Raw genomic sequence first — 134138 nt, 5'->3', positions numbered from 1 at the left:
GGGAGCGCTGGGGGCAGCGGGCTGGGCCAGGAGGGGAAGGTGTGTGCCAGGGCCGGGCACTCAGGATGCTGTGCTGGTCCCTGCAGGCTGCAAAGGCCCGGCCGGCCCCGGCAGAGAAGCAGAAGGCGGCTGTGGTGGAGAACGGTAAGAGACTGTCCTGTGGGCAGCTTCCCCAGCCGTTCGGTTTCTGGCCGGGATCTGCCTCCGAGCTGGGCTCTGGGAGCTGCAGTCAGGCCCTGCTCAGCCCCGTCTCTCCCTGCAGGCGAGGTGGGCACAGAGACGCGGTCGCTGCTGGAGCAGCTGCGGGGAGAAGCCCTCAAGTTCCACAAGCCGGGTGAGAGCGAGGAGCCGCTGCCATGTGTGCGGCCGCTCCACCGGCTCTGTGCCCGGCCCCAGCTCTCCATGCTGCGGGGGACCAGACCGGCTGCTGGGCTTGGCTCAGTTTGGGCGGTGCTGCAGCCCTGAGCATCCTCTGCCCGCAGGAGAGAACTACAAGACGGAGGGCTATGTGGTGACGCCCAACACCATGGCTCTGCTGAAGCAGCACCTGGCAATCACGGGTGGGCAGGTGAGGCTGTGTCCCCCAGCCCAGCGGTGCCCTGCGAGGGCAGCACTGCTGTACTGGGCTCCAGCTAGGTGGGTGGGCTGGCTGGGGACACACACAGCTCAGCGGGGGCACAGCCAGAGGCAGCACCCACATGGTACGGGGGGCTCTGTGGGATCATTGGGGGCTCATGTCAGTGCCCCCGCTGTCAGGGAGGGGGAGAGTCTCGTGCCGAAGGACAGAGGTGTCCCCTTTCCCCCGCGCAGGTGCGGACACGGTTCCCTCCTGAGCCCAACGGGATCCTGCACATCGGCCATGCCAAGGCCATCAATTTCAACTTTGGCTACGCCAAGGTGAGAAGCACCGAGCCCCGCTGGCAGCTCCCCCCGGCCCCTACCTCCCCCCACTGCTTGGCCGCTGGCCTGGCCCTGCGGTCCCTTAGGGAGCGGCTGCTCACTGTCCCCCCATCCCCAGGCCAACGGCGGCGTGTGCTTCCTGCGCTACGACGACACCAACCCTGAGAAGGAGGAGGAAAAGTACTTCACGGCCATCCGGGAGATGGTGGAGTGGCTGGGTATGGCTTGGGCTGGGGAGGGCAGGATCAGGCCAGGCGCTGCTGGGGACATCCCTGGATACAGGTCCTGCTGCCGGGCCCTGGGGGTGCCTCCAACCCGCTCTGTTGCCCCCGTCCCCACAGGCTACCAGCCCTATGCAGTGACCCACGCATCAGATTACTTTGACCAGCTCTACACCTGGGCCCTGGAGCTCATCCGCAGGTGAGCGTGCCAGGGTGGTATGGATGCACCGGGCAGTGTGGATGTCCTGTGCCATGGCTGGGGCTCCCCCTTGCCCAAGGGATGGGCCCCTCCCATCTGGTGACGGCATTTCCCCTCCATAGGGGCCAGGCTTATGTCTGCCATCAGAAGGTCGAGGAGATCAAGGGCCACAACCCACCGCCCTCGCCGTGGCGGGACCGGCCCGTGGAGGAGTCACTCCTGCTCTTCGAGGTACTCCTGGCTGGGGGCAGGTGCTGCGTGCCCATGGGGTCCAGGTCCGTGGCTCAGCCGACAGCTTCCCCCCGCTCCACAGGACATGCGAAAAGGCAAGTTTGGAGAGGGGGAGGCCACGCTGCGGATGAAGCTGGTGATGGAGGACGGGAAGATGGACCCCGTTGCCTACCGTGTCAAGTTCACTCCGCACCACCGCACCGGGGACAAGTGGTAGGGAGGGCCTGCAGCATTCTGGCACACGTGGCAGGGGTGGGCCTGCGTCTCCTGGGAGCGCGGAGATCTCGGGAGGGGAGCAGCACCGGGCTCTGCCCCAGAGCTGACTGCGCCTGCCTTGCAGGTGCATCTACCCCACGTATGACTACACACACTGCCTCTGCGACTCCATCGAGCACATCACGCACTCCCTCTGCACCAAGGAGTTCCAGGCCAGGTGAGCGCCGTGCACGGCACGGCCCAGGGCTGAGCCGGAGCTGGCAGGGCAGCTCTGGGGGGGAGCAGCTGGCTGCGTCCCAGCGGCTGCCAAAGTGCTGGGGGACAGTGTGTCCGTGGGGCTGTGGGCGGGCGTGAGGCTGAGCTGGGCTGTGCCTGTGCCTCCCTTGCAGGCGCTCCTCCTACTTCTGGCTGTGCAACGCGTTGGATGTCTACTGCCCTGTGCAGTGGGAGTACGGGCGCCTGAACCTGCTCTATACCGTCGTCTCCAAGAGGAAGATCATCCGGCTGGTGGAGACGGGTGCCGTGAGGTAGGAGCGGGGCCAGCAGCCAGGGCGGGTCTTGCCCGGGGCATGTCTGGCTGTCACACCGGTGTTTTCTCAGGGACTGGGATGACCCGCGGCTCTTCACACTGACAGCCCTGCGCCGGCGAGGCTTCCCCCCTGAGGCCATCAACAACTTCTGTGCCCGGGTAGGTGGCAGGGACAGGATGGGACAGGGCAGGTGGATGTGTCCCCCAGCTGGCGTGGTGACAGCAGGCTGTCCTGCAGGTCGGTGTGACGGTGGCCCAGGCGACGATGGAGCCACATCTGCTGGAGGCATGTGCGCGGGAGGTGCTGAATGAGCAGGCCCCCCGCGCCATGGCCGTCCTGGAGCCCCTCAAGGTCACCATCACCAACTTTCCTGCCCCAAAGGTGAGACTGCCGTGGGCTGGGGTGGGAGAGGGGTTCCTCAAGGTCAGCATTCACCCCCTCCTTCTCCCCAGGCACTCGAGGTCCTTGTGCCCAACTTTCCAGCCGATGAGAGCCGGGGTTTTCACAAAGTACCCTTCCAGTCCACCGTCTACATCGAGGAGACAGACTTCAGGGAGGTGAGCTGGGCCCGCTGGGCCATACTGCCCTCGCTCCCGGGAGCTGCGGCTCGGGCAGTGGGAGCCTGGTAATGCTGCGAGCAGCGCTGGTGCTGCACGGGGTACAGGCGAGTGTTGGGCACCCGACTGTGACTCCCAAACGTGCCTGCAGCTCTGACAAGGCACCAGGGAGATGCCCGCTGCCCTCAGCCTGGCCGGGATGTGTCCCACCAATGGTGCCTATGCCTGGCCTGTGTGCTGGGAACGTGAGAGTTCACACAGCCCTGGCCACCCTGATTCCCTGGGATGGCAGGAGTGGGCGGGGGACGCAGTCGTGGGGACAGAGAGACATGGTGGAGGGGGTCCTGATCCCTATGCTGGGACCCCTCGTGCAGCCATGAACTCTCTTGCAGGAGGTGGATAAGGGCTACAAGCGCCTGGCCCCCGGGCAGCCGGTGGGGCTGCGCCACGCTGGCTACGTCATCGCCGTCCAGAACGTCATCAAGGTGCGTGGTTCTTGGCACTGGTGACGGGAGGTTGGGCCGTGGGATGTCAGGACATGGCCCTGCCCCACCAGGGAAGGGCAGCGATGGTCATCTTGGGCCGGGCACTGTGGGCACAGCGTGGGCAGACTGCCTGCGCGGCAGCTCCATGGCAGCCCTGTGCCTCAGGTAGCAGGGAGCAGGGCTGCCCTGAGCTGGGGGGCTGGCGGTTTGGCCCCAGGGCTGCCCTGTGGGATGGGACTGCTGCCTGACTGCTGCCTGGCGGCTCGTCTTGCCCAGGACGCCAGTGGGCGCGTGATCGAGCTGGAGGTGACCTGCACCAAGTCAGACGTGGCGGAGAAGCCCAAAGCCTTCATCCACTGGGTGTCGGAGCCGCTGGTGTGTGAAGTGCGGCTCTACGAGCGGCTGTGAGTACCTGGCTGCCCGCAGAGGCGTGGGCGCAAGCTCAGCGGTGCTGGAGTGGCAGCATGGCCGTGCACCAGCAGGCTCTGCCAGGGTCTGCCCGGCTCCTTGGCGGGGAAGATGCTGCTGTGGGGTCCTGCGAGCTGCTGCCCCACAGCTGCCACGGGGCACCACGTCCCCTCGCCTGGCGGCTTTGGGATGAGACTCTGTCTCATGGCAGGTTTTTGCACAAAAATCCTGAGGACCCGTCGGAGGTGCCTGGTGGCTTTCTGAGTGACCTCAACCCTGTGAGTAGCAGCAGGACCTGGGGTTACAGGCCTGGGGGGAGCTGGGGACCTCCTGCACCCACGCCGGAGGCACCTACTTCCATGCGACCCCTACCCTTCCCTGGGCAAGGCCCTGCCGTGTCCCCGGCAGGAAGAGGGCTGGGGGGAGCAGGGCTGTGGAGGGGGCAGAGGGGCCAGGGGTGCCGGCTGAGCTGCCTCCCCCTGCCAGGACTCCCTGCAAGTGGTCCGCAACGCCCTGGTCGACAGCTCCGTCCTCTCCGCCCGGTCCTTCGACAAGTTCCAGTTTGAGCGTCTGGGCTACTTCTCCGTGGATCCCGACAGCAAGGAGGGGAAGGTGAGCCCTGGGGAGGGGGCCATGGGGCTCCCCCTGCTCGCTGCGGGGGCGTGGGGCTCAGCGCTGACCCTCTGCCTCTCCCCAGATGGTGTTCAACCGGACGGTGACGCTGAAGGAGGACCCCGGCAAGGCCTGAGGGACCCGCCGCTGCCGCCCTGCTGTGGTGCTGCTTCCCCGGGGGTCCCCACGGCGCTGCCGTGCCTTGGCACAGCCCCCCGGGGTGCCCCACAGCATCGCCTCAATAAACGGAGCATCCCAGCCCTGTCCCCGCGCTGTCACTGCCTCCTGTCCCCCCGCTCAGCCTTGGGGTGCTGGGGTGGGTGGGGGGTCTCCCCTGTTCCTGGGGGCTTGGGGTCTGCTCCTGCCCACCATGCAGGGCTGGTGCCCCCGTGGGAGCTGCAGCTCCCCCGGCCCGGGACCATGAGGCTGGGCTGGGGTGGAGGGTGGTGGGGTGGGATGGAGAAGGGTGCCCAGGGCCTGCCGTGGGCCGCAGCGGGTGCAGGCAGGGTGCAGGCAGGGTGCAGGCAGGCGGGAGGGTGTGCACACTGTGTACAAACACCGCCCGAGCGGCGTCCCCACTTAAGGTGGACTCGAGTGGGGTGGCCCCTGCCTGGCCCCGGGCTGGGGGTCGGGAGGGGTGCCCCCGCGGGACCGGCGTAGCACCCGTGCCCTGAGCCCCGTGACCGGGACCCTGGCCCTGCCGTGGGTGGGAGGAGGCTCTGCCCGGCCCCACGGGCCACCTTAAGCGGTGGCAGGGACGGGGAGGCCGCGCCGAGCACATGGGCACGTTAAAGCAGCCCCGGCTCGGGCCCACGGTGCGGGGGACCCTTCGCCCCGCAGTCCCGCGCGGGGGCGGGGGCAGGGCGCAGCCCCCGCCGGTACCGGCCGTGGAGGCCCCAGCGCCCTCCGCGGGGAGCCCCTGCATTAGGGTCTCGCGTACCCGTGGGGCAGCGTGGGGCCTCGCCCCGCCTGCTGCGTGGGGGTCGCGGCCGGGCCGCCCCCGCCTGGAGCGGAGCAGCGGGGCGGCTGCGTGGGACCCCTTGGCGGGCGGCGCCCCACGGCCACGCGTGCCGGTGGCGTCCCGAGCCCCACGGCCGCGACCGGGGCTGTCCGTCTCCCCCGCCCGTCGGGGTCATCGCCCCCCGCGTGTCCCGGACCCGCGAGCCCCGGGACCCGCGCGCATCCCCCCGCAGAGGGCGCCCCCCGGCGGCCGCCCCCGCCCGCTCCCCGCCGGGGCGCGGCCACTTTAAGGTGCGGGCGGGCCCGGGCGCCGAGCTCTCGCGGGACTTGGGGGCCGCGCTCTCGCGAGGCTGGGGCCATGCGCTGATTGGCTGCGGGGGGTTGAATGTAAGATGGCGCCCAGGGAGCTGTGAGGGGAAAAGACTCGGGGCCGAGGCGGCGGCGGCGCGAGGCGACGGCGGCAGCGGGGCCGGGGTGAGGCGGAGCCGGGCCGGGCCAGGCCACGCCGCGGCGCAGCGGGGCCGCCGGGCCGGGGGGGTGCGCGGCGGCGGCGGTGGGGCCGGGTGGGGCCTCCCGTCGGGCGCGGGGGGAGGCGGCGGCGGTTCCGGGGGCGGCGCGGGCCCGGCGGGGAGGGGGAGGGGAGGGGGCGGCCCCGCCTGCTGGGCGCGCGCACCCCCCCCGCCCGCGGGGACGCGCGCAGCTTGGCCGTGCACGCGCCGGGCGCGCCCCCTGCTCGCCCCCCCCCCCCCCCCCGCCCTGCACCGGGCGCGTCCCCGCCCCCCTCCCCCCCACCCCCCCCGCGGGGCGGCCCCTTCCCCGCGCGGGCACGGGCGGCGGCAGCGCGCGCCGGAAGGCGCGGCCTCCGCCTCTGCGCGGTGCGGCCCTCGACGGCCGCCGTCCCCGGCGAAGCCCCCAACATGGCTCCTGTGGCGGGGGGGGGGGAGTTGGGGGGGGGGGGGGTGTCGGCGCGGCGCCTCCCACGGGCCTGGGCCCGGCCGCCCCGCCGGGGAACAAAGGCGGCGGGGAGCGGCCCGGGCAGCCCTGGGCTCCCCGCGGGCGGGGGCCGGCCGTGCCGCAGGAGGAAGCCCCGCGGGCTCCGCGTCCCCCGCTCGAGCAGAGGAGAGGCTGAGCCGCGGCCGATGATCTCAGGGGCTAAATATGGAGCTTCGCCTCGTCTGGGCTGGGTGGTGGGGCGGTTTGTGTCGTTCCCGTCTGTCCCGGGCCTCGGGGCAGCGCCGGGCCGCGGCCGCTCGGCCGGGAACACCTGCGGGGGGAGCAGGGGGGACCTCTGGATACGGTCACTGCTGCTGCCTTGTTCTCAGTTCTGTCTTCCAGTAACTCCGGTGTCACCGGCTGCGCCGTGCCTGTCACCGCACGGTGCGAGCGCTCTGCGCCCCGTGACAGATATGCTCACACACTCCTTCCTAGTAACACTTATCAGGCTGAGGGATACAATGGTTAGGAATTGGGCATCTCGCAATTCTTCAGTAGGAGCTGCTAGCTGCGTGGATGATTGTATCTTTCTTTCCTGATTTTTTTTTTTTTTTTCCTTACTGGAATACATATTAAAAATAAAATGGCTTTAATAAAGAAAGAGGAACTGGGGATGGAAAGGGCTTCTTTGTTCTGTCTTCTCCAGAACGTTACAAGTCTAAGAGCTCAGGACAAGAGCAGCAGAAATACATGCAACATGGTGACTGGTGAGTCCAGATTGTCCACATGCTGCAAGTTGTGTGTGTGTTTTCAGTAACCTCAGTCTAAGTTTTATGAACTAACCGTATGTGCTCATGATCTTCAAAGAGTTTCTTGAACTTATTTCCTGGAAAGAATGCAGTTATGCTGAACAGGGAAGAATTGCCTCCCTTTATCGGACAAAGCTTATCACCTGGATGCTCTTTTTTTATTTTAAAATGCAGTATTAAAAACACACTGCCAAGATCTAGTGAGGATGGGAGCTTACTGTTCCTAATGCGTGTCTATGGGATAAATGGAATGCGTAAATTAGTATGTTTTAATAAATAACAGTACAAGTGGCGACTGCAGCAGCAAGCTGTGTATGTTGCCCTACAAAAGCCTACTGAATGCACACTTGAGCCTTAAAGAGGTTTTCTGTCATAAATGCGGGTGGGTTTAGTTTTAATAAATAAAATTTCTGGGAGTACAGCGTTACTTTCCTGAATCTTCATCTAGACCTGGTACCTTTGCTGTTGTGTAGGCTTTTGTGAAGTGCAGTTTTGCGTGGTTCACTGCTTTTAGTTAAATAACCCCAAGCAGCCTTCAAACTGACAGGAATGACTCTAGGAGAAACTTAGTCCAGCCCGCACTGTTACCTGCGGTGTCTTTAGCTCCTTTCTGATTGCCAGCATTGGAGAGCTGTAGAGAAAACCAAAGGAAGATCCTGCTGCTGTTCCAGAGCAGGAGCAAATACCACGTGGCGCAGTGGGGTTCTGATCCATGCTTGGGACTTCGAGTGCTGCAGTGGCTCAGATGAGCGTTTTCAGTGTTTTAGGTGTTAGTAGCTCTCAGTGTAATAACTTCAACCAGATATAAAGGAAGATTTTTTCCGTGCTAGAAGAGAGGAAAAGAGAGATTCCTTCTGACAGCTTGTGACAGGGGAAGATTTGCTAGTAGGGGAAGACTGGCCTAGTAGGCTCTTGATTTTGATGCTAAAAAGAACCAATTAAGATGGAGCAGCCGAGCAGCGTCAAGGATTTGTATCTAAGAAATTAATGCTGTGTTTGTTCCGCTTCCTGGTGGTTGGAAGAGGTAGGTGATGATTTGGTGGTGGACCTCTTCTTCATCTTTGGGCCTGCTGCTTATGCGTCTGGGTTTCTGGTGGCTTCTGGTCTCTGCTGCACAGGAGCACGATGTACCTGTCAGCAGCTCTTGACAGAAGGGTTGGAGTTCCAAAAGTAAAAGTGAGGGCTAACAGATAGCTGCCACTGAAAACAGTGGCCCTGCTGACCTCCCCGCTCTCTCCCTTGACAAGATTAACAGAAGGTGAATAGCTGTTCCCTGAGTCATTACAACATAATAAGCACCAATGCAGGAGCAAGGATGAAGGCAGGACCTTTGCTGAGATGTGAGCCCATCCTATTCAGCAGCAGCTAGCTGTCAAAGAGCATATAATCTGAAAGAGCATCTGTAGTGTTCATGTCTGGGTTCCCAGCATGGCATCCTTGAGGCTTATTCCTCAGAAGAGTCTTCCTTCTGAAAGCTGTGTCTGCTAGTGCACCTCAGAGTGGACGTGCAAAATGATTATGCTCTTCTGAAATCCTCACTGTATTACTGAAGTCAAATATTTGCGAGTTCCAAGTAGACAATTGGGACAAGTTAATCACTCAAAATCTGTTTTCCAGCTTCAGAGTATGTAACGGAGCATCTTGCAATTAGTTGCAAGGTGCATTCGAGTGTGCCTGGTGTAGGTCCTGTCTGAGTCACTGAGGATGCATTAACAAGGTTGTTCTCTGTTGGTTTCACCCTGGACATACGGTCACCTGGGAAAAGGTTCATAATGTGTCCTGTGGAGTACTCTTGGGTGGCTACTGGAGGAAATCTCACTCAGCAACTAGGTGAATAGTCTTATTGGCTCTGTCACAGGTTGCTGGCTTGAAAATGTGTCGGATCAGAATCTCTGAAAAGCAGGAGAATTGTTTTTCTGTCCAGCTGTGGGCTCTACGGGAGCTTCTGTATGCTGGTTTTTACAGAATTGTTGGATTTACTAAGTGAACACTGTTAGCTGGTGCTTTTTACTAAACACTGATGCACGTTTTAAGAATATTTTCTGTAGTAATCTCATACAGCAGCAAATGTTGCTTAACTCCAGAAACTATAGATACAGTGCAAGTTGCCTCATGTGTGTTCCCCTTACCTTTGATATTCATTCTTTCTCCTGTGAGCCTGGTCCAATGCACTAGCCATGAACCTCCTCCATGTAAACAAAAAATTCTGTGTGTTTAGACTGCTGTCACGTAACAGTAAAGAGTGGTTAGAATTTGCTCTAGCTCCCACTGATTTTGGTGGGAATTGGAGCTAGATTTGTGGAATACGCTTGGGCGCCACTGACAGCCTAGAGCTAACTCCCATTTTCACACAGGCTGTTGCAGTCTTATGGTCAATGACATATTTCTATCTTGGTTCCACTTTGTTAAATCATAGTAACATGATAGAAAAGTTTCTGCTTTTGTACCTGTTCTCTTTAGAACTGCAGTCATAATGTACGTATAGTGATGTTTGTCCCTTTTTCCTCCTTTCTGCAGCTTGATCTAGTAGTACTGAATCATCTCTTCTAGTCCTAATCTTGTGCTGTTTCACATCTTTTCACGACCATCTCAGTATCTGGTAGTGTTATAGCTCAAATCTGTTTATCCTTTATCAAGACTAATTAGTGCCGTAGAAACAACCAGTATACTCACTGCAGAAATAATTTGTGGGTTTAAACAAGATAAGTCAATAAGAGAAGAATGCTGTCAGAGTATACCCTAGAGCTTTCTAATGTTCTCAGGTGGAGTCATCTTTTTTGTTGGTTTTTTTTCCTTGCTTTCACTTCCTCCCTGATCATCTGGTTTCTTTTTCTGTCTCTCTTTTGTCTTCATACATGGCATGTTTCATGTTAACCTCTTCCTATATTAGAAAGACATCGAGAACCGATGCTGCTGTTGCCTTTGTCATTTCCAGAGCTCTGCTTCTCCGTGTGTGTAGGTCCCTGTTTGAGGAATCTCTTGATTCCAGCACTCTCCTTTTGCTTGATATGTTCAAGTCGATAAGGCTGTCCTAGTCCTAATAGCAGTGGGCTGAGTGCTGCATCTGTTGCTCTTCCGTTGTGCTTCCCATTAGCTGCCTAGAATAGAACTGCATGGCCTGATAGAACATACTGCTCAGTTCTCCCACCTCTGTGGCTGCAAAGCAGGACCACAGATACTGATTTCTAAGCTTCTCTCACTAATACTGCATGCTGCAAACAAATGAAATGTATGACTTGATTTCATCTGTTACGGGACTTGCCTGGTCTGGGTGAAGTACAACGCTAGAAGATTTTTACATGGCAGTAAGCTCTTTGAATAGTACCACAGTTACACTTGGTTATCGTTCAGACTTCCCTGAGCTGCTAAGGGTTAACCTGAGAAACGTGTAGTAGCACAAGATGCCTCATAAAACTAAAGCATCTGTCTCAGGCATCTGGCTGTGCATGTTTGCTAGTTTTCATACGGTACTTGGTATGAGAAATTAGTTACTGGAGTTAGGAATATCCTTGCATCAAAGGAGTGCTGTAGTTAAGACTTTTGCTTTCTCTTTCCTTAAGGAACCCTAAGGACCTTGCAATATGAATAATTCTCTGGAGAACACCATTTCCTTTGAAGAATACATCCGTGTGAAGGCGCGAACGATCCCCCAGCACAGGATGAAGGAGTTTCTGGACTCCCTTGCTTCCAAGGGGCCGGAAGCTCTGCAGGAGTTTCAGCAGACGGCCACCACCACAATGGTGTATCAGCAGGGTGGCAACTGCATTTACACGGACAGCACAGAGGTGGCTGGGTCTTTGCTTGAACTTGCTTGTCCTGTGACAACCAGTGTCCAGCAGCAAACTCAGCCAGAGCAGCAGATACAGGTTCAGCAACCCCAGCAAGTCCAGGTAAGCGTCTTAAATCATCTCTAAATGTATATATGACTTGCTAACCCATGGAGTAGTGTTCAGAGCCAGCTACTGTCTAACCTGAAACCACAGGCAAGCACTTAAGAAGCAGGGCCAATTAACTTTATATAGAACAGCACTATTTCCCTTTCATTTAAGGAATTTGGTAGTAAATTTCTCTCTTGACTGTGACTCCATTGAGCCCCGCTGTAGGAGGAGTAGCATACATAGCAATGTAGTGGTGTAACCTCTTGGAGAAAGGGTTGACAGTTCTGGCATGTACACAACTCCCCGAAGCCTTGCACTCTGTGTGAAGCTGCTATAAATACCACCCCCCTCTGCTGGTCTTACTTTATCTGGTTGTTCAGGGTGGCAGTGGGATCTCACTCACCTTCAGGTTTTTTTAATGAAGTCAATACTCTTTAAATGATTTTGCTTGAATGTTCTAAAAGTTGTAGTTCTTGAACTGGCTTTTAAGTGAGGGGGAAATGCAGGGGAGTCAACTTATGATATGAACCAGGGGAAGATACCTTTCAGGAAAGGAACTCTAAAAGATGCATGTGTGTCAAGGTAGCTTATCCCTTTGCACAGTGGAAGGAGTCTTTTTTTTTTTTTTTTTTAATAGATATTACAGTAATTTTTATTAAGTATTAAATGAGCAAATCCAGCACCAGAGGAAAAAAACCCCAACGTATAACTTAGGATAACTGCTTTGGTCCTCAAACACATCTCGTAATTTGAAGAGTTTATAGGTGGCAGGGCATTTACTAATGTTTTCTTACGATATGTCTCCAAACAGCTGAACTCTGTCTACAGCTGTAATTCTGACACACTTCAGATATGAATCTTTCTGCCTTCTGTAGCATGAATGTAAAGTTGTGAGCTCTGTTCTTTTGCAACAAATGAGGATATGGAGACACAAATGACTGGAGATAAGGTAGTGTGAACTTGCTGCAGTGCAGTAGACTTGTGCTAACAGCTCACTTGTCTTTGCTGTAGGATAAAAGCACACAAGCTTCCCTCTTTGACTGGGTAACTCATCTCCAATTGCTCTCTCTATTGAGTAAATGAATGCTTAACTGGGACTTCTGTAACCTGTTGCCCTACAGTAACTTGTGTCGCAAGGCTTTTGAAGAATAAAAGCCTCTAGTCTCACAGACATGACTTTGGATCTCTGCGTGAGTCTATTAAAACTGATCAAGGATGCTTTTGGTTCTGCCAGCTAGCACATTTTTTGGGAGAAGTTTCCTTTTGCAGTAGAAGAACTAGGAGGGTTGGCTTTTTTGGGTGCCTCAGCCTTGAAGATGTGGAAGGCTCCCAAACCAATTGTAGAAGTTGGAAGGAATCTCTCTCTCTTTTTTTTTTTTTCCTTTTTCTTTTTCTTCCCTGCTGCTGCCTCCTTTCAGAACTACTCAAAGTTTAGGCTTGACCCTCGCAAGTCTTCTAGTAACAGAGGTGGGGAGGGAGGTCATATATCATATGCTCCAGAGAAAAATAATCTCCTGACCTTCTTGAAAATAACCATAGAGTTGCTGCCAGAGACCTGTTCCTGTTTTTTAAACTGAATGGCTTGCACCCTGGAGATGAAAAATATCTGATGAAAGTCAAGACTTCAGCAACTTTCCTAGAGAATGTTGTCTACTCTCTCCCCCTTGTTTTTGATGTGACTCTGCTTTAAAATACCGGCTTTCACATCTGTCAGTACCGATCATAATTAGTGTTTGTGTTGCCTACCCTGCCACTCACTTCAGGATGTTATGAACCCCCAGAACACTTAGGTGGCACATCTGGTACTAGATACGGCTGCAGCTTTTGTGCATCAGCAGTGCAACTGGATTCATGTGTATTTGAGCAGCTAGCTCAGAATTATCTTGAAGGTTTTGTTTTTTTTTTGCAAGGATGGGGTGGAGAGGAATGTCTTTACCCCTTTGCAAGAGTGTTTTTCTGTCTTTCAAGATTTCTTATTGGGATGTGATTTATGTTAAACCCATGATTTAGTGTTCACCTGTCTCAAGACTGTCACTGTGGCAGCAGTAGCAGAGCACGGTGTCTGAACAAAGCTTAATTTTGTTGTGACTCTGGGGGTGACAGTGTTCCACTAGAGCAGTGCACCCGATCCAGCTGGCTCGCTTTGCTAATATACTACTTGTGTTGTATTATGAGAAATTTTGGTCATCTGCTGAAGCCTCTTAGCTTTTGATCAAACTTATGTCATCCCGATACTTGACTTGATAATCTGTTTAGGTCTTGCTAATCCAATTGCAAATCGGTGGAAGACCCTTTGAATGACTACGCTTATGTCTGGCAGTGTGACAGTGGTGCTGAAGGTGACTAATAATATGACCAGTCAGATGACCTCAGGGTTGCAAGCACTGATGACAACCTTACGATCATAAAGACAGACAGACAGTGCTCAGGTTTCATCCTAGATTTTACTTACTGCGAACAACCAAAGACAGTGCATGACTGCTTGCTGCTTTTATTCTGGCAAAATAAATTTCCTGTTTGAAGAAGTTGCCATTTTAGGGTTTTCTTGCCTGAAAAGTTCAACTCACTGTTGCCAAATATTTTTTTTAAAGGCTGAGTGGAGGCAACTGTTGGGTTATATACTAGTCAGTGCTACAGTACAGGTGTCTTGGAGCTCCTTCCATGCCCAGTATCACAGCGGTGCCATTAGCGATCTTATGAAAGAGTTTAGTATGTCAAGTTGTCATACCCTGTGCCGCATCAGGCGGTGGCTGGGAAGGGCTGTGTTTTGCTCCAGTCAAGTAAGTTTTATCAGCTCTGCCTTTGGTGAGATTGTTGCTGGTTAGTCTTGTGCATTGAGGCCATCGAATTGATGATGCCTCATCATCTTCGAAGTGAGAAGAGGTGTTAGTACTGGCTTGCTTACTGAATATGGTATTTCTGCAGAGGTCAGTGAACCTCTTGCACCTCTTCCTCTTCTGCAAGAAGATTGAACTGAAAGAATATCAGAGGACAGAAAGTATCTTTGCTTAGGATACATACAGTGCATGTGGGGAAGATCCTCAGTTTCAGCGTTTTCTTAAGACAGAGCCTGATGGCTAGGTGTCAAGAGCTTCTTGGACAGGGCTTGAGGGGAGGATGCTAGAGGTCAGCAGGATTGCAGAACTATATAGGGAATGCTTAAATGCCTGTGTAAAATGTCTTTCAGTTAAGGCTTGTGCCTTTCTAATTGCTCAGTTCCTTATGTGTTTACTGTTCAGCTTTTTCAGTCTTGCCCCAGTCTATTCTGTGACTTCAGACCGTTCTAGAAAGCTGGGCATTATTAATGACATAAGGCAGGGAAAGATGCACTTAAGTAGCTCAGGAGAAAATCTTATCTCTGGCTCTGCACAGAATACATCTTTCCTTCACTTCTGATGGATGCAGCTTCCCCCTGCCCCAGTCTTGGTTCTGAAGTTTAGCCTGGAGGTAGGGCTCCTATTCACTTACCTTTGAAAAGCATCCCAATAAGATATTAGTGTAGCAGCTAGTATTAATTAGCATTTGCTAGGGCTGAGTGTGCCACTTCAAAGAATGGTTATAGTCAAGAGTGGTGTTTTCAAGGTAGCACCTTGTATATGGAAGTAGGTTCCTCTTTGAGAGGTAAACTGTTTTGTTTTCCCTGGTTCACGTGTTTTAACTGTTTTGGGCCTAAATCCTGCCCCAGTGTACAGCTTAACAACATAATCTTGATACTGTAGCTGTTCAGACACGTGCAAGGCCTAGTTTGGCCCGCAGCATTCTCTCTCTGATGTTGATCAATGAGCAGAGGAAAAACCTGGAGTGAGAATCTGTCTGGCAGTTGTTCTGAAAAGCTGACTTGTACACTCCCCGTAGACCTTGTTTACTTAGATAGATAGCAAAGGACTTCCTGTAAAGTAGTTGAATAACAAGTTCCAACATTTCCTGCTACTTCAGTGATTAGTCTTTTCACCTAGTCTGTACTTCAGATCTGTGTTGTGCTTGTATGTATGCTTTCTGGCATACCGTTAGAAGGAACTCTTTATTACAGTGTTAGTTTTTAATGCTGGAGGTGCTTTACCTTAGGACTGTTGTTGAGGGAAATGTATTTTAAGCCTTCTTTCCTTAAATTGGGCTAAAAAATATTTATGAGATTGCTCTTCTGCTCTCACTAACTTTTTGTCCAAGTGTTTGACTTCTGTCAGCTTGCCCAGGTGTGGCAGTTTGAGGTGCACCTACATTAGTTCTGGGGGGAGATTTGGAGCATACTTCCTGCAGCAAGTTTGTCACCTGCCACCGCTTACCTCTCATAGGTTTGGAGCCTGTCATTTGGGATTCCCTTTAGATGAAACTAAGCCATAAGATGCAGTCGTGTTGTGTCTAGGTGTTTGTCTAGCTTGGCTAGTGGGCAAGACTAGACCTAAGTTTGAAATAGTCTTCTGGAATGTATAGTGTGGACACGTTAGTAGGTCTTCAGTCTTGCTCGGAAGGTCTGCTCTTGGTGTATCCTACTACTTGCTAGTGTAAATGTAGCTTCAGAAACCAAGATGTCTTTGTGAAAAGAGGCATTTAAGAGCCTGTCAGGTGCTCAAGGGCAAGCTAGCTATCAGAAAATCCATGCAGGCAAGAGTTGGTATGTGTGCTCATTTGGAGTATTAGGTAATCCAGTTAGTCCACAGATGAGATTTTTCTTTGCTTGGGAATTCTTTCAACTTAATTGTTTCAGAACTGCTGTTCTGCAGTCTGATTCCTTGTTGGGCAGAGAATCCACACAGGGCAGACATGTTATGAATCCTACTTGAATGTTTGTTGGAGTTAGTCTATCAACCATGAGGAAGAAAACCCAACTTTGGAAACCAGGCTGTTCTCATGCTTGTGGAGTTACTTATTTTCTCTTTGCATGTGCTCAGTTGTAGACTGAATATGTTTTCGAGCTTAATGTGACAGAAGATTTCCTTTAAGGGAATCTTAAAAATTTAGTTCTGCCCTCCTGTTACAATGCACGGCTGACTTCTAACGCTTTTGATTCTCTAGTCAGCTAGTACTTGGTCCAACTTCTAGCTATTTTATGGTAAAAAGGCATTTCTCTGTGTGGTGGTAGCCTGCTGGGAAGTGATTCTTTTCATGCTGTTAGATTCAAACTTCTGGCAATAGGCAGTTTTTCAGTACTGGTAACTTGGCATGTTCCTCTCTTGCACCAGTATAACCCAGGAATTCCCAGCATAACATGTTCTCGCTTTAATCTTCAGCATAAGGTGAAGATTTAAAGTCCTCCCTGTTGGTCTTGGCCTGTAAATTTAAAGCATTCCTCTTTAGACAGAGTATTTTAAAAAGTCAACTGCTGCTGATGTTTAGTGTAATTCTTTGTCCTTTTTTTTTTCCTCAGATAGCGAGTTAGACAATGAGGTCAATGTAAGAAGCTCTGGTCTCAGACTGGGTTGAAATCTGTAAATCTGAAAGGAGTGCTTGTAGCACTCCTGGGTACAACCTACTTGAAAATAGGGAGGAATCTACTGCAAAATACGGTTGTTAAAAATGGATGTGTAATTCACAAGGGATGCAAATGTGCGATAGATAGAGCTCCAATAGCCTTTTAAATAGGAGCAGTCTCTAGTCAGAAGTATGATGTCTGCAGCTTGCAGCATGAAGAACTTCCAGTGATTCTGGAGTCCGACTTCTTCATCTTGTTTGGGTCTGGACTCATTCTTTGGGCGTTAACAATAACGCTGTGTGAACTCTAAAGCAGTAGCAAGACATCCTAGTTGTAGGGGTTAGGATTTAGTCCTGGGGGAGTATCGTAGGGCCTCAGGTCATGATTGCTCATCTGCTGAAAGTGATGGAAGTTGCCCATGACTTTTAGAGACAGTAGGCTCAGGCTCTAAAATGGTTAATGGTTCAAAGCTGTGCCGGGGAGGTTTAGACTGGACATTAGGAAGCATTTCTTTATCGAGAGGGTGGTCAAACACTGGAGCAGGCTTTCTAGAGAGGTGGTTGATGCCCCAAGCCTGTCAACGTTTGAGGCATTTGGACAATGCTCTTTAACATGCTTTAGCTTATGGTCAGCCCTGAAGTGGTCAGGCAGTTGGGCTAGATGATCATTGTAGGTCCCTTCCAACTGAAATATTCTATCCTATAAAAGCGGAAGGAAGAAAATGCTGTCATCGGGTCTGTTCTTAGACCATGCCTCTCTTGCTGACAATGCCTCTTGCTTAAACCTATTCCATTACCTTTTTAATTGCAGTTATGTGATAAAATTGTTTCAGCGCAGGAGCGGACTTTCAATTCTTACTGCTAGCAAAAAAAAATATAGTCTTTACTTTGTATATGTTACAGCAGTAACAGGAACTGTAGTGTAAAATTTTGTATGGAAAGAAGGTGGGGGTACTTTTAAGGTGTTCTCAGTTAACCTGTGCAGATTCTGGAAACACACTGCAGAAGTACAGGATAAATTACACATTTACCTCTTTCTGTGACATGATTTTGAATCCTAGCAGATAAAGCAAATGTTTCTTGTGTGAAACTGAAAATATATCAGTGTGATAATGCATTTTAGTTTGTCCAGTCTTGGGCCTTTGCCTTGCAGGTAATCTGTTGAACAAGGACTTAAATTAATACTAAGGACTATATTAGTGATTTTTGAAGTCGGATATTTTGGAGAATACTTGCCTTAGAGGTGTAATTGAAACTGGCTTTCTTAAATTGAACTCTTAACTGGGATCTGTGCTTGGGCCTCTTTGCTCAAGGCAGTACTCGTGCTGTAGGGCAGTATGATAAGAGTATCAAATAGAACTGAAGAAGCATCCCATAGGTGATTTCATCTTTTTCAATTAACTGCCTGATCAAATCACTCATTGATTCAGCTTTTTAAACTGTCATGCTGACACAAGGTCATATGTTTCCTGTTACCTTGCAGGAAACTATTATAGAAAGTCCATGTCATCTGGATTACAGTATACTGCATATAGCTCCCAGCAGGAACCTGTAAAAGTCCCTATTCTTCCTGGAAATAGAATTAGTTCTTAACAGGAAGTGACTTACAAAACTGGTCTGCAAGCAGTGCATTTTGCTACCCCACTTTTTTCCTTAGCAATGCTTAATTGGCTGCAAATGAATCCTTAACATTTTTTAAGACTTCTTAGAGGTGATGCTGGGAAGTGAGATTTCGCGTATCTGCGCAATGCAGACCTGTGTGGTAGTTCTTTTTGGTATTGTCAGGCTGGCTAGTGTGGCATCTCTGTGCAAATGCTGCGTTAGCTTGACTGGCTCTAGATAGTGAGACAGAAAAGGGTGAGAGAACGTGAGTAGGAAGACATAGTTTTGCAACTGAATAAATCTGTGTTGGCTTCAAACTTCATATGGCCCTCGCAGGTGCCACTGATAAAGCTCTACATCTCAGTTGGATTTGAAAGGAGAGGTTGAGTAATTAATTCTTAAGATACAGTGTTAAGGAAGCCTGGAGAAGCAGATGATCGTGGGAACCTGGGATATCACTTGTAGGACAAGGCAAATGCAACAAAGTGGCTGTGTAAATGTGGGGGACAAAGTGGTGAAGTGTCTGCATGGGGAGAGCAGACCTCGCTTGGTGCCCTGGGAGCGAAGATACCAGCTGGGTTGGGTTCGAGGCCTGGATTGTGAAGTTGTTGAGATCTGAACTTTGTGTTGAGGGCTACCTCTAACTCCTAGCTTTAAGTCTGCTCCTGGACTGCTGCTAGATAGTGTGACAGACCTTGGACAAATGAGCATTGGTGTAAAAGGATGTGATTTTTTTCTCCCCCCCCCCCCCCCCCCCCCCCCCAAGGAACTGTGTTTGGATCCAAGTCTTAACATATTTTGTCCATGTTATTCAGCATTGTGTATAAGTGCATGAATAATTTGGACAATAAATGGAATTAAATGGAGTAAGTAAATAATGAAAAAAGAATTGGTTTTAATTATCACTGCCAAAGAAATACTTCTGAAGTTTAAAAAAAAAAATGCTGCGGTGTTATCCCTTAGTACATGACAAAGATTCAGGTTGAACTTGCAACTTTCTGTGTTGACACCCGCTTGTGTAGCGTTACTATTAGTGGTTGGTTTCAAAATAATATTTCTGTGCTTTATGTGGAAAGAGCCAAGTGCTGGTTTCAACTTACCCGTATTTCTTACTGCCCGTCACTGGCAAGTGATCCTGGGGCCATTTGGGGGACTGGGGTTGAAAGCAGTAAAACAACCTTTAGAGGATAGTAAGAATGAGGCAAGCTCCTGCATTTTGTAGCAAGGTAAACTTAATATCAGAATTGTAATGTGTGTGACCTTAAAGTCTTGCTATTGCAAGGCCTATGCTGAAATAACATTTTAGCAATGCAAATAGCTCTGAAGACACTTTTGGCTTCCAAGGATGCAATCTGTTGGCTTGAGCTCACAGAGCTTTGAGGATGGAGATGCAGCTCACGTGCTGTTCTGTCTGTGCTGAGAAGTGTGGTCATGTGCAACGCTGAGCAAACACATCATCTATCATATCGCTGTTATCAACCAGGCACTTCTAGAGTAACTTGGTTTCATTTCCCTGAGATCTTTACTAGTGGATTAATATATGGAATCATAAAAACTGAGCATAAAGGACCTGGAGCGTAGATCTCCAGTGATGGACCATCTCTGGTGGTGGCCCCCCCCCGTTGAATCACTGATGCTTGCTGATCTCTAACTGCTGAATTGGTGTCGTTGCAGGTTCAGGTCCAGGTCCAGCAGTCACCGCAGCAGGTCTCTGCCCAGCAGCTCTCTCCGCAGCTCACTGTCCATCAGGCTTCGGAGCAACCAATACAGGTCCAAGTGCAGATCCAAGGCCAGGCGCAGCAGCAGGCATCCCAGACAATACAGAGTCAGTCTCTTCAGAGCCCCAGCCCATCTCAGCTGCAGGCAGCTCAAATCCAAGTGCAGCATGTGCAGACTGCCCAACAGATCCAGGCTGCAGAGATACAGGAGGAACACATACAACACCAGCAGATCCAGGCCCAGCTTGTAGCAGGACAGGCCATTACTGGTGGCCAGCAGATACAGATCCAGACAGTTGGGGCACTGTCACCTCCACCTTCTCAACAAGGTTCTCCACGAGAGGGAGAGCGGCGGATCAGCACTGCTAGTGTCCTTCAGCCAGTGAAGAAACGTAAAGTGGATATGCCTATTACTGTATCGTATGCTATTTCAGGGCAGCCAGTTGCCACAGTGCTGGCCATTCCTCAGGGCCAGCAGCAAAGTTACGTCTCTTTACGGCCAGACTTGTTAACAGTGGACAGTGCCCACCTGTACAGTGCCACTGGGACCATTACTAGCCCCACTGGAGAGACTTGGACCATCCCTGTTTACTCTGCTCAGCCACGTGGTGACCTTCAGCAGCAAAACATAACCCACATCGCCATCCCTCAGGAGGCCTACAATGCCGTCCACGTCAGTGGCTCGCCAACAACACTGGCTACCGTGAAGCTGGAAGACGACAAGGATAAGATGGTGGGAAGTACTTCAGTAGTGAAGAACTCTCACGAGGAAGTGGTGCAGACTCTTGCTAATTCGCTCTTTCCAGCGCAGTTTATGAATGGCAACATCCACATTCCAGTGGCAGTGCAGGCTGTGGCAGGGACATACCAGAATACAGCACAGACAGTGCACATATGGGACCCGCAACAGCAACAGCAGCAGCCCACACCCCAAGAGCAGGGGCAGCAGCAGCAGCAGCTACAAGTCACTTGCTCAGTAAGTTAAAACTGCTTCTGGGTCTCAGTCTGTGATTAACAACTTGCAAATGTTGTGGAGAGGGAGGATGTCAGCAGACAGTTGATATCTAGGAAGCAGAGATGTGTCTGTCCCAGTAGCCTGGGCGTGATGTGGGGCATTTGACTCCTGATAGGTGTAGGACTGCGATGTGTTAATGTTGGTACATAATTACAGGATTCAAAACTTCCCAAAAGAAAGTAAAGTCTTCGTAGTGTAAATTAATAGATACTTGTAGTGTAAATTAATAGATACATGCTCATTGCTAGCTTCTTCATAGCAGGTATTCGAGGTCTGCAGTCTTGTCCTGAGCGGTTCTGGGGCTTGCAGTGGACAGGCAGGGATGATTGCAGCGAAGGTGTGCAGATATACTAGTCACCTAGTTACCAGTTACTTTGTGTTATGCAGCACGTGGAGTCCACAGCAGATCCAGTGCCTGGGTAAGGTGTTGAAATCTGACTAGTTGTGAGCAAACTTCATGGATCAGGTATACCTATCTGTAACACCATGTCCTGCTTCTCGTGAATGCCTGGTGTGCAAGAGCACAGTAATGAGCAGTGGCAAGTAAGCATCTCCTCATAGTGCTTGGCAAACATGGCAGCCAAATTTGTTGCTGGTTTTTTTTAAAGGCTTTCTTGTTAACTTTAAGCCATAGATTATTTTGAATTGGCTTTTGAAACTTGAATAACTAGGGCTATTAATGGCCCCTCTTATATGTGCAAATGGATGTAATTTATCTTTTATTACCAGAAAGTGAAAAGTGATTGATCTGTCAGAGCCTGTTTTTGCTGAAGGGAATGAGGGCAAAAATATCCAAGTCTGCTAGCATAACTGTTGTTATAAATTCTTTCCAGTTTATAAATAACACTGTTGGCTTTATAAAGGCATATATGCCCTGTACTTCTTCAGTAAGCCCTAAGACAAGGAGGATTACTTTCTGTAGTCATGTCTGATTGTTTCCAAGTTGCTGTGGGCTATAGCCCGCTAAGGTCTTCACTGAAAAGGGTTCCCTACATCTCTAGATAACTTTCAGGTGCTGGATGCCCTCTTTTATAAAGCTGTACTTTAAGCTACAGCTTTTGGATCTTGTAATGCATGGCGTTTTGTTTGGTTGGTGGGTTTTTTTGTTTTGTCATGTTCAAAGAGCCTTCTGTAGCTCATCTTTTCTCTGTATTGGTACTTCAGACATCACTTCATTGCTTTCAGCTGCTTCAACAAACTAAGTTGATAGAACTTTTTGCCTTTCTGCTAAACAGGATTTTTAGAGTTATTCTAGGGTGGTTTAAGAGCATGAGCCACATTCTTGGGATCCTTTCCGAGGTATTAGCTCCATAATTTCTTTAATGGTTACTTGTAAAGCTTCTGCTAACGCTGTGTATTCCTGTGCACAGTGATCTGCAATTCTTGGGTATCAGTCAGTTTTCTGATCCCAGTTCTCTGGAGTACTGAGTGTTGCATAAGCCCCTAAGTACAGAAGCAAGTCTAGGAGGGATGCATTCTTCCTCTAAGAGGGCAATAAAGCTACTATAGATGATCATCAAACTTTTAGGGGTTGTCCCTCTCATAACTGTGAGACTGAGAAGGAATTTGCCTGCTTGCCCCACACTGTCCTCTGGCAGTGTGCTGCTGTGGGATCTGGGCAAGTTGCAGCTATTTTGCTCTAGTTGTGAAAAATGTAAGTCAGTTAAGAAGCAACTGCCAGTTCAGTCAATTAACTCCAGTCTGTGTGCCTGCCTTCACACTGGACAAGGTGTCTGCAGTCCAGTGTGAGGTCAGGGCAGAAGATTTCCCCTTAGGTTGGGCTGATGGAGGTGGTTGGCTCTGGAAATGTTTCTGCCTTCTGGAGAGTAATGGGGTAGTGCTCTGGAGGAGAGCAGAGAGGCTCAATCCTAGCTCCTACAAAGACAAGGTGTCAGTTTGCCCTTGGACTCCTGTCCTCTTTAAGTTGTCAGGCAAGCCTCTGCCTTAAACTTTGTTGCCATCTGCTTTGATAAAAGCTGGGCCCTTTCTGTCATAGTCTCCCTCTGCAGCTGTGGTAGACGCTGGTGGTGATGCAGGGGCTGATGAGCAAAGAGCTATTAAGAGCTGATGCAAAAAAAGAAAAATGAACCAGAGGCATTTGGAAAGCTCCAGTCTGAGGCTCTTGCAGGCTTTGCCTCTTCAGCTGTTGTTTTGTTACACTAAGTAAGGTACAGGTATTACTAAAGTCTCTATGCCATTTTCATTATGGTCTCTAGTACTGTCAGAGCAACTTTCACTGATGATTGACACTTGGCAGTATCAAAGGAGAAGTTACTTCATTATAACAAAGCCTTGCTTTTTCAGGTGGCTCTTAAGAAGGAGAAAGCAAAACTGTTTTGATGTAAGAATTGCTCTCTAACATTCAGGGTGCCAATGAGAATTTGACTAAGGGCTGTAAAGCTTCAAGTTAATCTCCTTAATTGAGGTAGCCATGAGACTTTCTGGGGCATGGGATTGAGAAGCTGTAGTGAAGAATGCAGAGTAAGTGCAGCTGGAGGGCTCGCTGCTCTTTCTGGATAGGTGCCATCGGTTGCCTATAAAATAAGTTTCAGTTTGAGGTAGTAATTCTTGGTGACTTAAGGTCCTGCTGCAAAGTAAACTTCCAAGGGGTCTGGAGACCTCTTAAGTCTATAGTAGGTCATACAGTAGCTCTTCACAGAATAGTAGCTAGTCCTCATTAGCAGTATTTGGTAGTTTGAGAGCATTTCATTGCAACTGAATTAATGTTTTGATGCTGGTGTTCTAGTCTGTTATTACTTTATACCCCTTACAAATGAATTAATCTTATCAGTTCTTGACGATAAGACCAGAGCGTATCTATTCTGTCTGCCTGTTACGTACTGAATAATGAAGAGAGCCTGCCCTTGATGGGCAAGGGTAGGGAAGGATGCTAGCAGATGTACCTAGAACCTTGCTCAGGGCAGTCTAGGTTTTGAGCAGCAGTGGTTAGTAAAGCTGATGGCACCTTACTGTTCTTCCCTGCCAGGGGCTGGTGGTCTCTAGCTGCTGTGTCTCAAGGCTGTGTCTGTGAGGGGCCTTGGGCCGCTCTTGTAGTGAGATTATGGACTTTAGTGGTGGTTCAGAGTGACAAGTTAGCTGAGGCCAAGAAAAATGCATTGGAGCAAATAGGGCTTCAGAATCGATAGTCATCTGTTTCAGTATTCAAGGGGAGACCAGAAATCTGTTGTTGAGAGGACTTTAGCTCTATGAAGATCCTTGCCTTTGAACGTACCGGCTAGCTTCTTAATGGTATTGCAGCAAGAACAGCTCGTGGCTATTAGGTCTTCTGTGATGTTCTGCAGGACTTCTAGATGCATCAAATTGCAAGTTGTGTGGATTTGCTAAGGGGGTTATAGATATGTCCATTCAAACTAGAAGTGTTCTTGGAGAGACAAATACTCTTTCATGAGCAGCAATTCAGGTTAGACAGCAAAAGTTGTGTTCCTTGGATTAATCTCATGTTAGAGAGGAGTGTTGCAAAAAGCTGATATCCTGGGGCTAGAGGTAGTGCGGAATTGCTTGGTTTTTGTCGAATTGTTGCATATCGAAGTGTATATATAAACTGAAATGTTTTCTTTCATAGGCTCAAACTGTTCAGGTTGCTGAAGTTGAGCCACAGCCACAGCCACAGACTTCACCTGAACTTCTACTTCCAAACTCTCTGAAGCCAGAAGAAGGGCTTGAAGTGTGGAAAAGCTGGGCACAGACCAAGAATGCAGAGCTGGAAAAAGAAGCCCAAAATAGGCTAGCACCTATTGGAAGTATGTGTCATGACAACATGGCCTTTCTTTCCTTTGAAGCAGGATTAGGAGTGACTAAAATGTTAGCTGTTTACCGCTCTGGAAAACATCTTTGTTTAATCAGTGATTGTTTTTAAATTTAAAAACTTTGCAATCATTAGTGCTGCAGAGTAAATCATATTCCCACTGCCACAGGACATGTTCCAAGGGAGGCGTTAGCTCTGTGCTGAGCCAACTTGAGCACCTAGGCTGGTAGCAGTTGAAAAGGGCACTGTATGACTGTGGTGCATGGATGAACAAAATGGCTGTGAATGCCACCTAAGCTGGTAGAGCAGTCACAGAATTGCTGTTTTCCTATTGCTGCAAGGTAGCATTTCATTGTGGACATGGTAAAAGAAGGCAATAGTCATGCAGTTGACAGAGCAGAGAGTCTTCATGTCAGATTTGTGCTCGTTTATCTTTTAGCAGATCTGACAGCCTAAGATCTTGATTTATTTCAGCTTGCTTTATTATACTGGGAGAATGAGGTAGTATTGGGCCTGCCAGATAGAATGGCAGAGCCAGAGATGTGGGAAATCATTCCTGAAAGATTGGGAAATAATATGGCTTTATGTCTTAAATAATATGGCTTTGTTTTGTTTTTCCAGGGCGTCAGCTGCTGAGGTTCCAGGAAGATCTCATCTCTTCAGCTGTGGCTGAGCTGAATTATGGTCTATGCTTAATGACACGAGAAGCTCGAAATGGTGATGGTGAACCCTATGATCCAGATGTGCTCTACTATATCTTCCTGTGTATTCAGAAGGTAGGGGGAGGACAGCTATATGTGTAGCAGAGCTGTGTGTGTTGTCAGCATGTATAGGGAGGATTCTATGTTATAAAGATGGAGGCTGTGGCTTCTATTCAGCTTCCCAACAATTTCATAAGAAAGAAGTCTCTTTGCTTTAAAAAAAAACCAACCAAAAAACCAAAACCAGATGAAATGTAATCAGTGCACAGCAATGCTTTCACCTACTGAGTTAAGTTTGTGAAGAATTGTTAATAACTGAGTTCAGTATCACGGTGAGAAGAAGAAATCCTTTTAGTTTTTTTGGCGGGGGGAGGAGGGTTGGATGATTATTTGAGGAAGTTGTCAATGTCAAAACTTTCTGGTTTAACAGGCAAGAACTTAGCTTTGTGTGGTGTGGGAAGTCTGAGCTGGTAATATTAGAGTGCTTTCTGGAGGAGCTGCAGGAACAGAGTTAAGCTCTGATAGCATTGAGCATCTGTCTCCTTAACCTGAAAAAGTAGTGTCCAAAGGACAGTCATGTGAAATAACTTGCAGTGAACACAACTGAAATAAATGGTGAAATCCAACCAGCTTTACTTTCTAAGATGGTTTTTCCCTTCTGTCTTAGCATTCCCATGATAGTAACTGAGATTACCTACCCTGTACTGGCCTTGGTGCAAGGATCCTCACTCTTCTAAGTAGAACGTATTAGTCTTCAGTGCTATGCTGTAAAATGCTTGACTAACGGGGTACGTGGGCTCTTAGGATAAGGTCTGGTCTGAGGAATATACTTGCTACTGCTGTACTGGACTGTGTTGTGAATCTTTTACAGTATCTCTTTGAAAATGGCCGAGTAGATGACATCTTCTCAGATCTCTACTATATTCGGTTCACTGAGTGGCTGCATGAAGTTCTCAAGGACGTACAGCCCCGTGTTTCCCCTCTTGGTAAGAACTTCTGTTTAAGAACTTTAAAACTTTCCGGAGTTTGGAATGTTTTAAACTGAACTACAGCATGTATAGTCTGAATAGAAACCCTTTTGAAGTACTTAATGTCCCTAGGACAGCTGATACTGGTCAGGGAGAAAAAAGTTGCGTCTGCAGTGAATGCGGGGGTTACTGCACATGTCAGGCTCTAGCCCTGATTGTCGTTGAGGATTATTTGTCTATCACTTGTCACCCAGCAGAAAGCAGACTGTTGGGACTTTGTGGTGTCATGAGATTTGGCTTACTTGGAAGCCAGCTGATCCTCGATCTGAATCAAGCTTCTTCATCTGAAGTACTAATACATCTTGCCTCTAATATGTATTGTTACTTTGGGAGATAATACGACACTGTCATGTTGCCACGTAGCCAGATGGATACAGTCTGCAGGACCAACTAAGCGTCAAAGGAAAAAACAATGCGCGATTAGAGCCTCAAATGCTGCAATCAAATGCAGCTCATCTCAACCCTGTGTGTAGAAGATGATGGCAACAGGGGTGGGGGGAGCAGTTCCAGAAGAGACAGATTTTGACAGAGTTGCCTATGAGAACTAGATTAAGAATTGCATTTTCAGAGCACAGAAACCTGGTTTCTCATTACTTCATTCCCTTTGATCTGATTAGACGTCAGTGAAGAAGCTATTGCTTGTGTTCAGAAAAGTAGCTGATGTTACAGGCTAGACGGCTAAGTAGCACCGTGAGTTTTGGAATCCTTTTGTTTTCAGTCTGGCTGTTCGATTTGTGCTTTGTCATTCCACAAGCCCTAGAGTTCATACGGCTGTCTGTTTTTCTGTTTATCTCTGTATTTGGAGTATAGTATTTCTCTTCTACACAAAGGAAAAAAAATCTGAGAATCAAAGGATTACTCATGTGTCCAGATACATCACTTGGCACTGTGCACTGACTAAAGCTGCGCACAGGGCCAAGAGCTGATTTGTTACACTGGCCTGCCTGCTCTCACATATTATTGGATTAGGAGCATCTGCATTGGAGTTGAGCCATTAATTAAAAGCTGTTTAAGTGCATATTTATTTCTCTCTGGGCTGGGATGTATAGGCGTATTGCAGAAGCATATTCTCTGCAACTAGAGGTTGACGTATGTATACAAGTGTTTCCTAATTGTACCTGCTATTTAAAAAGTTACTTGCACAGTAGTGAATCTTGACATCAGTGAGGATCTCCTCCTCCTCCCTGCCTTAAGATTTATATGTTCTCCAATACTTACAGACTATAAAATTCTGCCTGTTTTCCTGCTGTGACTGTCTCCTGGTGTGATGCTGGCTTGTGATTATTGCAGGTTACGTCCTCTCCAGTCATGTGACAGAAGAGATGCTGTGGGAGTGTAAGCAGCTAGGAGCTCACTCCCCTTCTACCTTGCTCACTACACTGATGTTTTTTAATACAAAGTAAGTACTTGGGTCTTTGGGAATCTTGGGAAATAAAAGAACTTCAAATGCCTTGACAGGGTTGGTGGGAAACTGCTGCACTGGATTAGGGCAAAATCATGAATTTCGAATGGTTGCACACAGAGCCCTCTTGCAGCCCCATCAGGCAAGAAGATGCAGTACAACAAGGAAATGAGCTAGCAGAGGGGAAACTGAACTTGTGGCTGTTGCCTGCTTTGCTGCTGGAACAGTCTTTAACTTGGTGTTGGTTTGAGCTTCAGCTGGCTCATGATGAGTAAAGATAACTACCTCACTGTGGTGACTCTATCCTTTACTTGCCTCTGAATGTCCTGTGTCCTCTTCTTGCTGCTCAGATACTTCCTGTTGAAGACAGTAGACCAGCACATGAAGCTGGCCTTCTCCAAGGTGTTGAGGCAGACCAAGAAGAACCCTTCTAATCCCAAGGATAAAAGCACGAGTATCCGCTATCTGAAGGCTTTTGGCATACACCAGACAGGACAGAAAGGTAGTGTCTGGAAGTTTGGGGGTTTTTTTGGTTTGGTTTTTTTTGGTGGTGGTTTTGTTTGGGGTTTTTTTTAATGTTTACTTATTGGGCTTGAAAGAAGTGGGTGAACCTGGAGATGTCTGCAGGTAGGGCCACGAGAACCCAAGGCTCTGCCGATTACCTTCAGCCTAGCAGCATGAGTTTTCTGTGCATTCTGTCTGAGAGCGCTTAGTACCTTCTAGTAATAAGCCTGGGGACATACCTTAACCTGAGGCATATAGGAATCATCAAGAGCTAAGGATAACTTTTTTGTCACTTTTGTTTTTATGGGCAAAGGGGCTATTGGGTGTAAGTGCTTATGAACAGAGGGAGAAACTTCTTCGGGAGGGCTTCTCTTTTCTTGACTCATGTGAACCCATATAGAATCCATATGTAAGTACAGTCTGTCCTCTTAAAAGCATGGACCCAGGATTTAGCTGAGGCATTGCAGTCACAGTAGTGAGATTTCTCTCATTTTGGGCACAGGTAGAGGAGAAATGGAAAGGATATGGATGGGTTGTGTTGTTCAGTAGCCTTGGGATAAAGCAGGCTCTCCATATAATGCTTTGAGCATTTATAACCAGGTGCCTCTGCCCTGGAACAGCCATATGTCTCTTGCCAGCTCTTGCATGGTGACAAGGTGCTTCGGAGTGCTGAGGCTGTATGGCACTGCTCAGTTTGCTGTACTTATACAGAGTGTCTGACAGACTTCTGGGGGGCTGGTTTGTAGTTACAGATGACATGTATGCAGAGCAGACTGAGAATCCAGAGAACCCCCTAAGGTGTCCGATAAAGCTGTATGACTTCTACCTCTTCAAATGGTGAGAGCTCTTGTTCGTGTGTATGGTTGCCTGTCTTCTGTGACTGTTAAGCTGCATCTTGTAGCTGGCCTAGTTTTCAGGGCTGTGTTTTATTGCTGGCACAGTTTCTGTATTTGCATAAATTTACTTAAATGGGGAGGGCCGTTGATGTGAGAGGGTGGAATTTATTCTGATGGCACATAAGTTGAACTTCTGTGGTATTTAAAGAGACAAATCCTGATTTGTGAACTGGCTGCTTTTAATCTCATACTCACTCTGGAGGTTTGCTGTGTTGGCATGAGTTCGCTGTTCTGCCTGTGACTTGCAAGCAAGTCATCTGGAAGCATCCACTACTCGAGATGAGATTAGGGTCCTATTCAAATCGGCTTCTGAACAAAAATGAGGACTTGCTGTGGAGATTGGAGGGAGCCTCAAAGGACTCGCCTTTAAATTATGATGATTCTGACAATGAATGTAAATGTTCCTCTGCATGGATGGGTCTGCAGCTAGCCTGGATGTGAAAATACCCCATCCTTGCTTCACTCTGAAAGACCCCTAAAGCCGTGTGTGTGTTATACTTACCAGTGTGAAATAAAAATTACTTTCTTGTAGTCATCACCATGGCTTTTTAACCTTGGCATGGCCTAAAAACTTTGGGACCACTGTTGCCCTTCGCTGTAACTCCGTACCTTCGTGTCTCATCAGCCAGATGTTCACTGTCAGGAATTGTGAAGCCTGGGGTGAGGACAGTGGCGGTCTCTCCCTCCCAGGACATTCTGTTAGTCCGGTTATTTCTGATCTTCCTCACACAGCCCCCAGAGTGTGAAAGGCCGGAATGACACGTTTTACTTGACACCGGAGCCAGTGGTGGCCCCCAACAGCCCGATCTGGTATTCCATCCAGCCGATCAGCAGAGAGCAGATGGAGCAGATGCTCACCCGGATCCTGGTGATACGAGAGATTCAGGAAGCTATTGCCGTGGCTAATGCCAGCACCATGCACTAAGGCATCCTTCTTGGCTCAGAAGGGGTGGGGCGGGGTGACGGGGGAGGGACAAGCAAAGATAAATTGTACAGACTTTTACACTAAAGGAGATGCCTAAGTTTTTGGTTTTTTATTGGTGTAGTTATGAAGCCCTTTTAGGCTTCTTCTCTTTAAAAGAATCTAAAGGAAAACCTACCCATTGTGTATCCTACCCAACACACCAAACTGTTGGAACCATTGGAGGCTGCGTATCCCCTGCGAGCTGGGAGCTGTGGAAAGCTGCTGGTTGACTCTGGTTTTTTTTTATGATGTAGAAAAGATGAACTACAGGATTGGCCTGGATGGCTGGGGCCTCTGTCTCCTTGGAGCACGTGCAGCCTAGAGGGCACAGAATGATGGATGGACCTGCTCAGCCAGTGGAGGAGAGGCAGGCATCTTCTTTTCTTGTGCTTGGACGTTAATTTGCTGTTATCTTGGAAGGAAGAGGAGAGAGTGAACTGCAATTGTGATTTATACAAAACAAACCAACGATTTCTATTCAGACCTTTAAGTGACATTTTTAGATGTTAAAAGTACAAACTTTACCACACTCTTCTTTTTTGGCCTAACATTGAGGCCTTAAACCTTGAGGCTCCTGTGCCTGATGGAATTCTTGTAACATACACTTGTGTATCATATAAAGATACCACGCTGTTTCTCTTATGTATTCTTACTCTAGTTGTTTATTAAGAATGACGAGCACGTCTTTTCAACATGCCATTGAACAATGTGTCTTTATTTGGGGAAGAGTGAGCTGTGAGGGTGGGGGGGTCATTACACAAAGATCAGTATGCAAACTGGTTGTTTTCATCCCTGTTTGTGCTTTCCAGCTCGACTCCGCTGGACTTCTTTCACCCCTACAAATTAGGAAGGTAGAAGGGGATTAACTTCTGTTGAAGGACCTGAATGTCTGCTTGCTGATGGAAGCTCACTGTCAGGCTAGGAACATGGAGTCTGTGAGACCAGATCAGACTGTCCTAATGTTCTGTGGCCAGCCTGTGAGGCTTCACCCCTAGGCAAATCCCCCTCTCCCCACCTTTACAAACGCATCACACCAACGGCATGATGGAGGGGTGTTGGAGGGAAAAGGCCTTCCAGGAGCAGCACATGGCTTACTCCTGCCATTTAACAGCCTTTTCACAGTTTTTAACACAGCTGTGTAGCTTCTGGCATCGTTCATGATCATAAACCCCAGCCCTGTAGCCTTGCCTTGCTGCATCTTAAATGGTTGCTGTATTTTATATCATTAACAAATAGTCTGCTCTTTTGAAGCCAGCGGGTAGCCAACCGTGCTTGAAATGGGAGATCACTCTAGCCAGGCTTGTTATTTGTGCCACCAGCTTCTTGGATGCGGAGAGATGACTCTGCTTCTTGAACTTGTCTTCCCTGCTTCTCCATCTCATGTCCCTTCCCTGTTCCAAAATATATAGATATATATTTAAATATATATTACAGTAAAAGAACTTAAACTTGTGTACAGGCAAGCAATTTTTCTGAAGCTTCTGTTGACCAGCACCTGTCTGTATTGAGAAGGAAGGTCTGCCCTCTCTGTCGGTTGTGCACAGTGTAAATGATGAGAGTAGCCATAATGTTCCCTGTCTTTGTGCTCTTCAGCAGTGTTGAGGTGTGCGGGCTTAGACTTCAAGCCTCTGATGCTTCATATTGACGTTGATGTCCATGAGAAAGCAGATTTGCTCGAGCTGGTTGTCAGTATAAGCAGTTTGTTCCCTGTGTAGGACTCTGTGCTCAAATAAGTGCAGAGCTGTTTACTAATACCTGCACTCAGTGTCTGCCCTCAGAGTTATGCCGGGGGAAAATAGCCTGGGGTTGGTGCCCAGATCCCAGTGGGTAAGTTGGGAAGATGGTGCGCGGGTGGTGTGTAGTGCTGGCAACACGTACCCTCAGCTCAGTTGGGAGCCAGCAGTTGCCCCCTGGTAGGGCGGCTGTCGGGATCGCTAATACTGCTTCAGCTGTCAGAAGCCTCTAATCCCTTCACTGTATCTTAGTGACTGGAATGTCCATCTCTGGCCCTAATTTAAGTATTTAAGGACATGGTTAGGGGCAAGCTCCCACTGTTTCAAGCAGCTGGGTGCGCTTGTTGCTCAGGATGCCCAACAGGCCTGCACAGAGCGGATTTCCCATTCTTTTGGGCAGTTTGTCCTGTCTTCTGAACAGAGTTGCAAAGATGTGAGAGAAACTGCAGACACCTGTGCTCAAGTCTCAGTGTGTGCTCTGCAATGCTGCATGGGAAGCTAGCTCCAGCATGCCTGCACCTCCGCATGAGCCTGCTGCTTTGTCTGTCTCCATCAGAAATGCAGTGCGTGTTGAAGTCATCTGTCAGATACCCAGTGTACAGGTCGCTTCATTAGGTGGCTTTGGGAGTCACCTCTGACTCTAAAAATTGCCAGAAGCTGGAATAACTTGACAGAATATTAGGGCAGTTCCAGGTTAAGGGTGAACAGATACTTCAGCTGAGCTTTCTGGGGAAGCAGAATTCCATGTTACCTTAAAATTCTAGATTGTGCACTTTCCTTACTACCCTTAACTGCAGGATGATCTAAAATCTTTGTAGGGGAAGAGTTCTTGATCTTGGAGTATGCCGCTTAAGAGCGGGGGAGCTTGGCACGTGGTGAGCTGTGGAGATCTCCTGGCGACTGGTTTTGTCCTGACAGACTGAAGTTTTTCCATTATTTTTCTCATTGTTTGGACGTACATAGGAGAGGGATTTGCTGACGCGGAAGTGGACTGCCGTACTGTTCTCTACTGTCTCATCAGAATGTCCACCGTGTTAACTTCATTCCCTATTTTTAGAGACAATCGATATACTGTGACTTAAGGATTATTTCCTGGACCTGGCTTCTAGTCTGGCTCTCTGGAGCTAGTTTAAAAGGTACAGTATTTCTAGAATATAAATACTATGTTCTTTGATAGTGAAGAACATGATCTGCTCCCTTTTAGGGGCTCATAGGAAGACGTGCACAGAGTAGCACAGAAGAGTGCTGTGGCTTAGGGTTGCTATCCAAGTTCTGGGAAATGTTCCCAGTCAAACATGTAAAATAGCTTTTTAACACTTTCCTATAACCAGCTTGACTGCTGCTTAAAGGGCATTCCCCCTCGGCTCCGAGAGTGCCAAACTGCTAGCTCTTGTATGCGTGTATATATTATACGAGAACTCTCCATGCCCTACGCCTTGTATGAGACAGGCTGAAAAATGCATCGATCTCTGAGTAAATAAAGCTGAGAAGTCAAGCTAGAGACCCTGCGTTGTTGGTTTCGAACTATGCCCATCTTGTCTCTGTGGTATGAAAGGAACCATAGAAAGCAGAGCATGACCGACTACTGTAAAGCGCCTCGCATTCTGACATGAGACTCGTGTATTGTCCTATCTCTTGACACTAACAGCGTTGCTTTCCTAAGGAAACTTGTAGCCTCTTACACACTTGTCCGTGGCACCATTAGGTTTTCATTTACTTTCAAGAGTTCAAGCATTTCCTCTAAGTGGTAATGGCTGAAGCAGCGGAGAGCAGCCTAGAGAGTGGTTCTTCACTCCTGTCTCGAGTGGTGAGTAAAGGGAACAGTCTAAGTAACTTAAGGCTCTCATCTGTTGGCGCTTCACCCCTGGAGATCTGGATTTTAGATGGGAGACAAGGTCTGAAGTAGTTCCTGAACTGTTCTGCCTTGGACCAATGAAAAAAGACTTAATCTGATCCCTAAATAAGAATCCTCTTCTGCGCTGTTGCTGCTAGGGCGGGAATTAAGACAGTCTTGTTCTCAGCTGCATCAGGGCTGCTGTCTGCCTTTGTGTACGTAGAATGGATTAGGCCATCTTCAGGCCTCCTATGCCGTGATGAGAACAGATCCAGAAGTGGTAGAAAAGAGCCCTCTGAGCGTACGTGGGGCGGAGGACTTGCTGCTCATCCTCTTGCTGGTCTGAGTGCTGCTAGACACTGACTCTGCACAGTCTGACCAAACTGCATTCTCATCCGAGTTTAATAGTGACTTACTTGCAATTAGTGCTTGGACTCTTAAATCTCTGTTAAGGTGGGATATAAACTGTCTTCCACTCTATACGGGGCTTTTCTCCCCATCTTCTTGCTGGAGCTGCTCCTCTCAAATACTACAGGGAATGTACCTTATCCTGATGTTCCAGCCTGTTCTGTTTCACTGGTGCCAACGCATAGGAAAGAGCCCTTCTCAGCTCGAGCATCTTCCTACCTTAAGGAGCATCTCAAATCTTCTTCCAGAAGTCTCACTGTCATGCTGCCCCAAAATCTCTGAAGCAATTGCTGTGTCCCCTACTTGTCGGTTCCCTTTGTTGCGTGGCTGTAGCTCGGCTTTCAGCACTGCAGTCACTTTCCTTGTATAACCTTGTGCATGGCAGCCACGTTTGCCTGCTTCTCTGTTCTCGTTTGAGCTCATCAGAATGGGGAGGCAGATTGAACCCACTTACAGCAGCAATAAACCGCATCTAGAACTTGAGGGAACTGCAGGAGAGGATGAGGTGGAGGGGATGTCTCAGAAAGGCAGGGTCCAGTTGCAGCCCAGAGCCTCGCTTGATAATGAGTGTGCAGCCTATATGCAAAATACGTCTTGTCTGTCCCTCCCGTGTTGATCCTGGTCTAAACAGCACATGTGATTGGCATCCTGCAAAGTGACCTTCAGAACTCTCCAGTAGCTTTGCCCCGTGAGTAACTCACACTACAAATCATTTTAAAGAGATGCACTCAACTATTTTTTTAATTTAATTTTACTCTTATATTCTCTGCTCTTTGTAATCTGCTTGGAAATAAAATGTTTTTCCCTGCAGCCTTTGTTGTAGTCTGTTTGAGAACCATTAAACTTTGTCTCGTGTTTCTATCGGAACAGAAGCCAACTTGCCTGTTTACTGCTGTGCCCGTGCTCTAGCCTAACAGCTGAGGTCGGTGTGTGCCTCCCAGATAGGCTTAGCAAACCTTTGTTAGCGCTGTCCTTATTTAAAATAAAGGTTAGAGAGACCTGTTAAACTGATCTTGGTCTGGCACGATGCCTCCCGTTCTGCTGATCCTGTGACAGGTAACGCTGACTCGAGAGTGCGTGTCCTTGGCAGGCGGCGTTTTCCTTTGGAAGGCTGCGTTTCTGAACCCTGCCTCCGGGACGAGCATCTCGGTGCCTTTACTGGTAACTGCTTTCGGTGGTGTGAGCCTAGACGCTTTATTTGCTGCAAAGGACAGTGCTTTTCTTACAGCTCCTTAGCCCAAGCAAATGGCAAGCAATGGGAAATCAGTGTCTGGATAGGTGAAATCGACTCTTAGCTGAGAATCAACCCAGGAATTATGTAAAGAAGTAAAACCAGGGTGAAATACCATCTTTTATAGCAGACTGTCAGGGAACAAGAATTGGAACCCTGGGAAGTTCAGAGCGTAGCATAACAACAAGCACTGTTAACACGTGGCTGTAGGAAGATGGCGTTGATGTTACCATTCACAGCAGTAGTAACAGGATTGCTACCAATCTCTCAGCTTAAAGTTTTAAGTAGCATTGCAGATCCTTGTCGCTGGCTCTTAACTATGCAAGGCCTTAGTTACATGAGGGCCCCTGGGAGCCACACATACCCTTCCTCACAGCAAAGGGAACATCCCTCTGCTGAGGCGTGCGCCTTCCTTTCCTGCTATAAACAAAACTGCCGTCTGGTGGGAAACAACTGTAACTTTCAGAAGCTGCAGCCTTTGTTCTGTGTGGATTACTGCTCCTGAGACCAAACCACCCAAGAATCCCACTTCTGTCCATAGCATGGTTCGCTCATTTGGGTTTTTTTTCCCCCTGCTGTGTAAAAGTCAACACTAGCATCTGCCAAAGCCTAGCTTAACTGGTCTCTCTCTAAACTCTGTGCTGTCTTTTTGAGAACCTTACTCAGACCAAAACATGTTCATCCAAACTACAGGACTGAACCTGACCAACAGACGTTGCAGCATGCAAGGGCCATTTGCTTCTGAGTATTTCAGGAGACCTGTATAGACATCTCTGTTCACATCTCCTGTGTCCTATAGCTAGGTAACACAAGTAACACATTTTCTTAAAGCAACTTGCTGATCTTTGAACAAGGATTTAATCTACTGCAGTAAGACAGTTGGAGGTACAGGAGCACCGTTCCCTGAACTTGTTAGCGTTAAATAGGGGGTTGCCTTGGAGAGCCTGTCATACGAGAGCAGGGTGGGAAGGCGTCCGGCCGTCTCGTTTCCCTGGTGCTCTGAGGCCAGATCCAGTATATCGCAACAAGCAAACCAACTGTCAGAGGAGGAGGTTGTTCTGTAGGCCGCAGTGCAGGAACTTTTCCTGACACCCAAATGGATCTGCAGGGAGGGGAATCATCTCATCCAGCCGATTGCTGGTTCCTGCAACTCTCCTCTAAGGCAGATCTGTGTTTGTGCCCGTTCCTCTCCTGCAGGTGCAGTCCTCCCTACTCCTGCTACTGCTCTTCTCCGAAATCCTCCCTCCAGCCGCCACCTGCGGCACAGGCAGGACGGTGCTACGCCAAGACCCCCCCAGCGTGCAGTACAGCGCAGCCATCCTGTTCACAGTACTTGCGTGTACAGCCTGGCCTGGTGGCTTTGGGAAGAGGGGGCTGGCGTGAGGCTAACGCCCAGCTGGGATCACCTCAGATCCTCCCCTGCGGGATTGCTGCCTCGGCGCGATTCCCCCTCTCCTTTGTGCTTTTCATTCCCCTCCTGTTGCTAGACTGTTGCCTCGCTCCTGCCTCTTGACTTGCATCCTTCTTGCAGATCACTTTGACTTACAGGGTTGCTTTGGATTCTGCTGGTGTGTTCCAGCTCTGCATCCACCACGGATCTGACACGCACGTTCTCGTCTTGCTTCTGAAGCTGCTGGAGTATTTCGTGTTGAACTCAACGCCCAACCCGCTGGGCCCCCCGGGCAGTGTCTTTCTGTACAAGTCATCCACGGCTAGTCATTTTTAGGTTATTTTCTAAGCAGGTGTCACACCATACAGGTCGTGCTTGTGTAAGCAAAGCTGGGGAGCGTCACACAGGACCGCATTGGGCCATACCTGGAGTTCAGCTCTCTCCTTAGTGCTTCCTCCCTATACATTGAACTAGCTGCTCGGCTTGAACAAAACAAGGCCCGATGTGGCCCGTGACGTCCGCGCTGACCCCATTTCACCGGGTGGGACGTTTACGGGTCCGGTGTTGTGAAGCCCCTTCTGTCGCTGGGCCGCGGGCAGGAGGCACTGAAGGCGGCTGCGACCCCTGGGCCCGCTGAGCCCGGCCCCGGTGTGTCCCCAGGCCCGAGCCCCAGCCCGGGCAGACCGGGGCAGCCCTGCTCCGGCGTGGCTGCGGCGTGGGGGACAGCAACCAGCGGGGCAGCGCCGGCCCGGCCCCGCAAGCCCCGGGCTGGGCAGAGCCCGTCCCGGGCGGCGGGAACCCGCGCTACCGGGGGCGCCCGGTGCCCTCCCGGGCGGGAGGGGGCGAGGCGGGCGCCCGGCCCCTTCCTGCGGCCGCTCTCGGCCGCGCTCTCGCTGGGCGGGGGCGGCCTGAGCCCTCGCGGCCGCCGTCGGGGCGCGCGTGCGCTCGGGGGCGCGCGGGGCGGTGCGGCGGGCACGCGGCGGCGGCGGCGGCGGGCCGGCGGCATGGCGGACTACCTCATCAGCGGCGGCACCGGCTACGTGCCCGACGACGGGCTGACGGCGCAGCAGCTCTTCAGCTGCGGCGATGGGCTCACCTACAAGTGAGTGGGGCCGGGACCGGGACCGGGGGCGCGGCGCGGCGCGGCGCGGGGCCGGGCCGGTGCGGTGCGGTGGCTGACGCGTCTCCCCTCGTTACCCCGCAGCGACTTCCTCATCCTCCCGGGGTACATCGACTTCACGGCGGACCAGGTGGTGAGTGGCCGGGGCGGGGGAGCGGGCCGGGGGCCGGGCCGGGGGCCGCCGCCGCCGCTCACCCCCCGCCCGCCGCCTGCCTCCCCGCCAGGACCTGACCTCGGCGCTGACCAAGAGGATCACCCTGAAAACCCCGCTGGTCTCCTCTCCCATGGACACGGTCACCGAGGCCGGCATGGCCATCGCCATGGCGGTGAGTGCGGCCCCGCGGGGCGGGCATGGCCTGCCGCCGCCCCGGGCGGGTCCCCTCCGTCGCCGTTACCGGGATGCTGAGGGGCTGGCCCGGGGCTGGACTGGAAATGCCGTGCGAGGCACAGGCCTGTCTGCTCTGGGGTCACCTCGGTGCTCCAGAGACCCCTCCTGCAGCCCCCTCGGGGTGAAGCCGTGCCTCCGGGCTTCTCCCCGGCACCCCCCGAGCAGCGGGCAGGGAAGCCGTGCCTGCGGGCAGGCACCCTGCTCGTCCCCCGCTTTGCCGTGCTGGCTCCCCGGGGGTGGCCTGGGTGGTCTGGCTCTCCGTGCCCAGCTGCTGGATCCTCCCGGTGAAGGGCCGGGCGGTTTTTGCAGCGACTTACAGCCGCCTTCGTGTTAACCAGCTCACCGGGGGAATTGGATTCATCCACCACAACTGCACCCCGGAGTTCCAGGCCAACGAAGTGCGGAAGGTGAAGGTGAGTGGCTGGAGCGGCGGCAACGAACCGCGCTCGCAGGGCGCTTCCTAGGAGGTGGGCAGTGGGGTTTGGCCCTACTGAAGGAGCTGTGAGAGGAGGCCGTTAAAGCGTGCCGGATCTTGGTGTTTCAGAACAGTAGTGCTGCCGTGGTTGCCTGCACAAACCTCTTGTTTTGTGTTAGGCGCTGTCCCACATGCAGCCTGGGATTTGAGAACTGCCAGGCCTCCTGTTGTGGGAGTATTCCCCGTAATTTCAGGAAGGAGCCTGGGAACTCTTGGGAATCTAACGCTACTTGGGTGAGCCTTGGTGCTGGTTTGGGAGTCATCCTGTCAGTGAGCACGTGGCCAGGTTGGGTGGTCGCAGACCTTTGTGAGCGGCCGCAGTAACCACCAGGCATGTGTCCGGCGGTGTCGCTTAGCCTGGCTGCTGAATCTGCTTCTTTTCAGAAATACGAGCAAGGATTCATCACAGACCCCGTGGTGCTGAGCCCCAACGACCGAGTGCGAGATGTGTTTGAAGCAAAAGCTCGTCACGGATTTTGTGGGATTCCCATCACGGACAACGGGAAGATGGGGGGCAAGCTGGTTGGGATCATCTCGTCTCGAGATATTGATTTCCTGAAAGAGTCGGAACATGACTTGCCTCTCGGCGAGGTGAGAAGGGCTTGTGAGCACCCGACGGATGCGAGCATTGCGTTAGGAAGCAGCGTGGCTTGTGATAAGGAGAAGGGTGAGCGCGTGGCTGTGAGGATGCTGCGCCAGCTGGAGGGAGCAGCTCCACGTTAGCTCTGCGGGTCCATCTTTAACTGTCTTTCCAGGGGAGAGCGTCTCGTTCGTTTATGCTCTCTCTGCGACTCCTGCAGTGCAGATACAGGAGAGTGGCTGTGCAGTTAGCGTTCGCGTGACTCCTCCTGCAGGGTTATCTGTCAGTGTTGTGGAAGCCATCCTCTCTACAGCTGGTGCTCTCCCCTGGTTCAGTAATTAATTCCTGGTGTTCCTGGCTGCTGCTGTGGTCCCACGTAGCGTGCTGGTGCTGGCCAGGGCTGTAGCAGCTGTGCTGTGCCCAGCAAGCCCTCCAAGTGCTGATCTTCCTTTTCTGGACTGCCTTTCCCTGTGTGCCTCATCCAGGCTACTTGCTCTTTAAAATAACCCCCTGAACTTGGAGACTGGCAGTTTAGCCTTTATAGTGCTACACCGTCAAGCTCCCCTCGTACAGGAGAGCGTTCTCTGCAATGCCGATGTTGATTCCTGTTAGTTCTGGCATTCCTGTTACACGAGCTGTGTAACCGTAGATCTGTGGTGCTGTCAGGTTACACCACCGGTGCCTCTCATCCAGGCTCTGCTCTTGACTCACGACTATTTTTAGCTCTTGCTGACCAAACCTGGTATCACATGCTCATCCCTGTTTGGTTTGAAATCGCCTATAAATACCTGTAACAAGAATCTTAAACCAGGAGTAGGTTATATAAAAGTGCACGTGGCCCTTTGAAGCGATGCTGGCCCATTCAGAGGAGCCAGATAAGAATCTCCTCTCATCCTTTACATGGATCAGTCAGCGCTGCAAAGTTGGAAGCTTGCTGCTGTTAGAGTTTGGTGCTTGCCTCTGTCGCCAGGGAAGGCTAGGGAAATGAATGGTCTCCTAGATCTCTCCCCACTTGCCGTCCAGCAGTCATCTTGCCGAGCCGTTCATTGCCATCCAGTTAAACACACAGGTCTCCTGTAGCTCGGGAAGCTCATGGATCCCACAGGCTTAGGGAGCGTGTTGGGATACGTCTGTGATTCCTCAGGCTTTTCCTGAGGTGTGGGTTCTGTCACAGACAGGATTTTGGGTGGATGCAAGCGGGGTGAACCTCTTTCCTGATGCAAAATGTCTGTTCTTATAGTATAAATAACTAAAATGTTCCCTCTTTTCTTTGTTGTGTGCAAATAATCTACCTTCCTTGAAGGTTAGAGAGTGTTCCCTTTTAGCTTTGCCTGGCCTCGAGTAACCTTTTATGAGAACATCCCATGTGAGCTTTGTGATCGCAGAACGCTGCGGGTGGGAAGGGACCTCGAGGTCTCTTGTCAAGCCCTCTGCTTGAGGCGCGTTCAGCTGGAGCAGGTTGCGTGGGGCTGTGTCTGCGTCTCCAAGGATGGAGAGATTTCACTGCCTCTCTGGGCTGCTCTTCCAGTATTTGACCGCTGTCGTGGTGAAAGCTTTTTTCTGTATACCACGTCAGATGTTCCCGTGTTCCAGCTTGTGTCCATTGCCCCTTGCCTTTCCGCTGTGTTTTGGTGCTTGTTTGTCAAGAGTGAGCGTGGGTGAGCGTGTTTGTTTGGATTGAAGCGACTCCTTTGCCCCGTTGACCTTGCCAGCAGCAGTGGTGGGTTATTCTGAGCAGAGCCCTTCCAGAGCCTGTGTACTGGGGATCGCTGCCTGAAAACAAGCTTGGGGGTCGCGTTTCTGCCAGAGCAGCATGGGACTCTGGAGGTGTCTCCAGCCCTTATTTGCCTGCGCTCTATTAAAAGGGAGGGCTGTTTGGGTGACATCCCAAACAAGGGTCATCTGAGAGTCGTCCCTTGCTTCTAGGTGCTCTCCCTCGGCTTGCTGAGGCCCTCTGCCATCTCCTGTTTTCACTACACCGATGGGCTTGGGGGCTGATGGCCGCTGCTTGCATGGTGACAGCACATTGGAGGCTGTTCCTGTGTGTTTCTGGAGGCGTGTTGCTGTGCTGTGGGCTCCTTTGTCTGTAGAGCACTCCCACACGGCTGCTGCAGAGCATTTCACGTGGGCAGAGGGGTTCAGTATTTTCAGATCAGTGCGAAGGAGTTCTTGTGACTTTTTATCTTCTTCCTCCCACTAGATTATGACAAAGCGGGAGGATCTTGTTGTGGCCCCGGCTGGCGTAATGTTGAAAGAAGCGAATGAAATTCTGCAAAGGAGTAAAAAAGGTACCTGCGAACGTCCGCGACGCGAGGGAGAGCCGTGGAAGCGCTGGCCTGGGAGCAGTAGTGGGTGAATGTGGGCACGCGTCCGTGCGTGGGTGGAACATGGGAGGGCTGCGTTCCAGCATGAGGAGAGGACAGCGAGGAGAGAGTGCCCGCAGCCCTCTGCCAGGGTACAGAGTTCACATGCGTTCATCTCAAATCTGTTTGAAGTTGAGGGATTCTTGGCAGCCCAGGAGCTGAAGAGTGCCTAGCTGTCCAGCCACACGTCTTCAGTTTTCTATCCTAGCCTTCACATTTTGGCACTCGGTTCAGCCCTGTTAGGGTTTGACAGTTTGACTTTTAACACAGTGTCGTGGATCTAATTATTAAAAAAGATGCACTTTTTCTATGGTAAATGTGAAAATACTGAGTCCTTCTCCAGTCCTGCAAACTCCTTGCTCTGTTTGCCGAGCCAAGGCTGCTGGCATCCGTGGCCAAGCGACATTTGGTAACACACCTCTTTGAGTCTCCACCTTGTACCAGTTGCTGCCTGCCTGATGCTCCTGGTCTGCCGCACTGCTCCGGGCTAACGTCTGTCTCCTGCAGAAATCTGCAGTGATGTTCTTTCTGTTTGTTTCAAGGCAAGCTGCCAATTGTTAATGAAGATGACGAGCTGGTGGCTATAATTGCCCGCACCGATCTCAAGAAGAACCGGGACTACCCTCTGGCTTCTAAGGATTCCAAGAAGCAGCTGCTCTGTGGTGCCGCTATCGGGACCCACGAAGATGACAAGTACCGGCTGGACCTCCTGGTGCAGGCTGGCGTGGATGCAGTAGTGCTGGTGAGCCGCCCACAGGCGTCACGTTGGCCTGGGGGGTTTGCGTGGGCTGAGGATCCAGTTTGAATGAATCTCTCTGACAGTGGGGCAGCAGCATGGCACTTACTGTCTTTGTTACAGGCCCTTTTGTGTTAGAATATGGTGGTTTGTTGACCTCTCAGTCTCGTTCAGGTTCGAGTCCTCAAATAAGAGGGATTCCTCTTGCCTGGGAACTTATTTGACCTTGAGGTATGTAGGGTGCATCGAAGCCCTGAAGGCTGAGAAGAGAAACATTGTCAGTTAATACAGAATCTTCTACAAATGCTTCTTGCAGTCTGCTGCCATCGTCTCTGATGTTCCTAACTAGTTTTGAATATTTGGCTTCTTACAGTTTCCCTTCAGCTCTTTGGTGTTTGTTACTGCGTTATTCTCTTAACCGACGGATGTTCAGGAGTGGTCAGCCCAGAGCTGCTCTGCCAGTCTCCCCTTCTGGCCTGTAAGCTTTCGGGCACAGCCGTCGCTGCCTGTATTTGCACGTTGTTTTCTCATCAGTTGTTAGCTTGCGAGTCCACCGTGCTCCGAGGGCATGGCTGAGCAGCGTTGCAGCTGGAAATGTTTAACAGACACCGTGAGTTGGCCGGGTCACGGAGATTGGCAGGGCCTGAGCGCTCGGTGGTCGACATCTGGTATTTCAGCTGCCGTGCTGCGCAGCAGGGAGGGATGCCTCCCCCTGCCAGCCCTTCTGGGTTTCACAAGGAACATTCACCATTTCAGCTGTAGTTCAAGACAGGGCTGACGGTGTCCTGGTGGTAGAGCCAGACGGTTCTTACCTGCAGCCAGATGTGCTGCTTGTTGCCTACTGTAGAAGCCACAGGATTTAAACGTGAAGGATATTACTGAAGTCTTTATGATAAACTGCCTTCCACAGCGAAGGTACGTTATTATCTTGGCGGCAGCTTCTCCTCTGGTTCTGTGCTCAATTTAGGGAGTCATCTTGCCCACTTAGCCAGCTTAGCAGAGACCCCAGTAAGCAGAGTGAAGATCTGAGGCTCTTCCCAACGTGTATTTGTAATCTTTTGCAGAAATTCTGGTTGAAATTGGTTTTCTTTCTGTTGCAGGATTCCTCTCAGGGGAACTCCATCTTCCAGATCAATATGATAAAATATATTAAGGAGAAATATCCCAACCTACAAGTTATTGGAGGAAACGGTAGGCATGTGTTGAAGACTGTTCTTGTCTTTAAATTATGTTTGTTTCTCAGACATAGAGGGAGCTGCAGGGACGTGAATAAAATGGTCATCTCGGTGAATGTCTGTGAACCTAAAATGGTTTCCTCTGGCTTGTGGAACAGAGCAAGACCACTCTGCAGACACAGGGCAGTACCCTGCTGCTGCCACAGCTGCAAATATTTTGAAACCTTTGTTCTGCAGCACAGTGCGCTACACTCCTCTGTAGCCTGTCACACATTAGCTTCTTTTACATGCCAGTTTAAAATTTTGGATAATAATAATAATAATAATGAATATTGCTTAATGTGGAAATCTAATGGAAATTTTCCCTGCCTCTTGGCAGCAGAGTTCAGCAGTCCTTGTCTTTACCTGGCTGGCGTGTTACTGGTGCTGCTGTTAGCCTGTGCTCTGCCCTCGCTACCTGGTGTGGCCCAAAGAGTGCTTGGCACCACGCGGTGACCTCTGCTACCCCAGCCTTTGGGTGTCAGCGTGTTGCAGAGTCAGTGTCATCTCGCCCACTGAGGAAAGCTGGGACAGAAACTCACTGCTGTTTTTGCAGATAGGCCTGGTAGCAGTGGGCAGCCAGGCCTGGCTCTGACACGGCTGGTGCCCTGGGTAGGGGATGTTTGCGGCCACGGGGGAAGCACCGGGGCAGAGCAGTGTTGCGTGCAAATCTGCTTGTCTCTCTTCAAACCAGTTTCTGCTCCCCACAGTTGTGACCGCTGCTCAGGCCAAGAACCTCATTGACGCAGGGGTCGATGCCCTGAGAGTCGGGATGGGCAGTGGCTCCATCTGCATCACACAGGAAGGTGAGAGAGATCAGCCATCTCCTAAATAGGCTGAAGACATCTGTTCAGTAGAGATTCCCTGCTGAAAAGCAGCATAGCCGGGATGGACTTCTCCCGTTGTAAGGGCAGTGTCCAGCAGCAAGCCGTCTTTCACCCCCTTCGTCCAGGACGTTCTCATCACCTGGGTCAAACCTTTGGGGTGGCAGCAGCAGCAAAGGCATTTCCCAGTACTGACCGAGACTGAGTAGAGCAGGTGTGGCACGCACGGCTTTGCCGGAGAGGAGCCGCTGGCTCGGTGTGGGATGGGGCTGGCAGGCAGCTCTGCAGGGAGAGGGGCTTACTGGGTCCCCAGCGCTGACGGGTGAAGTGCACCGGGCTGTCTGCGCTCCCTTTCCCTCTGGCAGCAGTGTGCGTGATGCTTGAGAATTGGTCTGCTGGGCTCGATGCCTTTCTGCAATTTCCAGGCCGAAATGGGATTTCTGGCCGTTGTCCAGAGCTGGAGCTTGTGTGGGGCAGAGGCTGTGTCACCTTAGCTAAAAGGCGGCGAGGGGCGTCCCCAGGGCCTGGAGAAAGGCTGCCTTGAGGACGGGCTCAGTCCTCGTGTTTTGAACCTGGCAGGTGAGGTGCAGAGAGGTGGTGCAAGGCGCTGCAGCCCACGAACACAGCCCCTCTGCTTTGCTCCTTGGTCCTTGCCACGGGAGGCAGCAAGAGGGTAGCTGATGGCTGAAGGCGCTGCATTAGCTCTGCCAAACCCAGCGTGGAGCAGCCCTGGGCCTAGGCTGTGTTCCTGCTTTGCCTGCCACGGGAGCGCTGGCTTCGGGGGGTTTCCCAGTCAGGGCAGTCTGTTTTGGGTGACCTTTCTAGGGAGGTTGTGGCATCCTTGGGCTGACGCTTCCATAGCCAGAGCAGAACCGGGATGCACGTGTCCTCCTCTGGCTCCGAGGCAGAGGACCCGCTGAGGCATGCTCTGTTCTGCAGCAGGGTGAACGTCTCCAGATGGTGCCTCTCCTGGCTGCCGTGGGAGGTGGGGTTGGGTGCTGGTTTTGGGGAAGGAACAGAGCAGAGGTAGAACGTGGCGCTTCACAGGAGACGTGGTTGCAAAACTCTTAACCGCAGCTCCCCAGGTTTTTGTCCCCCTTAGGGCAAGAACTCTGTCTCTTTGGGTTAGGGAGGTCACCTCTGTGGATGGCTGCTGGGGTAGGGCAAGCATGCGCTGTGCACAGCCGGGCCTGGCTGGCTTGGATCTGGCCCCTGGCTTGGCTCGGGCTAGGAAGGGTTTGCAAGGTCAGCTCTGTCCCACACCGTATGCTCTGCCTAGTAGCAGGTCACTGCTGGGGTCCTTTGTTCTGCTGCTGTTCTTCTGTCTCTAAAATGTGTGTGTTTGTTTTTGTTTAGCTGCTCCAAAGATCCCTCCAGACCTAAAGTCCCACAGCCCCAAATGCCCTTCTACTGTCACGGGCACCTATAGTAAGTCACTTGCCCTGTTCCCAACCCTAATTATGTGTCTTGAAGCAGGACCCTGATTTGGCTGCACATGGCCCTACTGCTTGTTTGAGAATAATTTAGCTGTAGATGCACTTGGGGTTTTGTGGCTTTGGATACTGGTTTTGAATCTGAAATGGAAGCTGAGAAGCCTTTCTGAATTCCTAAAGCAGGGTCTGAACTGTCAAAGCTGAGGGCACTCAGGCCTGTCCACCCTCCGCTCCAAAATCCAGTTAGGAGCCTGACTGGGCTTTCTGATTGCATCTTCTGGATCTCTAGCCGGGCATGCCCGTGCGGATCCAGTGCTGGGAGGTGATCCCTGAGCAGTCCTCGATCCTGCTCTAAATCTGGCCCCAGTTGTGGGGAAGTTGTGCACTGGCTAAGCTTCACTTGAAGCTAGGTCCCCTGGGGTTACAGAGGGACTTAACTGCGTACGGCCGCCTTGGCAGCTGCGTACCAGAACCACATCTTTCCCCACTGACGCCTGTGGAGAGAAAGGGCTCTTCCCCTGCCCAGCACAGGGCGCAGCATTGTCTGCTCTGTACTTCTCTGATGCTACTGGATCGAGCAGCCACCCGAGGCGAGCCTTGAGTTTTGCCCTTTCTCCTAGTTTTGACACACCTCAAAGGGAAGAGGTTTCTGTTGAAGATCTCGGAAGGTTTTCTCTAGCAGATGATCTTGTAGGGCCACCCTTCACAGATACGCTAAAAAAGACAAACCCTCACCCAGACCACTCGGCGCGTGTGTGTGCTCTGAACCCTGCTTTGGAAGCCTGTGCTCTGAAGCTGTGGCACTGGGCACTGGGACAGTCGGAACGGTGCGATGCTCCCAGGGGCCCTGAGCCAAGCTGTTCCTTAAAGGGCTGGTCTCCGTGGTTGCTCTTGTGAGGTTTCTGCAGGCCCTGCACTGTCTATGGCACAATCCCATAGACCCTGGACTCTAGACACTCCAAAATCAGGTGCTTCTCTCCACAGAGCTCTTCCCTTGCAGTGTTTTGCAGCCGCAACATGGCCTTTAGCAGTGCAGTACCGAGCGAGACCATCTCTTTAAGACTAACAACATTCATGTTAGAGCTGGCAGACTCTCCCTGGCTGGCTGAGCCCTAGCTTAACGCTGAGTTTTGTTCGATTAAAATCAGTTCTTTCACGATCTCAGCCTGGAGTCTGGCTTCCCTCTCAGCAGCTGCTGCTGAGCACTGGGAGCGGAGCAACTGCAGGCTCCCGGCCTCGGCAAACCTCTGCCAGGGATGTGCGCTGCCAGTGCTGCTGCCAGGCAGGCTAAACCACACCTGGAGTTCATGCTCCAAAGTACTAATCCTGCATGGCCGTAATCTTACCCAGTGTATTGGACTAACCGTGACTGGAGAAAAGGCTTCCAGTTAATTGTGGGGAAGGGAAGTCTCCCTGAGAGAAGCTTATCTCAGCGTTCTTGCATGCCTGTGGCTGACAAATGCGTTACAAGACGTGCCCTGTGCTGATTTTCCCTCGCACAATGGGAAGCCTCTAACTGCTACCGACTGGGAAGAGCAGGTAAATCCAAAGCTAATAACTCCCTTCCCATGGGGCAGCTAAACTTGACAGAATCCTTGCTGTGCTGCAGGGCAGGAACATAAATTATTTCCCATAAGCCATCAAATCATCCTGCCTGTTTCCTTTTCCACTGCTGCATGTGTGTTTGTGTGTGTGTGCAGATGTATATGTATAAATATATCTATATATATACATACCAGCTCTCTCCCAGCCAGCTGCCTTTCCATGCAAGAAGCACATCATACAGCTGCTGGGTATAGGGAGAAGGGGTCTGGCACCACTAGGAGGGAGCGAGCGGTGGGACATGGCTACATGCCAGGGATGCTCTGGAGAGGGGCTTTTGGAGTCTGCTCCGCTTCCTTCCCAAGCTCCCCACATGTCTGCTGTGCACCAGGACGAGCCGCGAGTCTCGGCTGATCCCAGGCATTCGGTCAAAGACCCCAGTCCCAAGGTCACCCACAGCTTTTTGGAGTCGAGGGCCGTGAGGATGTCCCAGCAGGCATCTCCTGGGCATCCGCTTCTCTTGCAACTCGGCCTAGGGAAGGAGCATCCAGGGATTTGTGCGGTCCCGAGTGCTGGAGCATGTGTGTGCTGGAAGCCTAAAAGGGCCTGCTGGGGAGGGAACGCGCTGCTGCGTGGGAGCTGACCCTTTCTCTGCTCTCTCCCCGCCTGCAGTGCTGGCGTGCGGCCGCCCCCAGGCCACGGCGGTGTACAAGGTGTCCGAATACGCCAGGAGATTCGGCGTCCCCGTGATTGCAGATGGAGGGATCCAGACGGTTGGGCACATCGCAAAGGCCCTCGCGCTCGGGGCCTCCACAGGTGAGCAGCACATCGGGCAGAGCGCGTTGTGCACGTTGTAGGGAGTCTCCTAGGAAGGGTTTCCATGTGGCATCGGATTTGGGGCACGAGGACATATACCTGCAGGTGGCCGGGGGCATGGGGGGGATCCAGCACAGTGCTGTTGTGCCCAGGGACCCTGAGGGTTTTGCGGCCACAGCCTTCCTGCTGCTGACATGCTGTTCTTGGTGATCTCTTCTGCTAGTGATGATGGGCTCTCTCCTGGCTGCCACCACGGAGGCCCCAGGCGAGTACTTCTTCTCAGATGGAATTAGGCTGAAGAAATACCGTGGCATGGGCTCACTAGATGCCATGGACAAGAACTTGGGCAGCCAGAACCGGTATTTCAGGTAAGAGATGGTGCTTTGGGGCAGCAGATCAAGCTTTTGGGGCTTCTCTGCTTCACAAACTTCCTTGGTTTGTGCTCCCATGCAGTGAGACAGACAAAATCAAAGTGGCCCAGGGGGTCTCTGGCGCAGTGCAGGACAAGGGCTCTATCCACAAGTTCATTCCGTACCTGATTGCTGGGATTCAGCATTCCTGCCAGGATATTGGTGCCAAGAGCCTGACCCAAGTCCGGTGAGTGCTTCCCCTTGCTTGTGCTCTGGTTAGGTCACAGTGCTGCCATTTGGGGTCCCTGGGCAAGCTGTACCCAAGCTGTAGCGTGTTCTGCATGGTCTGACCTCACTGTAGCCCTCTTCTCTCATCTCCAGTGGGCACTGCGTCACAGAATTGCCAGCCCCAGGGATGCAGGAGCATGGTCTCTTGTGGCATATTCAGCTGGTTGGGCTTGAAATGTTGGGGTTACCTTACTCTGCCTGGCTCTTAGGAGCACAGCAAAGACCATTCTGGCCGCAGCTGGAGGAACCAGTGTCCCTCGTCCCAGCTGCTCCAGCTGAACGCCTGCCAGAGCACTGTCTTCCCTGGACTCTGGCTGGCTTGTGACGGGTGTCCTTCCCCCTCAGAGCCATGATGTACTCGGGAGAGCTGAAGTTTGAGAAGAGGACGACGTCTGCCCAGGTGGAAGGAGGGGTGCATGGCCTCCACTCGTAAGTGCTTCTGGCAGGACCCCTGTCTCCCCAGGGCGGGCATCAGGGGGAGTTAAGCGCAGCCGTCCTGTGCCTCAGCCGCCATGCCGCTGGCTTGGTGTGCTGCTGGCTTCACCTGCCACCGCGCAGCTGGGCTGAGCCGCAGCCTGTCGTCTGGCTTGGGCCAGCACTCCTCTCGCAGCAGGGCACGAGCAGACGAGCTGTTTGCTGCCAGCGTGCTGGGGTTCTTCCCCACCGTGGGCCGGCAGGCCCGGAGCCGTTCCTAACTGCGCTTTTGGTCCTTGCCCTGGGTGAGGTGGGTCAGTAAAAGGGCTGTCTGGTTTGCTGCTCCCCTCACAGGTATGAGAAACGCCTCTTCTGAAGGAGGTCCGTCTGTGTCTGTCGTTGTGCCACTCAGCCCTGCGCCACCCCATGCGGGAGCTGCTCTTGCTGTAGAAGTGCCATTACTCTGTGGGCTGCCTGGAGCTCCCTGTGTCCCTTGGCTGCTTCATCACCACCCGAGAGGGCCCACCCGCTGCCCAGGAGCAGTGATCCTGGGCTGGCGCCTGGAGCCTTGCACGCGTTGGCCGTGTTTTACAATAAAAGACGAAAAGATGTGCAGTTGGTGTCAGCCCGGAGCCCCTCTTCCTTCTGTACTGCCCTTGTTCTCTTTCCTTGGTTCTCTCCTTTGCTTCCTGCACCCTCTCAGGAGCAGCTGATGGCCCCAGAAGGGACACTGTGTGCATGTGAGGGGGAACAGGGAGGGGACAGCCCCAGGACAGGGCTCAGTGGATAATGCAGTGCGGGGTGTTAAAAAAAAACTTCGTGAGAGCAGAAAACAAGTGGCTGCTGGGCAAGAAAGCAAATGGATGTTACAGAGCTGTTGTTAGCTACTGCTGGGAGCTGCCAAACCCAGCAGCAGCAAGGCTGCTGCAGTACTGTGCCCAGTCCAGCTGCTGCAATGATAAGCATGTAGGTGCTTGTGTATGAACGTGCACACCCATGCGCCTCTGGAAATGCTCTGCGCTGCAGCTCCTTACGTGCACCAGGCCCTTGCTTGGTGCTCACCAATCCGCCTTTCTCCTTCCCTTTGTTTCTTCCCCTGAACATCCCATACTGTCCCCACATCCCCCAGCAACTGCACCCCCTTGGGCTGGTCGGTGCGGGTGGTACAGATCACTTGCCCAGGCTTCACGTACACTTTGTTTGCCAGAAGCGTGGAAGGGCACAGGCTTATAAAGGAGCTGGCCTGTGTGTTTCTGCATGCCTGACCAGTGCAAGCCTCCCTGGCTTGGCCGGGTTACCTGTGCTTGCAACGCCAGGTGACAAAAGTATTTTTGCACCTGTATCAGTCATGTGTGTCCCCCTCAGCACATGCAAACGTCACGCCTGCCAAAGAGCGTGCGTTTACCATCAGTGTTTTGTGTCTCTAACATTGTTGACTGAAAAAAAATCACTCCGCAGCATGGTCATGTCAAATTAGATTTTCACATGCTAAAACCAGAGCCTTGAATTACAACATAATCATGTCAGTGTCAAACATTCATTAACGCAGCTGACTCGTTAAGCAAAGCTACCCCACAGCCTGACTCAGGGCTGGGGGCTGCAGCCATATCCCCCCCGCTCCTTGGGCCTGCGGAGGTGGCAGGGTTTGGGGCACGAGGCTGTGGTTAGGTACACGTACCCCCTACCCCAGCCCCAGGGGTGACCCTCTCCATGTCCCCTGCTTGAGCTGAGCCTGCAGGGAGATGGAGTGCAGCACCCAGGGACCGACTGCAGCTCGAGGCTTTACAAGGGACACGGGTGCTGCGGGGCAGTACAAAACCCTGCAGGAGAGCCCCGGGGCAGGCCAGTGCCAGCTGGGACAGACCAGTTGCTAGTGCCGGCCGTGCTCAGGGAGCTGCTGGCAGGTGGCACCCCTGGCACCACGAACGCTGCCCAGGGAGCTGTGGCAGCCAACCCACAGACACCCCCCCCCCGCCACCTGGCCAGCTCTGCAGGGGCAGCAAGCACACGCACCATTGCTGTGTTAACAGCCTCCCTCTGCTGTGCATTAACCACTACGCAATTCCTTTCTACTTCAATTTACATGTATTTTCCTTGTGGAGCCCCAAACGTGCCCGTGGGTGTGCGGCAACTCACCCCACCAGCCTCTGCCCTGCCTTGGGGCAACGGCTTCTCGCTGCCAAGGCACCAGGCACCACCTCGGCAGAACGGCAGGGCTGTGCGTGAGGCACTGCCAGCAATGCTCAAGCCTCGTGCCGTGCCCCGCAGCCCCCAGCCTTGGCTGGGCAAGGAGGCCGAGAAGCCAGGGACTTCGGGGCAAAGCCGAGCCCGTGCATTTCACAACACCCTCCTGTGTGCAGAGCCACCACCCAGCCCGCAGCTCCGACAGTTTAGTCCGCAGCATTTCTCCACCGGGAGCGGTGACGCTCAGGGGTGTCAGGCAGGCAAGCGAAGAGCTGCTCAGCCCGCAGCCGTGGCAGGCAGCGCCTACATCCCCACGTAGGTGCCCCGCGGAGGGATGAGCCCAGCAGCTGCCACACGCTTTTCACTTGTTAGGAAGTTGAAGGTTGCGCACGCATTTGGCTGTGAAATAGAAAAGGGAGGGAGTGAAGCTCCAGTCCTCCGGCAGGAGATGGAGCCCTTCCCCACAGGGCACACAACCTCCTCCCTCCCGCCAGTCCCCGGGCAGGCAGAGCCCTGGGGTGCAGGGCAGGGCTCCCAGTGCCACCCGCCTCCCCCCGTCACTGCACACCCCTCCTCACCGTGTCCTGCACCTCCACAGCGATCCCGCACTCCCGCATCTGCTTCAGCATGGCGGGGTGGAGCCGCTCCACCCTGTCTCCTGTGCCCAGCACCAGGATCTCTGCAACCAGGACATGACCACAGGCAAGGGTGAGCAGGGCCGCACTCGGGCTGCCTCGGCCCAGGCCTGCCCTCCCTGCAGGGACCAACAGCTCCCCCACAGCCGCCCCTGCAGAAGCCCAAATGAGGGGGAAGCCTGCCCTGCTGTGCCCCTCCTGCTGCTGCTGTAGGGCAGAAGGATGCCAGAGAGCACCTCCTTCCCCCAAAACGCCGGCGGGGCACTGTGGGGTGGGCTGGGGCAGAGCTGCGCTGGCCCTGAGGGGCAGCTGGGCCTGGCACAGCTCAGGAGCCAGCTCGGGCAGGCTGTGACAGCGCAGGGCCCCGGCCACCCCACGTACCTATCTGGGGCTCCAGCAGCCGGAACAGCGACAGGCTCTCATGCGAGATGTCCCTGTAGGAGCCGACCTGCAGGGACACCGAGGGCACTGAGCGGGGCAGAACCCCCGGGGGGCTCGCCCACAGCACGGGTGGGGGCCGAGCAGCCCCTGCCCCGCCGCCGGGCACTCACGTTCCACTGGAGGATGGCGCGGGGCAGGATGGCGCAGGGCCCCACCACCAGGTCCCCGCTGACGGTGAAGCCGCGGCTGGTGTAGCCCTCGATGAACATGGTGTTGGGGGACTCCGGCTCCAGCACCGTCACTCGCGTCCGCTGGTAGAGCTCGTCGTCCGCCGGTGTGAGGCGGTGAGCCCGGCACGGCGCCCTGCGGGAACGGGGAATGGCTCGGACACATGGGGCCCACGGCCAGCCCCATTAGCCGCCCCACGGGCACCCCACAGCTACCCCTCGTCAGCCCCACGGCCACCGCCCCTGGGGCCACACAGCGAACCCCCCCGCCCAGCCCCAGGGTGACAGCCACGGCCCCGGTGCCCATACCCGCCCGCCGCCCGCCGTGCCGCCGGGCCCAGCAGCCGCAACGCCGCCACCGCCATGGCCGCGCCGCCACCGGAAGCGCACGGCAGCCCCGCCCCCTCGCCGCGCCCCGCCCCGCTCCGCTTGCGCCCCCTGGCGGCCGTCGCCGGCGCCGCTGACCGGGTTGGGACAGCGGCACCGGGGGCGGGAGCGGGGCCGGCCCGGGCCCCCCCGGGGCTCCAACCTCCTGCCGGGGGGGCGGTGGAGAGGGACACCCAGCCCCCCACCCACTCCCCCCGGGCCCGCCCCGACCTGGTGCGCCCGGGGCGGGCTGCGGCCGGCGCCGGAGCGAAACCGAAAGCGGCGGCGGGGCGGGGAGCGGCACGGCGAGTGCGGGGCGCCGGGGGCACCGCGGGCTGCCCTGCCCCGGCGGCGCGGGTGTCCCGCCCGGGGCGGCCCCGATCCCCGCCGCCGGGAGGGCCGCGGACCGGCCCGGGCTGCTGCGCCGGAGGCTGCGGGGCCGGAGGTGAGAGGGGAGCGGGCGGCTCCCGGTCCCGGGTCCCCGCCACCCCGCGGGCGGCCGGGCCGGGCGGCGGGAGGGAGCGGGACCGGGGCTCGGCTACGCTCCCGTCCCGCAGTCGCGGGGCGCCCGCCAGTCCCCGCGCCCGGCCCCGGCCTGGCCCCACCGGTGCCCCGGGGCTGCCCCGGGCTCGGCACGGCTCCCCGGCCTCCCTGCTGCGCCCCCGGCACGGCTCTGCCCTGGTCCTGTGCCCCCGGCACGGCGTGCCCCGCTGTGGGGCGGCTGGTGCCAGCCGGGGCTGAGCCCCCCCGGGCCGTCGCCGTGACTTCCCTGCCCTGAGCACCGCAGGCTGCCGGGTTCCTCTTCCCCCTGTCCTCCGTGCCACCCTCGGTGGGGCTGGTGGCAGGGGACTGGGGACTCAGGGGGGTGCCCTGGGGCTGGGGACCCACGTCCCCCACCCTGTGCCACCCACCCAGGGCCAGCCAGAGCCCCGACACCTCTGGGGTTACCGGGAAGCTCCCCGGCGTCAGCGACGGGACCTTTCCCGCCGCCGTGCCATGCCGTGCTGGGGTGGGGAGGCGTCAGGAATCCCCAGCACCCCACAGACGGGCACCCTCGGTCAACGGCAGGGTCCCGGGTCCCCCTTGGCGAGCACCGCGTGAGCACCGCGTGGAGGCAGCGGGGTTCCCCACATGGTTTCACTTCCCCCCATGGCGGGTGCCCGAGGGCCTCCTCGACGGGGGCTGAGCGGCAGAGAGCTGGAGGCGCTGGCAAGCAGCGGGGACCGTGCCGTGCCACCGCCGGGCGCAGGTGCCGGGGCGGGTGCCCTCCCTCGGGGACGGCTCGGGTTTCCGGGCCCCGCCGGGGGCTGCTGGGCTGGCACCAGATGCTCCAGCCCCACCGGGGCTTTGTTCGGAGCAGTTTCCTTCTGGCTCGGCCGCGCCGCCCTCCCCTTGGCACCCGGCCCGCGGTGCGGGGGGAGCCCGCGGCACAACCCCAGCCTCTGCTGGCACCCCCAGCCACAACCGGCCTGGCTGCGGCTCCCACGCAGCTCCTCCGCCCCGGTCCCTGGCGGTAAGTCACCCTCTCCCCCCTTGGCCCGTCGGCCGCCCCAGGGTCGGGGTGGTGCGGCGGTCGCCCCCGTGCCCCGTCCCTCCACGGCGCCGGCGCGGGCAACGGAATCCCAAAAGCAGCTGTCCCCGCTGCGCCCAGCTGCCCTGGGGTTTCGTTACCCGCGCTCCCGCCCCCGCCTCGCCCCACGCGCCCCCCACCCCGTTGCCCGCTGCCGCCCCACGCCGGGCCAGGCACGGGGCAAGAGCCGCTTGCCCCACTCCAACCCCTCCATGGGGCCGGGGCAGCGTGTGGGGGCCACACTGGGAGAAGGGGGGGTGTCGGGATGGGGGATCACTGGTGCCCAGCCTCGCGGCTCAGCCCCCCGCACTGGGTCTGGGGGCTCTCCGGCGGTCTCGTGCCCCCGATGGCTAAAAATAGCAGCTCGCTTCCTGGGGACTAACCGCTGGGGCGAGCGTGCCGAGTGGCGGCCCCGGCTGCTGGCCGCAGCGTGGATGTGGCCACCTGCGCCGGCGCAGGTCACGAGATGCTGCACGAGCTTCCTGCTGCCGCCGGCGCGTGCCAGGCTCTCCCTGGCCCCCCGCAGCCCCCCAGTGCCGGCAGGGGCGAGCGGTGCCCGGGCAGGATCCGTCCTCCGGAGAGAGACGGCTTTGGAATGACACGATCACTCCCGCTGAGCGGGCAGCCAGAGAGCCATCGGGGATGTCGTGTCTGTCCAAAACTCTTTCGGCACCTCCGAGAGCCCCCCCCCAGGCCACCGTGCTGCCAGGCCTCACGTCTGGGGACGGATCCAGCCTGGACCCCACCCTGAGCAGTGACACAAGGTTCGAGTGTGCTCCCAGCCCGCGCCGATGCGTCCCCCCCGGCCGGCCGGGCAGGGGTCCCGGGCAGCTCCTGCCCTGCGGACAGTCAGCAGTTGGTCTGGTGTGAGCAGCAATTCTCAGATCACCTCTTGGCTGTGGGTGGTGCAGGGAGCACCCCGCCGTGGCACGGCCCCGCACTGCCGGGGGGGACGCAGCCACCCTAAAGCTGGGGGACATGTCCCCACTCCTGCTGTGGGTTCGCACTGGCTGCGGGCTGCAGCCCCCAGGGTTCAGAGCTGCCTGCGGAGCCCCAAAACGAGTTCCTGGCCGAGCCCATGCAACAGGCTGTGCTGCCAGGATCTGCCCTCGCCCTGGCCCCCCGCCCCGTGCACACAAGCCCTGGAGGAACCGGTTTGGGCCCTGCGGGCAGAGCGGCCCCCCCCGCCCCGGGCCTTGCGGGGAGCGCAGGAAGGGAAGGGCAGGGAGGGAGGTCCCCAGCTCCCCAGGGACATGTGCTCCCTGCTGCCACCGTGGATACCCGCTTGGTGCTTCCTGGATACCCGCTCCCCACCAAGCAGGCCCAGTGGCACGGGGCTGGGGGCATGCCGGGCCCTTTCCCCTGTCCCCAGATCAGAGCTGGCTTCGACTGCAGCCCTGGAGGGGAGCAATAGCCCCCGCTGCCTGCCTGCCTGCGCTGTTCAGGGAGCCAGGCAGCAGCGTGGGCCCTCCACTCTTTCTAATCTGTGCTTGAGACACCACCGCCGTGGAGGAGCTCAGCTCTGCAGATGTAATCAAGACCACGATGGCACGATCTAATCGTTTCCACCTCCTTCCTCCTGGGGCCGATGAGCGGGGCACTTTGCTAATGTGCTGGGTGGGAGGGCAGCTCCTTGCACCCATCCTTCCCGCTGGGGCCAGCAGAGCAGCCAGAGCAGCCAGAGCTGGGCCAGCGAGCAGGCTCAGAGGAGGGCACGGCAGGGCACGCACCTGTAGCTGCTCGTTGCCCTTCGCTGCGCAGAGCCCAGCTGCAGTGGCAAACTGCACCTTGCAAGTGCTGATGATGCTCCCCAACCATCTTGTCACACCCCCAGCCAAGCGCTGGGGGCCCCGTGGGTGGCGAGGCTGAACTGGCAAGCCTGGGTCTGCCAGTCACTGTGCCCGCAACCAGGGTCTGTCTGCCTCACACCCTCCGGTCCATCCAAAACCACCTGCCCACCACTGCCCAGGGCTGCCAAACCCGCTCCCAGGGCCCCTCGCTGTCCTGCGGCTCCCAGCAGCCCGGGGACAGCCTGGGCCTTGCAGCTGGGCTGTGCCATGCCGGCGGTTCGGCTGCACTTATTGTCCCTGGGCAGCCCATTTCCTCCGCAGTGGCGGCGGCCGCCTGGGCCTGTCTAACCCCGGCACAGCCTCTGGCGCTCCTGCTTCCGCTCGGGTGCTGGTGGTTTCGGTTCTGGGGCCCCCAGCGCCTGGGGACGGGCAGGAGCAGCCCTGAGGGGGCTGCGGAGCGGTGCCCCTGCCTCTCTGGGCTGGAGCAGCCCCTGGTCCCCAACCCAGGGGTGCGGGGAGAGCCCCAGCACCCTACGCTCGGCCATGCCGGTGATTGCCCCCGTGGCCTCCCCTCAGGGTGCCACCACTGGCCCTGCCATGGCCAGACCATGCTGGGGTGAGACTGTGCCGGGGCCTGTGAGGGGCTGGGGCCCCCCCAGAGGCTTTTGCAGAGGGTGGCAGTGCCTGGGCACACACCCCCGCCGGCCCCCGGCCCGCCGAACCCCACCGTGCTCCCCAGGCGCCGGGCACACCGGCCCGCCACACCCATCATGGCGGCCCTGTGCTGCCCGCCACGCACATCATGGCGGCCACGCGCCCGTTACCCCCAAGATGGCCGCCCTGCGCCGTCCCACCCGCCCGCGCCCAAGATGGCCGCCCAGGAGCGCTGCGCGCCGCGCCCAACATGGCAGCCGCCTGCCGCCTGCGAGAGCCGGGGAGGGCGAGCGGGCCGGTGATGTCACTTCCGGTCTGCAGCGGCGGAAGCGGCGGCCGGGCGCCCATGGAGACGGGCGAGGGCCGGCCCGGTGTGGCGGCGACGCTGCGGGCGCTGAACGGGGCGCTGGGGCGTCCCGCCGCGCTCTGGGTGAAGGAGAGCGGCGCCCGCAACCTGCGGCACCGGGACTTCCTGGCGCCGCGGGCCGCGCTGAGCGCCGCCTTCCCCGAGGGGCAGGTAAGCCGCGGCGGCGCGGGTAGGCCGCGGCCAGGGGCGGGGCCTGCGCGGAGGGGGCGGAACCGGGGGCGGGGCCTGCGCCGGTCCACGTGCGGCCAAGGGGACTGACTCCTCGCCTTCTCGCCCGGCAGGTGCCCGCTGACGTCGTGGCGGGCGTGACGTCATTGGGAGGCCCGGGGGTGCTGTCGGTGCAGGGCTGCCAGGAGACGCCGGCGGGGCTGGCGGTGCGGGTGCGGCGCCCCGAGGCCTTCCGGAGCCTGCTGGGGCCCCTGCCCGGCCCGGCCCTTGCGCGGGGGCGCAGGCGGGGTGGGTGGTGCTGCACTGCCCGGCCCTGCACGGCCCCGCCGCCCTGCGGCCCCGCCACCTCCGTCCCCTCCTGCTGGCCGACCACCTGGCCCAGCTGCTGCGAGCCCAGGGGTGAGTGCCTCGCCCTCGCTCTCGCCCTGCCGCCCGGCCCTGCGCTGCCAGCGCCCGCCTCTCCCTCTCTCGCAGGGTCGGCGTCCGCCTGGTCCCTGCCCTCGCCGAGGAGGGGAGCCGGGAGGTCCTGCGGCAGCTCCGCGTCGACTGGCCCTCCGGCTCCGGTGGCTCGGCCCTCCCTGACACCGTCTCAGACTTGAAGCGAGCGCTGGGCCGGTCCCCCTGTGCCACAGCCTGTGAGCAGGGGCCGGGCACAGCCGCGCTGCTGGAGGATGTCATCTGTAAAGTCCACCTGAAGAGCTTCGTGGAGCAGCAGGGCTTGGTGGGCTACGACCCCAATCTAGACGTGCTTCTTGGTAAGCCTCACATGTACAGCACCTCTAGTGTGACAGCGGGGGGGCGAATGGCTGCAAACAGGCCTGTTTCCTTTTTTTTCCAATTGTTTTTACAGAAAATAAGGGGGTTTTAGATCCAAATTGCCTTCTCCTCTTATTCCCCTTCAGTCTGGTTTGAGCCAGAAACGCAGACAGCCTGGGGCAGACCTGATGGTGCAGGATGGTGGGGGGGTGGCGAACCCTCGTGTCCCACTCTGACTGTCCTTCCTTCTTTCAGTGACGGAGGGGAAGCTGCGGTCCCTGGCTGAGCTGCAGCAAGCCGTTGTGCAGTGCATGGTGAGTAACCCTGCGGCGCTGCCTGCCTCTCACTTTCCAGATGTCGTTCCCTTTTGTCACGCGATAGCATTTGAGCTCCCTGCTGTGCTCTGCTGCAGGCTGGAGGCCAGGGGAGCTGCTGCAGCATCGTGCATGTGGTGAGCTGCGAGGAGGAATTCCAGCAGCAGCAGCTGGATCTGCTCTGGAGGATTTTGGATCCAGGAGCCCACACAGCTTTGCAGGTGAGGAACCTCCAACCCTCCTCACTGTGGCCCCCAGCATCCTCATGCTCAGCCAGCCCCCTTCAATCCCCGCAGCGAATGCTGAGGCCCAGCCTTGCCCCCTTGTGAGGCTTCCCTTTCCCTTGGCAGCCCCTCCACGCTCTTGCCCAGGTGGTGGAGCAGCCTCTGCCCTTGGGATTTCAGCACTAAAGAAGGGGCAGGAGAAGACTGCGGGGACACAGCTAGAACAGAGCTGGTTTTAGCCCGGTTCTCCTGCACTGCGTTTTGGTGGAGCTTCTGAGACTTTGACCCCAGCTCTGGCCTCTCCTCTCTCTTTCAGAAACACCTCGTCTGTGGGCCAGTGAAGGTGACAAACCCCTCATCGCCCATCGGGGCAGACCAGTACTTCCAGTAAGTTGGTGTGTAGCAAGGCGCCTGCTGCGCTGCTCGCCTGCCAAGGCTCCCTGTGCTCTGCCCGGCCCCGTGGGCACCCAGGCAGCCACACTGCAGCGCTGAGCGAGCTGGTGGCACATGGAGAGTTCTGTGCAGTCCCTCCATTCTGCTTTTCCGTGGCCTCAGGGCTGTTTCTAGAAGACTGGAGGCACAGAACTGAGGCCACAGGGCCCTCCCCAGTCCCAGTGGCCTCTAGCAGTGCTGCTTCTGGCCCTCTCAGTGCTGCCGGGGGGGCTGCTGGGAGGAAAGGCAGTGGCAGGACCTGGGCGCTGCAGCGGTGCAGGGTGGTATCTCCCTGCCGTCACACATTAGCAGACGGCCCGGGCGCGGGGGCGGCCCTTTCACAGCCGAAAGGCAGAGCTTGTGCCTGGCGCAGCGGCTTCCTCGTGGCCCTCTCCAGGCAGCGGCAGAAGGGGCTGGCCACGGTGTGGCTGTCCCTGCCCCGCTCCTAGAGGTTTTGTACCGCTTTTGCTTGGCTGGGTTGCTGCTGCAGCTGGGATGCCCCGAGCAGCATGAAGGCTGGGGTAGCCCTGGGACACTCTCTGGGGCCCACTCAGCCCAGGGGTGGTGGCTGTGAGTGTCTGTTCCTCCCAGGCTCCGAAAGCGCCAGATGTACGAAGCCTCCGTGATGAAGTACGGGGAGCTTGCGCAAGGTGAGGGTTTGCTCTGTGGCTCCACGCACTGATGCTGCTCCATCCCATCTCCACTGCTCCCATGAGTTTCCCCCCTCACCTCTGAGCCTGCAGCCAGTGGGGCTCTCCCCTGCGTGGTGCTCCCTCTCCCCTCCGTGACGGAGCCAGGTGCTGACCTTGCTTGGGGGAAGGCATCTAAACGGCCATGTGGGGCATCGGCACAGAGCAGCACCTGCAGATGGGGACCAGGGCTGGGGAAGTGTGGTGGTCCCCAGCTTCCACTGGAACCCCCTGGCCCCAGGAAGGGTTCCTGCCTGGGTGCTGGGAGTGACAGTACATGGGAATGGAGCGAGCTGTGCATGATGCCACCTGCGTTCTCCACAGATGAAGCCTGGACTGAGGTGATTGATACCCTCGCAGTGGCTGCCATCAGGTTTGAGATGCTGAGCACTGCTCACCGGAGTCAGGTAGGACAGCGGTTTGCGCAGAGCCAGGGCAGGCAAACTGTGGGAATAGTGGAGTGGCTCTGTGCCGCTCGATGGCGACTTCTCCCTGCCCTCAGATCACCCTGGACCTGGAGGACAGCAGCATCTCCACGAAGGGAACCAAGAGCGGTGCCTTCGTGATGTACAACTGTGCCCGGCTGGCCACGCTCTTTGACACCTACCAGCAGGCTGTGGAGCGGGGTGAGCACCAGCCCTGCGACCCTCCTCTAACAGCCACTCCTGGGCTGCTCCTCACGCCTGGAGCCACAGGGGCTTCTCTGGGCACAACAGTCTCCCGCCTCCTTTCCAGGCACGTACCCACCTCTGCCACCAGCATCAGAACTGAACTTCTCCTGCCTCCGGGAGGAGGTGAGTGCTGAGAAGAGGAATGCAGGGACCTGCACACCCTCGGCTCCGGTGATGGACGCTGCTGGCCCAGGAGGATCCGGCCCTCTCTGACACATAGTCCTTTCACAGGGCGAATGGCTCCTGCTTTTCAACTATCTCCTGCCCTTCCCTGAAGTCCTGCAGCAGGCAGCACAGCTGCCCGCACCCACCAAGGGGATCCGGATCACAGCCAACACAGAGACAGTAAGTGCCACATGCCGCAGCACCCATGGGTGCTGCTCCAACAGTCCCAGCCCAGGGGCAAAGCTACATACCGGCAGGGTGCTGCCCACCGTGAGCAATGCAGGGGTGGTGCTGAGGGAAGAGACTGCAGCACCCCTGGGGCTGCTCCTGCTGTGCTTGGGGTGGGGAATGGCCCAGGACTGGCCAGACCCTGCTGTGCCAGCAGAAGCTCTTTGTCTTGCAGGTGTGCAAGTTCCTGATCCAGCTCAGCATGGATTTCAGCTCATACTACAACCGGGTCCACGTCCTGGGGGTGAGTTGGATGTCCCAGGCCTGCGGCCCTGCAGTCCTTCCCAGGGCTGGACTGCAGTTGTGGGGCAGCCACGTTGGGAACGGGCTCTGGGGTGCCAGCAGCGTGATGCAGCCCCGCACCAGCCCCTCAAGGATGCGTACAGAGGGTGCAGAGGCAGCAGTGCCTCTAGGGCCAGCCTGTCGAGGGGCAATATGGCCACCAGCCCTGAGTCACTGTCATTCTCCCCGCAGGAGCCGTTCCCTCACCTCTTTGACCAGATGTTTGCCCGCCTCCGGCTGCTGGGAGCAGTGAGGGACGTGTTCCACAGCGCGCTGGCGACTCTGCACCTCCCTCCTCTCAGCCAGATCTGAGCCACCACTGAAGAGCCGTGCCATGGTGTGACAGGCACTAGGACAACATGCCACAAGGAGAAGGACAGGGCACATCCTCTGTGGCAGGGCGAGGGGCTGCCCCACCGCCAGGCAGGGAGTCAGGGCATGCCTCAGCCCCACGCAGGTGCTTCCCCTCCCGCTGCCCGCGCGGTTTGAGGGTTTGGCTACGTGCACCCCGCGGCCGTGGCCAGCGTGGGAGATGGGTGCGCCTGCCATGTCCACACCAGCAGAAGGGAGGATGCCTGTGGCACCCTGTGAGCTGGGCTGGGGAGTACCGGGGACCAGTCACCACAAAGCCAGGCACCAACCTCACTTCCCTCAAAGCCATCGTTTATTGAAGGTCGCTCCGTGCTAGCAGGGAGCTCCTGAGGCTCAAGGTTCCTGTCAGGCCCCAGTACCGGGGTCCAATACACTTGTTGCTGGACAAATGCTGAGTATGCCTGACCCCAACAGAGCACCTTGCCTCCCATGGGGCCGGGGCCACGTGCAGCTTCTTGTCCTTCCTGTGCTTTGATGGTGCTGGGGCTTGCTGCTGTGCAGGAACAACCTGCTCAGCTTGAGCAGCACTGAAGGGCTGCTCGAGGGGGGGGTGGCCAGGCCCTGGCTGGCACAGCACACCTTGGGCTGCTGCCCCTTGCCCTGCAGGGTGCTGCTGTGGCGGATCGTGTCCCCACTCATTTCAGCACAGTCCCCCACCACTGCAGGGTCAGGGCTGTCACAAAGGGCTGCAGCCTGCCATGTGCCACACCAGTGCCTGACTGGTGTTTGGCCTCATGCTGCCCTCAAGCTCCCAGGGCCGGGCACGATGCTCAGTGCCCTCCTGAGCAGGTTCCTCTCTGGGACCACGGCTGGAAAGCCTGGACATGGGTCCCTCACACCTCGGGGAGGAGGAACTTCTCCTGGGCAGGGTGGGCTGACAACCCCACTCCTTCTTTACTGCCTGGGGAGCCGCAGGCTTGTCCAGGAGGGGTCACATCTGCCTTCTCCCCTGAGACCGCCAGCCTTGTCCCCGAAGGAGCCAAGCACGCCCATCCCAGCACGCAGGCTGGGACAGGGGCTGCGGTGACGGGCAGAGCACAAGTGCAGGGTGCCCTCCCCAAGGGGGTGGGGAGCAGGGTGTGCTGCACGCCTGCCCTGTTACTGGGGAGCCTCTGGCGGAGTGGGCTCGGGGGGAGCCATACCATGCAGCATCTCCAGGCCTCGCCCGCAGAGCACACAGCAGTACCGCAGCTCCCCCCGGCCTCCACCACCTCCCAGCAGTCCAGCTCGGCCAGGTCGGGCACGTGGAAGAAGGTGGTGCTGAGAGCGTCCAGCTCGCCCGGGCCCCGGCGCCACAGCGTCAGGCGCTGGTCCACCGAGGCAGAGAGCAGCAGGTCCGGCCGCAGCACCCGGATCCCCGTCACGTGGGCGGCGTGGGCGCAGGGCCTGGCCACCCGCTCCAGGACGCGCAGGCAGGTCGCTGCGGCGGCCTCGCCCCCACCCAGGGTCACCTCCAGCAGGCAGACGTGGATGGAGCCGTCATCGCTGCCGCTGGCCACCAGGTACTGTCCCTCCGGCGTCTCACGGACGTGGAGGCTGTTCACACCGCAGCTGTGGGCCATGACGCTGAGCAGCGGGGCGCCCAGGGCTGGGAAAACAGGCTCGGTCAGGAGAGCGACGCTCACCTTGGTCAGAGGGAGCAGAGGAGCCACCAGTGTGGCCTCCCTCAGGAGGCAGAGCAGAGCCGCTGGCAGCTGCACCCACCCAGGGGCTGCATCTCTCCCTCCGCTCGGTGCAGGGCGTCCGCTGCATCCACGATGGGGCTGGTGATGTCCCAGAAGGCGACGCTGCCATCGGTGGCTGCACTGCACAGGAGGTGCCTCCTGGAAGGGAGGTGTTGGGGGAGCCTCCGGCCACAGCCCTGCGGCGGGCAGCCCCAAGGGTCCCCACCGAGATGTGGGGAAGCACCAGAACAGCCCCCGCAGACTGATTTCTCCCTTCCCTCCACCCGCTGAGCTGCGGCTGCCGTCCCTGCAGGGACAAACGCTTCTCCCCAGAGCCCCGTCGGTTGCAGCACAGCATTTGGGGCTCACCTCTCCCCTCCTGCCTGCGTGTGCAGGAACGCCTCCACCTTCAGCACACAGCGCTGGTGGTGAAACGACTCCGCCACCAGCACCAGCTTCCGGGCGGCCTCCAGCAGCCCAAAGACCCTGTGATGGAGCAGAGGGCAGTTGGCCGTGAGAGAAGGGGGGTCCCGGCACCTCTGCCCCCACTTCCCACCATGCGCCATCCTGTTCCTGGCTCAGAGCCAGCCACGTCCACAGCAGCAGCCTCCCCTGTGGAGCCTGCTCTGCTCCTGTCGCCAGCCCCAGCTCCGTTCTCCCTGCCAGGCCCCATGATGGCTCCTCACCGGACCGATCCGTCGCTGCAGGCGGCAGCCAGGAACTTCCAGGGCGTCAGCAGCTGCTCAGTGCTGGTCCCAGGCACGACCGAGAGGGACATGTACCTGCAGCAAACACACGACGCTCACGAATGCCTCGGTGACACCTGCGGCCCCGGGAGGCGGGCAGCCCAGCAGAGCAGCCTGAGCCCAGCAGAGCAGCCTGAGACCAGCGCGGGACGCAGCTCCGAGCACTTGGAGGAGGCACAAGGAAAGACTGAGCCTTTCCCTAACCTCAAAAGCCCCTCGAGGCCCAGCCACCGGGCACAGGACACCAGGGATGCGCGCATGAAGCCACGCTGGCTCCTTCTGCCTCAGCTGAGCCCGCAGCCACACAGAGCAGGTATCCCAGTGGAGGCCAGTGTGGTTCCCAGCACCCTCCCGGACCGTGGTCACTGCTAACCCTGCCTCAGGCAGTCCCTGAGCATCACCTCGTCTCTGGGTCCATCTTGACAAGCTTGTGCCTGTTCTTCTTCCGCTCCCAGTGCTCGTCCAGCCGGTGGGAGGCCACATGGACAACCTGGCAAGCCACGGCGCTCTCAGAGGCTGGGTCCCTGGCACACAGCAGCCGGTAGCACTCGATCTGTGCCCGGCCGCCCGCAGAGAAGAGCAGGGCAGACAAGCCCTCGTCACCGAAGCCTTCGTCACCAGGTCCCGCAGGGCCGGCCAGCGCCAGCGCCCTCACACTGGAAATGTGGTCACTGAGCCGGGCGAGGGGCACGGCTGCCCGGGAGCGCTCGCTGAGCACCAGGACGCAGGCCGTGGTGTCCTCGCTGCCAGTGACGAAGACGTTCAGGGCAGCATGGCCGGGCACCTCCACCGCCCCCAGGCGCCGCACGCAGGCGATCTCCCGCCCGTGCAGGGACGCCAGGAGCACCTGCTGCTCGCAGGGCTCGGCCTCGCAGTGGTACAGCATCACGTCCCCGCACTTGACGAAGGCGAAGGCCTCGGCCGAGGGGCTGCTGCAGTAACTCCAGGAGCGGTGCCCCCCGCCGCAGGGGATGCAGTGGAGGTTCTCGCCGGTCCTGCTGCTCCACACCACAAAGTTGTCGGCGTGAAAGCCCAGCACGAGCAGATCCCCGTCCGGGGTGAAGCGCAGCTCCTCGATCCACTGCAGCCCTTTGCAGGGCCTGTGCTTCCGCAGGACCTCCAGCTGCTGGCCCTGCAGGCGGAGCTGGCGGTAGCAGCCGTCCCGGCCGGTGCTGTAAATGTAGCCCCCGTGGCAGGTCACTGAGGTAACCCCCGTCTTCCCGTGGAGCCCAAAAAGCACGGACAGCGGGACCTCAAGGGGAAGGGTCCCTTTGTGTGACAAGCAAGAGGGCTCCAACTTGCTGCTGGAGTCCTCGCCGCCTGGGTCGGTGCTGCAATCGGTGATGCCGTTGCTTTCCGCAGCCCCCCCGGGGAGCTGCTGCAAGGGAAGAGGAGGAGGGAGCCCCGGCGGTCCCCGCAGACCAGGAGCCCTCCCTGGGGCAGGAAGGCCGTGCAGGTGTGCCAGCGCTGCTTGCAGGGGGGCAGCAGGTATCGTCCCATGAGCCGCACCCAGGGTGCCTGCCCGGGGCGGTGGGCGACGTCCAGCCAGAGCATCTCCCCGTCGGGCCCGGAGGCCAGGAAGGCGGCGGCACCGGGGGGCAGCCCGGGGCGGTGGGCCCAGCCCAGCCCGCGCACGGCCCCCTCGAACAGCCTCAGCGTGGCGGCGGCCCCGGGGCGGCTCAGGGCGAAGAGGAGGAGGCGCCCGTCGCCGCCGGCCAGGGCGCAGAGCGCCTCGTCCCCACCGGGCAGGGAGGCGGCCGCCAGCACCCCGCGGGGCCCGCCGGCGGCGGGGGGCAGCACCGGCACCCAGCGCCCCGCCGCCGCCGCCGCCTCGTAGGCCGCCAGCCCGCCCGCCTCGCCCAGCGCCAGCACCCGCCGCGGCCCCGCCAGCAGCACGGCCCGCGGCCGCTCCGGGGCCCCCAGCGCCTCCGCGTCCGGGGCCGCCCGCCGGGACCGCCAGAGCCGGACGCCGCCGTCGTCGCCGCCCGTGGCGAGGCAGCCGCCGGCGGGACGCAGTGCCAGGGCGCGCAGGGCCCCGCGGTGCCCCCGCCGCGCCCGCCGCACGCCGCCGCCGCCGTCCCACTCCAGGCAGGCGCCGTCCTCCCCGGCGCTGACCGGGCGCGGCCCCCGCAGCGCCACGGCGGCCACCCGCGCCCCGTGCCCGTAGCACACCAGCAGGCAGGAGCCGTCCCCGTCCCCGCCGCCGTCGCCGTCCCCGCCGCCCAGCTCGCCCACGGCCCAGAGCCGCACGCTGCGGTCCTCGGAGGCGGAGGCGAGCAGCCCCCGCGGCGCCGCGTAGCAGAGCGCCAGCACCGCGCCCCGGTGTCCCCGCAGCCGCCGCCGCGGGGCCGCCGCCGCCGCCGCCCGCCACACCACCACGGCCCCCGCCGCCGTGCCGGCCGCCAGCGCCAGCCGCGCCCAGCCCGTCCCCGCCAGCGCGGCGCAGCGCAGCGCCCCGGCCCCGCCGCAGCTCGCCCGCCGCAGCCAGCGCCCGCCGCCCCGCCACTCGTACAGCGCCACGGCCCCGCCGCCCAGCGCCAGCGCCAGCCGCCCGCCCGCCGCCCACCGCGCCTCCCACACCCGCGCCCCCAGCTCCCGCGCCGCCCCGCCGCCGCACGCCGCCAGCCGCGCCCCGCCGCCGCCCGGCCCGCCGCGCCGCACCGCCAGCACCGCCAGCCAGCGCCCGCCGAAGGCCGCCACCCGCACCACCGCCCCGCCGCCGGTGCCGGGCTCGGCCCGCAGCCCCTGCACGCTGGCCTCACGCAGCACGCTCCGCCGGCCCGCCGCCGCCGCCGGCCCGCCGCCGCTCAGCCGGAACGCCACCACCTCCGGGCCCGTGCCTGCGGGACACCGCGTCAGTCGCCGCCGCCCGCCCGCCGCCCGCCCGGCCCCGGCCCCGGCCCCGGCCCCGGCCCCGGCCCGTCGCTCACCCGCCAGCAGCACATCCCCCGCGAACTCCAGCGCCGTCACCGGCGCCACCAGCGCCACCGACTCCATCTTGGCGGTACCGCCGCCACCGCCCGGCGCTCATTGGCCGGGCCCCGCCGCCCCGCCCCCAGAGCACGCGGAGGCGGGGCCCGTCTCTCCACGCTTTATTGGCGCGCGACACGGCCCCGCCCCCGCCCCGGCCCAGCGCGGGAAAAGGCCACGTGCGCGCGGCCGGGCCCACCGCCCCGCCCCGGCCCCGCCCCGCGCCGGCCCCCGGCCCCGGCCCTACAGCTCCAGGTGCACCCCGCTGTAGGCTTTGTCCACTGTCCACTCGCCCGGGGCTCCAGCCCCGGCCCCGGCCCCCGCGTAGCGCTCCATCTCCTGCTGGAACTGCAGCTGCCGCCGGCGGTTGGGGTCCACGTTGATCCAGTTGTTGGCAATCCACTTGGTGCCTTGGGTGACCAGGCAGCCCCCGTGCAGGGCGAAGTCGTCCAGCTCCCCCACCCAGCCTGCGGAGCAAAGTCCTGTTAAGAGGTGGCAAGGAGTGCTGCGGCACAGGCAGGCGCAGCCGGGACTACACAGGGAGGCACGGCCAGCGAACGCTGACAGCAGCTCTCCTGCCCGCAGCGCCTGCTAGTATCAGCTCAGATACATCTTACAGGAGTTGGCTCCTCCTGGCACCCCTCTGTCTTAGTGCTACCCCACCCTAGCACCTACGAGGAGTTCACCAGGGCAGGCTCCCTGAGTGCAAGATGCTCGTTGCCTCCGTGTCTCCCCTCAGCACAAGGGGCTCTCGCCTTCTACATCACAGCTGCCGTTTTTCTCAACTCTTCCCAACAGGGGAGGCTGGCATGGAAGAAATGGGTGCTGCCGCTCAAAGGCCCGTGGAAGTCAGAGGCTCACGGCCATATCAGAGATTGCATTTCAGCAGTTCTAAATGATCCTCTCTTTACAGAGGTCCTATGCTTTTTCTGTGGCAGACTTGCATCAGCAGCCGCCTTCCATTTAGGAACAATTTGCTCATAAAAACACAACAGGGCTCTTCTTACAGGAGAGTGATGGTCTTGATATTATCATCCAACAGCCCAAACGCTGGTCTTGTGACCTCCTCTGTGGATTTTCTACAGATGGAAATATGGGCTGCTCCCAGGGGACCTGGGATGCTGTACTCCTTCCTCCCACCACTGCTCAAAATCTGCCATCAAAACACTCTGGAGTCATACTCACCAGCAGCCTGGAAGATTCATGTCAATCCCCCAGCCTGGCTGTCAGGGAAAACCGCGCTGTGCTTCGTGAAAAAAACAGCCCCAAGGACACATATCATCAGGCTGCGGCTGAGCTATAAAGCAGGAGTTGGCCCCAAGCACGGCAGAGCCTTCGCACGGGGCAGACCATGCCTCCCTGTGCTGCAGAGCTGATGGCCGTGCCTTTGTCTACCTCCCCTCCCCACCCCTTTGGGCAACACCACATCAGTGAAGCATTTTGAATTGCAGACCAAGTTCCAGCAGGAGTTTCAGCTCGCACAGCGGGATGGGAGGCAGCTGGCGATGGCTAGTGCAGCCAAGGTCTTTGTTTGCTAGCTAGTCCCGTCCCCTAAAGACATCAGGAGCCACTGACCTACTGCCTGTAAACAAAGGCCTTTCAGAGTCAGGAAGCTCCTACCCAGCGGGTGCCAAGTAGACTCTACAGTTCCCACTAGCAGGCAGCTACCACCCTTTGGCTCTCTTCTGAGCTCCCAGCCACCACAAGAAGACAGCTGTCACCTCCTGCAGCCCTACCCCTCCCAAGAGCTGAGTCTTGAAATGAGCCCGTACCTTCTCCGTCTGACAGGTAGTTGTACCAGAAGACAGCAGTGCCTTGCTGAGGTTTCACTCGCAAATTGCCCTTGTCGCAGTTTTTCCGAGTATCTCGCAGGTCAACGTCGTTCTGGATCAAAGACTGGCAAGAAACCACAGAGAAGGTGTCGCAAACAGGGCTGGAACGAAGCACACGCACTGCGCTGCCTCTGCTGCCAGCCATCATCCTGCCCTTTGCCTGAACGCCCCACAGGGACAGCTCAAGGCTGACGCTGGGCAGGACAGGGCTTTCACAACCCACCCGGAGCAGCTAGTTTCAGTCCCCTGGAGATCCATAACCTGTTTCTGAGCAGCCACCCATTCCTTAACACATTGCCTGACAAGAGCACAACATACCTGCCAAGACTTAGTCTGAGGAAACCTGCCCAGACAGAAGCGAGCGGGACCTGTGTTACGGCAGCAAGGCCAAGACCGCCCCTCGCGCCTCTGAGCGGGGAGAGCTGCAGCTGTCAAAGCCCTGCGCCTCTTCCCTTGACCTCACAGGGAAAAGACCGTAAGCGAGGCACAGCTTCCCCATGCTCTAGCTACGAAGGCTAACGTCCACCAACCTCATGCACCAGCCCCTTCTGCAGCCACAGTGAATAAAGACATTCAAAGAGGGACTCAAAATCCCCAGGGGTAACACGTAGGCAAAATTCATTTACCATCTCTTCATACGTCCTGTTATCAGCTATAGGAAAGACTGTTTCGCCTCCCCCAGTCACATTGTTCAGGTAGAACAGCACCGTCACATACCTGCAAGACAGAGCGGCTGTCAGGGGACACAACTGGAACAGGAGGAGATGCGCAGGGGCTGTCCGTACCCTGCCCCTGCACCACACATACAGCGGTTCCTCCAAGACATCACAAGATACGTGATTTACATCATCAGCTTTTCTCCAAGGACAAGACAAGGACAACAAAGAAAATCCCCACCCGCAACGGTGAGGGTGTGTTTCTAGCCTCTGGTGGGGATGGCCCAGCAGCTCTGCAGAACCACTCTGCCCTCCTCGTGTGGACCCACAGGATTCGCCCACCTCCCCCTTCATGCCAGCGATCTCCAGAGCTGGTTTGCAAGCCCACAACCTGAGCACCGAGCAGCACGCGAGGCGAGGCGAAACCGGTCTCCACACCTCTTCTCTAACGCGGTCCAGGTTGTGCCAAGGCAGACCTTACCGGCAGGAGGTCTCAAAGGGAGCGCTTTCATTGGCGACCAGCTTCGTGTGGCTGCAGGCGGTCTCGGGGAAGACGGGGCCACTGTCCATGTGGGCATGGTAGTGCCCTCCTTGGTCGTACCGCACAACCTGGAGGGGCTCGCTGTGCTCCACAATCTCAGGGGGCAAGCGAGTCAGGCGCATTACCCTGGGGAAGAGGAGAGAAGAACACGTGAGGGGAAAGCACCATCACCCCGGTCGGCCACTACTCCCAAGCAGCGAAAAAATCCAGAGAAAGATAACCCCCTTCCCCAACAGACCGGAGAGACGGATGGGCTGCAGCAAGCATGCCAAGACATAACTAGGTCCTTACAGATCTGTTGGACCATCAGCATCAGCTCAGCAAGTCCTTGTCAAGGTTAATAAAAAACCCAAAACCGAAGGGTGCATCTCCAGCAGGACTGCTCTCAGGAAGACTTTGCTTGCTCAGCAACATCCCTTCTGTGTGTGTCCCTGGAGCCTTCATGTGCCATCTCATCGCTTCTCTGGACTCCTGCACACCACCTACAGACCTCGGGGACAGTTAGCAAAGCACAGGGCCCCTGCTTAGAGTGAATGAGAGACTAGCTCTAGGAATATTCTTGTCACCTAACTCACCTTTCCCTGTTGCCTTTTCAGCAGCCTCCCCCCAGGGCAGAGGGGCACTGGAAGTGATCAAGGAGACCGGAGCCCTCCTGCTCTGGGATTTTTCCGCTGCTACATCTGAGATCATCCCCAAGGCAAGCAGGTACGTCTTGAGACCTGCCAAAGAACACTCAGAGCTCTGAGAATCCAGACCGGTGAAGCCCTCGGGGCAGGTGCAAGGGGAAGATGGCACCCAGGCAGGATGGCAAAGCCCCTCCAGGGAGCTGGACATCAGCTCTCATGGTCCCCGGACCATGGTCCCGGGGAGGACTAACAGCCTCCTTCAGCGCTATGTCTTCACGTCCTCATAACAGTGGCCAACCGAAGAGTGTAAAAGCAGTATGCTGATGCCTGTGTGCGCTGGCTAGCTGGCACGGAGAAGGTGGCAGTCACAGTCTGCTCTAATCAAGGCAATATGCGACCCCATTCTCCCGCTGGAATGCACTGAAGAAAAGGAGTGGCCAACAGCCGTTTTCAAGCCTCGGGACAGATTTTACCCACCCATGTTCTGGGCGAGGACCAGCACCACAAGAACAAGAGAGTCTCCAGCCAGTTATCTGAAACTCACCACGGCTAAACGATTTGGCCTGCGTGCTGGGTTTCAACGCTTCCCAGTACCAAATCTGAGATGAAGGGAAGGGTAAGAGGTTCTCCCGTCTGACGTGAGCTGCCCTGCAATACGTGTGCTCGGAGGATTAAACTAACTCGGCTTACTTGAGGTGAAGTCGTGCTTGTTAAAAAGTCAGCTCTGAACAGCTAAGACAGATTTCAGTGAAATGCATGAGTAACTAAAGCAAATGACAGTAACTACTGGCACCCAGACAGCATTGGAAACGGGCAGTTTCTCCCAGTAAGCTCATTTACTAATTAGAATGAATTATTTCATATAATGCCAAGTCTTCTTGGTTTTATAGGGCTGTTCCCAAAAGTGAATGGAGATGCTGAAAGGTTTGATTTTTCTTTTTCCTTTTCCACGGGACAATACAAATTCTTGTTCTAATGAAAACCTCCTCTCCCCATTTCTTGTCTGTGTTCATTGCTCTTTATACTCCAAAGACTTTCACGCAATTAGGAAGTGTGAATATTAGCAAGTCTGCCACTGCCTCTCCCAGCACAGGTGGTCCTCGTGCCCACACAAACCCAACTGCCCCGTGGCTGCCTGGCCCTTACCTTTGCCGTATGGCTCTCATGACCTGGTGTGCCCCCTCGCCCTGGTACAGCCAGGTGTGCTGGCTGTTGCGCACCAAGTCACTCATCTTCACTTTCTGGCTTCCCATGTACTTGTGGAAATCACGGATATTCAATTGTTTGAACTCCTCCAAGCTCAGCACACCTAGGGGAAAAGAGGAAAAGCTGGCTGACTCCGGCGCAGGTCATAGTTCTTGGCGTCCTGTACTTGGAGAAAGCACCAGCTGAGGGCACTGCAGAAATTGCCTTCCTCAAACAAACCCCACTCAGGGTCCGCCACTGTGCCCACCATGGGCTGCACCCCGTACACGCAGGATTACAGGCCCCAGCAATGCTCTCGCCTTCAGCGGAGTAGAGGGCATACAGCAACCTGCAAAAGTGAACTGTTAGCTGCCGTGCAGGGTCAGCACTGGGACAGGCAACATGCCATTTTGAACTTTAAAAAGCTCCTAAAACACAGAAACCAATCCATCAAAAGAGAGAAATAGCCACTGCAGTTCTAACATATGCAATGCCACAGCTAAAAAGCCTGCGCCACCTGATGCCTTGGGGCTTGTTACTTAGATATTTAGACACGTTTAGGAGCAGAGTGGGACACCTCAGACCGCATTTTCTACAAGACCTTGCATGGTAATTTAAAAAAGCCAAACCCAAAACAAGCGGTACATTCTTCTGCATTTGTGTAATTGCAAAACATGAGTGAGAAATACAACAGAGTATGATCTTGCGTAAGTAGAAATAACAGAAAAGTGAGAGGTAAAAGTGGTTTCTACTAAAACAGGTATTTCTTGTTTGCACTCACGGGATGGACTTCTGCCTTTGTCGGCTTCAGAAAAATCCTCACATTTGTTGTTTCCCCCTTCTGAAGAAGGAAACCCTGCACTGGGGATCAGGTCCCTGGGACCAGAGCGTGCGGAGCGCTGCAGTGTGCTGCCCGGCAGCCAGCATGCATCACGGCCTGCGAGCGGAGCTCGCTCAGGCAGCAAACCCAGTGCTGCTCCCCGGGCACGCAGCACCCTCCGGCAGGAGGAAGAGCCAGCCACCAGGGTCAGCCTGGGACGGTTCCTCAGGTGCCAGTGGTCATGACCAAATTATCCACACCATTATTATTTCTAGTGTCTCCCTGTCCCCACTTCCCCTTACTCCACGTGGTCTTTGATGACGCAGTGCCACATCCAGGTTGTGACCTGGTCTCTCAGTGTCACGTACCAATCTAACAACGGAGGGAAGCAGCCCTCTGGAAGCAAGGTCCTGCCAAGAGCACTTTAACAGGACCTTTCATTTGTTAATGTCCGGAACAGTGGAGAAGGCACTGAGGACTCAGTCATACGCACCTAACCCTGCCAAGAATGCCACCAGCCCAGAGGAGCAGGGCATGGGGTGCCCTCCAGATATTTAGGCATTCACAGGGGTACTGCTTCAACTCCAAACGAGCTCCTCCTGGGCAGCTCTCAATGCCAGGTCACTGGAAGAGAGCATGCAGAGCCTGTGTGTTCACTTAATTTGATTAGGAAATGGAGAGTTGCTTAATTGAGGCCACTCTAATTAGAGCAGCAGAGGTTAGAGCGCATGTCCAGACCAGCGGGAGCCCTTGGGAGACCAGGGGCAGGAGGGGCAGAAGCAGCCTCATGGAATACAGAGAGTTTGCAGCGGCAGAGAGGGGGGACAGCAACAAAGGCTGACCAACAAGACCACCCTCACTTCCACTTATTCTGCCCTCCCCTGCCAGTGATGCAGGGCTCCCAGCCTGCTGCAGAAGTCTCCCTGAAAACAGGGTGGGGGAGTGGAGGGTGCACCTTAAAACATGCCCAGGTAACAAGAGCTACATAGTCAGAGCCGGAGCGGTTTCTCAGACCACGGAAGCAAAAGTGCACCCTGAAGGTCCTGTTACAGCAGGGCACGAACCAAGGCAGGTCTGACAGGGGAGAGGGAGTGCAGAGTTGTGTTCTGGTCCTGCTTCTGCAAGATCCAAGCCCAGGCAGTGGAACTAGTCTGCTGCTAGACTGGTGATGAAGGGGCAGGAGTGCTGCGATGAGAGGTTTACACCGATTTTCCTTTTCTACGAAGGTCTCTAAAGCAGTGTTATTTTCCTTTGAAGAACACAGCTAGAGAAACAGGCCCGGACAGGGACACAGCTCTTGCTCTGCCTCACAAGGCTGTGTGAGGCGTCCAGTGTGCTGAAGGCGAAGGGGTTCCCATGGAGCTGCTCTTACCATTCCCATCAGGATCAGCCTTGACTGCAGTGTACATCTCCCGGATGTTTTCGGGGGTCATCCACCTGCCGTTCCCAAGCCGGGTGTGGGTCAACACCTGAAATTCATAAATGGATCAACACCGGGCACTGGTTTCTTGTACTACCGAAACCCTACGGATTCCCTGCTTGAGGCCTGGCAGGCTCTCCTCTACAAGCGCATCGGCCAGCCAGGCGTCAGCACATATCTGCAGAAAGAAGACTGCAGTGAGAATCATCTGGCAGCCACACACAGTGTGTGGCTGATGAGTGCTGTTATTTCCAGTTTAGGTCATGGCAAATGACTGCTGGGACTCGGTTAACCAGTCCTGAAGTGGAGGGGACGCAGCTCTTTCTCTTGAAGGAAAGTAAAGCTATTGATGATAAAAGCGAATGCTTTTACTTGTCCAAGATAAGGGCTTGGAACAAAACACTTCCTTTACACGCAGACAGAGAGATGCAGTATCCTGGAGAGCTCTCAGCAGGCTTGGACCTCCAGAGAAAGGAGCCCTGCCCTGGGCTGTCGCTGGCGCAGTTCCCCATATTCCACAACGCTTGCTGCCCACAGGACAGTACACACCCCCAGCCCCACCTGAAACGGGAGCCTGGGAAGGGACATCCTTGAACTGCCAGCGCCTGCCCTGATGCACCCTGCCATACAGGGCAAGGGTGCTGAAGAGCTGTGGACAAGGGTGCTCATTATCCCCCTCCAGGGTCATTAATAGGGGTGGCTTTGCTGGTGTCTCGTCAATTAGCACAGTCAGCTCCCCACAGGCTGCACAAAGCAGTGCCTATGCTACAAACTCACTTCCCCAGCACACCTAGCAAGGGGAAACCCACAGCACAAGGAACATTTTACCCAGCATATTCAAAACACATCTCCTGCCAAGGACTGTTGCTACCTCCCAGCAGCATAACAACTGCTGCACGTTCCCCCAGAAACTTCCATGCTGAAGGCCAGCACAAGTCTGGAGACATAAAATTAAGCAAATACTTATCGGTACATACTGGGATCTGGCCCTACCCAAGCACATGAGTAATCAAGAGACCATCTGAGGAGGGGACCTGCCAGAGGGTCCCCCAGCAAACCTCCCCCGGTCTGTCCCGCACTCTACCTCTTTGAGCTGCAGCTGCCCATCCTGATTGTGGTCCAGCAGATTGAAAATGTCCATCTGGCTGATTTCTATCATTTCCATGGCTTCCTCATAGTCATCCGTTGGTAGGATCTGGCTCTTCTGCAGCCCCTTCAGCTGTGCCAGATGGACAATGAGCTTGCACTCCTCCTCTGTCAGGAAGTCGGGAATTTCTGCAGCAGAAGTGTGAGCAGCAACAGAGACTGAGGATCTGTGACACTAGGACCCCATACTGATGGCAGGTCACTCAGAAGAAAAAAAAAAAGAGGTGTGGGGGGAATTTAGGAACTGCCTAGGTTTGGGACATTCAAACACATCCACCCTTCTACCAGAAGAGCTCTCAAAGAGCATACACCACACACCTGAGCTGCTGGAGGCGGGTATTTTTACAGCAGCAGTTCCTAAATGTTTGGATCCAGGGGTCAAGCCCTTAAACTCTCTCACAGATACCACAACGGACAAAGGAGTGAACAAACACGTGCATATCATTGCATATTATCACTTCAAAGGTGACATGTGGATCACAGTCTGGGAACTGCTGCTCTACAGGAAGGGAGGCCAAAAATCTTTATGGTGGGCAGTGGTGATGGCCAGGGTTTCAGGCTTCCTTGCTCTCACATGGAGAGGGCGGCACTTTGCACAAAACCAAACGCCTTTCAGGGGAAGCTGGCACAGTGCTCTACTATGAAACTCAAACAGCAAGGAGACAACTTCCAAACTTATTCCCACTCATTCCCTTGATCCCCCACTAAAAATGGTTTTCAAATGCAGTATTAAAGGGGAAGACACTGCACATGGCGGATGCCACGCTCCATACCCAGGTAGCATCCCGGTATCACCAGCTTTCCTTTGCAGCACGACACCAGCAGCAATCAGGCAATACCAGGATACCAAGCAAATTTAAATGCAGAGAAATCCACCGATGACTATGAGGCTAAAAGATTTCTAGCTGCATGGTGCACTGGGCACACACTTGCAAAGCACTGGCAAGGTCCCATTCCACAGCACAGTTACACTGTGGCCCAGCAAGCTGAGGAGATCCTTCTGGCTGATGTCTGTCACTGCTACGGCGATCTTGTTACCAGCTGCTGAGACTTTTGAAGAAGAAAAGAAAAACCACCAAAGCAGGATGGGTTTAAGTGCTCCTAGGCCCACGGTCCTGCTCTCCAAATTGCAGCCCCCTAGAGCTCCTGCAGGTATGTGCCAAGGGCACATCATATCTCCACTACAGCAGCAATCCTCAAAGGGGGGAAAAAAAAACGTTAATTACTTCCATGACCTTAAATCAACCCTATCAGCTCAAACTGTCAATAAGCAGTTGGCTTCTTGCTAAGTACAGACCAGAACTAGCCCTGTGGAAAATGAGATGTTCCTGGGAAGCCCCAGAAACACAATGCAGCCGGCTGTATCCATAACACCCTCCGAGGAAACAATTTCCGCCACAGGCAGCGCAGGGTCCTTGTGCCAGAGGATGCTTCAGAGCTGGAGCTTCCGCTGGCTGGTTTGAACCTCATGGCACGGCACCAGGTCCGAATGAACCGTGTGCGCTGGCAAGCAACGCCCCCAGTATTTCCAGTTCCCCAAACTGGGCTATAATAACGATGGCTTCTGGAGTCTTAATTATGTGCTGGAGGAAGGACAATTCCGCTCTTCAGCGGTAGTAACAGGATTTCATAATGAAGTAAAAATTCTGTTAACCGGAAAGCGTGCTCTGTCACGCAGGTTGCAAGGTGAGGGGGTTTCCAGCTAAGCGCTGGCAATCCCATCTGCAAACAACCTGGCTCCAGAGCTGCAAATTAGTTCCTCTCTACCCTCAGCTCTCCGAAACGGTTAACTTCTGGCTGTGAGACCATCCTATCTCCCTGCCTGCTCAACAATAGATCCAGCTAAACAAATGCCTCCTAATTGACTTTGAGCAACACTTGATTGCTTTTACAAAAAACAAAAGAGAGGAAAACATTGGGGTTTATGAAATAATGACTAATCCTGGAGCAAGAGAAAGGGGATGGGTTGGAGCACTGGTGTCAAACAGAGATTCAATCTTGGCTGAAAGAGCCCCAAGACACATGGGCCAAGTCATTCATCCCTCCCCAACTGCCCTCATTTCCACACCTGCTGATCTAAGCCAAACCCCTGCTAAAATCCAAACAATCGGGGCTGCTGGCAAACGAAAATTGGAGCATTGTCTTCCCCATGAGGGCTCTGAAAGGGCCGCACTTAATGAGGATGGATTGACAGAGAGGTGGCTCATAGGCTATAAAAGGCGTCCTACAGTCGGGAGCAGCTCAGTCCGGGGTGTGCCGCCCGTTCGCGCGCTCCCAGCTCGCTCCGAGCATGCTCACGGCCCACCGCAGGCACCCCTCAAGGTCGGGCGGCCCATGGCTGCTGGGTCTCCTGGTGTGCCTGCTGCTCTGGGGCTCTCCAGGAGCCTGGGCGAGCTACCTGAGGAGATCCTCCAGCTGCACGGCCATTCCACACCGCATGGCCTTGTGCTATGATATTGGCTACTCCGAGATGAGGATTCCCAACCTACTGGAGCACGAGACCATGCCAGAAGTGATCCAGCAGTCTTCCAGCTGGCTGCCCTTGCTGGCCAGGGAGTGCCACCCAGACGCTAGGATTTTCCTCTGCTCCCTCTTTGCACCAATCTGCTTGGACAGGTAAGATGTTTTTACAAGTTATTTCAGCTGTAGCAAGGAACACTCCCCAAGAGCGCAACTGCATTTGCCTCCCGAGAGAAAACGCGTGCAATGCAATCAGCGCAGTCCCGAGGAAGCCGTGCTGCCCGTCTCGGCAAGGGGCAATTGGATTACCCAGCAGGGACCTTCCCTCTGAAAGTGAAACATGAGCATTTCATCTCACAGGAGCAGAAACATTATGTTCCCTCCTCTGGATTTTCCTGCTCTCCCACCCCAGGCGCCGCTGCCATCTCCCCCGGCTGCCCCCCTCGCACACCGCAGTAGCTGCTGGCACCCACTGGCTTCACCTCCCACCTCCCCTGCAGTCCCCCGCCCCTGGCTCCTGCCCCGAACACGTAGGGGGTTTCTCAGCCCGACAGTGCCAGCAGCAGAGAGAAATCCTCAGTTTTGAGGTGCAGCCGTCAAAGTATAGAGCTGCTAAGGAAATTGGGTATCTAATTAGGCACCTGTAAAGGTATGCAGACTTTGCATAACTAGAGAAGATCCCGGGGCGGGAAGGGCTTCTGGCAGCAGCCTGTATCGAACAGCCTCATCCCTCATCCCTCATGTCCTCAGAAATTCGTTGTTTGCTTCCTGGGCATGAATGTTCAAAAGACATCAGAGACCCCAAAATAGCTCTGCTAGCGCTACAGTGTGCAACACAGCCCTGTATGGCAGCAGCGTGGTGCCAGGGCTCGACCCTGAGCCGGCTGCCAGAAGGAGTCCAGAGGTGCGGCAATCCCCATCCCCTCCCCAGGCTCATCTACCCCTGCCGCAGCCTGTGCGAAGCCGTCAAGAGAAGTTGCGCACCCGTCATGGCTTGTTACGGCTACCCCTGGCCCGAAATCCTGAACTGCAGCAAGTTTCCTGCCGATCATGAACTGTGCATCGCAGCAGTCTCCACAGATGAAAATTCCTCGAGCAGAAGAAGTAAGTTTTTTTTTTTTCCTCATGTTTTCCCATATGCAACACTGAAAGCTCAAAAGGATGGGCCTATGCCTTGTTTCTATTCCTAATATTTCTGGTTTTAAGTTATATTTTAAAATATAGTGGGTGGGAACTCCACTGTGCCTAGAAAATTAGCGTAATGTTGACTGCAGCTTGTTCCTCTCTCTACTGTATTCATTAGCTCCCTGGGTGCCATCAGACCACGCAGGGTTCGGGGCAGGGGGAAGGAATTGCTAGAAAAGCCTAACGCCCAGGCACAGCATGAGAGCTCGTGGTGTGCAGGCTCCAGGCGGCGAGATGTGCTTCCAGCGGAGCTAAGGAGCTGCAGCCCTGATCTTTCAGCTGTGTCCAGGGTTTAAAAACATGCAAAAAGAAATGTTTTGCAAGCCTTCTCTTTAAACATTAGGAAACACCACAAAGGGGCATGAGCCTCTGCAGACATGAGTTACATGAGAAAAAAATCTTTAAGACTGAAAGATTAAATTAAACACCCAGATACTGATCAACACTGGGGGAGATTCAAGAGCAGTTAAGGGGAGAACAGATGCCTCATTTCAGCATCACTGGATGGAGTCTGGCCATACCAATGACTTTACTGTTTCATCCAAACTAGGAGATCTTCATTAAGTATTTTCACTGCTGCTTTAACATGCAGCAACACACACAAGCCTAAACAAAGCACAACAAGCAACGTCTGCCCCAGCCGCAGAAAGGAGAGCTTAACATTTCCCACCCTGGCAGTCTGCGCTGTCTCTCCAGGGACCGGGTCGCTCGGGAGGAAGCACCACTCGGAAACAGCAAGCCACCACTCGCAGATCTCAAAATTTCATTATGCCTTTTCCAGTGAAGCTTGACAAGGGTGTTATAACCAAGTTTCTGTTGCAGCAGTGCCCCGAGCCAGCTGCAAGGACTGCGAGCTTGAGGAGGCCAGCACTGCCAGGGAGATCCTGGAAAATCTCTGCGCCAATGATTTTGGTGAGTATCCCCCTCTTCCTCTCAGTTGCTGCCATTCCCCCCTGCAGCCAAGTAGTGCCATGGACAGAAAATGGCTTTGCCATAACAAACTGACTTAGAGGAACTGCAGCTTTTACAGCAGATCCCAGGGATTTTCAGGTCCCAACTTACCTGTCAGGTAGCAGGAGGGCCCAGCTCCATGCAGCACCAAAGGTGAAGACCTGCTTTTATTTCTGTGTGTTCTGATTTGGTTTTGGTCTGTGGCTGCTAAATACAAGCACTACTCTGGTTTTCCCTTGGAGACCAACATTTCAATCAATGCCCATAAAAACCTTTAGCAAACTCCACGTTAGCTATTTCAAACTTCAATACCATTATTCTAGTAATGTGACTCTCCCTCTCCTAGCCCAAGCAAGTGGCAGCACTGGCTCTGCTCAATCAGCTGGAAGGAAGTTTTCAAGATACTGTCCTGAATTCAGGCGCACAACCTTCATGGGGGAAAAAAAAAAAGTTAAAAATCCTGGGCAGCTGGCAGTCATGTCACCTTCTGAAATCCCAGCTCAGAGAAAAGTAAAGTAATTGCACAAGATCAGGACTTTGATGCATCCACTTGCTTGTGCCCCTGCTTCCTACAGGGTTTCTGCCCATACAGCGGTGCTGATATGCCTTCACCACTCTCATGAGGAAAGCAGAGTGAGAAGAACGGTGTTCAGTAGTGGAAACTAACCTCAAATGAGAACTTTTACAAGTTCACTGCAATTACGAGAGCTTGGATGGATGTGTCACCACATTACAGAAACAGCAAGAAAGCCTTCCATTGGCTGTGTGTTTAAGTAGGTAAGAGCTATGAAAAGTAAACAGAACTAACAGCTCTTTTTCCAACCCCCGCAGCAGTGAAAATCCGAATCCTGAGGAAGAACATGACCACTACCATCTCAGACTTCGACCTGGACCCCTCCAGGGTGGAGGTACTGAAGCATGGCCCGCTCCTCAGAACCGAAATCCCCACCACGCTCCAACAGTGGCTGGATATAGATGCTACTTGTGTCCACAACATCATGAGAGGCACTCACGCAGGGGTCTTCGTTGTGAGTGGTGAAGTACAGAGTGACAAAGTGGTGGTGAACAAGGCCTACGCCTGGCAGAAGAACAGGAACCTGCACCAGGCAGTGCGGAGGTGGAAACATCACCGCTGCCCTGAACAGGCTGGCCGGAAGGTCTGAAAAATCTCAATTCCAACAATAAGAAACTGCTCCCTTCCCTATGGCTAGAAAACTCCTTTCTCTGGCAGTTGGTGTTTTGGAGATGTACAGTCAGTATTTTTAGGTGATTCAAAGCAGTCATAGTTCACAGATAGGGCCTCACTACAGATCCCAGTTTTACTGAGACAGAGCTTAAGGATGCAGATTTAACACATTCCTCTTGCAAGACTCTGCAGATCCAGGACTTGCGATGGATGGCTTTGTGTAGGATCCAACATCACAACAAAACTGAACTGAACTCTGCAGGCGAGCACAAACTAGAAGAGACCTTTAGTAACAGTTCCTTCTAGTTCTCATCATCAAAGTTGATAGCCATTTCAGCTTCATTATTTGACCCTGAGACATTGACGCTGTCCAAGTGCCTGCTTGCTTTCTGTCCAGAGAGATTACACGAAAGTCTCCCTGACTGCTAAGTGATGCTTTTTGTGTAACGGAGCAAATACTTTACTCTTGAACAGTCCGAGGTAAATTAAAGGGGAGAGGAACCCACCTCGGCAGTGGCCGGCCCCTTACAGGTGAAAGAAAAGAGCAGGAAAGGCACAGAGCAAAGACAGCTGAGGGTTTCTGCATAACAGGGAAAACCATTTTTTAACATCAGAAATTCAGTTTGGATCAGAAGATTCTGGTAACTGGGGAACTACTGAAGATATCAAGATATCACAAGAGCCTCAAGAAAGAGCAGAGCGGGAGCGGGACATCAGCTGTTTAAACCTCTGCTTTGGTGTGCAACAGCAGCTTTGCTTGGGACTCAGAGGAGAGCCCCAACCACGGCACAGTAGGAGCTACTTGCAGTTCTGACATGGGAGGGGGGGAGAAACATTACACAGCTGTCTGGCCTTCCACCTGCACGCAAGGAAGACAGAAAAGGTGGCAAAACTCAGTCTCACCAAGTTCTCTGCAGCTCACTCTCTCACCCGAGTAAGTAGGGACTGTAATTCCCTGCAGAGGTAAACACAGCTATAGTTCTACACTCCAGATCATAGAGCAAAAACCAGCAAATCCCCAAATGAGGAAAGAAGTCGGATTCCTACTGCGTAACAAAGCACTGTCCGTGGAAAGTTTTCTACACTGGCTTAAACTTGGGACTGAAATAAGGAAATAAGGGGGAAAAGCTGCTTTTGGGAGAAACGCGTTCTGCCTTATTCATGATGCCTGCAGTCTCGGTTGTGGAGAGAGCCACCCGGTCTGATGGAGACACATTGCCTCCCTGTGCTCGTGAAGCACACCAACAACCCATGATGTGATCTCTTCAGATTTAGTGTGGGCTGAGCGCTTAGACACTCACACTGAAATTCAGCTGCGCTCTGACATTTGTGCAGTGATTACTTCTATTCCCTGAGGCTCAGAAGAAAAACACAGCGAGATTTCCTATTTTTATTCCTCCCCGCTGCCTTGTCTTGCAAACTGCCGCCCAATCCACAGAATCTGCTGCCAGGTGGTCCCTGCAATGGCAGTATCTTCTGAACAGACTGCGTTTGGAAAACACAACAGAACATGTAAAAGCTCTGAAGGTTGAAAAGGCTTTGTCTGATATTTGTTTTTCATTAACAGGATTATTTGATTACGAGTGTTTCCTAACCAAAAAGTGCACAGATGGTCTGACTTACAAGCTTTAGAAATGACGTCTCATAGCCAGAGGGGGAAAAAAGTAGGGCAGGGAATTTTTCATAGCTCCATGAAATACGCTTGGGTTCAATGCAGATGACTTACCCACATTTAAAAAACAAACCACAAGTTCCCCTATGGTGCCCAGTGCCAGGCTCCAAAGCACAGAGCTGACATTAAATCATTAACGAGCCGCCCGCTGCTGTAGTCCCACTACAGCCTGCTCTGCTGAAAGCAAAGATCACAGACCGGCCACTTATTTCCTTAAATTGGCTCTCGCATGCCGCAACACCTTGTGTTAAGTAAAATCCCCAGAAATTCAAGAGTCCTTCTTTGCTAGTGACTTCTGGGTTTGTCTAACACAACCAAGTTAAATACACACTTCCACTAATTTAAACAACAGAGATGCAATAAATTAGTTTTTTTAAACCAGCTGATTTAGATTGGTACTGTTTGCACAGATAGAGAAGTCTCTGGGAGTCTTTTAAAGTCAGAGCTGGCTCCTGGCAGGTTCATCTGGGAGATAAGAGCTGTCTTGCGACTTGCAGTTTCTAAATAAGGGACTCCTTATCAGAGGACAAAGGAGAACAGACTCGCGTGGCATCTCAAATGTTGAATGTCCATCACTGTCTGCGATACCATCCTCAGGGAGCAAAGCTTCCCTCGGAACCGATGGAAGTGCCGGAGTGACAAGTTAAAAGTTGTGGGATTACTGCTGCCAGGACCAACCTGCCTTTTCTCAACTTCAGCACCTTCCTCGCAGGCCAGGATCAACTCTTTTACTTAAGCGGTACTGGTAGGGCAGAGAATGTGGAAACGGGAGTTTTCCTGAGTGAAAACCAGAGTGATTGCCCCAGACAGTGGTTCTGGTAATGACATCAGTTTTGTGATCACTGTGGGGTATCAGTTCCAGGTTGGTGTGTCTGTGTACTGAATGTCAGACAGAAATCCACTCAGAAATTTGCAAACCATGAGTACCACATATGTAGAAATGACAAAAGTAGTTTGTATATTTCTTCCAGATACTTATTGCATTAAAGGAGTTTAATAAGAAACCTATCTGATTTACGGCCAGGCTTTCAGTGTATATAATCTACTTGGAATCAGAAAAAAACCCTCTTTTTATATTATTGAGAAAGCATCTAAAAGACTCTCAACGCTATCTTTTCAGAGACAACAGGTTTTCTCTGAGACTGCAGTAGCAGGAATTTTGTAATCATCTGTCCCAAAAAATTAATTTGTATATTCTCAGTGGATTTCCAGAACACAGAGTTCAATTAATGAGACTTTACCAGTCACAGCAAAAATCACAGGAAGGTAAAGGAGGTTTTAAAATATCTGAAAGACGGATGTTGTGTGGTTGTGTATCAGAGCATCCAGAAATAAAGATAAATCTAGAACAGGATGCAAAATGGTGGAAGACATTCAATCTGTCAACTCTCCTGTTACTCATTTCCTCAGCACTGAAGCACCAACACTAGATTGCTTTATCATCATTTATTACCAAAAGTTTGGGGATCTCTTGTCCCTTCCTAATACTGAGCAGCTTCTTTGAGGTCCTCTGCAGTGACCTGCTGTCTATTCACGGTATTTTAAGGGGAATCTGAAAAACCTGGAAAGGTTCATCTTCCAAATTCTTCCAAGTGGGCCATGCAGAACAAGTAACCTCTTCAAATACTGTATCAAAATACCTTAAAATCACGCTCTTTTTAACGCAGCCCCAAGGAAAAGTAGCACAGGGAGGAGCTGCAAACACGCGAGAAGTCATTTTCCCCCGAGTGGGTGTAAGACAGCGGTGGGTGTCAGACAGTGCCCCCCCCCCGCCGTGAGGGCAGCGGCGGTGGAAGCCGGCAGGGCAGCGCGGGCGGCGGAACCCTCCCAGACCTGCCTGCCGTTGCCTGCCGCCACCCACGGGCACCGTTCCCACCGCCTCGCCACCGAGCGACAGCCGGGCCGTCACCCCAGGGGAAGCACCGAGCATCCTGCCCGCTACCGGCGTGCCCGGGGACCGGCGGCAGCAGCGCGGGCCGGTCTCCGCCGCTGCCCTACCGGCGGGGAGGAGGCCGGGGGGGTGAGGGGAGGCGGCGGGGCCGGTACTCACCGAAGAGGAGCGGCTTGAGGCTGAGGGTGCGCACGGCGTGCACCCTGCCGGGCACCAGCTCCACCCGCTGCGTGTGGCCCACCTGCGGGGAGAGCAGCGGTGAGCGGCAGCGCGGCCGCGGCCCCGGTCCCAGCCCCCCCCGGCGCGGCCTTGCCTTGATGCCCTCGAGGCGCGGGAGGGCGCGGGCGGGCGGCGGCGGCGGCGGCGGGGGAGCGGCGGCGGCGGGCGGCCCGCCGGCCTCGCCGGCGCTGAGGTGCACGAAGAGCAGCAGCCCCAGCACGTTGAGGACGTAGAGGTGGGCGAAGACCATGAGGACGAGGAAGTAGGGCCGCGAGCAGACGGGCCGCGGGCGGCCCCCGGCGGGCCGGGCAGCGGGGAACCCTCCGCCCGCCCCGCCGCCGCCGCCGCCGCCGCCGCCATCGCGCCCCCGGCCCGCCAGGCCTCGCGCGTCACCCCGGCAACCGCCCGGCGTGCTGCGTCACGTCGGCGCGGGGCGGGGCCAGCGGCCCGCGGGGGCGGGGCCAGGGGGTGGGGCGTGGCGCTGGCGGGAAGGAGCAGGTGTGGCGGCGGGCGCTGCCCTCTCCCGCCCCCCAAGAAGAGCCAGGACACCTCCGAAGTTAGAAAGTCACAATTTATTTCAAATAAACCGAGGGCACACCTCTGGCAACCGTCTCCCGGGCGGTTTCCGCCGGCCCTGCCCCTCTCCAGTGCCTGCGAAGAAAAGCGAGGGGTGCCAGCAGCTTTGTGGACGCCCCCCAGCCCATGTCAGGGGTACACCGCAGCCCCCCACCAACACCGTCCCACAACCTGAACCGGACCGGGGGGAGGAAAGGAATTCCCAGAACAAGTGCCTCATTTAAAAATAAAGTTCTATTTTTTCACCTGCTTAAAAAGTCTAAAATTTAGAGTGCAACACTATAGTACAGAAACCTCCTGCTGCCCCTGTCCCCGCGCGGGCACAGCGCATTTGCCAGTGCGCAGAACAGCAGTCATGCAGTTTACGTCATCAGTAGAAAATTTTTTTGTTACAGTCTGGGAAGCCTGAGGACTATTAGAGATGAGGCAGCCAATGCACTAACACAAGCGAAGCTGAAATAAAAGAGTATCAGATGCAAGGATGGAGAGGCGTCACGCTGGCGCAGGAACTGGAAACGAGTGCAAAAAGAAAAAAAAAAAAAAAGAGAGCAAACATTCCACATCTGTAGCAGTAATGCACCAAAGGGAAACTTGTACCTCAGAATTAACGGCTCCTGAGCCGCCTTCTATTCACCTACATTCATGTAACCTTGCTGACTCGAATAGGACCGTGTACCTATTAGAGGGGGAAAAAACTGGCCTTGTCTTTTGGCGTTGAGAACTCCTGTTTCCTTCCCGTCACCCGCCTCTCAAGCAGTGTCAGTCACTTTACACAGAGCCAATAGTCCCTGTGCTCTGCAGGTTTTGTCTTGGAGTCTATGACTTTCTGTGTGACACCAGTACAGAAGTCACCCTGCCTGGGCTGCAAAAGCAAGTCAGTCCTGTTGTTTTCCCAGAAAGTATAGAAATAGGATCTGTGCGTGCAAACCAGGACTTTCACCACCTTCAGAAAGGGTGTTTTGTTTTCCTTTAAAATAAATAGAACTGCTGACAAAGCTCTAGTTTCAGAAAATTTGAAAGAATTAGGGGGCGCACTGTGCAGTATTTATTACTGTTCCTCAGCCAAGCATCTCAGCAGTCTGTTCAGTAAGTTTGGCCACAGCTACATGGTCTAGCTTGTCTACAAACAAGGATTCATAGCAAAGCATTTTGTGGGGGTATGGGAGAGGGAGGGAGCAAGGAAAGGAGGCCAGGAGGGAGAGACACAAACCCCCATTCTCACCTAGCTCAAAGCTGGACAATTACGTAACAGAAGTGAGAGCTCTTTGGGATTAGGAAACTCCACATACCTGTTCTGCAAAGAGATTAGGTGTTACGCTAGTTACATTTAGACAACAAGAACACCAGCTTTTATCCCAATTAGTACTTTGCACATTACATTTTTAAAGAACAGTTTAAACATTGGTTCTATGCACTGCAAACTGCTGGGTCTCAGCAAGCCTTCCCCTGCGCTATCCCTTCCCCTGGGTCCAGTATGCCCAGACTTTGACAATCATTTGAGAAGGGGAGAGGAAGGAAGAGACTGACCTCTAGAATATTTCATGAGGAGGGCACAAAGAGGCTGCTGCTGGGAGCAGAGGAGGGAATGAAGTCAGGAGACAGCAGCTGGAGCAAGGACATATCTACCTCTACAGCTCCAGCCTAGAGGGGAGCTAGAACAGGACAGAGCAGGAACACAAGGAGCCACGGTTACGGAGATCTCTTGCACAGCAAGCAGCACTGCTCCCAGAAACCACGGACTCCCTCCCTGCCCCGCTCCCTGGCTCCAGCCACCTCTCTGCAACCCTGGTCTACCCTCAGCCGCTTCTGTTGTAACCCCCGCTCCACTGCCAGCAGCTCCTCGGCAGTATGTTCCCCCGTTCCCTGAGGATACATCCCGCACCAGGGAAGGGAGGGAGGAAGGAAAAGGCCTCTCAGTTTGAAATTTTCTGCTGTGTACAACAAGCATGGCCAGAGGATTAGCTCCTAGGACAGCTACTCCTCTTTTAAACTGATGCATCTCTCTTGTTAAAATCCATCTGCCCAATTATACGTGCTGCAGATACCTGGGTCACATGTCTCAGGTACATGAAAAAGGCTCCAACAGCAGAGTTAGCTTATTCTGACATGCAGGAATTTAGCACTTTTCCTCCCTTCAGTTTAATCTTTATCAAGTGACATTGTATAAGAGCAATACAGGGATGCATCAAAGGCAACACTTCCACATACAGCATGGAAGAGAATCCCATGAGTTCCCCGCACAGATGAAGATTTCCTCAGATCAGACTCCAGCTCCACCTTACTGGCTGCAAACAACATGTTCCTGGTGCAGGTGACATACATGTCTGTGAAATCTTAACATGTGGCCTGCTTCCTGTAGCAAACAGGCAAGCATCAGCATTTAAGTAACCTTTTTCATGTTAACCCCTACTAAGATGAACTAGGTTTTCATATTTTTATTTTAGTGTATATTTTACATTAGAAAAAAGAATGTTAATAAAAAAGCTCCACATGCTCCTAACAATCAATTTTCTGATAAGTCCCCACCAGTATCAATACTAATATACAAATAAATTAATTTTGCTAGTTAATTTTCTGCCTGGCTTGGTGCAGGCTCCGCACAAGCAGTGCGCCTGTATTCAAGTGCCCGTCCACATTGCCAACATGTGCCAGGGAGTGTGTTGTACATAATCTTTCCTCCTCATAGTGTAGCGGTGTTCAGTCTCACCTTGATGAATGGGATCAAATTTTCTCAGCCATGTTACCCAGCAGGCACAAATAATCTTTACCAGGCTGCATGGCACTGTTATAACATGGATTGTTTCACTCTGCAAAAGCCCCAAGCCTTGATTAACAAGTGTATGCTACTATACCCTCATCATTCACTTTGGCAATACAACATCCTCCCCACAAAAACAAGTAAAGCAAAAATCTACATGGAAGACCTAAAGTTCATCAAATGCAGAATCTGACCTGACTCAAGGCATATCCCCCAGTGTTAACCTGGTCTCTCCCCTGCAATTCCTCTGTTTGCTTTTGTTTGTGTAGCAGGATTTTGCACAGCTGATTTACAAGAAAAGAGATGTCACATGTAATCATACTAAATCATGGCCACTGCTGGTACTGTTGGGTCAGACACAGCAGCAGCCACTCTTAACACCAGCCACTCTCCTCGTGCAATGCCAATGCTACAATGCCCTGGTTAAAGGAGCATGGGGAAGTCTAGCTGAGATATTTTGTAACCTCCTGCAGTGCCTAGGAGGATTTTTGGGTCAGAGGAAGGGAGAGGGAGAGGGGGAAAAGCCCATTAAATTTACAAGCAGATTAAGGAAAAACACTCCACTGCCAATTTATTTTTAAAAAGGGTTGTGTGTTATTCTAAGGTTTGTCTGTATAATTGTACAACCGTTGAAAATTACATAAATTGTAATGATCTAATACTATTAACAGCCATTCAGAGAAAAACTCCCTCCCCTTCTGAAACCATCAAGGGCAGGAGGGAAATGTCCCAGGAAATATGCCAATCTGAAATCTGGCCTCTAGCCTGGCAGAAACAGAAACAGAAAGATAAGAGAACAAACTGGACTAAGATGTGGTGTTTGCATGTGTCTGACTTGCAAGGGGAGGGGTGGCTTTGTCCTTGGCCGTGTTCTCCCAGAGGCAGTGCCTGCTTATCCCGGTGAAGCTGCCATCACTTCACTCACTGGTCTCACCCCTGCACTTTGTCACTTCCTCCTGTCTTATGTGTCATGGAAGTCTTTCAGCAGGGTCCTCCGTCTCTGCTCTGCTATGTGCATCTGATTCTCTAAGTCCTGGTAAAACAGAAGGTAGAAACCGTTAGCATGAACTCCCCAGAGAAGAGCTCATTTTCTTTAGGGAGAGACTAAACTCCAGCCTGAGAAGCACCAACCTTCACAAGCACTCTGGATCGCAAGATCGCAGATCCTTCTCCTTTTCATGTGGGCTCCCTCTGCAGTTACCTGGCTCCTGCTCTGTCTAAAAAGCTACACACTTAAGGAATCTGCTTTTCACCAGAGGGCTACATGCAGCTTCCTCCAGAGCTCTGTTGGTCCCATTTCAGTTTGCAGGACTCACTGCAGCCCCCCCTCCTCTCCCGTAAGGCAGCGAGCACTCCACTTCTACAACATCTGCTGGCTAAAGGTGAGTTTCTGGATCTAGTTTCTCAGAAGCCTCACTTGACTGCCTTAGTGCTCCTGCAGAAGTGTTAAGCCCAGCAAACAAAATCTGGCCAGCAGGCTCAAGAGAGCAGAACACTCACCCCTCTGTCATAGCTGTCTGCTCGCTCCACCTTCCATGAGAGATTTTCAATTTCAGCTTCCAGCTGGGCCTGCTGGTATTCAAACTGCAAAGAGCAAAATTAGACACAGCAACAGGAAACTAGTTTAGTGGAGCAGTTTCATACCACACACTACACTTGAGGAGCAGACAAATGTGTTCTGCTGACAGCTGTGCTGGCAGAGCAGGTTTGTGCCTCCTTATCCACCTTCAGCTAGACAGCATCACCCCTTCCAGGAGTTTCTTGTGTAAGCAGTCCCCAACCTGCATCACTCAAAATTAACCCAGTCAGCCTAAAAACACTGCAAGTGACAAATATCTCCTAACTCAGCTCATTTTGCCATAAACAGGTTACAAAATGCTCTCGTGAGCAGCTCCGCAGACAGAGCAAAGAGGTTGTTAACCACTGCTGGGAGCAGTAACTTGTTCCACTGCCCCAGTCAGATCCAGAAGAGAACATCTGTCCACAGCCTCAGAGAATACATATGATGCTATGGGGAGAGATTGGATAACAGGTTTTACTGGACAACTGAGTCAAAGAAACAACCTCTTCAGTGAATTCAGGGCTATATTGGATGCACCAAGCCAGCAGGGAACTTACAGCAGGAATAAAAAGCAAAGCTACACTCTGATTCAAGGCTGGAAAAGCTATCCTCCAGCAGCTCTTCACAAGAAATATGGCCCACAGCACTGTGATAAGTCTTACCAAGGAACAAACGCACACTTCCAGCCTCAAAACATTCTGGATAAATTGCTTGTTAGTGAAAGTGCAGTGAAGTGCCCTGGGAAAATAATGTAATGTATCAGAGGACTGAGCTGCTGGTCAACTCAAAAATGACGAGGAAAGGTGCAAGACTACCTATTATTTGTCCTGTCCTTACCTCAAACTCAGGACTAATATTTCAGACACTGCCAAGCTCTGGAATTCAGCCCAGCATGCTGCCAGCTACACCCCAAAAAGCTATCAGCAAAAAAAGAGCAAAACATCTTACCAGTTTCTTTCTGGGACCAGACTCCATGTAGTAGGCATATGGATATGTGTACTGCAGGGTGTAACGACACTGTTGGGGAGTGGGAGGAAGAGAGAGAAAAGAAGGACAAGAGTCTCAGGCTTGGAAGTCAGCACAGTCACATTTGTGTGACCACTACAGGCTAAGAAGCTACCTTCTGACAAGGATGACTGGACACTTCATGGTGGAATCCCCTGCATCTTCCTTGGAAGAACCTGTGCAGTTAAAGTATAACTTCACAGAGGTCACTTCCAGATGATTTTTGGCTAGTTCATGTCCTAGACCAGAGGTACTGTCCCACACATCCACAACCCCTAAATTCCCTTCCTCACTTGGTGTTGTGAATTTAGCATTCTAGTGTGTATTCTCTTCTCTGTGCCAAACAAGACACAACTACCCACCTTTGCAAGTAGTTTTGCAGCATTTTGTAGGTATTGCCAGTCTATCCATGTTCCCAAGTTGTTCATAACCCTTTCTTGGATTTTCTCCTGGATTCGTTGGTACGTCTGTGCCTCCAGCTGTAGGCTTTTATTGTGATTCTCCCACTGCAAGGGGCGGGGAGATAGGGAAAGAAAAAATGGCATGAGACCAGAGTACTGCTGCTGTGAAAGCACAAGCTCTAGCAAGCAGAAATTGAAGTGGGGCAGGAGTCCAGCAAGGCATGACATGTGGGAAAGAACAGCAAGGCAGCACCTCCAGTAGCAAGTGGCGGAGACTGTATACAACAGACTGACAGCAGCAAAGAGCAGGGAGCAAACCCAGCTCCTCAGAGTGGGAATGCCCCCTGCTTGCAAAATGACCTTGAGTCTAACAAGATGGAAAGTAATGGTGATTCTCCTACTTAAAGGATTTCTATAGAAAAGTCAAGAGTTTAAATTAATGTTTAACACGGGCTCAGTGAACTCCAACATCCATGTGCACATTGTAAACATGGCCATTTCCCAAAGCCTGGTCTGGAGAGCCAGGAATGAACACATTTATTTTACGACAGGACTTGGCTCATGGTGTGAAGAATAAACTCATTTTAATGGGGAAACTGAAATGCAGCAGCATTTAACCTCTACCACGTTCTCTTCTAGAGATGCTGCTCTAGAATTGCACTGTATGGCCAGGTGCATCGAGCCTGCTGTGTGGACAGAGATGCTCTGACTGCAACTTTTAAAAATGTGATTACATGAAATTTTAGGAAAAAACTTTGCTACAGCCAATGGAGCAATATGGCAGAGTTTAGTCTTTGTCTCTGTAAAGACATACTGCAAGGGACTGAAGTTTCCCAATCCTGGAAGGAACTGATTGGAGCAATATCTATCTACTGCAGCAGCACTCAGCCTGCAGGAAAATGGTACAGTGGCACACAGGTAATACTGATTTTCTCTAGCACAAGGAAATACAGGAGCAAATGTGGTTTGCTTTGGGTACAACATTACTGGTTTGGATGGGACTTGCAGAGCAGGATTTTGAGTGAAAAACAACAGGGCCTGAAAATTCTGCACAGATTCTCTTTGGGCAGTTTCTTGCACGGAGATTGCTGGCAATGACCTTTGCACCAGGCAGGGAGCATTAAAAGGCTACAGCAGCTCTGGCCAAGGAGATGTCTCCTACCCTCTCAAAATAGAACAAGTACTTCTTAAGGGCCTCCCTGGCCTGTGCTTGCTGACTCTGGTTTACAATATCAGGATTCTCTTTGTACCGACTGCATTCGTAGTACTCGCTGCCGTGAGTCTTCCAGTCTCCCAGACACATCCAGCAGAAGTCTGCAGAAAACAGCAAAAAAATCACTGTGATGCACAGAAAAAACATCCGAGAAAGAAAAGCTTCAGGAGACACAGCCCATCTGTTTTCAGATATTTCTGCTAAGCCAAGAAACATACACGTTTTGTATCATCTTGCATAACGGAACACAATAGTGAGCCAAAAATACCAGCCTGTCTTGAAGATTTCCATTGTACAGCCTCCTGTGCAACTATGCAAAGTAAATCCTGAAGTGCTGCATCCTGTACACCAAGACCAATGGGCAGAGCTGTACTTGCGCTCTGCACAGGCTGTCTAGATTAAAGAAGAGGCAGGCTGCAGCCTTATTTGTGAGTTGCATCCTCCCCACCACTGGCACACTGCCCCATGCAAACCTCTGGCTGATTAAAATATGAACAATCAAATCCAAAAGCGAACTCACTCATGCAAAAGAAAGTCTGCCCTCAGTTCTCTCAAGGAGGGAACTACCCAGGTAACTTCAGATACCAGTGGTTTATGACACTTCAAGTTAGGAGTCACTGAATTAGGAAGAAAGTGGAGGAAAGAGCAATAGCAAAACCTGCGTGACAATTTCCTGATTCCAGAGCGAGGCTGTGAGTGTTGTACCAGGAAGGAAAAAAGATGGAGATTAATTTGCTACAATAGGAATCACTTCTGTGTTACTCATAAGAGACTGAAATTTGTATTTCCAGAGTTCACCAGCCTTCTCGAGTGCTAGTCACCATGGTACCTTGGCACTTGCCTGCTCACCCTTGTCACAGAGCTCCATCAAAGCACGTCCAGTGCTGCTGAGGACCCCAAAGCAAACGAAATGAGAGAGGACAGTAATCTTTAATCATCTTCCAAATAAGGGTCTGATATTGTAATATTTCCTAGTGGCACACTTAACTTAGAGGGCTGAATACACGCTATCTCACTCCAAGGCAACAGAAATTAATTCTGCCATGAAAAGATAAGTGCAAGAACAGGATGTAATTTTGTAGGACCACACAATGGGCCAAAGACACTCAGGCTGCTAATTGCACACGGGTGGACTGAGAAGTCCAACAGATAATGTTATGCAGAACAATTCACAGCTCCTGCAGTTTCACCTGGGTTGAGGCTCATTATTTCCATCACTAAGCAGAAGGACTTAAGCCGATCTGAGTAAATGGCTCCGTTCTGCCAGTATTTTCAGCTGATGACAAATACAATGACATGGAAAGCATTTAATACTCTCCTCTCAGATGGATTCCACTGTTAATATTATGGCAAAGATGGAGACTTCTCTATACAATGACATGTCAGGGAGATGGAGCCAAACCAGCAGTGAATCAGAACCCAGCTGAGATCACAGTCAGTGGAAAAAAAAAAAAAAAAAAAGCCACTATCACACACAAGTCTGTAATTAATATCCTGTTCACCTTTTACTAGGGGGGAAAAATATTTCAGTCAATGTTCACAATCTATCTTCATATCACAAAAAAACAGAAGAGAACATCACCACTAGCAAACACTGCAGAGAAAACTGCTTCCAAATCCTACTTACCATGCTTGCATTTGGAGCATTGCTGAAAAAGAAGAGACAGGAGGCACTGGTTAGTGGAAAGTGGGGAAAAAAAAAATTCTGCTTAGAACAAGGAAGGGCTGACATGTTCAGGGAATTGCTCACCATGTGATTGCAGCCTCCATTCTTTTCAATACAGATATTGCACTTGGGACACTGGGGAAACAGAAGGATTTGTTAGATCCGACTCTCTCTCTAGCAGCCTTCTGGAGAATGACAACACTTGTGTGATGATTCCCCTCTTGCTTTTTTTTTTTCCCAAATATGCATACGCGTATATGAGAATATTAACATATACACACCCTGCCTCCCACCAATTCCTGACAGTTCCATTTAAAAAGACAGAAAGGTAAAGCCAGGGAAGTTACACTGCAGTACTGGACCACTTGCTCAAGAAAACAAATCTGCTGTTGTTACTCCTTGTAAAACTGAAGGTCTCACTGAGTTACCATTTAGCAGTTGCTCAGACATAGGGACATAATTAGTTCACATATGACAGCAGCTTCCACAGCTACTTAGACTACAAGATAATCAGCACTATATCCTGCCTTCAGCACCAACTAACAGATGACAACTTAGCTAGCTGCAGAGAATCTGGCTGACCACAGCGATAGCCGCACACTTCTTCACTCCACTGATGCCCTGGAGTGTCAAGTTCAGTTACATTTTTTGGGTTGCATACGTACAAAGGAGAAAGTGAGTTTTGCTGCTTTTTATAAATTTTAATGGCAGGCAAAATGTATGCCAGGACAATGCTCAATATAACAGAACCTTATTTCTATAAAAGGGCATAGCAGAAACAATGCCATCACGTTGACACCTTCTCCAGAGAAAGAAGGAAATTTAAGATCTCTAGTCTAAGTACTCACTTTCCTAACACAACTGATGCTTGCGGCTAATTAGCACTGTCACAATTGTCATTGGCTATGGTAGAACAAATGCCAGCTAAGAACTGTTTTGAAGTCAGGCCACAAAATCCCCAAAAGATGTTAAAAGTTCCAATCTGCAGACCGCTAATCTAGAGGATAAAGGTAGTATTTAAAGTACCTTATCTAGAGGATAAGGTAGACTAGAGTGCACAATATTTAATACTATTTCTTTTTCTTGGGTCTAAATCTACTATAAGTACTTCAATGTCTAATTTACAGACTTCATCTACCCCATTTTGCTGTCCTTGCCAAATCAAGACTTTATCTCCCTCACCTTCCAGTTCACAGTACTCCACATGGTTGTTCAGGTTTAAACACCAGTAGTGCCTTACTTGGTACTGACTCCGCACTTCCTACACTCTCTCCTTCCATTTTAAATACATCTCCACTGATCATTTCAAAGTAGCCACAATTCTTTTGCCCGTGGGAGGGCAGCACACCTGGCTGCCAAAGACATTCACACCAGGTCTGGAATAAGGACCACCAGGTCCTTACTGCAGGAGGGCAGCTGGACTTCCCACACAAAGCATTCCCAAGGCATTCAGTTGTGTTAAATCACAGTCCCTAGGGAGCTGTGAAAATTCGCAGTCTGTGAAAAAGCAGCACACAATGCTACGTATGTATAGAATTGTATCTTGCTTCCCAGGCAGGACTAGAGGACAAGAAAAAACATGCAGGTGCTTGTCCTTACATCTTTAGTGTGAGCACTGATGTAGTTGGCTGTTTCAGAGTCATCTGCACACTTGGTGAGCCATTTCCGAATGGTAGCACAGTCTGTGGGTGCGTGGTACATCTGCCGACACTTAAAGCTTAATGGAGGGGGGGGAGAGGGGGAAAAAAAAAAAAAAAAAAAAGAAGACATATCTATTTCCAAGGAAGCGACTCAATAATTGAGGTTTTCCTGATGACCAAAATCTGGGAGGCCAAGCAAGGGTAAGGGATGCAAATGCACTTGTGTATTACTAGAGTGCAAAGACCAAGGCTGAACTCCAATAAACCCCCACCCTCTTGTGCAGAAGCCGGAGTCGGGATGAGAGTGAAATGAGGCCTTCTCAGACAAATCACGTGTCTGAGGGCTGACACATCCCTCCCTAGGGTCTACCTATGTCTGCTCTAACATGACTGCACAGGCCTGGGGCATACCAGTGGTTTTACAACTAGCCTGACTCCAGCGGTAGATATCAGGCACCTGCATTAGCATGACCTGACCAGCCCCAGGTGAGTAAGGGCCATTTGCATGGAGATACCAGTAAGCTGGGTCTCTAAACCAGTTGTATTGTGCTCCACAGACATTCTCAACAGCAGTGATTCTGGAGACCCAGGAGCAGAAGACACTTCAGCAGCCCTGCAAGCTATCTTTCTTCTCTGGTCCCACATACACTTGAAGTCAGACAAGGAACATTAATGTTCCTATTCAGCAGAAATGTATTCTCGCATGAGCCTCAAAACACAGACACACTGGGAGTCAAATACTTGTAATAAACTTAAAAACTCAATACCAGCAGAGAGCAGTGAGGCCTCCACATCCATTACCAGAATCTCTACCAGTCACTAGGTCTGTACCAAAATTTGTAACCTAGCCAAAATATAAGAACAGTAGATTTGTAACCCCTTCGTTACTCAAGCCCTGCATTCCCTGGTTGTTAGAACACCGCCGGGCATTCTGACTCCCTAAACCAAGGAGTTTAGGGAGTGAGGGGACGGCTGACCACCTGCAGAAGTCATACCCCAAGTGTCCAATTACTCAAGCTAACTCAAGTTACAAACAACTCTAGCAAAGCATTTGAAATGCTTCTACACACTGAACCTGTTGGCAAGCAAATGGAGTAGCTCTGAGGACAGCATACACTTTCCCCGTGATCTTTAACCTTCTCTGTTTCTTACCAGAAGACCTCATTGCAACGATTGCACTGCACTCGCCGGGCTTTTGGCTCTTGTACCTGTATGACCATAGGACAATCTGCACCAGGACACAACTGCAGCTGATAATGGCTCTGTGAACATACCAAGGTGGTAAGATCAGCAGTGGGTGCAGAAGAGCATTATCTATGCAAGTTTAACCACTCCTATCCTCAAAAACATAGAAGTCAGTTATTTCTTGTTGAAAAAGAGTGAAAACTGTCACCAGGTCTTGGCTAATGGAGCAGATAAACTTCTTCCACATTAGGAAATGGAGTATTAGTTAGTTACAGCTTCTCTAGAACAGGGAATTCAAATTTCTGTTACAGACCAAGTAAGCACAGCAACACAACCATAAGACCCCACCAAGACACTGAACAAACAATTTTACTCCATTTGAGCACTCTCCCCATCCTCTCCTTAGGCCCCAGAATGTATTCAGCTGCTCTCCTGTGGTGGCTGTTCCCTCCCAAAGGGTCTCTTATTGAAGAGAGGTGACACCACTCTTTCATACTGCTTCGCTGCTGCTTGAGTGTTCCCAATCTGTTCCCAGTTACCAGAATACTCCTGCACATTTAACCTTAACAACTGCTGCTTCAATTTCAAAAAACGTCACACAAAATGTTATTGGGCAAGCCAATTCAGTTGGGCTACACTAAGATGAGGGACTTATTTTTCAGAACCTAAAATACCTATGCAAGAGCAAGAAGGACTTTAAAACTCAGACTGAAGTTTGAAGTTCCCAGCTGCAACATTCTGAGAATTCTGAAGCACCAGCCAAGGAGTTACTCGGTGACCTTACAGCAGAATTTACTTTGGCAACCTGCTAGAGCATTTTGTCAGTGAGGCTGTCCTACAGGAGCAGCCACATCATGTTTATCAGGGACAATTTTGCTGCAGTTACTGCAGTTCTAATCAAAGATGCAAGACACTTCAAACAAAATTTCTGCAAGTCATTGGTGAATTGACCCAGGGTATTTTAAAACTGAAAAAAACAATACCTCCACATAGTCCCTGAAGAGGTAGCGCCTGTATTTGTCTTTCAGCTCTTCACTAGGCAGCAATGGAAACACAAAGTCTTCTGGTGTCCGAAGTAGGCAGTCCTGAGCCATGCAGGAGACCCCTGAGATGAGAAAGCAACATTTTAGCACAGTGCAACTTACACTAAGGAGTGAATGCACAGAGAGCATTCAACACAGTTTCCTAGGTGCCATCTGTTGTTGTGGCAAGAGGGACACAACTGTGAAACAAATCTATCAGGGCTGCTGAAAAGCTGAAGCCCAACTGTCTTCACTGAAAGATGACAGGGCACATGTGCATCCAGGACCAGTAAGTGCTTCAACCAGTATTCACAAGCTCAGATACTTAAAGTAGAAAATTGCATGTTACTGCCATGCCAGCATGAAAGACGGGCTAGGAAAAGCCCAAAGCAACTCTGGCAACTACTGGCTTCTACCCAACACAAAGGAAGCAGATGTTTGCATCCATAAGCACTCCAGCAGCAGTGCAACAACACATCATGAGAGATGCAAACTCAAAATACAGCAGATTTGCAGCTTCTAACTTGTTACAGTCATGCTCTTGAGATCAAAGGGGAGAAAAGCAGCAAATGATCTATGGACTTGCACGTTTTGTTAGGCAGGAGCAGTGCTCTCCTGGTGGTATGCCAACACTAACCAGGGATTCAGGTAAGATGGCTAGTTCAAGTTAAGTTTGTCACAAATACTCATTCCATGCTCCATTTTCTCATTACTGAGATGTTTTAGACCAATTCAGCCAGTCATCATCAGAATGGCCAACACGGCAAATACAGACCCAGTACCATATCCGCCTTGAACTCACCGACTCCAACACCATCCTTGACGAGCACTGTACAATGCTGCTCCCAACAGCTGCGACAGAACTGGTGCTGACAAGCCAGAGAGAGCAAGTTCTCCTTCCGGACAAACTGCATGCACACTGCGCAGTGATGGGAGGAATGTACCATTGCCTGGGAGAGAGACAAATCAGCATTACAGTGAAAGCACCCCAGCTCTCCCAGAATATTCTCACCTCATCCACAGCCACCTGCATCACCTTCATTGTGACAATGGTCTCAGGTGAGCTCCAGGCCAGAATAGGTTCATAAGCAGCTGGTGTGTAGGGGTGCTGCACTGCCCCGACAGTCAGTCCTTCTCAAGAACCTCTTTAATCTCATGGAGCACAACAGATTGACAGTCATTGAACAACTCCTGCCTCTAACCTAGTGCTACCCAGAACTCACCTTTACTTTTCTGGTTCTTACTCTTGCCTTGTTTGAAAAATGAGGAAATATATAATTGCGTTAGTCCTTTCCTGAATTTACTGATATTCTTTGTTAGCTGGGTCAGACTCTATCACTGTTCCACAGGCCCTGGAGAGCAGCTATAGCTGGAAGCAGGCTTAGCAGTGCCCTTTTACTGGACAATGATTTTAGGTAAGAGGAGAGGCAACTGAAGGTGCAGTGTGCAGAACGTTTACACAGAGGGGAAAGGTTGTTCACAGACTATCTCACATCTCTTATCTTCTGCCTACACTACATTTGGCCAAGCAGACATCATCCCTTCAGCTGAAAAGGATTAGAGGGTTTGTTTCAAGTCAGGCATAATTCTGCTATTGCCTCACCAAACCACTGGGAAGCAGTCTGAATCTCCCCTTGGGTAGCACAGAGCTAATCCCTAGACAACAGATCTAGCCTTCAACACATCTCGGCTCACCCTTGGGACCTGAAGAACTAGGTCTAGCACAGCATCATCAAAAGCAAGGCTCTACGAAGCTGTTAGCAGGAGTTTATGTTCCTATTTCTCCTTTCACAGAGAAGTCATATAATCACTTTTCATCTACTTAAACCTTTGCTACTCTTTGAGAAGCTTGTGCGAGACAGCCATCAGTTTCCATGCCTAGCTCTGCATGCCAGAGACGCAGAGGAGCAGCAGCATGATACGCAGCCACATGACCAACAGAGCTTGTTTTATAGCATGACCACAGGAAAAAGGAAGTAATGCGACTTTGTTCTAAGTCGCCTTACTGACGAACCAGAACAAGATTCACTGAGTCTGCAACTGCGCTGATTGCCTAGATCAACTGCTCATCTTGAACAGCACATGCACTACCTCAAACCTTCACAAGCTGTCCCTCTGAGCTCACCACTATAGCTTCTCCCTATAGGGTCAGTTGCTCTACAGACGCTCAGTATGAGCATCTGCCCCCAAAATATCATCATCCTGCATTAGGAGCCAAAGCACAGAGCAACTTGCCCTAGCACATACAAAAAGACCGTAATTAATTGCCTACCAAACCAAGTTTGTCTAGACTTAAACTAACCTTTTAACTGTAGTATCTTCCCAAAATGAAATCACCATTGCCGTGGAGAGTACTTAAGTGACAGCTGATACAAGATTCAGAAAAATCTCAAAATACATGGACTAATTTGCAGGTATGTCAAATAACAGAGATTTTTTTTTTTTCTGGACTCCAGGCAAATAATTTATTTCGAGTCCATGAAGCTTACTCCTGTCAGCTGTTTTAGCATTTTCACTCTCTGCTAGTTACAAGTCAGGTCAGATGCCAAATCAGGCTTTTAAAATCTCCCCTCCCCCCAGCCCAAAGAGCGTTTCTCAGATGTAGTATTTTATCACTCAAAATCTGACACATGGCAATGTGTTCCTGGGGTAAATGCGGATTGTACCAAGACACCCACTGTGAATGAAACCTGTAAACACACAACAGGAAGTTTCTATTTAAAGGGGGGGCAGGGGGGAGGTATATAAAGACCTGTGTAGCCCTGGCTGCAAAACACAAGCTGTTGGTTCAAATATCACTACTGACTGGCTCAGCAGCAACACCACTGGGAGATTTGGCTTAAGCATCCCTGAGCAGAGCAGTGCAGCAAACGGTCATCTCAGGGGGAAAAAAATAATAATAAAAAAAAAATTAAAAAAAAAAATCTCTGTTCCAGCCACAGACAAGCTCTGTTCACTCTGGGCAGCCAGAGCTTCCCTTGAGTGTCTTTTACAGAGAGCGCAGAATTGGAAGAGGTAGCCAAGCCCATGCACTCTGCTCCTTCCATTGTGTACCATCACTCATGCCAAAAAACGAGCTTAATATTCTTGAGGCAAGTAATTCTTGAACACTACCTGCAAGACAATAGCAAAGCTGCTATTTAAATGTTAGACACCTCTTGAAGGCATTCTCATTTAAAAAGTGAACCCAGCACTGAGTTAGGGTGTTGGACCTGAGTTTGCAAATGGTTAATATGGGACAGACTATGCCATTAGTAATGCAATCCTCCAATGAGGTGGGTCAGAGGTGTCTGCCAAGGGAACAGACCAAAATAGTTAGCATACTTACATGTTTGGATGAGGTGGGCTGAACTCGTGCTTCTACTAGCAATTGGGCAGCATTAGACTTGTGCCTGAAAAGGCAATTGAAGAATGATCAAATCAATTTCTGAATACATTTTGCTTTGTTAAATTAATCCTTCTCGCCTGAATAAATAATAGGCTCTGTGCAAATGGTAGGGTAGGTTTCAACAAGGAAAATGGAAATGTGTCCTGTGTGAGGCTCCTTCACAGTGAGCTGAATTCTCATCAACAAAACTTTGAGAGTTTCTTCAAAATCAGAAATAGGAATAATACTTCTCCCAGTAACGGATTAACATTTCCCTCATACTCCTTGATGAATATTTTTCTACAACTCTCTCCGTCCCCCTGAAAAATTATTTTTGAAGCTAAGATTTTCTATCCACACTCCTAGAACAGTCCTAAGCCACTGCCTGTAACAACACACTCCAGTGAGGCTCCTGTCTGTCTCCTATTCCTTTGTAAAATCAAGCTATCCTGGTTAGGTCTCACTTTGACTCCAGTCTATTACCCAGTTAAGTATTTACTCTGTGACAGATTATCACCCCATTGGCATATGAAGCTGTCTACCAGCAGCCTTAGAATTAAACATGTTTTGCTGTTTGTGATTTCCATTGCAGAGGAATGTTTATATCTCCATGAATTCAGAAATAGCAGCCTCACTGTTGTGACCGTGCTGTAAATCCTCCCTCCCCGCTAGCACTTTTTAGTTGTACTAGGGAGCTTTCATTCGATAATGTCACTCTGTACCAAGACAGAAAACTGAGGACCAGATCAACTGGAGAACAACTTGCAAAGTCATAGCTTTAGAAGTAAAACCCTTCCCCAAACTTCCTCTTGTTTAAATCTTGTTAGTTAACCTGCAGAATTGCCCTGAGCTGCTATGCAGGAATCTCACCCTCCACGTTCCCCAGAGAAAAGCTTTCACAGGATGCATGGTAACCAACAAGCCAGTTACCAAAGATGCTGCAACAATATCCACACACGAGATGCATTTCCCATATGTTCTCTGGATGAAATTGCTGGCTACAGGGCCAAAAATGGCATGGCAGAATGAGTCAGACTGATGTGCTCTCTATTTTCAGACAATGTTCAGTTCTGAGCCGGTATTTTCTGGAGGGGCTGCCAGACAGCAGTGCCTCCTGACACACTTCCCGTACATGCTTGGGCAGAGTCCGAACCCTCCTTTTGAAATCAGTTGGAGGACTTCGTTACAGTGACACTGACCAAGCAACAAAGGGGCTGCACTTCTCTCACACCATCTTCTCCTGCTCTCCAAATGCTAGTCAGCTTGGACAAAAACATCACTTATGTTCAGAAGGAGCAAAAACTTCAATGTGAGTGTACCACTAAAGAACACATCAGCATAGGTTCAGTGCTCCTTTATGATTTATGGCTCATATGTTCAAAACAGAACATACGTTATCTTTATATTTGTTAAAATAAATAAATATAGATGCAGCACTCTCAATCTGTTATCTCAAAGTTTAAGCTAAATGCATCTGCAGGGTTCCCAGCATAACAATAACTCCTCAGACTGAAAGACATTCGCCACCACTACCCCCTCCCTGTTTTCAAATTTCTTACAGGCAATGCAGCCTCAACAAAACAGTGTTTTTCCTCTGCTCCCTGGAATGGACCGTGTGGCCTGCTTTCAGCTTCAAAGATGCTTGTCAAAGATGCTTACGGACCACCCTGTGCATTCTTGCAAAGCAAGGAGGAAAAGCACTGAGCACAGAAGAGATAAGACTATTTACACTTACCTTTCCAAAATCTCTGAGATTTGCCAGTGGAAACTAACTAATACTAGCTTTGCAACAGCATGTGATACCTAGGTGGAAAATAAAAGAAAAAAAAAGTCAAGTTAGGCATATTTTGAGGCCACACCTCTGCTTAGGACTATGATCTTCTTATAAGGCTAATAAGTTGTACAAACTCAGTACAATATCCCAGTGATACTCAATTCCCATTAAACTACTAGACATAATGTTCACAGCCAGTGAACGTTACTCTGCAGTAATAGCCAGTGAACACCTCTGCAATACATAGGTTGGAATGAAGCATGGATGCACCCAAACTAACTCACGTACTTAGTCACAACAGCACAGAGAGGAAGGCATCAAGAATTCACTGGATTAGCTTAATTGCTCACAGAAGCCCCACATCCAGTCCTGACTGTGATCGCCACTTGAGAGGCCCAGACCAGAGTGGGATCAGGGTCCTCGCTAAGTAGGCATCATGGGGCAGACAGATACCACTTACTGAGCTGGAGAAGCAGTAACAAGCTGCAAACACAGGCATGCTGTGACAGCAAAGGGTAGGGGGAAAAAACAAAACGTTTTCCCAAGCCTTCACTGTAGAGAAGAAAGTTATACGCTGAACTGGAATAGGAAGATGGAAAGCTACTGTGACAGGAACTATTTCCATGCAGAGCTGCTTGCATTACGTGGACTGCTGGCAAGCACTAGCACAGTCCGTGCTAGCCCAAGCACCCTCTAGAATACTGCAACGTGACATTTAAAGTCATGTTACAAGGGTACAAGCAAACAAGTTCTCCTTTCCTTCTATGTATTAGTTTATTTCAGAAGAAAACAGACTGGTCTGCTAGCACAAAAAGGCTTGTACCCACCAAGACCACAGGCATCTGCTGAGCTGCTGGACCTTCAACCTGCCTGTCGACCCTTTCGTGCCTTTATCAGGCCCATGGAGTTGAAACAAAGCAAGTCTCCTGCAAACAAGACACCTCTTCCAGGGGAATTCAGAAGGCTCACAACCCTGCCTCCTCACTCCTCTCTGTGCTAGGAAGCACCCGGGCAAGCCCAGTGGTCTGCACATTCTGCATTCAAACATCCTCTGATGTTAAAGGGCTTTACCTCCTGCACTCCAAGACAAGCCATCACCATAGCACCTCTCTCTCTACTATACATACAGAAAACACAACTCCTTCCGTCCTAGTTGCAGGAAGAACTCCTTTTGTTCCCTAGAGAAGCTGTCAGTCCCAATCATCAGCTGAAAAGCCATAAGCCTTCTTGAATCCTGCTACAGGTGAATCACAGGACTCGATGTACTGGTAATACAGATACACAGTAACCCCAACACAACCCTGGAAGGAAAAACAAGCAGTGGTCGCTCCTTCTACAAAACAGACAGGCTCTGCACATAGGGGCAGCATATTCATTACTCTTCTACATCTACCCCACTGAAGAGATGCAGTTTCACAATGCAACACAACTGACCTACTCCTGCCACATGATACTGCCCTGGTCCTGCACTCGCATTTGTCAGTGCTGGACGGTTGGTTCAGCGAGCTAAACCAGCATAGCATCAATACACGATGCAGCTGGGGTTTTTAATTGGCTCTTATCCACCTCTACTTTCGGATTTGCCCACTTTGCTGGCCACTAAGAAATCCCAGTAATAAAAGAGTAATTATCAATGTTCAAATAATCCTTTTTCTAGAAGAACTGAAGCATTAGCTCATGCTGTGTAAGATCTGCTATGTCACCTTCCTCAGCTTTACCAGCTATGTGACCCTCAGAAAACAAAGGCTTCCCAGGCGGCGCTGCCCTCCCTCCCAGCACAGAAGCCTGTGATTAGATGGAGCGTGGCACACAGGGCTGCTGCTGACAACACATACAGTCTGCTCCAGTTTGTACAGATGTGTCGTGGTTCAACCCCAGCCAGCAACTAAGCACCACGCAGCCGCTTCCCCCTCCCCCTCCAGTGGGGTGAGGAGGAGGAAAGAGGGGAAAAAAAAAAAGTAAAACTCGTGGGTTGAGATAAGAACAGTTTAATAACTAAAGTAAAATGAAATATACTACTAACTAATAATAATAATAATAGTAATGAAAAGGAATATAAAAAAAGAGAAATAAAACCCAAGAAAAGACAAGTGATGCACAATGCAATTGCTCACCACCCGCTGACCGATGCCCGAGCAGCGATCCGTCCCTCCCAGCCAACTCCCCCCTGTTTATATACCGAGCATGATGTTCTATGGTATGGAATATCCCTGTCCTGGCTGTGCTCCCTCCCAGCTTCTTGCACACCTGCTTGCTGGCAGAGCATGGGAAACTGAAAAAATCCTTAAGATAAGGGCTACTTAGCAACAACTAAAACATCAGCGTGTTATCAACATTATTCTCACACTAAATCCAAAACACAGCACTGTACCAGCTACTAAGAAGAAAATTAATTCTATCCCAGCCAAAACTAGGTACAGGATGAAGTGCCACTGCCAGCCTTGGATGGGTTGTTATCTTAAGCCCCCAGCCTGGCAGACCCAGACAGACACCTTTGACTTGCTTGTACAAGGAAGACATCTGCATTTCACATTTGTAAAACAAACAAGCATCAGGAATGTGGTATCTACAAGACTGGCTTCCTGAAAATGCAAACCACATGCTAATGAATCATTCTCTAACAGCAATGAAATTATTTCTCAGTAGCAGTAAGGAAGAACTATGATCCTGACAAAAAACCCCAAACCACCAGACTTAAATGGGAAGTTCACCTGTAAGATATGAAAATGAGTATTTTTCAGTTGGATTTTCAGAGCCTGAGGTATAGCATCCGTTGCAGCGTCATGACTCCATGAACTCCATGAAGTTACTTGTTCCCAGAGGAGGAACCAAGTACATTCAAGAATGAAGATGTATAGCAAGAGAAATACAAATACCAGCATACACATTTCTGAAATCTAACAGACTATCCTAACAGAATCAAATGGTTTTGAGTCAAATTATTTGTGAGGCAAAATGGGGAATTAATGCTCCAGAAAGGTGCCAGATTAACAGATCTAAAAGAATAATAAAGCTTCTGTGACCATTCCTATTTTGCTTCAACTGCAAGCACTGACTGGATCAGCTGCAGTGCTAATTTTGTTACTTTCATCATAAAAGCACCCAAGAATAAAACATGTTCAATTCATAAAGCCAGGTTCATGACCTGAGTCCACTTTCATAAAAGCCCTGAAGCAGAAAAGTTTTCGATACTACCTGATCGGAGTGCATGTGATCTTGCAAAAAAGAAGTCCCAGAGTCAGCCGGTTGCAGCAACATACCCACAGTCTGCTTGGCATGGAAGACTAGTTCTTACATGTTAAAGATAGATAGCATTCGGACTGTAAGAAAGAGGGATGGGAGAGGAGCAGATAACTGACGAGGCTGGGGCCGTGCCTGCTGAGTGGAGTCTCACCACATTACAATCTACGTCCTGCTTACGAACAGCAAGGCTGGTAATTCAGAAGGCAAACGTTGAATACCATCGGGGCCAACATTACTGGAGAGATTCAAGAAAACAAGCATGAGAAGAAAAACAAGTGTTTAAAAAAAGCCTGCTTCTATTGATTAGCAGCACTCCCCAGCCTCTTCAATGACTGTACACTCACAATGAGTGAATGATTGTACCAAGTCAGCCAGTTCTTCCACAATACCACCCCAGAATAATTGAAGCATTTCTTTGTAAGCAGGAGCCAAAACATGCTGAGCACAGAAAACCACCACTGCAATCAGAAGTTCAGTCCACATGTACATAATTCATTACCTTACAGTACTGGGGAAGCAACGTACAGAAGCTGATACTGCTGGCCGAACTATTCGGTTAGAAGACATCGATGCCCCCTCCACACGCACCCACTGCAGCCTCGCAGCTTAGGAAATAAGCCTTGGTTGCTGTTCAGGCACACTGTCCAACATAGCATTTCCTGGACAGTCAGAAGTTTCACGCAATGAAAGATCTTAAACTTATAAAACATTTCAGAAAGAGCTACAATTCGGTCCCCTATCAGTCACCAGGTGCCAGAAGAATCTCAGGTTATCCAGGAACAATAATGCTCTGTCTCAGACACAAAACAAATAAAAAAAGATGCCTTTGATAAATTGTCAGCTTTGTTTAAACTTTCCTATTCTTGTTTCAGAATACTAAGACCCAAAAAAAGGTAGTGAGATAGCCCACTTGGTGTCTTGCTGGCAGCAGGTCATTTCAGTAAAATACTTCCACAGACCACAGTGCAGAAGGGAATGCATATTCTACATGTTGCACTTCTAATTTTAGTTTTTGTTTGCAACTGATGAATTGTGCCAATGCTTCTACATAGCTTGACTTCTCCAGAACTCTTCTAGCTGTGATTAAATTTATTAAAGTTTAGAAGATGAAAGCTGAAAGCAGTAGTCATGCTAAAAAATTTCCTTCTTTCCCTCATTCTCATCTCCCCATTTTCTCACCATCAGCTTAAAACTTTAAGATCAAAGATCAGCTCAGTCCAAATCTGAACCTGGAAAATTTCCGACTGAAGACCAGGCTTCTTTCTTCATGATGGGGTGGCAAAACCGAAGAGAGAGCATCTCATCCAATCTGCAATTTCCAGCTTCACCTTAAAACAGGAAGGTTTGGTCACCTCAGAAGCCTCTTCCAAACCTCCATCAGCTTAACTCTGACTTACCAGTGATAGAAGGCTACAGATTGCCAGAAATGGGCACTAAATGCTAATGTTTATCACTGCACTGAAAAAGGGGCGCTGCGTGTATGCACACAGGAAGGGTGCCAAGAGGAAGCTGCTCTGCATAAGGGAAAGACTCTATGGGAGTTGTAAAAAAAGTCTGAAAAATTTACATAGTGCTGGACAAAATTAGATTCTGAAAGTAGAACAAAGAAATAATGCCATTGCATTAAACACACACCTACTCATTTTCTGGAAGAGAGCACAGTATTTTTTTTCCTATTATTTCTATCTCCATTTATCTCCTGGGTTCTTTACTCTCCAAGATAAGCAAAATTCTCACGCTTCTGAAGTGTGAGAGTCAGTCTCGCACTCTTTAGGACAAGACAATATCAAAAGAATTTGTGAAGAAGCTCTGCAGGTACCTTGCTGGGTTTAGAGAGCTCTAGGACAACTATGTCTCAACTTGCTTCCCTAGATAAGCTAAGTTGTTTGAAGAGCTGAAGTTTCATCTCTCTACAGCAGAAAATCTTTTCAACCATGCCACTTTGACAGTTGGTAATTCAGACAGAAATGTTTCCTAAAAGCTAAAAAAACACCGTCTTTTGTAGAGCTTATATTCTACAGAAATTGCTCATGCATATTTATGTCGCATGCATATCTCATGAGTTCATTTCACTTTTCTCCAAGGAATGGCCTATTTTTTTGAGGTGTGTTTCAACCCTCACTTTTGCAGAGAAATGGTATCAGGAATTTAAAACAAGAATCACGTGATTCTCAAAGAGATTCAATTCAGAATGAGTTGGAGATATTATCATCTGGTTGGAGCTGACATCCCGTGGCTTTGCACCAAGCTGACAATTCCTGTTAGATCAGGGTTGCACTGAAATGTCTGGCCGAGATGAACATAAACGTGGCATAAAGAAATGCAGCTTCCATTTCTTGTCTTTCCCCTAATCAAAGGTTTTTATACAAATAGCTTTAAGCAAATAGGATTAATCTTGAGAAGCATTTCTTTTAATCCATGAATAGTTTTTGTTAGTTCTACAAGGAAAGGATGAACTTGGGAAGATATTAGTTTGTATGTTGCATCAAAACTTCTAAAAACACACTCTTAAATTCTTTACAACAGTAAAAACACACAGAGCAAGAGCCTCAGAAATTGTTGCTGTTGGTGAGCAACTATGGGCAAAATAGAGACCGAATTGAGTTGGCGGTAGAGTAACACCTTACCGCCATAATTTGAGAGAAACCATGATTTGTATTGAATAATTTTGCTGAAGAAAAAAAATACCTTCAGACACGCTTTACTTACTGAGGTAAAGAAAGTGACCCACAAATGGAAAAAATACTATTTTACACTCTTTTCTCTTGTGGAAAGTAGATCTGACTCCCTCCATACCCCATTGGAAAAACCATCCGACTGCCCTGTTTTTACTGGAGGATTTCTCAGAGAACTGCAGAAATATTAGGAATTACGAAGAAATAAAAGGGCAACCAAAAAGCTTTTTTTGTTTCTCCTTTGCTTCGATCTACCTCTCTTTTAAGCAGACTTCCAATATGCAAACCTGGTAGAAAACTCATGAGGTTGCTGTGATTACCACCACCTGCCATAAACACCCCAAGTGTTCAAAGTCTTGTAGCAAAGTCCTCCATATCTGTTACAGGTTTCTGAGCATTAGAAGGCTGTTTTCAAAACTGAACTCAAATTAATTTCACTTATCAGGAAAAAAAGACAAAGTTACAACAAAATCAGATACCCTGCTTTTTTTTCTGCGTTCAGTCAAGCTTAAAAAAAAAGTGAGAAAAAGCCCTCCATCTTTAGGTTTCACTCACAGTATTGCTTACAATTTGTCTGACATGTCAGCCCCTCTCCTTATTACAGACTGCAGGCTGCACCAGGGAGAGAAATGCAATTTAGAGTCTGTAGCTGCAGTCTTGATACCATGGAAAGGTCTTGACCAACAGCACTACACGAGCTCTGCTTCACCACAGGGTTTTAATCTGTTCCCCGACACTCACCCTCTCGCATGTAGAGACCTGGTGTCAGTCCGCAAGATCAGAAGCATATTTAGGAGGCAGAGTGCAGTTTGGGAATGACAAATACTGCCGGTGTTATACACATGGTTCATAAGCCATCAGTGCACAACCTAGTTGGCCACATACTGAAGAAAGGGGATCTCGGGTTAAATTCTAACTCCTTCTCCACACTTACACATTGCTTTAATCCATCCGCTCTCCTACACAGGACAGCAACAATTTCGGCTGCAGCTGCCAACAAACAGGATCAGTAGGACTCAGCTAGGAAATCTCAACATACGTATTTCTCAAGCTGTTAGGCTATTCTTCCCGAGGAGATTCAGAAATAAATTAAAAAAAGAAAAGAAAAAAAAAAGACTTAAGCAAGATGGTATGCCAGAAGGCATTATGACAAAATAGCTATGAGATTCCTTCTTTGAAAGATTTAGAGCGAAAGAAATGCAGCAAGAAAGCTGTAAGACGGCACACGGATATAAGATTGACATGAGACTCCCCAGCTGTACTCACTGCAGCTATTCTTTCCAATGTAACGCAGTGTCTGAGAGCATCAGTGCCCAGTGCACGTTGCACTGTGTTCCCCGCATGCTGCCAAAACCCCCAGCAACACACACCACTGCTGCCCTCAGCTCAGCCCCTGCCTAGGTGCTTTCCCAGCAAAACACAGGAGAAGTGGACAATTCCTTCTGGCTGACAGAAAGGAGGATGTGGAAGATGCATAGGGAGGAAGAGAAGGGCAGGTAATAACCTGAATCCACACAATCGTGACCGGTGGCTCAGGACACAGGGCAGCCAACGCAATGTGGAAAGCACTGGTGCGTGCACACAGCCACAGCAGCACGCACATGCAGAGCGCAGGGCTTAAGTAACTTTGCATTGAGTAATCCCTGCCCGGTCCCAAATAACATAGTCCTTTACTTGACAATCCCAGCTTCTAAGGGCATTTTTCTTTTGGTATAAAAAGATGAAGAGGAGGAACACCTGCTTTGTAAAACGGTATTTCATAGTACACAACGTAGCTCATTTCTGCTGCGCCATCCTGAACAGGCACGGCACACAAATTTGGCAACGTGCTTCATCTGCTTCATGCTCCTCCTGTGATCATGTTGTCCAGCTGTAAGCTTGCAACATGAAACAGTTACTGAAAGATTGTTTCGGCATTTATAATGACTTGTGTCTTGCCTCTACCTCCCACCAAGATCATACTCATCAACAGCTGTGAACAGATTTTTTTTTCTCATTGCAGAGTCATACTGGCTGTAAGATACACTTAAGGCATGAATCACAAAGACATGTGTGGGCTATAATCACCCTCCACATTTGTGGCTCATTTTTCCAAACAAGTTGAGAATTTTGGCAGTCCTGGGCAATAAGTAACAAAACTGGTTTCTCTCCTCAAATGACTTCATGAAGTTGTCACAAGGTTGCAAGGTCTGGGCTCTCCAGCCAGCTCTCTTACCTTGCTGACCCGAAGTCTATGAAAACTTACTACGCTTTTAAAAAAAAAAAAAAAAAAAAAAGACCTTTAGGAGCCAAAATAAAACACGGACTGAAGACAGTTACGGACATATTCATGTCCTCTTGATGTTTAACATACTACTAAAGTACAGGCATTGTGAATCTGGTAGACAACAACACAGCTTGTGTATAGCAGAACTTCCAGGATCTTTCTGTTTGGGAACAAAAAGCAGGGAAAGGACAAAGGTACATCTGAAACGTGTGTGCTCCTAAGGGTCACAACTTCAGAAGTTGTGGATGCCCCACATAATGTTGGCTTGATATTAAAACACAGAACACAGTACAGATACAAACCTGCATGTCCTGACTAATCTAGGGTTTACAGGTACTTTGAAACAGTGTGTTATCATTGCCAAACAGCGCCATAGGGGTTCTGTGGAGAAGTCAAATTTAACCTATCAGGGTTTACCATTTATAATAAATGATATTTAAATATTTACTGTTTACTAATATATACTAATATTTACCAGTGTTGGTTCTTAGGGACATTAACTTTGAACATAAATTTTTCAAACCCTGTTCTTATGTACATGCATTTTAATATTTCAAGGGGCTTTAATACCTCTCCTCTACTTGAGGTACTTAGGTACAGCTAGTCTTTTATGACTGCCATTTTATGTTGCATATAAGTTTCATGAAGTCATTATGGCATCAAAAAGGATAACCATGCCACACTGCAGGTTTGTTCAGATAAGCACCCCATACCACATACTTGCTCGTGGTTTGCACAGCGATATAGGGAGGCACACACGCGCCAGTGTCTTGACATCTGGCTCTTCACAGACTTTTTGCGATCGCATTGAACAGGCACTCTGTGAGCGCCAACTCCTTCGGGTAGAGCTGCTCATACAGGCTGCCAATCTCCACGCACATGACTCTGGATCTGCTAAAGATGGTATTTGAAAAGGACCGCTGCCAGCATTCACCAAGCAGCTCTACAAACTAACTGTTCTGTGTCAGCACATTTTGCGTGTGTGGAACAGTTTCAGAGGGCTGTGTTTTTATGAGCAAATACTAATATGGTTGCACTAAAAGACGTGACATCAGTAGGTGAGCAAGAATATATGAAAAACTGGTTTATCTCTGAAAAATCAGTAGTGATAACATGGATTAATAGATCCAGAACTATGTCATGACATCAAATACTTTTTGCATCTACCAAGTTTTATTCTTCAAGGGACAGGGCTAAAAACCACATCACAAGCTGTTATTTCAAGGAGCAAGGGAAGTAAGGTTTTTGCCGTCCGGTAAATATTAGCAGATTACTCATGTTAGCGAACTGAAAATTATAAGTTCTTCAGTTTTACAATTCCTTTGGTTTTAGTTGAAAGACTACATCAGTATCAATTGCCTGTAAAACAACATGACTATCTTTCCTTGTTACCTTGTATGTTCAGAAATATCTTAGCTTCCCCATGACTGACAATCAGCTTCTAAAAAGACCTAAAGTCAAGGTAACATTTTTTCATAAATTGTAATTGCAATTGTTTTATCTGGTCGTTTTTATCACCAGTTTAAAAAAAATTGGTAAAAACTAGAAAGATCCATCTCAACACTGAAACAGAGAAACTACTGCCAGTTATTTGGAACATCACAGATATTACAGACTTGTATGGAGACCCTCAGCAGAGCCAGGAAGTGTCATTCACAAACAAAAACAATATGACATCATCACACACTTAACTGCTTGCCAGTGACAGGGTCAACTTTGTTTGTACAACTGTTGAGTATCGTACTGTTTATATGCATGTACTGATACTGCCACTCTAGGACCCACAATCACTCAATGACGATTGACAGAGTTATCTTGAAAACAAACTTATTACTATACAATTTCAATTAATTATTTTTCAAAGATACTAGATTTTATAGTTATATCTAGTTTTTAAAAAGAACTGTTGTAAATTCCTTTGCTGGTCTGCAGGCAATACATGCCATTCTGCTTTCAAGAGTATTGTCCTTAACAAGTGTTGAGGACACTTTTGGGGAATTAAAGTGACCTTTGAGGAATTAAAGGTGATCTGCTTCAATTCACAGGCCTTTCGGTCAGAGAACCACAGTTTTGGATATTAGTTTGAGATTTTCTTCTGGCATGTTTCAACAGAGATAGCCTGTCCTTATTTTAGTCAGGGTATTAACTGAACCCTCCATAAACAGACCTCCAGACTAACAGCACTAACCAAGGAGCAAACATTTCCTCTTCTTTTTCTTGGAAAGCAAGGATCTACTCACAGTTCTTACTAAAACCAAAATGAGGAGAAACTTTCAGAGTACCACTTACGAAGTCCCTCGAGCGTCTGTATGGTTCTGGGATAACCACTACTGTAGTTGCAGGCCTGCCACACAGCACAGCTGGTTGTATCTACCACTACCTTGTTTGTACTAATTTTTCTATTCAGAGTTCCCCACCTGATAAAAAGCAAGTCAGAAGAATTCAAGCTAAAAGTTTCCTATGACAGTAAGAGACACAAGGGCATACACCTACCTACATGCTGGGTTTCATGCTTTTATCAGACTTAAGATTTTAACTGATTTTTGTCTCTAATTGGGGTAGATAAAAACCAAGTGTTTTATTGAAGAGACTGTCTCTTTCGATGTTGCATTCAAACTTTTAAACATATGCAGGGTGCTCACACCTGACCTGAAGTTAGCCAGCCAATGCAAGGTTTGTTCGGTTGTCTGTTTAGCTTCAGTATGAGTGAGAACAAGGTCAGCTATAACTCACGGGGAATGAAAAAAGGTAGCCAACAGGGTTTCCAAGGAAGATCACCCTTTACCGCAATGCTTTTAAGGAAATAGGAATTCAACAATCAGCCTGAAATACCTGAACAAAACAGTTTAAAAAACAAATGTTGAGGGTTAATGAGCAGAGCAAATGAAATACTATTTATTTAGATTGTTATTAGCTAATAACAGTACAGATTGCAAGTATGAAGACATAAAGCTCTGAATACCTGCTTCTGGTCTTAAAAGTGTGTACACAATACGTCACAGAGAAAACAGATGCTCAGTACACCACCCCTCCCATTTAATCTTCAGAAAGTGAATCACCTAATGACAATATACAGTGGCAGAACATTCAAACATGGCTTTGAGCCCATTTATTGCATTCATTTTGTCTTTGCTTTAGGGAATTGTATTAGTCTATTCATTTCCTGTGATAGCAAATTGCTCAGATACCATGTCATGCATTGCCTTCAACATTTTACCTCCTGAAGACAGTCTTTAATTTACCTTCATCTTTCCCTGTCAGGGGCAGCCACTCTGCCTTACATATGAGCTAATGCTGAAAAGCACTACATAACCACTAGCTATCACAAGGTAAAGCAGATGAAATCAACAAAATGGACTAGCGTGCTCCAAAAGAACAACCACCACTATCCAAAAGACCCAAGACATTATGAAAGGTAGACTTCAAAAGAAAAAAGTTTTTAGAGCTCAAGCAAATTAGAGGAAAGAAGTTAATACAGTTCTACAGAAGTCTGCCCCTGTTTACTCATATCCATTAAGGCAATGGAAAATAATGATAACATAGTTCAACACATTCTACTCAACTTCCTTCTTCCCTATGCTTGCTAATTCAATGTAAATTCTTACCACTCCAGTTTGTCTCAGAAAACTAACAAAATGACAAGTTTCCTTGGGGGAAGAGAGGGGAAGGAAGAAACAGGGTTGCTGAAGTATTGCAAGAAAGGATGCCAGGAAACAAAACGCACATGCTGCAGATACACAACAGATTTCCAAGAAAAGCACAATTCTTGCACCATTGTTGCTAGTGAACAGAGAGTTAATGTGGCACTTCAAGAGCTAAAGACTTGGTGTGTGGCTTACAAGATCACAGTTTTTCAGGTTTCTACCTAAATTTATTTTTATCTTCTCATGCACAAACCAAAATGTGTAGCACTTCATTTTTAAGCAAACATGCAGGCATATTCTTCATACAAAAGGAATCTAAAATGTTCTCTCCTTGGGTCATATTTGGGGCAAGATTCGAGCTAGCAGGTTGGTATTATCTGGTCAACTATAATATTTGCTCAATGAGACCTTCAGAACTCTTGGAAAATTTATTTTAACTTTGGAAGCCTGATTTTAAAGACTAAATAAAGTATTGCTTTTGTTAATTTAAGTCAAGAGAACAATATGGCAGGGGTCACCTTTTTGAAGGATGCTCCATTTGAAGGCAAACAGTAAGGAGCAGAAAAGCTGTTCTAAATCTTTACTTAATCACTAAGAACCAAGAGCAACTGGCAGCTGGATCAAAAGTGCTGACCAGCTATGCTCATTTGTTCTTTTCTTTTGCCTCCCTTTTCTGACAATCTGTAGGGAACAGCAGGCATTCAGAGCTCAAACTGTACATTTTGAAGAAATCACAGACACGAGTTTGACAGTCAAGAAAGAGTAAAACTTCATTTTCTGAGGTGGTGAATACTGGGAACCAGCACAACAGACAGCAAAATCAGCCAGAGATGCAGCAAAAAGTATGGGTGCACTTTAGAGCCTATTGTTTATAGGCTTCATAGTCCTCAGGCTTTATGGTTATACTGTTTATATACAATACTGATGTGCAAATAAGGATCAAGAGATCCCTCTCATTTTTTTAAATTAGGTTTGCTTCAGGCCAAATGAATAGGAATCAAAACCTATCCAACATGGGTTTTTATATGCTGTGGTCACCTGTCCTGCTTTCAGGGGTTGTTCCAGAGAAGAACAAGCACTAAGAGACCTGTTACAAAGTAGATGCATCAGTAATTTCAACCCAGTGTCAACATCTAGAGTTTAGAAAACTCTGCTTTCCTCCAGCCTGCACTGGAACCGAAGCACACTGACAAGGCAGAGAGGGAACCTCCTCTTATTACTAGTCTGCACTACAGTAATCAGTCGCACAAAGAGAAAGAAAACTTCACGAAGTCTTATTGAGCATAATACCATGGAGCTGACTCAGAGAATGACTTGTGTGATGAATTCGTCACTACAAGAGCTAGCAAGTTCATTGTACTTTAATTGCTGTCACTGCAACAGTAGGGTTAATACCTGGCATGGCAGCTGATCTGTCTTTGAAAGTCTATGATTATTCTCTCAGAACCAACAAAGAAAGGTGGTTTTGTTAGAATTACAAAGTTTTAGCATGTCTTCCTATCTGTCAGTTATCTTCTCAAACACAGGTGTACCAATCTGCACCATTTATGATTTGGTTTGTTTCTTTTCTATATATCCTCTTTGCATTGTGTTAATGCAAAGAGTTATAACTCAGGAATTTTGGTCATGAAGCTCATCTCTGTAAAAAAAATAATTGTAAGAATCAACATTCAGTAAGGAAGATTTTTCAGGCCCTAGAACCAGTATGCAACAATTGTAAACCTTTCAGTCAGTTTTGAACCAGGGACCTTCAATAATGTTCCTCCAACCCCCCATAACAGTAATATCGCCACAGGTTTTATTTCAAACTGTATGCTCAGCATTTGCCTTTTCAATCACAGACTTATTTTACACCTGTGTTAATGCAGAAACCTTTCCTCACCTTTAACGTGGCAGCCAAGCTGGCCATGTGTTCATTCAGAGTGCTCTCCGACTCCTTGTAAGTCAGGCAGGTGAACTGATATTCCTCTGGATCAAAGGCATCTGCTCCCTGCTGCTCCACGTCGTTAGCTACCCCATCATAATAATCCTCAATATCCCCAGGATCCTCATCCTCTTCCTCCTCCTCGCAATTAGGGTCATAATCCTCTTCATTGCTGTCAGAGCCCTGGCTGTTCATGTCCACGGACATCTTAATGCCCTGTCAAACTGCAGACCAGGAAAGCAATTGCAGCTTCTTTTTCTCCTCCAAACTTTATCGTTCTTTTGATTTCATCTGAGCTCTGTCTCCTAGGGGGGGAAAAACAATTTTTTCTGTTGCCTAAGAAATTGTAAGAGAGGCTACGTCAACATCATACAGGTGATCAAACAGCCAGGAACGGACCAACCCAATGGCCCAGCTAAAGAAGATTCTGCTGTGCAGGTCCCTGGTTTAGATCTACTGCGACTCTTGCACCTGCAAAGCCAAGGCTGCTCTTACAGGCGAGGTCTAAAACCTCGGAGACTGGCTTATTACATTGCATCCTAGCCCCCAGTGTGGGCCCCGAGACTTTTGACATTTGCAAAGTGGCTGCATAACCTTCACTACAGATCTTTTCAGAGATACAACTAAATTTATGACATTAAGTTTTTACCAACAGCCTGAAGTGCTGCAGAAAAGCATCATATCCATTTCATCAACAGGAAAAAACACAAACCCCTTAACTATGACCACAGTAGCTAGAAAGGCAACCTGTGATACCCTGTACAAGTCCATATTGCTTCAGAACCACAGCTGTTAAGTGGGACTTCAGAAAATAAGCAAACAGATCTCTCACATACACCCAATTTAACAGTCTTCAATACCATCTCAAAAGAAATGGTGAAATTAGTTAATCTCTTTAAGTAGGTTCTACTGGATGTGATGTGGCTTGGGCCTTACATCTGAGGGGTGAAGTAAAATTAATTCTCTCATTTTATTACCTTCTCAATATACACTTATTATCTTCTGAATGTAGAAATTTACACTCAAATGTTGACAGCTGCTATTCAAGAAGAATCACAACAGCCAACTTTTTTTTTTAGATTCTCACTGGTGTTGGAAAATTCACATATTTGACTTTACTTATCTGAACTACAAACCTTCTGCTTGTGTAACTGAACTGCATGAATTCGAGTTCTAAGAGGTTCAGCAGTAGAGCACGTATCAACCTTGAATTATGGTCATCTCATATTTAGTCACAAATTTCCATTTAACCAAATAATTCAGTTTCAAGAGAGAATATATTAAATAGAAAAGAGTTAAAACAATGCTGCAACCAAATTTTACATATAAAAATACATACATAAAATCAAAGCTATATTTTCCACAAGCAGCATGTACTGGGTTTCTTACACGTTTGCATTACTATGTTGTTAGCTCTGTTACTCAAATGTATTCCCACAGTATCACAATTTGTAGCTGCTGGGGAAACCATAATCAAGCTTTGAGAATCCTGACTTTAGAGCACAGGAAATCTCAATCATAATTTTTCATTATTTTTCCTCAACTAGTTTGTTTTCTGTTCCCAGTAACCTGACCAGGCAGCACAGAATAACCAGGAAGAGATGTGATGTACAATTAATTTGAGGGGCTGCAGTGATTTCAGCAGATACAAACCTTCAGTGAGAGAGGATGAAGGCCAGCAGCTAATTATATTATCCCCTGAATTCTGGTCTCCATTCCTTTCATTTGCCTCTTAATTCCTTAGCTATCCACAACATAAGTGGCACACAAATATTTTATAGCACTGCTTCCCATAGAACTTCAGTGGAGCAGAGGCACCGTCTCTCTGTATCGGAAGGAGACAGATGTGAAATCTGATTTGACAGATACAAGGTAAACCTCTATCGTCCCTCCCTCCCTCTAACTTGCTTAGAGTTAATGATTCAGTTCTGGGCTTAATCTGTATGGACCTCTTGCATAAAAGTAGTAATGGATCTTTACCTGTTAAACCTTATGTTAAAGGAATAACTCATTTGAGAATCTAAACCCACTGTGAGCGTTCCTACAGAGATATCAATAGCCCAGTGTGCAACAGCTTTGTTCAGCCAACCTCAGAGCATCAACAAAGCCCGAGCAAGTTTCACCAGTCAGGAAACTTCTCAAACTCACTCAGATCATCCCACGCTCTAGAGACAGGAAAAAACCGCCAAAACACTGGGTCCATTTGCTATCTCAACACATAGTGAGTCCTGTCCAAGCAATGAGATATTTTTAGATATCTAAGTAGAATAATGGGCCTACCCGGTACCTCAGCAGTTACATACCAGTCGCTGGGGAGGAGGCTCAGAAGAGTGCAGTGCCACTTCTCTGTGCCACTAACACACTTATTTGAACAAACAGAGGAACTGTTTGCATGGGCAAATGGGATACATCAAGCAGAAAACAGTCTGCAGACTAGATGACTTTTGTGGCTCCTGTCACAACATTCTAGGAAAGAGCTCACTTCCAGCGTAAGTCACACGGACATGCCTGAAGATAGAGGAAGGCTAAGGCACAAGGTCTGTGGACAAAGCAAAGCAAGGTACTAGGAAAACGAGGAACAGAACTCACCTCACCTAACGCTCAGCCTAATGCCCTCATTCATGACCAAATCACAAGCTCTCTCAATACAATCCGAGACAAGACACAGCTAATACTTGATAGCACTAGTTTTTAAGACAGTAAAGATGTTAAGCTCAAAAAAGAGAGCCAAAAAATTTAGATTACATTACCACCATAATCCCAAAAATCAGATTATAAAGTTTTAAACCATATTTAGATCACTTTCCTACCCAAGGGAGGATGAGGTCCTTCTTTACCACCCTCATCCAAGATACTCCCTCATCTTCACTGACACTGATACAATTTAATCCCCTCTCTTCATCCAGCCTCCTTGGCAGGAGCTCGTAAACACACCCACTCCCACGCTCTGCTGCCTATCGGCTCCAGGAGAGATGCCCTCTTGCTGACTCCTGCTTTGCAACACAATTGTTCTTAACAAGGTCTCTTGAAACAAAATGCCTTCAAATATGCCACCATCAGCCTCTCTAACCTCACCACTGTCAGACACAGTAAATTACGTTATCGCACCTTATACCTTGTCCTACTACATCATTCTTTTCTGATTTCTTGCCCTCTGTATCTACATCTGTGGGATTTCTCTAGTAAGTACTTTGTAGGATACTCCTACTTTTTCTGTTGATATTTCACAGCCATTTGAGACAGCTTTTTCTTCTCTCATGTCTTTATTGATAATTCTGAAATAGAGAAAGCCTAACTCAAGTCTGCCTCCTGAACTACTTATTCACGCAAACTTTAAATGGGCTGACACTCTCTCTTTTCTCTGAAACCATCTACAACCCCAACTCCACACTGGCTATCAATGTTAATTGCATCTTTGTCTACGTCACTCAAACCTGTCATCTGTGGATCGTCCTCAATGGCTTCTTCACACACGCAGCATGCATACCTTGCCATTTCCTTCTTCACTGAGTCTTTCGATAGGATTTTTTCATCCCAAGAGTGAGAAACTAGAACAACATCCCCCATCCTTTTCACCACAGATGACTCTGCAGAGACCTCCTTGCAGCCATATCACACATCCCCCGTGAATCTGCATGCTCTCCTCCCACTTCCCAGTCTTTGTTCATACTATCACGACTGCCTTGTCCTTCCCAGCTCCTCTAATCCATTTCATTCCTGTCCTTTCTAATCTATCATCACTTTTAACAAGTTATTTTACACATACCTACACAAGCCTTCCTTCCACCGTATCTCTGGGCTTGGGCAGAAAAGTACCCAGTTCATTTAAATTACCTCAGGTCCACTCCTTTTGCAATCTGTGCACGACTAAATCCTGTACTTGTCCCACACAGCCAGAGCACTGCATACTTGTAGGAGGAAAGCCCAGGAAAACTGGGGGTGGGTGGGGAAGAGAAAGGAGCTGTGGAGGAAGAGCCCGAACGCTGGCGGGGCGAGGAGGGAGCCCCCGCACAGCCCACTCACAGCCCGTGCCGAGTGCCGGCCTGAGAGCTCACGGGCTGCGGCTTCTCCCCCGGGCAGCCCGACCTCGGCACCGGCTCCGGGACGGAGCGCTGCCAGGCGCTAAACTGAGCAGAAGTTACAGAGAAGCGGCACCGCGTCCCTCACGCCGGGCTCGCCCCGTCCCGGGACCTGCCGCGCCGCCCGGGCCCCCGCCGCCTCCCGCTGAGGGACACGGGCCCGGCAGGCGGCGGCGCTCACCGGGCACCCCCGGCTCCCTGCCACCGCGGGACGGGACGGCGCGGCACAGGCCGCCCCACCGCGACCCCCCACGCCGCTTCCCCCCGCGCAGGGTGGCCCAGCCCCCCGCACTTACCGGGCGCCGCGGAGCGCGGCCGGGCGGCGGGCGGGGGAGGCAGGGAGCGGCGCCCCGGGCTCCTCCTGCCGGGCCCCCACTGCCTGCACGCCGGAAGCACCGGCCTCCGCGTGGCGTCACTTCCGCCGGGCGGAGCCGGACCACTGCGCTGGGCCGGGGGGGGGAGGGAAACAACCGAACCACTGGGGGAGGGTGCGGGGGGGGGGGTCGGGCCGGCGCGCGGGACCGCCCCAAGGTGCCGGCTCAGCACCCTCAGGAGACGCTGGCGGCCCGGCCTCGGCCGGTGCCAGCGTTCGATGAGAGCGCCCGGCACCGCGGCGGGGAAAGGGCCCGCCGCCGCCCCCGCACCGCCGCGGGCAGGGGCCGCCACTATCCCGGCCTGCTCCGCGCTCACCTCCCCCAGTATCCCGGCGTGCCGCGCGGCCCGGCACTGGGGTAAAGGTCGCGGGGCGGAGGGCGCGTCACTGGCTCGGCGGGGACGCAGCGCCCCAGCCCCGTTCTTCACCCGCCACCGCCGCCATGGCGAAGCAGCCGCAGCCCATCAGCCCCGTGAAGAACTTCTTCGCTGGCGGCTTCGGGGGCGTCTGCCTGGTGTTCGTGGGGCACCCACTGGACACCATCAAGGTGAGGCCGCCGCGGGGCGGCGGGGATGGGGAGCCGGCCGGTGCCGTGCGGTCTGGGGCCGCCGGGGGTGGGACTACGCTTCCCGGCAGGCACTGCGCGGGGAACGGCAAGGCTTCCCGGCGGGGAGGCGGGCTGTGCGGCGAGACTACACGTCCCGGCGGGCGCTGCGGGGGAGCCAGGGGGAAGACAACGCTTCCCGGCGTGCATGGCGGGGGAGGCGGGGCTTAACGTCCCGGCGTGCCTCGCGGGGCAGGCCGTCCGCGCGGCGGGGCGCCCCCTGCCGGCGTGGCGGCCGCCGGGCCCCGTCGGCGGCCGGTTTGTGGTAAAAATCAGAAAAAGAGCGTGGGTGTTCGTGGCGCTGGCAGAAACCGAGAGACTGAGCGGCTCTCCCGGGGCCCGTGCTGCGGCGGGGGCCCCCCAGCACCCCTGGGCCAGAGGAGGCCGGGAGTGACTGGGGTGGGGGTCCAGAAGGATAGTATGCCCACACACTGAGTGTGTAAGGAAGCTGAGCGGTGACACGGCGTTAGTTCTCGGGTGTCGAGGTGGGGTTATTATCCTGACGTCATCCCAGCAATTAATTAGTTGAATACATTAACTATTAAATACGTTAAAATTCAATCTCTTCTTCTGCGAAGGGCTAAAACGATGTTAATCTCTCTACCAATATCATAAAGTCCAGTCACAAAACTTACTCCATAATAGTCATACAGAGGTGTTCTCTGAATCAAAGTTTAGATAGTAATGTTTACTAAAATAATGTTTTCCTATCCCATCTTACTAGGTCAGACTGCAAACCCAACCTAAGCCGCAGCCTGGTCAGCCTCCGCTTTATTCTGGGACCTTTGACTGCTTCAGAAAGACTCTTGTTGGAGAGGTACTGTGTTGGCACGTCAGCTGCGATGCCTGCCAAAAATGTCAGTTGTTCCTGTACGTCACAGGGATGGAATCGTGTGGGAATGTTGCCCCCTGGAGACTACACAATTCTTGGGTTATCAGTTGAATTGATTCTAATTAAAATTTTTAAACAGATTACAAAACTTGGGGAATACTTAGCATCCACATGCTCCAGGTGCATGTCTCTTTGTTTTGTTAGGAAATGCTTTTGGTTCAAAATAGCATGATATTAATATCTGAAGTTATAGACTGGAGTGAATGTTGGCAGTTGTTTGCTGGCTTTGTTGTTGTAGTCGGTGGAATCTTGCTGTCTTTGGTATTTGGAGTTGTCTCTGGAAATCCTAAAATAGGCAATGACTTTTGTTGATACAAGCAGTACTTTTACTTTCGTCTATAATGTGTTATGCCATCTATAAGAAGGCAGAGGAGCATTAATTAATAGATTTTTTTTTTTTTTGAGAACAGAGGGTCAATTATAGTAGTTTTATTCAATCTTCTTCAGAAGGTGGACAGTGGTTTTGACTCCTGAATCAGCCATATCATGTGATTGAACTATAGTCTATTTTGTTTTTAGAAAGGCATGCAGCCTTGGTTTAAGGACTCTAGGTGACATAGAATCCAGTTTTCTGCTTTGTAAGTTTTCCCAGCAGCTATTTACCATTTGGAAACAATGGCTATAAAGCCCAACTGTTTGCTTACTAGTCTGAAGTCTAATTTCTAACCACTGGATCTTGTTAGGTAACCCTCTGTTAAATGAAAGATCTGCTTCATATCTGAAGTCTACTTTCATTATGGTGTTAACAGGTTGTTATATAACCAAAGTAAATCTTGCTTCCCTAGTCTCTCCCACAAAGCGCTGAAATGCTTTGCTAGCTCTGAATCCCTTGCGGTTTTTAACACCCCTGCTGAAGCACGGACGTCAGAGCTGAACCATAATAATAGCCTTGTGATGTGAAGTTCAAAAGTAATGCTGCCTCTCTACTCCTACTCAGTACTCATCAGTTTCTATAAGGAAAACTATTAAACCTCTCTGCCAAGGCCTTTTGTTTCCCACTGCTCACAGGAAGGCTGAGCAGGAGTGTCTGATCTTTGTCAGCCAGATACAATTTCATTACAGTCAGTTGTGCTTGTAAGCGTACAGACGCATGCTGGGATACACTGATTTGTTTGGGGGGGGAAGGAAGGGGCGGACGGACCAGCGAATATTTAATTTGTGCATCTAGCCTTTATCTAGAAAGATAACTCTCCTTTTTATTAGAAGTTGTTCAGTTCAAAGGCAAGATAAATGAAATAAATGCTACTGCTGGGATCTGCATTAGAATTTTTCTGTGTATGTAATCTGATGAAGGGAAACATCAAGAACATAAAGTTGTATGGTGAAAAAGTTTTGACTTCGGGAAGGAAAGAAAAAATAATTCACTCTTGAACTCATTCCAAATTGAGTTCATGTGGGGAGTGAAGTAGTTCAGGTGAGTCTCCCTGGCTCTCCTTTATCTAAAGAGTGAATTCAATTCAGCATTCTCAGGCTCAGTGTCAGGATTTTACACTACTGCATTTGATGACTTATTAATAAAGCACATGTGCATTTTTGTATGTATCTGAGAGAGAAGACTTTTGACATGATCTATTAGGACTATTATTCAGGTGGCTTTTAACTTAACTTCCTCATACTTGAGATGTAAGTACAGGATCAACCGTATTGGAACAGAAGGGTATAAGTGTTTTCCAGGAAGGATAGCTTTCCCCTGCAACAGGCCCTGAGCCTCAGCCAAACAAGTGTAATTGCAAATGAACCATAGACCCCGTTATTCCTTTGACGAATTTGACTGTCTGACTGATACTATCCTGTATTGTAGCCTTTTGCTTCTCAATAAGTTGAAATGTGTGCAAAACCTATGCAAAACCAAGTAATTCTTGTGATAACGTTTCTTGCAGGGAGTCCGAGGCTTATATAAAGGAATGGCAGCTCCTATTGTCGGAGTGACACCCATGTTTGCTGTGTGCTTCTTTGGATTTGGCTTGGGAAAAAGACTCCAACAGAGAAAACCTGATGACGTTTTGACGTGAGTTTCTGAGTTAATCAGACAGTTGGGAAAGGCACCCTAAGGCTCTTGCAGCCTGCTATATTGTCGCACATTGGGTTGTGGTGTAAATTTGTCTCTTCTCCTCGGTTATAAATATAGTTCTAAAAAATAAAACACTCATGTGTTTTAATGCTTCTGGAAGCGTGGGACTGATAGCACAGGCTAAAAACAGACAGCATGTGGGCACGTGCTATGCAATTCCCCTTCTACGCAAGAAAGAGCCGTTAAGGAACAATTCCGGTTTAGATGAGTACAGTGCGAGTTATATGATGATTGCCTGCCAACAGTCTCGCTATTAACAGAAACTATGGGAGAAATAAATTCATGGTCAATCAGTCTTGACAACATTCACAGTCCTGATTCTTTTGTCCCTGTTGTGACTCTTGCTGTGTCCTTACATTAGGATAGAATAATAGCCATAGATGTGTTCTATTATTAATTTCTGAAAAGAGGTGTTTATGAGCAGCCCACCTCTCAGGCATGTCTAACCTTCTGGAAAAGAGATGGGAAGCTAAGAAAACTTTGTGTGGCTTTCTACAAGCTAACTTATACATAAAGAAAGCCCCCCACCCATAAAGTACTCCCTTAACTTCTTTGCTGAGTTGTGAGTTATAGCTCTACGGGAAGGGAACTGTAGCTTAGCAACATTTTATTCTATTATTTGTGCAATACGTAGGAGCTCTGTCAGAAAGCAGGAGTCCATTGTGTTGAGCCAAGCGTGGTGGGGTGGGGAGGTGCGGTTTCTGTCGGAGCGTTGCCTGCACAGGGGCCTCCCGGGTGGTGTGAGTGCACCTGGCTGTGCAGCACCGGCCACTGCCGTGACACGGAGCGAGCTCCCTCTGCCCGGGTTGCTCAGAGGGAGGCAGTGCCGAGATGCTGGGGCACTGCTAGCTTACCCTCCGGTTACCACAGTAGTGTCCTCACGCAGACAAGGCTGAAGGGTAAGACCAGGGGAACAATAAGGAGTGGAGAATACAAAGAAACAAATGAGCTGTGGGCTTATTTCCAGCAGCCTTATCACCTCAGTGCCTTGTGTTTTATACACATCATACCAAAGGGAAGTTTTAAGGAGCAAGCTGGAGCAGGGCAGTGTAGTTTTTTGAGTCTTTATGCAGAACTCCTCCCAAGCAGAGCAGCGGGAGAGAAAGAACAAAAGTCAACAAATAGATGGTGGAACTGTCGTTGTGCCCAACTGTGCTGTACCTTAGGTGCAGACTTTACACGGTAAGACACAGTGTGCCTGGGACGTGAGGCCCAAAAAGAAAGGTCAGACTCTTAGCACCATGGTTATGGGCCTAGAGGCAGGCAGGATGGCAGTGGTTCCCCATGTTGATTTTTAGGGGACGTTTTGGAAGGAAGGAGATGGAGAGAAACTTGAGGAGCCTGTTCTGTCTTTTCTGGGGATGAATAATCCCAAAGTGAGTTAGAAAACTCAAAGCTTAGTTTGAGCAGGAGGCGCATGTGGAGCGGTGAGGGAGGTCTGAATGGTCTGGAAGATTTAATGGGAATTTAAGAGTAAAGAAAGGTGTAAGAATTGGAAAACCTGAATAGGATGCCATCTCTTGGGCAAGTGGAGAGAAGTGGGAGGTGTGGAATTTAGTTAAATTGAGATACTAGGTCGTCTTACTAGAGAATGTAGCAGGATGTTGGATGTAAAAATAAATTTGTGATGGAGAAAATCTGTTAAAGGGATTTCTGTCATGGAGACTTTGCCACATGAAAGCAGGTGCAGAATGTGTGGGATGATGGCAGGTTGGTAGGACAGACTTGACGATGGCAGAGGCTGAAGGAGTGAGGGACTCGGAGATTACAGAAAGGAGGCTCCTAGCTGCACAAACAGGAATATGTGTGGAAGCTGGGGCCACTGAGAAGAGTGTGGGAGGCTGAAGGAGGAAGAGACTGTTGAGTATAAAAATCAATGGGGAGCACTGTAGCAAAAAACGCAAGTACAAGGAATATTAGCAAATACAATGGATGTGAAGAGCTGAGTTATGGTTGCTGTGGGAACCAGGGCTTTGAATCCTAGAGATCTTAAATGTTTAGCTCTCATTATGTACTGATGAGACACTTCTGCGCTGATCAAAAGCAGCGGATGCATTTCTAGTTCCACTGCCAGCCTTGTGTGGAACAGCATAATCTGGTGATACAGGGGTCTTTCTGCCCTTCATTTCCATATACTGTGTTGTGTTAGGGTCTCTTCTGTTTCCTCGGGGCAGATATCCTCAGTTGTTTGCTGCTGGCATGTTGTCGGGAGTGTTCACAACAGTAATCATGGCTCCAGGAGAGAGAATCAAGTGCCTTTTACAGGTAAGGCATTGGATGGTGGTGACGGGAATTTAATTTTAGGGGTCTTGTGTTTCCATACCAGAACTTTTTTGGTTAGTGTATTTACTCTGTTCTGTTTTTTGACAGGACTGAGACAACTGTCATTTAATGCAACTGTGTCATGAAGAAGCATTATACAAACTCACCATGACAGTATAAGTACATACAGCATTCATTGCTCTACTCATTTTACAGAGCACAAGCCTTATACTATGTGGCATTATATGAGGCATTGGTGGATGCTTCAGTCCACTTCAAAGTATGGAAAAGTCCAGTTTTTCAGATCGAAACTTTTTATAAAAAATGCAAAACTACTGTATCATAATACTCTAGTGTAAAGATTTTCTGTTACCTTGACAGGTTCCCAATACATAACTAAGGAATGCATTTCAAAATACATGAAATAGTTTTCTAACGTTTGGGTGACTGTTAGCTCTACCCCTCCTCCAGGGTTTTTAAAGTATTGTTGGAAAATGTAAGCCTGAACAAATGAAAATACTGTCTTTAGCAGAGATGGGAAGCTTTGCTTATTTCAGTCTATGTTGAACTGCATTAGTATGGTGATGGGTGGTCACTTGTTAGTTCTGACAGACGTGACATTATCATGGAAGCTTTTATACACATACAAATTGTTTGAATTTCATTAAACTGTTTGAAGGCTACTTTTTGTCAGTGCAAGTGTAGAATTACCTAACTGACTTTAGTTGTTTCAAACTTGCACTGGGGAAAAATAAGGGAGAATCTAGCCACTACATGGAACAGTAAACTTATCCTCAGCTTGAACGGGAGAGCGCTGTTTGAGGAAGTGACGCAGAGGTTTCATATGCAGGAGTGCCTGTGGAGCGAGTATGTGCTCCTTCCTCTCTGGAAACATGCACGTGGCTTTCTAATTATTAGTGGAATGATTGTTCACCAGCCAGAAACCTTCACTAGTCAGAAACTATCACTTTAATCCTTCAGATCCAGGCAGCTACAGGTGAAACTAAATACAGTGGCCCTTTGGACTGTGCAAAACAGCTGTACCGCGAGGCTGGGATTCGTGGCGTGTACAAGGGAACAGTGCTAACCCTCATGAGAGGTAACTGATGGAGATGTTCTGATGCTTCTTCTGCGTGAGGTACTTTAAGATAAGAAGCCTGATATAGTATCATGGATCTCGCTGTCCCTTTAGCCAATTGGAGATGCTGTGTCACCCTTTTTTCTTTTTTTGCAGTCTGCAGAGCTACTCTAATGCCTCAAAGGGACTGAGAAATAAACATGAGATTCTCAGTGAGTGAGGAAGAGATTAGATGACAAGGATCAGAGGGATATAGGAAGTAATTAAGATCTGAGAAGCCAAGAGGAATGAGAGACTTCAGGAGGGGAGCAGAGAGAACAAAGAGAAAAGAAAAATACCGAAGTGGGCTTTTTTCTTTTCTTTTTTTTTTTTTTTTTCTTCCTTGGAAGAACGATTTTGTCTGTCTGTGACTGTTGCTGTATAATGCTGACTGCTTTAAAAGATATGATTGTAGCAGTTATGCTTTCTACCCGCTGAAGTGTGGGTTATTTTGGACTGGGATGTCATGACCCCTCTCACAACAACAACAACAAAGTAATTGTGCCAGACACTGAATCCTTTACGTGTTTCGGGACTTTCTCCTTTGAAAAGCGTTAGGTTGTTCCCTGTACTGGGGCAATGTTTTCCAAGGATAAGCTGAAATTTCTGTATTTTGATATCTCAGTTTAGGAATTTGTTTTATCCTCTGCTTCTCATAGAAGTGTAGCAGCTAGCAATGTAACTCTGGCAGTGTCCCTAGCCAGAGGCTGGTTCTCCAGTTTAGGCATGAGCTAAGAATGGGCTGTGGGAGTACCTTAAAAAAGCCCAAAACGAAACCCATCAACTACAAAAAAACCCACCCCAAAATAGAATCATTAGAACAAATAGTGTGCAAAACTCTTTAAGTTCCTGAACTGCTCTGATCTGCTATGCAGTAATTAAGAAAGCTTAGGGCTGTCTCATCATTAGCTTAACAGCCAGCAGGCAGGTTACAGTCTGATTTGAAAGGTTGCTGACAGAAGCACTGGAGAACAGATATTTTCCCAATTCTTGCCTTTAGCACCTGCTCTCCCTAGGAAAGTTCAGGCTCCTTTGTCTAGAGCAACAGAAGATTTTATTTTGTTTGTAGAGGAGGTTCAGAAAAGGAATCTGGATGTATTTAGTGGTGTTGCTGAGCTGGCATGGGGCTGCTGTGCCTCTAGGCTTCATTTCGTTTCCCACTACTCAGTCTTTCTTGTTTACCCACTAGACGTCCCAGCCAGTGGAATGTATTTCATGACGTACGAATGGCTGAAGAACATTCTGACCCCTGAGGGAAAGAGGTTAGTGAAATCTCACAGTCATCATTTTCTGGACTTCCCAGGCACTGCTGATTAATCTCCCCAGTTACGAAGAGATTTAGAGCAGTATCATCTAAACAAATTTAAAAAACCCCGAAGTCGCTTGTCTTGTGAGTTGAACTGTTTTGGTCTGGGGTTAACTGACAATTAAAATAGTATTCTGAGTTTCTCTCAGATTCTAGCCTTGGATCTTATTAGCCAAGTAAGGAATACTTAAAGTAGGTCTCTTCACTTTCACCCCTGTGTGTGTACAAAGAGCTAGGGGTTTTTGTTGTTGGGTCGTGGGGTTTTTTTGGTTTTTTTTGTTGGGTTTTGGGGTTTTTTTTCCCCAGAGCATCTGTGTGTGTGCTGCTGAATGAAAAGATTTGAACCTTTAGGGTTGAGTTAGTACATTTTGCCCACAGGGCTCTGATTCTTGGAAATCTTGCCTCAGATACTGCACTCTGTGTCTGCAGCATTGTGCTGCCTTCTGGCTGTCAGCCAGGCTGCCTCTTTGGTTGTCACCTTAGTCAAAACAGATGAGTTTTTACTTTTTTTTCCCTTTCTTTCTTTCTTTCTTTCTTTCTTTCTTTCTTTTTTTTTTCTTCCATTTTTCTTTTTCCTCCCACCCCACCCCAATCCTGCCACAGTGTGAGTGACCTCAGTGTGCCTAGGATCCTCTTTGCTGGGGGCCTGGCTGGAATCTTCAACTGGGCAGTTGCCATTCCACCAGACGTGCTGAAATCCCGTTTCCAGACTGGTGAGTTGCAGGCCAGCTTGTCACGGCCACACTTAGTGCAGTGCTCCTGGGAATGGGCTTGGCAGCGATGGAAGATGCCATCTGAGCATGGCATCTTGGAGGTAGCATGTCTTGAGCGCTGCTTGAGGCAAGTACATGAAAAACCCAAGTGTGTTCCTAGCTTTTTAGTTGGTTTCCTTGCAAATTTTTGGCAAATCAGGCTGCACTTCTCTGTTTCTGCCTCCCTGCTAATATAATGATCCCGATTTGAGATACCTGTTTTGAAACCTAAGCATAGAAGTCATAATAATAGAACTGCTTGTCATGGCTGTTTTATTGCACATGTAATTCTTTGAGAGGTTTTGTTATTTCACTTCAAACATAGTTGTATAAATTGTAGCCTGTGCTATCTGAAATTTATAGTAACTGGGCGTGCCTTGCTGAGAGCATTGCTTTTAGAGTAGCAGCTCTGCTCTTAAGTATCTGTGGCCTAATTATAGTGAGGATGGCCCCAGGCCTTGCGCTTCAGCAAAGTTTGACAGGTTTTTCATTGGTTTCTCTGGGAGTCCTAGTAATGAATATTTTTGTTAAGGCTCCCTGTAGTCTCTGTCTGTGGGCTCAGTTCTCCACTGGACAGTAACCATTTTTCTTGAGTCACAGATCATGATAATTTAGTGCAGGAAACTTCTTTTCTTTTTCTCTGAATAATGGCTACTGTGGTTGTTTGATACCGTACCAAGGGCTGAGTGTGAAATACATTACAGCTTTGCATCCTTGTGCCACAGAGCCAATCCCCAATGCTGCTGTATAGATGATGTGGGTTAATGGTGGTTCTGTTTAACTGGGTTGGTTTGTGGAGTACTTGTTCAGAGGGCTGGCAGAGGCAGTACTTTCCAGAGAAGTGTCAGGGAAAGGAAGAACTTGTTCTTTGAATAGAGTAACTTTTTAAAAACACCTCAGCAAATCTGTGTAACATCAGCATTAAAACAGCCTGTGCTTTTCACTTGAAGTCTGTTGCTGTTCTTGGCTGGGGCATGTGATAGGATCATTTTCTGTTTCTTGTAAACCAGCTTCATCAATTTTTATATCTGACCTTCCTATCTCCTAATCGCAGCTCTTGGGAGAGCTGTGATCAGCAGTGCAAGTAACAGCTCAGACTTCCAACCCTGACAAAAGTTATTCTCCTTTCTTCCCTGCCCCCCAATGACTTGATGATGTAAATTCTTTGTGGTGATGGTGAGCACCTACCTTCTGTTTACTGAGTCTTTAGTAAGGTGTCTTTGTTTGTTTGTTTGCTTGCTTGCTTTTAACTGAAATAGATAATTTTCCCAAGCAGATGTTGTCACAACGTAGCCTAAGCAATACTTGGATTCTGGTGTCACCTAGATGGTATAGCAGTATGAACCTGTTGAAAATCATGGGCTGTTACATATGCCACATCCTTCAGCACTTGTGACTGCCACACATCTTAGCTAATGTGTTTTGTGTCCCTTTCAGCTCCTCCAGGAAAATACCCAAATGGCTTTAGAGATGTGCTGAGAGAACTTATCAGAGAGGAAGGAGTTGCATCTCTGTATAAGGGCTTCACAGCTGTAATGATCAGGGCATTTCCCGCTAACGCGGTAAGTAAATCTGTGATTCCAGATGGGTTTTGGGGACCTGGCCACTCATAGTGAATGTTTGCAGTCTGTAGAGTAGACGACTGGCTGCTTACTGTTGTACCATTTCAGGGAGATTCTTGTCACTGCAGGTACTTTTGGCTGTTGGTGTCCAGGTTCTAAAAATGTACCTTAATCTAGGAGGAACACCAAGTAAACCTTCCATCGAAGCTTTGCATGAAAGCCCTTTGTTGACTTTCTCTGATAGTCTTTCTCTACTGATTGTACATCCACTAGTAGAAGACAGAAATGGGTGGATAAGTTTGGACTGACTTCCCCTTCAATAAATAATAAGCCTAACAGAGTAGAAGTTCTGCCTTTGTGTGGAGGGATATAGTAGAATTCTTGCCTCTGGTCCAAGACCTTTTTTGTTCTCTTCCTCCTTCCGCATCAGCCACGTCAGGTGTTTATAGCGCTGCATTTCAAAAACCTTGTTTGGAATAGGTTTTTAGAATCCTTATTTGTTCTGTATGTTCTCTCTTTTCCAGGCATGTTTTCTTGGTTTTGAAGTTGCTATGAAGTTTCTTAACTGGATTGTACCAGGTCTATGAAGACTAGAAAGTCTATGGAAATTAGAGAGGAGACGGAAGAGAGTGCAAGTCTGCCTCAAAGGAATAAATGAATGATCATTTGAAGTTTCAGGAATGATTGCTTGCCTAACACCTTTTTGCCTTCCTCACATTCTTTAGGTGGTGCTATGTGCCGTTCAGAAATGTAAGCTGTAGCTCTGAAACAGAGTTGATGAGGAGTTAGAGGTGATAAACCTGTCTTCTGAGCCAATGTACCACAGCAGTAATGCTGCTAACAGACAGCTGTCACTATTACACACACTACCTTAAGTACTTCCTCATGGAAGAAGGGGACACTTCTTAAAATGTAATTCTTTATTTACTGAAGAAACACGTAGCTATTAATGCTGAAAAACTTCCTTAAAATAATTGTTTGGCAGTGTGTACTTAATTCTCAGGGCATAAGTTAGCAGCTGCACATACTAGTATCTCCAAGCAATGTCAGATAGCATTCTCATCTCTTGTAGTTTTTTAGTTGTGGCTATTTCTATGTTGACAGTGGTTTTAATCTTACGTGCCTGTAGTGCAGCAAACACAGAACTAAGCAGGGGAGGCCAGAGCTGCGTTTCAGTGGGTTGAGGGCTATTACAGGTACCGTATCGGATCTTGCACGCTGATCTTTTCTGTGGAACTAGGAGGGAAAATGAATTATGCTTAACGTTTGTACTAAGCTTTACTGAGGCAGCCAGTGGGGAAATGTGTTTGATTAACCTGAACTTTTCTCTGAAATCCCTTTCTGTCCCACTGAAGATATCCCAAACGCGATTTCAAAAGTACAGCACGGACCCCACAGCAACCCACAATATATTTGATTCATCAAATGCTGTGTCCTGGGATTCAATCCCTGACATTGACCTGAGAAAATTTAACAGCACTTCCAAGAACTCAATTTCTCTGACACGAGGGGGATACGTGAAGGGGACACTGGCTCTGCAGTCTTGTCTGACTTTATTCTTGCTCCTGTTCCTTGGTTTTCTCTTAACGTTATTAAACAGAATCACATTTTCATTTGAGAAATGACTAATGCTAAGAAGCAAAAAGCAACTTTAATTTCTTTTGGTTTTGATGCAGTGTTATTGGAACTCAATAAAGCTAGCTGCTGCTTGGCTAGAATGTGTGCTTCGGTTCATTTACTTTTTGCATGGTCGTGCATGGTTAGTTTTGCAAAAGTTTTCCAATTCTTAATTCTGAGATGTGATTGGGAAATAAGTTGTGCTGTGCTGTCTTTAACTGTTAACCCCTTGCCTTTTAGCTTTTAGATTTCTGACATCAGCCGTGGAAATGAATGTTCTGCACTTCACATGTTTGTCATACAGGTCTTGTCAGGTGCTGTGTTGCGGACACAACTTTCTAACTATAAAGCCAGACACTAAATAACGTATCTTGCTTGTGGAAAGTATTTTATGTTTTCCGGGGAGAGGCCTGGACACAGATATAGGGGAACTTAGGGAAAGCATCTGCCCTGATGGCCCACGGGAAAGGAGGCTGAGAGTTTGTCCTTGGTCCGGCGTGGTCTGTTGGCGTGTACCATAAGGACAGAGTCTTCACCTTGGCTTTCCACAGGCAGGGTCAGCCCTGAAAACTTTCCACCCGGTGCTGCTGCAGAAACCTTGAATCCCACTTTCCTTCCCAATTCTTTGGAAGGACCAGAAGGGAACCTGCCTTCCCCGGAGTCCACCTCTTGTGTTTTACAGGGTGGGGGTGTGAAACCAGTGGGGTAGCCCCTGGCGTGGGAAAATTGCAGTTGCTTGGAGCTGCCTCCACGTTCTTGCTGCTGCCTTACGCACCGCAGACCTTCCCCATTCCTCGCTGCTTAGGAACCTGCTGCTGCTCCTGCTTCTCAAAGTCACTGCAGCTATGGATGAAT

General features: G+C 51.1%; 10 protein-coding genes across 16 annotated transcripts; 6 read left to right on the top strand and 4 right to left on the bottom strand.

Moving 5' to 3' along the window:
• Positions 1 to 65: 65 nt before the first annotated feature.
• QARS1 (glutaminyl-tRNA synthetase 1) lies at positions 66 to 4625 on the top strand. The gene is made up of 18 exons (XM_050904877.1): positions 66 to 144; positions 263 to 334; positions 483 to 568; positions 811 to 897; positions 1019 to 1118; positions 1242 to 1320; positions 1443 to 1551; positions 1634 to 1764; positions 1892 to 1984; positions 2157 to 2294; positions 2368 to 2455; positions 2535 to 2678; positions 2750 to 2854; positions 3247 to 3339; positions 3616 to 3743; positions 3959 to 4025; positions 4234 to 4359; positions 4445 to 4625. The coding sequence occupies exons 1-18, from the start codon at positions 66 to 68 to the stop codon at positions 4493 to 4495; spliced, it is 1776 nt and encodes a 591-aa protein (XP_050760834.1). The 3' UTR covers positions 4496 to 4625.
• A 1128-nt stretch (positions 4626 to 5753) lies between these two features.
• QRICH1 (glutamine rich 1) lies at positions 5754 to 30638 on the top strand. Of its 3 annotated transcripts, XM_050905002.1 has the most exons (12): positions 5754 to 5793; positions 6959 to 7019; positions 10622 to 10951; positions 19625 to 20644; positions 24267 to 24444; positions 25071 to 25225; positions 26022 to 26136; positions 27469 to 27577; positions 27931 to 28082; positions 28831 to 28921; positions 29713 to 29906; positions 30199 to 30638. In XM_050905002.1, the coding sequence occupies exons 3-11, from the start codon at positions 10643 to 10645 to the stop codon at positions 29903 to 29905; spliced, it is 2322 nt and encodes a 773-aa protein (XP_050760959.1). In that variant the 5' UTR covers positions 5754 to 5793; positions 6959 to 7019; positions 10622 to 10642; the 3' UTR covers position 29906; positions 30199 to 30638. The 3 variants fall into 3 exon arrangements, with proteins under 3 accessions (XP_050760959.1, XP_050760957.1, XP_050760958.1); XM_050905000.1 differs by lacking the exons at positions 6959 to 7019; positions 30199 to 30638 and having other exon boundaries at positions 5776 to 5793; positions 29713 to 29932; XM_050905001.1 differs by lacking the exons at positions 5754 to 5793; positions 6959 to 7019; positions 30199 to 30638 and adding an exon at positions 8061 to 8085 and having other exon boundaries at positions 29713 to 29932.
• Positions 30639 to 37544: 6906 nt separating this feature from the next.
• IMPDH2 (inosine monophosphate dehydrogenase 2) lies at positions 37545 to 49911 on the top strand. Of its 5 annotated transcripts, XM_050905004.1 has the most exons (15): positions 37545 to 37642; positions 37745 to 37793; positions 37885 to 37986; positions 38387 to 38461; positions 38908 to 39114; positions 41304 to 41391; positions 42009 to 42208; positions 43303 to 43393; positions 44127 to 44222; positions 45597 to 45668; positions 47888 to 48031; positions 48255 to 48399; positions 48485 to 48628; positions 49015 to 49098; positions 49438 to 49911. In XM_050905004.1, exons 1-15 carry the CDS (start codon positions 37545 to 37547, stop codon positions 49457 to 49459), a joined length of 1617 nt encoding a protein of 538 aa, XP_050760961.1. In that variant the 3' UTR covers positions 49460 to 49911. The 5 variants fall into 5 exon arrangements, with proteins under 5 accessions (XP_050760961.1, XP_050760963.1, XP_050760965.1 ...); XM_050905006.1 differs by lacking the exon at positions 38387 to 38461; XM_050905008.1 differs by lacking the exon at positions 45597 to 45668 and having other exon boundaries at positions 38387 to 38446.
• Positions 49912 to 51055: 1144 nt separating this feature from the next.
• Positions 51056 to 52825, bottom strand: NDUFAF3 (NADH:ubiquinone oxidoreductase complex assembly factor 3). The gene is made up of 5 exons (XM_050905016.1): positions 52820 to 52825; positions 52454 to 52646; positions 52284 to 52350; positions 51846 to 51946; positions 51056 to 51666 (listed from the first exon to the last, which is right to left on the bottom strand). Exons 2-5 carry the CDS (start codon positions 52550 to 52552, stop codon positions 51571 to 51573), a joined length of 363 nt encoding a protein of 120 aa, XP_050760973.1. The 5' UTR covers positions 52553 to 52646; positions 52820 to 52825; the 3' UTR covers positions 51056 to 51570.
• Positions 52826 to 57236: 4411 nt separating this feature from the next.
• Positions 57237 to 62055, top strand: DALRD3 (DALR anticodon binding domain containing 3). Its single transcript, XM_050905010.1, is given in 14 exon segments — positions 57237 to 57407; positions 57539 to 57686; positions 57689 to 57824; positions 57900 to 58180; positions 58437 to 58495; positions 58594 to 58716; positions 59036 to 59106; positions 59743 to 59801; positions 60165 to 60247; positions 60343 to 60466; positions 60576 to 60634; positions 60743 to 60856; positions 61080 to 61148; positions 61379 to 62055. Coding segments are annotated over 14 exon segments (1617 nt in total). The 3' UTR covers positions 61499 to 62055.
• On the bottom strand, positions 61892 to 66965 carry WDR6 (WD repeat domain 6). Its single transcript, XM_050904868.1, has 8 exons — positions 66899 to 66965; positions 65253 to 66808; positions 64370 to 65220; positions 63909 to 64004; positions 63592 to 63708; positions 63263 to 63381; positions 62701 to 63146; positions 61892 to 61900 (listed from the first exon to the last, which is right to left on the bottom strand). Exons 1-8 carry the CDS (start codon positions 66963 to 66965, stop codon positions 61892 to 61894), a joined length of 3261 nt encoding a protein of 1086 aa, XP_050760825.1.
• A 216-nt stretch (positions 66966 to 67181) lies between these two features.
• Positions 67182 to 85088, bottom strand: P4HTM (prolyl 4-hydroxylase, transmembrane). Its single transcript, XM_050904867.1, is given in 10 exon segments — positions 67182 to 67405; positions 68711 to 68834; positions 69397 to 69487; positions 69908 to 70093; positions 71740 to 71902; positions 73971 to 74067; positions 75103 to 75293; positions 84669 to 84750; positions 84823 to 85025; positions 85028 to 85088. Coding segments are annotated over 10 exon segments (1422 nt in total).
• LOC127021772 (secreted frizzled-related protein 5-like) lies at positions 77455 to 80923 on the top strand. Its single transcript, XM_050905013.1, has 4 exons — positions 77455 to 77780; positions 78556 to 78728; positions 79632 to 79721; positions 80592 to 80923. The coding sequence occupies exons 1-4, from the start codon at positions 77455 to 77457 to the stop codon at positions 80921 to 80923; spliced, it is 921 nt and encodes a 306-aa protein (XP_050760970.1).
• Positions 85089 to 88607: 3519 nt separating the features above from the next.
• On the bottom strand, positions 88608 to 121073 carry ARIH2 (ariadne RBR E3 ubiquitin protein ligase 2). The gene is made up of 15 exons (XM_050905011.1): positions 121024 to 121073; positions 116607 to 116953; positions 102858 to 102925; positions 101084 to 101147; positions 98558 to 98705; positions 97717 to 97838; positions 96701 to 96810; positions 95508 to 95625; positions 93993 to 94043; positions 93870 to 93891; positions 92192 to 92343; positions 90991 to 91134; positions 90572 to 90640; positions 89563 to 89646; positions 88608 to 89095 (listed from the first exon to the last, which is right to left on the bottom strand). Exons 2-15 carry the CDS (start codon positions 116853 to 116855, stop codon positions 89024 to 89026), a joined length of 1473 nt encoding a protein of 490 aa, XP_050760968.1. The 5' UTR covers positions 116856 to 116953; positions 121024 to 121073; the 3' UTR covers positions 88608 to 89023.
• A 363-nt stretch (positions 121074 to 121436) lies between these two features.
• SLC25A20 (solute carrier family 25 member 20) lies at positions 121437 to 133384 on the top strand. The gene is made up of 9 exons (XM_050904764.1): positions 121437 to 121647; positions 122429 to 122521; positions 124477 to 124604; positions 126842 to 126932; positions 127911 to 128028; positions 129236 to 129308; positions 129956 to 130065; positions 131542 to 131666; positions 132191 to 133384. The coding sequence occupies exons 1-9, from the start codon at positions 121543 to 121545 to the stop codon at positions 132251 to 132253; spliced, it is 906 nt and encodes a 301-aa protein (XP_050760721.1). The 5' UTR covers positions 121437 to 121542; the 3' UTR covers positions 132254 to 133384.
• Positions 133385 to 134138: the final 754 nt, after the last annotated feature.

This window comes from Gymnogyps californianus, chromosome 13, assembly GCF_018139145.2.
Source record: "Gymnogyps californianus isolate 813 chromosome 13, ASM1813914v2, whole genome shotgun sequence".
In the NCBI taxonomy this organism is placed as follows: Eukaryota; Metazoa; Chordata; class Aves; order Accipitriformes; family Cathartidae; genus Gymnogyps; species Gymnogyps californianus.
This window is presented reverse-complemented; position numbering and strand designations above follow the sequence as displayed.

Excerpts from the sequence above, each read along its gene's own strand:
- LOC127021772 (XM_050905013.1), top strand. The coding sequence starts at position 77,455 with ATGCTCACGGCCCACCGCAGGCACCCCTCAAGGTCGGGCGGCCCATGG. Across the intron at positions 77,781-78,555 it reads GCACCAATCTGCTTGGACAG|GCTCATCTACCCCTGCCGCA; the intron begins GTAAGATGTTTT and ends TCCCCTCCCCAG. Across the intron at positions 79,722-80,591 it reads TCTCTGCGCCAATGATTTTG|CAGTGAAAATCCGAATCCTG; the intron begins GTGAGTATCCCC and ends CAACCCCCGCAG.
- QRICH1 (XM_050905002.1), top strand. The coding sequence starts at position 10,643 with ATGAATAATTCTCTGGAGAACACCATTTCCTTTGAAGAATACATCCGT. Across the intron at positions 20,645-24,266 it reads AGCTACAAGTCACTTGCTCA|GCTCAAACTGTTCAGGTTGC; the intron begins GTAAGTTAAAAC and ends TTTCTTTCATAG. Across the intron at positions 25,226-26,021 it reads TCTTCCTGTGTATTCAGAAG|TATCTCTTTGAAAATGGCCG; the intron begins GTAGGGGGAGGA and ends AATCTTTTACAG.
- QARS1 (XM_050904877.1), top strand. The coding sequence starts at position 66 with ATGCTGTGCTGGTCCCTGCAGGCTGCAAAGGCCCGGCCGGCCCCGGCA. Across the intron at positions 335-482 it reads CCTCAAGTTCCACAAGCCGG|GAGAGAACTACAAGACGGAG; the intron begins GTGAGAGCGAGG and ends CTCTGCCCGCAG. Across the intron at positions 1,765-1,891 it reads CACCGCACCGGGGACAAGTG|GTGCATCTACCCCACGTATG; the intron begins GTAGGGAGGGCC and ends CCTGCCTTGCAG.
- ARIH2 (XM_050905011.1), bottom strand. The coding sequence starts at position 116,855 with ATGTCCGTGGACATGAACAGCCAGGGCTCTGACAGCAATGAAGAGGAT. Across the intron at positions 97,839-98,557 it reads CAAGGATGGTGTTGGAGTCG|GGGTCTCCTGCATGGCTCAG; the intron begins GTGAGTTCAAGG and ends TTCTCATCTCAG. Across the intron at positions 92,344-93,869 it reads ATGCTCCAAATGCAAGCATG|ACTTCTGCTGGATGTGTCTG; the intron begins GTAAGTAGGATT and ends TGTTTTCTGCAG.
- WDR6 (XM_050904868.1), bottom strand. The coding sequence starts at position 66,965 with ATGGAGTCGGTGGCGCTGGTGGCGCCGGTGACGGCGCTGGAGTTCGCG. Across the intron at positions 65,221-65,252 it reads CAGCAAGTTGGAGCCCTCTT|GTCCCGCTGTCCGTGCTTTT; the intron begins GCTTGTCACACA and ends CTTCCCCTTGAG. Across the intron at positions 64,005-64,369 it reads AAGATGGACCCAGAGACGAG|GTACATGTCCCTCTCGGTCG; the intron begins GTGATGCTCAGG and ends TGTTTGCTGCAG.
- NDUFAF3 (XM_050905016.1), bottom strand. The coding sequence starts at position 52,552 with ATGTTCATCGAGGGCTACACCAGCCGCGGCTTCACCGTCAGCGGGGAC. Across the intron at positions 52,351-52,453 it reads GCGCCATCCTCCAGTGGAAC|GTCGGCTCCTACAGGGACAT; the intron begins GTGAGTGCCCGG and ends GTGTCCCTGCAG. Across the intron at positions 51,667-51,845 it reads CTGTGGAGGTGCAGGACACG|CCAAATGCGTGCGCAACCTT; the intron begins GTGAGGAGGGGT and ends TCTATTTCACAG.
- IMPDH2 (XM_050905004.1), top strand. The coding sequence starts at position 37,545 with ATGGCGGACTACCTCATCAGCGGCGGCACCGGCTACGTGCCCGACGAC. Across the intron at positions 43,394-44,126 it reads ACAAGTTATTGGAGGAAACG|TTGTGACCGCTGCTCAGGCC; the intron begins GTAGGCATGTGT and ends TGCTCCCCACAG. Across the intron at positions 44,223-45,596 it reads CATCTGCATCACACAGGAAG|CTGCTCCAAAGATCCCTCCA; the intron begins GTGAGAGAGATC and ends GTTTTTGTTTAG.
- SLC25A20 (XM_050904764.1), top strand. The coding sequence starts at position 121,543 with ATGGCGAAGCAGCCGCAGCCCATCAGCCCCGTGAAGAACTTCTTCGCT. Across the intron at positions 128,029-129,235 it reads AGTGCTAACCCTCATGAGAG|ACGTCCCAGCCAGTGGAATG; the intron begins GTAACTGATGGA and ends TTTACCCACTAG. Across the intron at positions 131,667-132,190 it reads GGGCATTTCCCGCTAACGCG|GCATGTTTTCTTGGTTTTGA; the intron begins GTAAGTAAATCT and ends TCTCTTTTCCAG.